Source organism: Vanessa tameamea, chromosome 6 (genome assembly GCF_037043105.1).
Source record: "Vanessa tameamea isolate UH-Manoa-2023 chromosome 6, ilVanTame1 primary haplotype, whole genome shotgun sequence".
In the NCBI taxonomy this organism is placed as follows: domain Eukaryota; kingdom Metazoa; phylum Arthropoda; class Insecta; order Lepidoptera; family Nymphalidae; genus Vanessa; species Vanessa tameamea.
Window position 1 is genome coordinate 1 of NC_087314.1, and position 115,212 is coordinate 115,212.

The following is a 115,212-nucleotide window of genomic DNA, read 5'->3' on the forward strand; positions in this document are numbered from 1 at the left end:
AACCTAACCTAACCTAACCTAACCTAACCTAACCTAACCTAACCTAACCTAACCTAACCTAACCTAACCTAACCTAACCTAACCTAACCTAACCTAACCTAACCTAACCTAACCTAACCTAACCTAACCTAACCTAACCTAACCTAACCTAACCTAACCTAACCTAACCTAACCTAACCTAACCTAACCTAACCTAACCTAACCTAACCTAACCTAACCTAACCTAACCTAACCTAACCTAACCTAACCTAACCTAACCTAACCTAACCTAACCTAACCTAACCTAACCTAACCTAACCTAACCTAACCTAACCTAACCTAACCTAACCTAACCTAACCTAACCTAACCTAACCTAACCTAACCTAACCTAACCTAACCTAACCTAACCTAACCTAACCTAACCTAACCTAACCTAACCTAACCTAACCTAACCTAACCTAACCTAACCTAACCTAACCTAACCTAACCTAACCTAACCTAACCTAACCTAACCTAACCTAACCTAACCTAACCTAACCTAACCTAACCTAACCTAACCTAACCTAACCTAACCTAACCTAACCTAACCTAACCTAACCTAACCTAACCTAACCTAACCTAACCTAACCTAACCTAACCTAACCTAACCTAACCTAACCTAACCTAACCTAACCTAACCTAACCTAACCTAACCTAACCTAACCTAACCTAACCTAACCTAACCTAACCTAACCTAACCTAACCTAACCTAACCTAACCTAACCTAACCTAACCTAACCTAACCTAACCTAACCTAACCTAACCTAACCTAACCTAACCTAACCTAACCTAACCTAACCTAACCTAACCTAACCTAACCTAACCTAACCTAACCTAACCTAACCTAACCTAACCTAACCTAACCTAACCTAACCTAACCTAACCTAACCTAACCTAACCTAACCTAACCTAACCTAACCTAACCTAACCTAACCTAACCTAACCTAACCTAACCTAACCTAACCTAACCTAACCTAACCTAACCTAACCTAACCTAACCTAACCTAACCTAACCTAACCTAACCTAACCTAACCTAACCTAACCTAACCTAACCTAACCTAACCTAACCTAACCTAACCTAACCTAACCTAACCTAACCTAACCTAACCTAACCTAACCTAACCTAACCTAACCTAACCTAACCTAACCTAACCTAACCTAACCTAACCTAACCTAACCTAACCTAACCTAACCTAACCTAACCTAACCTAACCTAACCTAACCTAACCTAACCTAACCTAACCTAACCTAACCTAACCTAACCTAACCTAACCTAACCTAACCTAACCTAACCTAACCTAACCTAACCTAACCTAACCTAACCTAACCTAACCTAACCTAACCTAACCTAACCTAACCTAACCTAACCTAACCTAACCTAACCTAACCTAACCTAACCTAACCTAACCTAACCTAACCTAACCTAACCTAACCTAACCTAACCTAACCTAACCTAACCTAACCTAACCTAACCTAACCTAACCTAACCTAACCTAACCTAACCTAACCTAACCTAACCTAACCTAACCTAACCTAACCTAACCTAACCTAACCTAACCTAACCTAACCTAACCTAACCTAACCTAACCTAACCTAACCTAACCTAACCTAACCTAACCTAACCTAACCTAACCTAACCTAACCTAACCTAACCTAACCTAACCTAACCTAACCTAACCTAACCTAACCTAACCTAACCTAACCTAACCTAACCTAACCTAACCTAACCTAACCTAACCTAACCTAACCTAACCTAACCTAACCTAACCTAACCTAACCTAACCTAACCTAACCTAACCTAACCTAACCTAACCTAACCTAACCTAACCTAACCTAACCTAACCTAACCTAACCTAACCTAACCTAACCTAACCTAACCTAACCTAACCTAACCTAACCTAACCTAACCTAACCTAACCTAACCTAACCTAACCTAACCTAACCTAACCTAACCTAACCTAACCTAACCTAACCTAACCTAACCTAACCTAACCTAACCTAACCTAACCTAACCTAACCTAACCTAACCTAACCTAACCTAACCTAACCTAACCTAACCTAACCTAACCTAACCTAACCTAACCTAACCTAACCTAACCTAACCTAACCTAACCTAACCTAACCTAACCTAACCTAACCTAACCTAACCTAACCTAACCTAACCTAACCTAACCTAACCTAACCTAACCTAACCTAACCTAACCTAACCTAACCTAACCTAACCTAACCTAACCTAACCTAACCTAACCTAACCTAACCTAACCTAACCTAACCTAACCTAACCTAACCTAACCTAACCTAACCTAACCTAACCTAACCTAACCTAACCTAACCTAACCTAACCTAACCTAACCTAACCTAACCTAACCTAACCTAACCTAACCTAACCTAACCTAACCTAACCTAACCTAACCTAACCTAACCTAACCTAACCTAACCTAACCTAACCTAACCTAACCTAACCTAACCTAACCTAACCTAACCTAACCTAACCTAACCTAACCTAACCTAACCTAACCTAACCTAACCTAACCTAACCTAACCTAACCTAACCTAACCTAACCTAACCTAACCTAACCTAACCTAACCTAACCTAACCTAACCTAACCTAACCTAACCTAACCTAACCTAACCTAACCTAACCTAACCTAACCTAACCTAACCTAACCTAACCTAACCTAACCTAACCTAACCTAACCTAACCTAACCTAACCTAACCTAACCTAACCTAACCTAACCTAACCTAACCTAACCTAACCTAACCTAACCTAACCTAACCTAACCTAACCTAACCTAACCTAACCTAACCTAACCTAACCTAACCTAACCTAACCTAACCTAACCTAACCTAACCTAACCTAACCTAACCTAACCTAACCTAACCTAACCTAACCTAACCTAACCTAACCTAACCTAACCTAACCTAACCTAACCTAACCTATACCTAACCTAACCTAACCTAACCTAACCTAACCTAACCTAACCTAACCTAACCTAACCTAACCTAACCTAACCTAACCTAACCTAACCTAACCTAACCTAACCTAACCTAACCTAACCTAACCTAACCTAACCTAACCTAACCTAACCTAACCTAACCTAACCTAACCTAACCTAACCTAACCTAACCTAACCTAACCTAACCTAACCTAACCTAACCTAACCTAACCTAACCTAACCTAACCTAACCTAACCTAACCTAACCTAACCTAACCTAACCTAACCTAACCTAACCTAACCTAACCTAACCTAACCTAACCTAACCTAACCTAACCTAACCTAACCTAACCTAACCTAACCTAACCTAACCTAACCTAACCTAACCTAACCTAACCTAACCTAACCTAACCTAACCTAACCTAACCTAACCTAACCTAACCTAACCTAACCTAACCTAACCTAACCTAACCTAACCTAACCTAACCTAACCTAACCTAACCTAACCTAACCTAACCTAACCTAACCTAACCTAACCTAACCTAACCTAACCTAACCTAACCTAACCTAACCTAACCTAACCTAACCTAACCTAACCTAACCTAACCTAACCTAACCTAACCTAACCTAACCTAACCTAACCTAACCTAACCTAACCTAACCTAACCTAACCTAACCTAACCTAACCTAACCTAACCTAACCTAACCTAACCTAACCTAACCTAACCTAACCTAACCTAACCTAACCTAACCTAACCTAACCTAACCTAACCTAACCTAACCTAACCTAACCTAACCTAACCTAACCTAACCTAACCTAACCTAACCTAACCTAACCTAACCTAACCTAACCTAACCTAACCTAACCTAACCTAACCTAACCTAACCTAACCTAACCTAACCTAACCTAACCTAACCTAACCTAACCTAACCTAACCTAACCTAACCTAACCTAACCTAACCTAACCTAACCTAACCTAACCTAACCTAACCTAACCTAACCTAACCTAACCTAACCTAACCTAACCTAACCTAACCTAACCTAACCTAACCTAACCTAACCTAACCTAACCTAACCTAACCTAACCTAACCTAACCTAACCTAACCTAACCTAACCTAACCTAACCTAACCTAACCTAACCTAACCTAACCTAACCTAACCTAACCTAACCTAACCTAACCTAACCTAACCTAACCTAACCTAACCTAACCTAACCTAACCTAACCTAACCTAACCTAACCTAACCTAACCTAACCTAACCTAACCTAACCTAACCTAACCTAACCTAACCTAACCTAACCTAACCTAACCTAACCTAACCTAACCTAACCTAACCTAACCTAACCTAACCTAACCTAACCTAACCTAACCTAACCTAACCTAACCTAACCTAACCTAACCTAACCTAACCTAACCTAACCTAACCTAACCTAACCTAACCTAACCTAACCTAACCTAACCTAACCTAACCTAACCTAACCTAACCTAACCTAACCTAACCTAACCTAACCTAACCTAACCTAACCTAACCTAACCTAACCTAACCTAACCTAACCTAACCTAACCTAACCTAACCTAACCTAACCTAACCTAACCTAACCTAACCTAACCTAACCTAACCTAACCTAACCTAACCTAACCTAACCTAACCTAACCTAACCTAACCTAACCTAACCTAACCTAACCTAACCTAACCTAACCTAACCTAACCTAACCTAACCTAACCTAACCTAACCTAACCTAACCTAACCTAACCTAACCGAACCTAACCTAACCTAACCTAACCTAACCTAACCTAACCTAACCTAACCTAACCTAACCTAACCTAACCTAACCTAACCTAACCTAACCTAACCTAACCTAACCTAACCTAACCTAACCTAACCTAACCTAACCTAACCTAACCTAACCTAACCTAACCTAACCTAACCTAACCTAACCTAACCTAACCTAACCTAACCTAACCTAACCTAACCTAACCTAACCTAACCTAACCTAACCTAACCTAACCTAACCTAACCTAACCTAACCTAACCTAACCTAACCTAACCTAACCTAACCTAACCTAACCTAACCTAACCTAACCTAACCTAACCTAACCTAACCTAACCTAACCTAACCTAACCTAACCTAACCTAACCTAACCTAACCTAACCTAACCTAACCTAACCTAACCTAACCTAACCTAACCTAACCTAACCTAACCTAACCTAACCTAACCTAACCTAACCTAACCTAACCTAACCTAACCTAACCTAACCTAACCTAACCTAACCTAACCTAACCTAACCTAACCTAACCTAACCTAACCTAACCTAACCTAACCTAACCTAACCTAACCTAACCTAACCTAACCTAACCTAACCTAACCTAACCTAACCTAACCTAACCTAACCTAACCTAACCTAACCTAACCTAACCTAACCTAACCTAACCTAACCTAACCTAACCTAACCTAACCTAACCTAACCTAACCTAACCTAACCTAACCTAACCTAACCTAACCTAACCTAACCTAACCTAACCTAACCTAACCTAACCTAACCTAACCTAACCTAACCTAACCTAACCTAACCTAACCTAACCTAACCTAACCTAACCTAACCTAACCTAACCTAACCTAACCTAACCTAACCTAACCTAACCTAACCTAACCTAACCTAACCTAACCTAACCTAACCTAACCTAACCTAACCTAACCTAACCTAACCTAACCTAACCTAACCTAACCTAACCTAACCTAACCTAACCTAACCTAACCTAACCTAACCTAACCTAACCTAACCTAACCTAACCTAACCTAACCTAACCTAACCTAACCTAACCTAACCTAACCTAACCTAACCTAACCTAACCTAACCTAACCTAACCTAACCTAACCTAACCTAACCTAACCTAACCTAACCTAACCTAACCTAACCTAACCTAACCTAACCTAACCTAACCTAACCTAACCTAACCTAACCTAACCTAACCTAACCTAACCTAACCTAACCTAACCTAACCTAACCTAACCTAACCTAACCTAACCTAACCTAACCTAACCTAACCTAACCTAACCTAACCTAACCTAACCTAACCTAACCTAACCTAACCTAACCTAACCTAACCTAACCTAACCTAACCTAACCTAACCTAACCTAACCTAACCTAACCTAACCTAACCTAACCTAACCTAACCTAACCTAACCTAACCTAACCTAACCTAACCTAACCTAACCTAACCTAACCTAACCTAACCTAACCTAACCTAACCTAACCTAACCTAACCTAACCTAACCTAACCTAACCTAACCTAACCTAACCTAACCTAACCTAACCTAACCTAACCTAACCTAACCTAACCTAACCTAACCTAACCTAACCTAACCTAACCTAACCTAACCTAACCTAACCTAACCTAACCTAACCTAACCTAACCTAACCTAACCTAACCTAACCTAACCTAACCTAACCTAACCTAACCTAACCTAACCTAACCTAACCTAACCTAACCTAACCTAACCTAACCTAACCTAACCTAACCTAACCTAACCTAACCTAACCTAACCTAACCTAACCTAACCTAACCTAACCTAACCTAACCTAACCTAACCTAACCTAACCTAACCTAACCTAACCTAACCTAACCTAACCTAACCTAACCTAACCTAACCTAACCTAACCTAACCTAACCTAACCTAACCTAACCTAACCTAACCTAACCTAACCTAACCTAACCTAACCTAACCTAACCTAACCTAACCTAACCTAACCTAACCTAACCTAACCTAACCTAACCTAACCTAACCTAACCTAACCTAACCTAACCTAACCTAACCTAACCTAACCTAACCTAACCTAACCTAACCTAACCTAACCTAACCTAACCTAACCTAACCTAACCTAACCTAACCTAACCTAACCTAACCTAACCTAACCTAACCTAACCTAACCTAACCTAACCTAACCTAACCTAACCTAACCTAACCTAACCTAACCTAACCTAACCTAACCTAACCTAACCTAACCTAACCTAACCTAACCTAACCTAACCTAACCTAACCTAACCTAACCTAACCTAACCTAACCTAACCTAACCTAACCTAACCTAACCTAACCTAACCTAACCTAACCTAACCTAACCTAACCTAACCTAACCTAACCTAACCTAACCTAACCTAACCTAACCTAACCTAACCTAACCTAACCTAACCTAACCTAACCTAACCTAACCTAACCTAACCTAACCTAACCTAACCTAACCTAACCTAACCTAACCTAACCTAACCTAACCTAACCTAACCTAACCTAACCTAACCTAACCTAACCTAACCTAACCTAACCTAACCTAACCTAACCTAACCTAACCTAACCTAACCTAACCTAACCTAACCTAACCTAACCTAACCTAACCTAACCTAACCTAACCTAACCTAACCTAACCTAACCTAACCTAACCTAACCTAACCTAACCTAACCTAACCTAACCTAACCTAACCTAACCTAACCTAACCTAACCTAACCTAACCTAACCTAACCTAACCTAACCTAACCTAACCTAACCTAACCTAACCTAACCTAACCTAACCTAACCTAACCTAACCTAACCTAACCTAACCTAACCTAACCTAACCTAACCTAACCTAACCTAACCTAACCTAACCTAACCTAACCTAACCTAACCTAACCTAACCTAACCTAACCTAACCTAACCTAACCTAACCTAACCTAACCTAACCTAACCTAACCTAACCTAACCTAACCTAACCTAACCTAACCTAACCTAACCTAACCTAACCTAACCTAACCTAACCTAACCTAACCTAACCTAACCTAACCTAACCTAACCTAACCTAACCTAACCTAACCTAACCTAACCTAACCTAACCTAACCTAACCTAACCTAACCTAACCTAACCTAACCTAACCTAACCTAACCTAACCTAACCTAACCTAACCTAACCTAACCTAACCTAACCTAACCTAACCTAACCTAACCTAACCTAACCTAACCTAACCTAACCTAACCTAACCTAACCTAACCTAACCTAACCTAACCTAACCTAACCTAACCTAACCTAACCTAACCTAACCTAACCTAACCTAACCTAACCTAACCTAACCTAACCTAACCTACCTACCTACCTACCTACCTACCTACCTACCTACCTACCTACCTACCTACCTACCTACCTACCTACCTACCTACCTACCTACCTACCTACCTACCTACCTACCTACCTACCTACCTACCTACCTACCTACCTACCTACCTACCTACCTACCTACCTACCTACCTACCTACCTACCTACCTACCTACCTACCTACCTACCTACCTACCTACCTACCTACCTACCTACCTACCTACCTACCTACCTACCTACCTACCTACCTACCTACCTACCTACCTACCTACCTACCTACCTACCTACCTACCTACCTACCTACCTACCTACCTACCTACCTACCTACCTACCTACCTACCTACCTACCTACCTACCTACCTACCTACCTACCTACCTACCTACCTACCTACCTACCTACCTACCTACCTACCTACCTACCTACCTACCTACCTACCTACCTACCTACCTACCTACCTACCTACCTACCTACCTACCTACCTACCTACCTACCTACCTACCTACCTACCTACCTACCTACCTACCTACCTACCTACCTACCTACCTACCTACCTACCTACCTACCTACCTACCTACCTACCTACCTACCTACCTACCTACCTACCTACCTACCTACCTACCTACCTACCTACCTACCTACCTACCTACCTACCTACCTACCTACCTACCTACCTACCTACCTACCTACCTACCTACCTACCTACCTACCTACCTACCTACCTACCTACCTACCTACCTACCTACCTACCTACCTACCTACCTACCTACCTACCTACCTACCTACCTACCTACCTACCTACCTACCTACCTACCTACCTACCTACCTACCTACCTACCTACCTACCTACCTACCTACCTACCTACCTACCTACCTACCTACCTACCTACCTACCTACCTACCTACCTACCTACCTACCTACCTACCTACCTACCTACCTACCTACCTACCTACCTACCTACCTACCTACCTACCTACCTACCTACCTACCTACCTACCTACCTACCTACCTACCTACCTACCTACCTACCTACCTACCTACCTACCTACCTACCTACCTACCTACCTACCTACCTACCTACCTACCTACCTACCTACCTACCTACCTACCTACCTACCTACCTACCTACCTACCTACCTACCTACCTACCTACCTACCTACCTACCTACCTACCTACCTACCTACCTACCTACCTACCTACCTACCTACCTACCTACCTACCTACCTACCTACCTACCTACCTACCTACCTACCTACCTACCTACCTACCTACCTACCTACCTACCTACCTACCTACCTACCTACCTACCTACCTACCTACCTACCTACCTACCTACCTACCTACCTACCTACCTACCTACCTACCTACCTACCTACCTACCTACCTACCTACCTACCTACCTACCTACCTACCTACCTACCTACCTACCTACCTACCTACCTACCTACCTACCTACCTACCTACCTACCTACCTACCTACCTACCTACCTACCTACCTACCTACCTACCTACCTACCTACCTACCTACCTACCTACCTACCTACCTACCTACCTACCTACCTACCTACCTACCTACCTACCTACCTACCTACCTACCTACCTACCTACCTACCTACCTACCTACCTACCTACCTACCTACCTACCTACCTACCTACCTACCTACCTACCTACCTACCTACCTACCTACCTACCTACCTACCTACCTACCTACCTACCTACCTACCTACCTACCTACCTACCTACCTACCTACCTACCTACCTACCTACCTACCTACCTACCTACCTACCTACCTACCTACCTACCTACCTACCTACCTACCTACCTACCTACCTACCTACCTACCTACCTACCTACCTACCTACCTACCTACCTACCTACCTACCTACCTACCTACCTACCTACCTACCTACCTACCTACCTACCTACCTACCTACCTACCTACCTACCTACCTACCTACCTACCTACCTACCTACCTACCTACCTACCTACCTACCTACCTACCTACCTACCTACCTACCTACCTACCTACCTACCTACCTACCTACCTACCTACCTACCTACCTACCTACCTACCGGCGGCAACTCATAGGCCTAGGTAATGTTTGGCAACATTAATTTGTTTGGAATCCACAATATGATAAATATTTTGGAAAAAATTAGGCCATACAAAAGAAGTTCATTAATAGTAGGAAATAATCTTGACTTGAAATCTTATAGTTATACAAACCACAGGGATGCTTGTCGTATTTATCGCATATCGAGCTCGCAAGATCGACGGGAAACATTACATATGACATTTCGTCAAGACTATCTAACAGACTCGCCTGGGTTGTGCGGGTTCATGTAGCTAACAAGCGAACTCGTATTGCATAGTTGAAGCCGTTAGACGTCTCTTTACCCCATACGCACGTTTTCTCACTGAATATTATAAATATTTCAAAAGACACGGCTCAAAATTCAATTTTTCAAACTCTCACAAAATTTATATACACTTAAACACACAATCACTTATACACGAACATAATAACAGTGTAACTGCACTACTATACTTACCCACAACATAGTCTCTGTCGCCTAATTTGTATTCATTCTTTTTTATTTTTTATTACATAGTTTTATCTGTTTATAATACATTGTTTAAACATGATTTTTATCAAAACTGTGTTTTGCTGCTTCTGTTAACTAATATTAAGTTTGCACAATTCAATGGAAGACAGTTACTGGCTCTATTGTCTGTACCCCTAGTACGAGTTTCAATACTTCATGCGTTAATAATGTATCGACTTCTCGAAAACGTTTACAAAGTATTTGTATTCGGTAGTATGAGTTTGACATTACTCGTTTGCGTTAAAACCATGATAACCGTCGAGCTGCTCGAAATAGACTATACCTCAATTTATATTTCCATCTCACTCACACGCGCTAAAAAAAGATGAGAAAAAAAAAATTCGCCCATTTTTATTATATTTGACATCTGTCGCAAAGTATTGTCTCTAAAATTTTGAAGGTTGTATTATCTTATTTTACAATGTTTATTTTATTAAAAGAAATAAAAACCGTGAATGTATTAATGTGTAAGTGTTTTAGTAGTGGTGAAAAAAGAAGAAATTACATTGAAACATGATTGGCTTAAAGATTAATTTATCGGAGTTTGAAATTATTATAAAATTCATCAAGAAGTAGGTATGTAAACATAAATTTATTATTACGCTTAATATACAATACGATGCGTAATAATTGTAAGGACCGTAAATTTAGTTTAGAAACGTTTTAAAAACTTATAAACAGTGTACCTATATTGTTTTTAATATAGAGGAATTTGAGTTAAACTGTAACTAACCTACAAGTATTGTAAATTTAATTTCTTTACAATTTTACATTGATATACTTATACATATTTAAATTGTTGTTCTAATTTGTTTATAAAGTTTAATTTGAAACTAAGTGGCTTACTACGCCTTTATTTACGATGTGTCTTGTGTGTTAATTTAAACAAACATACATAAATTAATTTTAATTAATATATATATAATATAATATCCTCTTTTTTTGTGTGAAATATTCCATAATAAATCAAACTTAACCAAATCAAACTTATGTTTAAATGATTATGTTATATTGATAATACCCAAATTATGTTTGCTTTTCAGTATATTATAATAATATGCATATCTAATTATCATTAAATATATAGACCTAATATTTCTATTATTAGATTATAATTATTCTATGATCATGATTATTTTATATGTTTGTGAATGTTTTAATAAAAAGTATTGTTTGTGATTACAGTTCCAAAGAAGAAATACAAACCTAGACACTACTACAAATACATCCATGCTGCATTTTCCAGTGTGACGCTACATCTATAACTTCAAGAACCTTTGTAAAAATATAGTTTAATATATTTAAAACAAATAATAATTATTTCATAACTTGTGTTTTATTTTTCCTAAAATATAATTGTATGTACTAAATATGTACATATTTTTTTTATTTCAATTAAACAATGAAGAGTTAATAGTTTTAATTGTCTGTTTTAATATACCCAATTATTGAAAAAGTATAAATAACAACAACATAGTATTTTACTAAGCAATAAGAGTGTTTTTGAAGGTATTCATCATATCATAACAAATCACAATAGTGAAGAGTATTTATATATATGTATAGATGTTTCTTATATAATGATGCAAAAATTTTAAATCATTCTAAATTCAATTACATTTTATAAAATCATAGGAACCATATATTCAATAGAGACAAATCCATTTTTTAGTATATTTATTGTTTGAATTAAATAAATAGGAAATTATGTAGAAATGTAAATTGCAGTTCAATGCATGGTCACTTGTTTTTCGGATGTTGTCTGCACCAAATCATCATTAATAGCGTATCTACTCAAATAAAGGATAGATACACTGATAGCCTGAAAAATATATTTATTTTATTTTAAAATGATTACATTAAAGAATAATAGTTAATTAATAATACTATGCATGATCCCCATCATATCTTCAAAGCATTCTCAACTGCCATAAACCAATGAATATAAAAAAAAGTATTTTTTTTGTTTTTGAAAATACTCATTTAAACAATATACATATCACAATTTTATCTTTTATTTTAATATTTTGTTCTCTTCTTTAAGCAATTTAATGGCATTATGATAGTTAAATTAAATTCTTTTATACAATTATCATTTAGTTTCAAATTAAATATCGTGTTAGGATGCCATTTGAAAATAAATTTTAAATTTAGACTCACCTTGCGTTTGTATCATATTTGTAAATATATTTAAAATAAGTTAATATTTATTATTCATTTCTTCTTCACATGTTAACACAAATACTTATTAACTTTTTTTCTAAGGCAATTCTCAAGAAAATATGTTAGTTTAAAATACGGCTAATTGAAGATAAATTTCACCGCCGAATTCAATTTCGTTGCTTTTTATTGTTATAAAAGGCTACCATAACGGTTGTAGCTAGTCTTCAAGCATAATATTGCCTCACACGCTTAATAGTTAATTTTTAAAATGTATATTACATAAACAATGGAAAATTTACGGTTGCAGTAGCGCTTATGACAAATTTGCGGACCTTCGAACTGACCACAGAACTGAATGAATAGAAGGAGAGTGTTATAATGTCTTTATCGCTAGGGCTGAAGACAATATTCATCACAGTTCGCAGACATTTTGGTCATTTATAAAACCAAAGAAAGGTAGTAACAACATATGTGACACCATGTTTCTTGGTAACACTATTGGTTCAGAAGCCCCTTTATCTCTAATCTATTTGCTTATTAGGTGTTGTGAAAGAAGCCGTGGATGATAGTTTAAACAAGCAGTGGCCCAGGTGGTTCACATCCTAAATTTTTAAAACAATGTAGTAAGCCTTTATCATTTCCTTTATATTTTATATATTTTTATATACATACATTAACACCTGTTTGGAAAAAGTCCCTTATTGTTCCCATTTTTAAAAATGGAGGCATACCTAATGTTGAAAATTACCGTGGAAAATCGATGTTGTCGATCATATCCAACTTATTTGAGAAGATTATTTACGATACTCTGGTTCCTTTGATAGAACCTCTGCTCATTATCCAGCAACATGGGTTTGTGACTAAAAGATCAGTTGAGTCTAAACGTGTCGATGTCGCTCTTTTAGCTATGGAGAGAAAACTCAAGCAGTTGCTGTCAAAGGAGACATCTCTACATATCCTTACAATATCTAAGGCTCCACAAGGCTCTCACCTCTGTCCCCTGTTATTTAACATTTTTATTAATAAATATACTGAAAAATGTTCAAAATCGTAACTTACTTCTATATGCCGATGGTACAAAACTATTTAAGATCGTAAAAATGTGATAACTACTCAAATTTTCAAAATGATTAAGATATTTTAGTGCAATATTGTTCATCTAACTAAATCTATGTCAATTTTGATAAGTGCTATTTAATAACACTGTATATTTGATTTAACAATTTCCAATAATTCAATTAAGAGGGTAACGGAGGTGAGGGACCTACAGTTGCTTCTGCATTCTACTTTACTGTTTGACAGACAGGTGGATAAAATTAGCGCAATAAGCTGCATTTTGATTTTTATATTTGGCCAGGGAAGAGACTTTGGAAATATCAATACATAAAACCTCTTGTATAATGCATATGTAAGATCGAATTTAGATTTCGCTTCAACAGTTGGAATCCACAATACTCCAAGTATATAATGGCCATCAAAAATGTACAGTATAGATTTATTTGAAGATTAACACGTAAATTTTGGGCCTGAGAATGCAAAGTTCAGGTTTGTCTTTATAAAATTATAAATAACGGTGTCGATTCAGTATACTTAGTTAACAAATTTATATCAAGTGTCATACATTTTCCCGTTCAAGGCATACTTTTAAAAACTTTATTTTATATGCTTCTATTATCTGTTGATTAGTTATTCTTATTAGGGTCACTCCATGTTTAATTGTTGACAGTGGAAACTTTGTTGGCTTATGTAAGACTGTAGGCTGTATCCCGAAAAAAAAAACACATATTTTTAAAGTCTTTTCAATATTACTTACTGAGAAAAAAGCTTTTAATTGAAGTCGAATAAGGCCAATTTACTTGTATCCATGTCATAATATAAATAAAACAATCGATAAAGAATCGTAATCCGTTTGCGTTAAAAATATACTTATGTAAAATAATAAAAAAATCGAAATTTAATACTTTATTTATTTGAAAATAAATCTTTTAAACTTATCCAATAATCAGATCATTTAACAATCCAATAGAATTATACATTTTAGAGACTAGAAGATAATATTGAACTGAGATTTGAAATGAAAGAAACCTTATTTCTAGTAACACATGTTTAAAATTTGTTAAATATTTACAGAAACAATAGATAAGAATACAAAAAAACTCTGTCAGCACCATAATTTAATGGGTAAATATATAAAACTATTAATACAGTGAAATTATTATTTACTTCAATAAAAGATAAATCCACTCATACAAATCAACGAAAAACGAAACAATATAAAAATTAATACAGATTAAAAATAAAGAAAATATTGAGTTTATGTAATTCTTTCACACTTTGTGTCTAACAAAGACCAGTAGCTCGTATTATTGTGCTGTATATGATATATTTTACAAGTCTTATTCTACAACGGCATAACTATTATTTACAATATTTATTTTCTACTGTTAGACATCAAAATATTCACTGCAAACGAATACTGCTATATATCAAATTTATTTACAATATCAACACAGATCTAAGTCACAGATCGATTGAAATTAAATCTTAAAGCATAATTTGTCATGTGGTCGCATTGCCGCAATGAAGAAAAGGATTATCTTAAATCCAATCAAAATAAGATAACATTTAAATTATCAAGAGATACTTTTAGGTAGGACTCGTGTAAGGTTTTTATCACTCTACAAATACTAAAAGCCCTTTATGGTGAATTAAATCTGAAACCTTACAACGCAGACAAACGGTTTGGGAACGATGTATACAAAAATCTTATTAGTGTTTGTGACACATTTAAAGGTCAATTTCAGAAACTAGTCACGTAGAATATATTCTATGAAGAATTTATCTACAATTAACTTATACGGCCACCGAATTAAATAAATCCATTCCCGTAACTTCACTAATTAAATATCGCATTCAAATTCTGACACTCGCTTGTTCCGACCTTCTGGCGTCATTTGAAAATGGTTTTCCCTCGTCCCAATTCTCGGAAACCCATTAAAGCTGTTCCTACTGACCAAAGGATTATCTCTCTCCCTTTCTCTGTGGAAACTAGACGTCGATAGTTTGCCATCTTTACGTTCTGTAAAGTTCGTATCGTTAAAGTTTTTATCGGTGAAATTTCGCTCCGGGAAGTTCTTTTCTTGGAAGTTCCGGTCGTTGAACTCTCCGTCAGAGAAGTTCCTCTCATTGAAAGTTATGTCCCGTATTCCAAATCCTCCCATACGCGGTGTCCCGATGCTGAACTTGTTTCGGAGTTCTTCGTCTCGTAAATTAAAGGCTCTATTTTCGAATTTCGGTGGTCCCGCCTGTAATCTGAAATAAAATTAAAATTTTAATTCACACCTCAAATACTGAATCAAAGTATATAAAACGATATGAAAAATATTACGAGTAATCTAAAAAACGTTTTTTCTTCAATAATTTTATAACAGGAATCATATGACAGAGACGACATGCAGCACTTACTCTCTAAAACACCGCCTTTCCCTGTCGTACTCAGCGGACAGCCCATCGTCGTCATGTATGATGGCCGACGGGTCGCTGTAGACTGAGGACTCCTGGTAGAATGAGTCCAGATCGACGTAGTTACCCTCTGCGGGCTCATTATCTAGCAGCTCCGCCAGTTGCGCCTTAAGCGTCGCAAAGCTGGGCCGCTGTGAAGGATCAGCGTGCCAGCACGCGTGCATTGCGTGATAAAGCTGTGGCTTGCAGTGCGGCGGACGCTCCAATCGGTAGCCCTCCGCCACCGCCGCCAGTACTTCACGCCCCGACATAGCCGCGTACGGCGTCGAGCCTGTAAACACATCGGGTCGTCAATATCTTCATATCTATTGCGGCTGCACTTACGTTCTAATCGCGTTACACACCAAGCGTGACGATCTCCCACAACAGAATGCCGAAAGCCCATACGTCGGTGTGGTGGCTGTGCACGTTGTAGAGCAACGCCTCGGGCGCCATCCAGCGCACGGGCAGGGCGCCGCGACCACCGCGTGCGGACGCTCCCGCGCTACGCGACATGCCAAAGTCCGCAATCTTGCATAACTTGTTATGATCCACCAACACGTTTCGAGCTGCCAAGTCACGATGTACAATCTGAAAAAGCAAAATAATAATAAATTTTAATAAGAATTGAATACAACATTTATCATCCTGAAATCCTGAAGGTACAATTATGTTGATGTGGTTTTAAATTTTGATACATTAACAACTAAACCAACCTTGGTGCAAACTTACCCCTTTAGATGCGATATAATCCATGCCTCTCGCGACGCAGTATGCAAAAACGGTGAGGTCTCGCGATGTGAGGGCGCCACTGCCGCTGAAACGATCAGGCCGGGAACGTCGCTCGCGAAGGTATGTCAGCAGCTTACCACACATTACATACTCCATTATAAGTAGATATGGCTCTGCAATTAAAAGAAAGCATAAAAAATGGAAACAGTAACTTAGTATAATTTATAATATGATGACCACTAGCAGAATGAATTAGGTAAAGTTAACATTATTATTTAATTTTGTAGGAGATACTCACCTTGCTCTGTACAACAAGCTAGAAGCGTAACCACATTCGGGTGTGTTCCAATCTTCTGCATGATGTAGATTTCATGTAAAAGTTCCTGCTTCTCTTTTTGAGAAGCCGATTCCTTTATAGTTTTCACTGCAACTAGCCGTGTTAACCCATCGTGACCGTTTAAATCATCTGCTTCAGCTTTCCATACCTATACAAAAATGTTAAACAACCGTAAAAGGAAGTATAAATTTAACTATTACGTAAATTGTTTTTTGTTTCTTAATTTATTTACCTGTCCAAAGTTTCCTTGTCCTAATAAAGTCTGTAATCTTAGTTTGTTTCTTGGGAATTCCCATTTTTGATCGGGTTTAGTTGGAGTAGGTATCGGGGGACGTGCAACAGGAGTTATCGGTGATTCCTTCTTTATATCACCACCGTCGTCAAAATAGCCTTCATATTCGGTGTCGATTTCTTTGGTTTTCTTATTAAGGAGATTTCGTAACACAAATGCTACAACAGCTATGACCGGAAGAAACCCAAGACCAGCTAAAACATATGATGCGGTATAAGTTTTTTCAGCTTCAATAACAACGTCTTCATTCTGTGAATCGTCCCTCTGAACCGTAGAGTTATTAGCTGCCGTTTCATTTGAATAATTAATCGTTTGTTTATTTAATACAGACGGTTTGGAGCTTGATTCTGACGAAGTTCGCGATGTAACTATGAAAGGTTTAATTACATTTTCAGTGGTATCTATGGTTTGGGTTGTGGGTATTGTAGTTGCAAGGAAAACTGCTGGTCTGGTGTTTGCTGCTTCAATAGATGTTGTAGTCAAAGAAGCATAAGTAGAAGAAGCTGTAGCAGTAGTTGTGCTAGTAGTTGTTGTTGGCCTACGTCGTCGCAATTTATTTTTTGGTCGCATTGTTACTCCATTTGTCGTATTATCATTAGTGTTGTTAAGTCCAAATAAAGTCGCTAGTCTGTCGGATATCTTCGAAGTTGTCGTTTCTTGTCCAAAGTCACTTATGTATCGGTCGCTAACGAGAGGAGGTTCTGTTAGTTTTGGAGTGTCAGCCACAGGCGTTGAACTGAGTTTGGAATTCAAAGGACCCTCAGTAGTTGTTGTTCTTATTCTTATTTTATGTCTACTCGGCCTCAGAGTTGAAGATGAAAAAACAGTTGTTTCTGTTTCATTTAATAAAATTGTATTTGGAATTGTACCATTTTTTATTTCTTCGATACTTTCAGTTACAGTATTATTATCTGAGTCTTTAGCTAAATAATCCGTTTTATTATGACCTTTTATAGAAGAAGTTATTGATACAGATGTGACAACAGCAGTGTAAACGGATGTTGAAACTTTTTCGGTCGTTGTCGTATTTGTCGTTTCAGGTAAGACATTTTCAGTACTAGATAAAGTAGTTAATCTAGACGGCCGCCTACGTAAATTAAAATATGTTCGTGTGAAATTCCTTGGAGCCGATGATGTGAGATTTGTTTTGTTTGTAGAAATGTCTTTTGTGACACTTCCATTAAGAATGGGATCTTTTAGAAGTATAGTGCTATTCAAGCGTGAGATTTCTTTACTTATGTCTAAATTTTCTGGCGTAACATTTTGTACAATCGGCTCGGTTACATTCACTAGAGCAATCGACTGTGGCTTTGGAGTTGACTGTGTTGTACTTGAATATTTTCTATATGCATTAACTAATCCTACGTGACGCGCTGGTGCAGGTCCTTTTACCGTGTTTCTTATTTTATTTTTTTCTATTATATTTTTTACAACGGATACATCCATATCCTCATTAATTTCTTCTTCGCCAGCGCTATTGTTTTTATATTTTTCGGTAGCAGAATACCTTGAATTAAATTTTCGCTTTTCTGTTGGTGCTGCTATAAAATTCACTGACTTTGTTGATGCTGAGAGAAAAGGAGAATTAGTTAAATTATCATTGAAACCCGGACCTCCTAACTTCTGACCAAAATAAATAAATGGGGCCATTTCTTCATCGGGCAATTCTTTTTCAAGAGGTCGAAAATGGTTATAAATTTCTTCTGACATAAATAATGTTTGATTTCCTTTATCTTTGTCATTGTCTACAATATCGACTCTTGTTTTATGGATTTCAGTACTGTTTGCTATTGTATTAACTTTTTCTTCTTTCTCCTGCCTATCTGATAGTGTGGTAATTTTTTCATTCTCTTGAATATACGCAAGTGTAGTCGTATCAAGATTAAATTTAGAATTGTCTTTAATTTCATTAGTAGATGCAATTTTATTTAAATTTGGATGACTTTGCGTGATATTGTCTGTATCTGAATAATTCAGTAAATAAAGCCCATGATTAGACTCGTCAACCTGAAACTCTTCTTCAGGGTCTAATTCAACTTCTTTATCAAGCCCTTCCAATTTTTCTGGAGGGACGTATACAATACTATTCTCTGTAGTGGTATCTACTACAAGGGTTTTATTAATTAATTCCTTTCTTCTATTATTTAAAAACCCTGCTCTGCTCTTATTTTCTTGATACAATACTCGGGGTATAAATAAGTGCCTTATTTCATGCGGTTTTACTTCCTGTCGTATTTCTTTATTGCCTTCACGGGAGACAAGTCTCAATGTCGGTGCTATAGCTTCATTGCTAGAATTGTCGAATATAATCTTCTTTACAATGGAGCTGTTCGAATCTTTGATTTCCAGCTGAGCGAACGTAGTATTACCTCTGAAACACATAAACAGTTTTCAAGCCCTTATCATAAAAATATTATATAATGGTATATCCAACGTTAACATTTATTTAAATAATGCAAACGAATTCATGAATGTATTAGTTGATATAGCTAACAAATATTATAATATACTGTACTATTAGATACAACACAATATTGCGTTGCACGAACCCGTCTAGGAAAAGGTTCTTATTTACAGATAATATGTGTACCATTGTAAATACATTTGTCCGGTTTGTGTTCAGTACAGCGCAAAAATACAAGCATGTATCTCAATCTGCTTAATTTCTTAAAGTTTCTAAATAATTCTATCTCGAAATCAGTCTCATTCCAAAGAAGTTTTATAATATTCCATACAAATTATATGAATGTTGCATTTACTTGTGAGGCTTGTGAGCTAAGGTCGCAATGGTGTTGATGTGACTGGTCAGCCTCCCTGTCAACAACTGTCTCCTCCTTGCTGCGAGAAGAGACAACAGTTGCGAGTCCCGGGTCGTGTTCGCGCTACTTTGTGTCGTAGTTCGCCGTACGCTGCCTGTAAATAAAAAATAGGCATATTTAATTTTTAATATTCTCATTCGTTTTTATAACAATAATTACTATCTTTAACCGATACTAAAAATCTGATATACGGTAAAATCTTAAACGGTTTATTAAATTCTGATCAAATCTTAAAAAACACGCTAGCCGAATTATACACAAAAAATAATAAAGTTATGTTATCGTAATCATTGCCATTCAGATCGTTTTACACACAGAGTCCGATCACTAGAAGAAAAAGCCCAAAATGGTGATTTAAAAACGAGGCAAACTAGGCAAAAGTTAACCAATGATATCTATCCACCCTAATTCACTTGAAATGAAAACAAGGTACAATTTCATCGCCACGAGTGTTTCGGCCTTAAAAGTGTGATTGCATGACACTAATTAGATGTAATCAAGCGAGTTGTTTGCTGCATCCTTCACCTCAAAGCGAGACAATAGACTGAGATGAAATGCAAACGAGCCAGATTGTCGCCATCGCCTTGACACGACACGAATGAGATCCAACACGATGTGCAAGATTAAAATCAAAATTTCTCTGAAATGATTCCGTAAAAATACTCAGCCGTCCGCGTTACGACAGTCCACCCGCCATCGACCTTCCTACCTTAATTTCTAAGCATACTAACCTAAATACTTGTACATAAATACTGGGTAAAGGTTATTTTTCGGTGATCGTTTAGAAGCATCTTCATATATATCTTAATAAGATTGTAAGAAGTTTGAAATACTTGGTTGTTTAAAAGCCTAAATAGTTTTGACAAGTCTAATGTTTGAGGTCTCTAAAGCTCGTTAATGCGTTTCATAGAATTATATTATTATCTTTATATGTGTATAATGTGAGTGATTTATTTTCTTGGTTATCCTAAATAATTTCAAGGTAACCAAGTCCTACTATATGTTCTTATACTAAGCCTAATAAATTGTAAACTCACTTAGAGCTGTCAACATATAAATAAAGGTTCGACTCGATAATCGAAAACGTGCAAATCGAACGAAGACGATTTGTGGTTTTCTTAAAACACTCGCATCATGACATTTTTGTTAAAGGTATTTTTTTTTAAATAGGTACGGACACGTTGTGACAAAACTTGTGTCGTGGTTTTTATGATATTCAAAAACTATTGTGCTAGCGAAACAAAGCCACGACATATTAATTTTTTAACCTGACACTTGTATGTTACGACGCGCAAAGAACGAACCACTATATTATTTGTTTTTTCTAACCTTATTTAAAAAAGTTTATATTCATAGCACATTTAAAGTATGGGTTGACTAACTTACACCCGATATATTTTATATAAAAAGTAATATTCACGTCAGAATCGCTGCCTATTGTTATACTGAGAGCTCCGAACCCAAGCAGCACACAGTACGAGGATACTAACATGAGCAGTGATTAATTGGCTACACCTAAACATATGTAGGTACTTGGGAAAAGTTGGCAAGAATGGCACATGCGCAGTGAAATTCGTGCACGACACGCGAGGTTTCTAATAAGCAAAAACACTATGAAGTGTAATTACAGTAAACTATTAAACTATCTGCACACAGCAGTTGTTGCAAAGAATAGTCGTTTTAGTGGAGGAAACATAATATTGTTGTAATGATAAACATACCTCACAGTTCTATCAGGGGGTCTATTTGTCGTTGTCTGGTTTTCGTCACACTAATGACTGAATTTTAGAAGACTTTCATAGATTATTAAAATATATACATAGTTTTTTAAAATTTATTAAAGTAATTATAATTAATTTATGAATTTCAATTTATTTTTATTTGTTGGATAAAACGACTTCAAAGAGGAAAAGAGATGGAAGTAGAAAAAGAAACAGAGATAATACCTACAGAGCATTCAAACAAACGATAAACAATGAAGAGCGTCAACAAAAATATATAATTTCAGACTCGCGTCTAACTTAACTGTATTTGATTTTAATTCATGTTAACTTTTACGATAAAAGTACTTTATGAATATCAGTTAATCGAGGAATTTGTTGCATTCGTAAATAGTTCTCTGAGCAATCGCCTCTCACATTCTTAGGTCTTAGCTTGAAATGGCCTAATTGTACAACTGGAATGTTTCACAATTCTGTACATCGGCAGGCTCAGGCCTTAAAACCGTTTAGTGCTATAGCTCTATAAGTCACTTGAGGTTTTAAATGCCTTGAAAACAGATTTTTTTTTTATAAATCAGTTTGCGAGCAAACCTGAGATGAAAAATCCATTTACTAATTGTAAGTCAACGAGTCTCAAAGGGGCTACTTATGTCATTAGTGCGAATATGACATATTCAAAAATATTAGATAAATGTAAAACTATAAGTACACGCTAATATCAGTGGTTGGTTTTGCCCATAATTTACCATCCAGTTATAGTAAACCAACGCCAAGGGGTTTTCATATATATTTCGCAAACAACTTATCGTTTCAACGCTCCGTTCTGACGCTAAAGTTCAGAAATGTCTTGTTCTTTTATAAACAAATCAGGTGTCCGTGATCTTATAGACCGATAAGCCGCCCTGGGAGCGGCGCGTCGGTTCTATCTTACTCATTATAGAGTAACGCAAAGGTACTCGTATAACAGTAGGAGATCACGTTAAATCATTTTATCACTTTGCAGTACTGACTTTGTAAAAATAATAATTAAATTGGTATGTGCGTCACAAAATAAACATTTTTGACAAACGATATGAGGCTGAACCGTTTGGGTGCGAGTTAGTAACGATCAGAGCGTAGACGAGCTCTGGGTCGAACGGCGACGTAAATGGCGCGGAGTCTGCGCTGCGGCGTCCCCTTCGCTCGACCGTCTCTCGTAATGCGACCGCATTCATTTGCCTACTTCGATATCTCGCCTTTCTATCACAAGCGACGCAGGTAAACCTCTGAGCCGCATTAGCAAGCTAGTATCGTGTGTTTAAGGAAAATATTGTTGTTAGTTAATTTTATTTGTTACATTTTCCAGCATTACAAGTTATAAGCATTCAATGATCATACAGCCTTTGTGTGCTTAATTTATAAATTAGTGTTATTATTAATCATTTCATCGTCGTCACATCTATCCCGTCACTGGTGGTCGACGTTAAACTCCGCCACTCGCTCGCCACGAGTGTACGTAACGTAAATAGAGTGAATAGTCTGTATCACAACATTTTCCCACATTACCGTTTCAATAAAAAATATTTGATATACGAGGTTTGTGAGATTGGCAAAAACTTTACTTAACACAGATTACGCAGTTACGCACACCTATGTACCTAGTATATACCTACTCGTAAAATACACACACACATACGGAAACACTAGTTTGTTTCAACAAGCAGCTTTAGTCCGCATTACAAGTATGCTGAAATACCTCGTTACCATTATGCATATAGTATTGTATGCATTGTCTGCGCAGTCAGCTTGGCGTAGGAGAACATATACAGGTATTTATGTCATTTCTTACGTTACGTTCACGTAAATGTCGTTCAACTGTTTGAGTTGAAACGGATGCTGTTGACACTTACGTGACGGTGTCTGGTTTAGACCCATCAACGTGCAATAGGAAGCACGGGAGTCTTAACGAATATTATTTTAAACAAAGATTTAAAGATCGCAAAGAATCGGGAAATAACGGGAATTAGCTAGTATTCAGATTCAATAAAATAATGTTATTCCAAAATGTTTGACCTCGATTACTTAAAAAAACACGTAACTAGTGAACCGCTTTGGTTAATTTCGAGTGTAATCACTCCCATTGCAAACAGACGCACTAGTTGGTTTTTGTCAAGGGCTAAAAGTGTATAATTATACAAGCATACATATCTATTAGATAGTACTTCATGAAGTACTAAGTCACTGTCGTGAAACCACATTCATAATAATATAATCGCTTGGCTCGTCGTGTACCGTTTCTCTAGTCTTTCAAATTGTATTGGTCGATATTAAAAAAACAACCTATTTAAAAAAAAAAACAATTTAAAATTTAAAAATGAAAGTAGGTTAGAGCCCGTAGCCATCCCGCTGCATGGGCATAAGATCCTGTTAAAAAGAAAGTGAAAGGCTGATTTCATCACGGTGCTCCAGCGCAAGTTTATTAAAATCCTTCTGGTGTCTTTAAGAGTTTATTCGAATTATATATAATCCTTGCTACCACTTGTATGTACTTTCTTCAATTTCTACTTTGAATGCGATGTGTGATGATCAGTATTTACACGGCAAAAGAAAATGTCTGGAGCTACCTGGGGACCACCTCTATGGAACAAAGTTTAAACTATGCAAATCATTAGCTATTTCCGAATAATGTATGAAACTTTTAAAAAAAAATACGCATCAAACATAAGCACTCTTCATTTATGAAGTCGGCTAGAAATGCTTAAAACAGTAAAACAAATAATTTATTTTCATACTAAGAAACTTTTTTGTTTGGATAAATTGAAAAGAACGAATAAACCCTACGCCTTATTACTTCTCGCTCAGATTTTAAGGTTGCTATTTATGTAAACTCGTAGGTGTAATAATGAATAAACACTCTTATTTCAGAATTTAACATCGAAGTGCCGTTACAACTTAATTCATAAACAAACGTTAATCTTTCCAGTGACGGTAATCTAAAAAGCTAAATTATTATTATTACAACTTATCAGCCAAACTTTTTGTCTAAAAATAAATGACATATACCGTTGAAATTGTACAAGTTGCGGTGTACACGCCACGAGTACAGTATTACTCGTAAATGCACATTGCACGTGCACATAATAACAGTGAGCAACAGCGTAACTATTACTCACAGCCCCTAACGTCTAAAAAGGCTGCCTGACTCACTTCAACCGTGAAGTAAGCGTATTTGTCGCCTCGGACGCTTCATAAATGTAACTCATTTCTGTCCCCCGCATCTTCGCCTGTGTCCAAGTAATTTTCCGGTAATTTACGTATTAGTAGAAATGCATTATTAAAATCGTCATAATTATTGTTTTTCCTGACAATTTTAAAGGGTAATGATGTATGATCAGCAAACAATACAATATCATAAATACCATTAACATAGAATGGGAGATCATTTACGTATACCAACAATTAGAAAGGACCCCAAATGTATCGAGCCGTGGAACGCCCATTTTTAGACTTTATCCCATTTATAAAATAATACTCACACTCCATTAGACAGACATTAGATTTTATCCAACCGATCCTTTCAAAGTGTCTTTATAACACAACAAATAATATAACACAACAAATAGCTACTTATGGATGTAAGATAGTTATCGGCACAAACATGTGTGGTATTAAGAAATGGGTGATCCCGCGTCGTTTTTTCTTCCTCCTAATAAAATATCAGCCGTTATCGTTACCGAAAGTTTGATCTGGTACAGTCAGGTCTCGAAGTGAGAGTTAACGGTGAGAGCTATGGTCACATATTTGTGAATAAATATTCACATCTTCTCATTTTGTTGAATAGTTTAGACGAGTGTTTACACGAATGAATTGTTTATTTAGGAAAGAATAATTTTATTAACCAATACTTTGATGATTTCTACTGAAACACTTCACGCGATTGGAATTTATTCGATAATCTAATGATTTAAGTCGACAGCTATTCAGCGTAATCATCGCGCGTGCCTTATCAGCACGAGAGCCGTTCGCGCGATCACGAGCCGATCGGCTCGTGGACGTCGCTTAATTGGGTATAGAGAAATCACAAGTGTTTCTCGAGTTCCTACACGATGAGGCAATGCCTGCAGCAGAGGAACAGTTTCGTTGGTTCAGATAACTGAAGAGATTCTACTGAAAAGAAACTCAATAGTTATTATTTATGTCAAACAAAATGAATTCGTCAACTTAATGTAAATTACTTTTATACAATACTCTGTGCAGGAATCAACGAACACCGTTCCATCGAGCACATGTACTTGTGCATGCGCTTGTGCGCTATCATAAATATATTAAATATAATCCTGCGTAGTTGGCTGGCTACTCATTGAGATCAGTTGCTGTAGCCAATAATTTCGTTGCGGCCTTGTGAGTTATAAACATATTCATATCTGTCTAAGTAGTAATAGTTCATATCTTTCTCTCATACAATTGTGGCGAAGGTGACTATCGTAAGAAACACAAAATAATATAAGTAACGCATAGATTTAATGTTATATTATAATTTAAGGTCCGTGGAATATGTATTACGTGAACATACATGAAGAATATAATTATACTTCACTCGAATATTTTGTATCTGTACGTTATTCATTGCCCGTTCGTTAAATTAATCTATTTTCTGTAAATTATTTAAGCGTTATAAGGAGCGTTCGAACAGTTCTCGCCTGACAGCGCCGGCCTACAGGTCCATACGGATACCTAACCTTTGCGACCATACTTCCTAATACATACAATGCAATAAACGACGATCAATTTAATCGAATAAAAGACAATACTTTGAAATAAATAAGACGGCTCCTGTACCGATATTGTTTTTTGTGAACACAATTTAGATCGCATCGGTCCGGCGCAGCGTTGTCCGGACCATAATGACCAAAATTCGAAAAATTAGCTGAATGTAATTATCAAAATAACATGTAATAACTTATTTAATACACAAATCGCGACGTCATGAGCGTTAATAATGTGAAGGCTAAAACATAATTACGGTTACAATACGCACAGGAAACGCCAGTAATTTGACACGCGACCGGCGGACATGTGTTTGTGTGTTCGTATGTTATGACGGGAACTTGATGATATTAGTATGATATTTGTTTTTAATTGCGATGAATTATATAAATAATTACATCGTATTATGCGCAGTGCCCTTTTCCAACCCGAGGGTGTCGTAAGATGCGACTAATTTAATTTTTGTTGAGTTCATCTATCAATACGCCTTGTGGCGGTGGGACGCAAAACCAGCACTTGCAGTCAGCTGGCCGTGTTAAATGTAATACTGCCAAATACATTTAATATGCTAAAATATGTTTTTGTCCCATTTGCTGTTGAAACCTTGAAGTAGTAGTGCAAAAAGCTTCGTTAAAAGTATAACACCTCACCTTATTGTCACCGCTGATGACGGGAGGGCTGGATCGTTTTTTGCCCAGAGGATCGGAGTGGCGATTCAACGCGGAAATGCTGCCAGTATTCTTGCGGACATATCATTCCAGGCGGACATGATTTATACAGTAACAATTTTTAAATTTTATTTGTTTATAGTGGAAGACTTAGTGTTAATAATTCTTATATAAATAAAGTATTCATGTACATGTAATGTTTGCAATAAAGACTATGTTAATACATTATCACTAGGTTTGAAATACACATTTTTGTTCCTCCTTTGAGACTGTTGAAAAGTTTCTAAAAATTAAATTTATCAACTTAGTCGATTGTTATTATTTATAAAAACGTTATATATATATATATAATATATGATTTTAAATGCACTAAATAATTATTCTTGCACCGTTGATTCATCATATAGAATTGTATCAGTTAATGTTAAGTTTGATGAATCAACCGGGAGTAGACGTTGTTGAGGAAATCCCTTTAAATAGGAATGATTATTACCGTTTTTAGCATAACATACGGCCTGAAAGGACTCCGATGAACCAACAATTTCTCTCACAGTTTGTGCAGACTTTGACTGCTATGTATATTTTCGAAACTGCCATGTTTGTAAGAAATATTTCACAGCTTTATCAAATGGCTACTCACAATAGTCGATATTAAAAGTCGAAAGCTACAGGCGTGCTCCTCATTATATAAGTAGATACCATATGGTCATAAGATTATACGATCAATCAGATTCCTAAGAATTTACGAAGCTTACCGCACCGTTTATTTGAAACTAAATTTAATGCTTGGCTAGGCATAAGCAAATTATTTCTACATGTTAGAATTTTTAAAATTAAAAATAAATTGTTTCATTGTTATTTTAATATATATCTAACAAAAGAACCCCAAATTCACGAGTGCCCAAGGGTCCCAGCATAGCTTACGACGGCTCTGAGAATGATAAAGTAGCAGCTTACAATCTCCAGGTAGCATTTAAATAAATCTCTTTATAGGTAATATTTCAATCTGCAGAAGAATTATACTACTTCTTTCTTCTTACACTCCTTGCCGTCTTTCACACTCCTTGAACACATAAAGCCTCCCAATTCGTTTGTCTGTTTGGAAATCATTGATAAGCTCAAGTATTGTTACTTGTAATAACACATCATACTTAATGACACGCCGAACAAAGGAGCGTAACCTTCGCCGCGCTTAAGCGCAAAACCGATTGCGTGAATAAACAAATACAACTGTGCTCAATATTAACGTACAACGCACGCCGAGTGGGACGTTAACGCGACGACGACGGTAATAAGTCAACTTATCGAAACTCTTAATCTGGCGCTTAAGCTGGATTACACGTGTGAGTGACAAGCAGCCGGCGACTTTGTCGGTTCAGTTCGACGAGTCTTTCCTGTATGTCTTGTGGACAATGTCAACCCTAGCAAACAGCCGATATTGGCTTATATTGTATAAGTATATTGTGCTCGGTGGTGAGAGACAACTATCGTGAGGAAACCTACGCGTGTCGGATGAATCTTTGCCAATTTGCAACGGACCAACGAAGTGGAATGCGTTCCAAACTAGAGGAGTGGACGATGGATGATGGCCGATGGTCCAGCGATATAACAGTGGTGGGTGTGAGCGGCTCACTAAATTAAATTTTAGTTGGCATTCTTCGTTACAACATTGTAAATAATTGATACACGCCTTAAGCCGATATTTTCACGGCCGGCATTATAAATTCATAATGCGATGTAACGATAAGCCGCCACAATAGTGGAAAGGCACATTATATATGCAAATACCGATTGACTTTTTATTAATGCTTATATTGATTTTGGCCCGAGGACTGCGCATTCTGTTTCAGAAGCTGTAGTAGGTTTTGTGACTTATCAAATAAGAGTCAATTTAGCTTGCATACATTTGTATAAAACAATTGTTATTATTACACGTTGGTTGTACTTTAAAAACATCTTGATTGAAATCTCGACATATAATGCTCGAATGAGATAAGACTTAGACAGACGTGGTTTTTTAACAGTACAAGGCTGTTGAGGAGTTCGATGAGGAACGTGTAATAGGCTGATTTATTTAGCGAACCGATAGATTCCGAATTCTTTTTTTTGTTCCTATATAAAATTGCTATAATATGTATATTTAAAAATATAACTCGTTGAAACTACAACATAAACAGATAATATTTTGAAACTTTCTGAATTGTAGACGAAGTTGCAACGTCGAAGCAACGGCCGCTAATGTCGCAGCGCATTCACGCAGCAGGTGGCGCTCTAGTCCCTCACTCTCATAACACCATGGAACAATCGCACACAACCGGATGCAGGGCCAACATTTTCATTCTTATCGAGAAGACCTGCAGCTGATCTATACATTAGATACTTAAGGTACCAGATTATTTACAAGTTTAGATGAATATAGCAGGCATTGTTAATAATCGAAACGTCTCATTATACTTGTATACTCGTATTATAGCCACAGCTAGGGCGGCGGGAAGAGGAGGGCGGGATCGACCTCGCTAATCATCTAAAGATACACAAAAGTAAAAAGTGAATCACATCATCATGACAACGTGTGAATACAAAGGTGTTAACACAGCAACCGATAGTATCTCCTTTCGAACTTCTCTAATTAACAATTCTTGCGCGAGACGCGTCCGCGCCGGAGACGTGCTCGATCCGGTCGCTCCGAATGTAGTGGTCGCATCACCTTGAACATACAAACTCACAACGAACCAGATTTGGGAACGAGTTTCAAATCACTCTAATGACCTATTTCATGTGACATTTAATATTCAATTAAAAAACAAAAGTGATTTGGCCGCTGAACGATGAGTAAGAATTCTTTTCAATGTACATAATTATAATTTCAATCTTATACTAATAATGTTCATACATTCCGGACACGTCTCAGTTTTAAACGGTATTTAATCTGTAATATAACTTAATCTTTAAGACACATTACATTCGATTAAATTATCGTAAGAAATGTTACTAATGACCATTCATTATTGATTTATCTAAAATAGGATCATTGAAACCACTACGCGTTTAGAATATGCTTACACTAAATGCGATATATTACTTCATAGGGGTAGTCAGTAGTGAGTATTTGTCACGACGCGATACAAGGACGAGAGGTAACAAATCATGAAGCGGGCTTCTTTCCACAAGTCGAATCTCATTAACTTGATTTATCGAGTCAGTATATATTAATGCAGAACAATAATTTACAATAAACGCTCTGAGAACTAGAACTCTTGAATTATTGAAATATCTGTAATGTTTCGTAACGTCAAATACACTCACTCAAACAAACATAAGCACAAGACCCAAATATTTTTTTAAATAAAAATTATAATCAAACAATGATTTTGTGTCATTATAATTATTATTTATAGAAATTTAATATGAAAGGAAAAATCAAAGAAAAACATATAAAAGCCATCTTAACGAACGCCAATGAAATTTCTATCAGCGTTTAATTAGAAGGTTTATTGTTTTTTAGTTATTTATTAGAATAAATAGGTTAGTGTATTGCCATACTTTGATCTCGAAATAGATTAGTTAAGTCAGTTTTTACATCGTCCACATATCCACGCTGGCAAATATTAGTTCGGACGGAGGCCGCCTGCGGCTGTAAATTTATGCCAACTTCACTACAAATATTAGTGCGTTAATCGTGTGTTTAAAACGTTAATTGTTGAGCTCAAATTTGGAGCAAACGAGTTTTCTTGTCTGAAGTGAAAGATCGATATAAATTAAGCGTGTGTTTGAGGCCGTGAGATTTTTTATAATGATCGTAATATATAACGATTGCTCGCAAGCAGACGAGGATTTATTAACGGCAAGTGATTAAAAAATAGGACCAGTTGAGTGATATTGTGAGGTTCACCGACAAAAATGTTCTGTCTATATATCGAGCCCCGCCGGCGCCGCGGCTTCGCACGGGTGCAATATATAAATACAGAAAACGAGAAGTGTGCGTAGCAAGTACGTATTCAATATGTATTATATTTATTGTATAACGTTAATAATTTTGTTTGTTTGTAAAACTGTTTTGTGAAACATAGATCAATACGTGATAATTTTATTGTTACCGACAGTCACCTGTGAAATACATTCGTTTGGGTTACGGAAAAACTTAAAACATGTATTCGTTAAGCAACATCCTTTAAAGCATTTCCTCTACTATTCCAAAAAATTAAGAACAAATATAAGTAATAAAAATTATAATGAAAAGTACCCTCGAATTTGTTTTTATTAGCTTTTTTACCTAAGCAATCTATCGAAAGTTTTTTTTATTATTTATGATGAATAAGTTACTAAGGAATCCTTCGGCTTATTTTTGCAGAATGTATTATTTATGGATTTTTTTACGTAACATAACGCGCGAATCGCGATGCAACTCCCTAGGAGCCTAGTGAATCAGTATTCAAACTCAAACTCAAACTCAAATTCCTTTATTCAACATAGAAGCATTACACTTTCTTATTGATGGTCAAATTAAACACTACCACCGGTTCGGAAAAAGGAACACCCTGATCTGAGAAGAACCGGCGAAAGAAACTCAGCGGGTCTTTTTTTTTGTCAAATTAATTACATACATAATTGTATATGAATAGAAACAGCCAGGAGGCGATCGTTTCATTCCCAAGGTGTGCTATCAAACATAAACTCACTAATTGTATAGTAACCTTTAGCACACATGCGTTCCTTAACAATTTTTTTAAATTTGGCAACAGAAGCATTTTAAACGCTTTCTGGGAACCTGTTGTAGAAGCGTATACATTGCCCCACAAAATAGTTATTGACTCTATGCAGTCGAGCAACAGGAGTAACAAGATTGTGTTTTTTCCTTGTACCAATGGTATGAGAATCACATTTTCTCATAAAAACATTAATATTTTTCCGTACATACAAAACATTACAGAATATATATTGAGAAGCAACAGTTAATATCTTAATTTCTTTAAATTTATACCTTAATGATTCCTTGGCTCCTAGGTTATAGATTGCGCGAATAGCCCTCTTCTGCAGCACAAATATAGTATGGATAGCGGCTGCATTACCCCAAAGCATAATACCGTAGGACATTATACTGTGAAAGTAACTGAAATAAACTAGGCGAGCCGTATCAACATCGGTAAATAATCTAATTTTTTTGACCGCAAATGCCGCAGAACTCAGTCTACCCGCCAATCCGTTTATATGGGGGAGCCACAGTAACTTGGCATCAAGAGTAAGGTCAAGAAATTCAGTTGTTTCAACTGGATCCATCTATTCCCCATTGATAAGTACATCGGGTTTTACATTTTGCACGTTTGGTGTGCTAAATTTTACAATTTTAGTTTTTTTATTATTCAGCCTAAGATTATTTATGCTAAACCAGTGTACTATATCAGACATAGCATTGTTTACATCGTCATACTGTACCTGTTTCCTATTCATTTTAAAAACCAAAGAGGTATCATCAGCAAACAATACTATATCATGTTTGTTCCCAACAAGAAAGGGCAAGTAATTTATGTATATGAGGAATAGAAAAGGTCCAAGAATTGATCCTTGTGGGACCCCCATACCAACTGAGACCCCAGGAGACCTTGTCCCTTTAACGTCAACCCTTTAAATTCGATTGTTAAGACAAGAAGTCAGAAGGTCGACTGCACATTCTCTAATTCCATAGTGATATAGTTTCCTGACCAGAGTTTCATGTTGAACACAATCAAAGGCTTTGGATAAGTCGCAGAAATTCACTAAGTTAAAGTAAGAAAATCCCTTATTATCGGAAGCACTCAATTATGCAAGGTCGACGACGTATATCCTCCCCATAAAAGAGTGCACTTGTTTAGGGTTGAGTGACAACCTGCCTGTAATTTAAGCTCGTTTCCCACGCGACTCGTCAAAAACGTCGCTACGTATTAAACACGTGCGTCTTCCAAATTTATGAAATGCTTTAATAAAAAGGCCTTTGAATTACGTTTCTTCAATTTAGCAACCGGACACTAGAAAACAGAAATCGCATCGCGTTCATTGCAGAAGTCAACTATAAAGATCGTTTATAGTAAAATACAGCGCCTCCTTCATTATTTGTTAACGCGATATTGTACTAATTATCGCGCCATTGTGATTAAACATATTGAATCGTTGTATATTCCAGGCTACACGATTCAATAAGACTTACGCAAAAAATAACTTTGAACACATCACCTTAAAATGTATTATTGCTTGAACATATTTCCAATCGGACTCCTATTAGTCCGGCAATCGATTCGGATCGTGATCATAGTAACAGTGTAATAGCTATAGCCTTGAACTATGCATTGGAATAACTTAAGACATATTTGCTATTCAAAACGGTTTCGTGTTTATTTATCCGTCAGTCAACGTTCCAAAGATCCCTTCGCATTCATTTCCATAGTTAGTTAATTTAAAAAAATATTTAATACATTTTAGACCAATAATTATCTTGTTAAGTTGTAGCAATCACGTCAATTCGAATTTATATAATATATAAAATTTTAACTATATCCGTGAAGTATATAGTTAAATTTACTGAAAACAAATTCGGTTTATTCAATGATTCACAAGCCCTTTTGAATCGTCATTTTAAAAGATCTAAAAATATTACTATTTCTAAATGACGAATCCTATCGAATCCTTCGAATTATATCCTGCTTAAAAATCAATAAACACTAGCCCCACGCTCCTTCATTAGGTAAATAAACGCAACCGACTGTTACCGAACTACGAAAAGCCACGTCGAACCAAAACATCAAGGCACACGCGGAAACGTCAGCCAGAGTCTGCTAGCGATATCGTAGTCAGATCGTAGAGGTCTAACAATGGTCGTGGGAAAATGTCCGCTAATATAATTGTCACCCTGTTTGATTGAATGCTCAGATCGCGCTGCAGGTGGACGAAAACACGAGTTAATAAATATTTATTTTATTTATACATTTAAATAAAAACAAGGCCACACACATTACTTTGTAAATATTGTTGAGCTCTGGGAAAGGAATACATGAGGCGACTACGAAGTGCGCAGAAAAATACGTTTGATTCCGTACAAAGCTTAAGGATACGGTAGTCAGAGGCTTTCGATCGGAACAATATAATGTAATTGACATTCTTAAATTTGTATGACATCGGTTATTCAGCTTGTTTATGCGTGCCGATATGAATACGCGTACTACTGAAAGAAGCACAAAATTATAAATGCATAATAGCAAACGAACTTCATGCTTAAAGGGATTAAATTAGTTTTGTAGGTACATGTATGTTTTATATGAATACCAAAGATTAAAGTTAACAAGTGACTTAGCTTGAAGGATAACTCGAGTTCAGTAACAGTGATTTACAAGCAATAGTAATTTTAAGAAAAAATATATCTTTGCCGGTGGAAGAACATTCAACACTCGCGTAAGTTCTCGACGCTCACCAGTCACCACACAGCAACATTGCTGAGGTCCAATCAGAATGGTGGGGCGACAAATATGATTACAGGCACGAGGGACTTAGATAGGGGCGGAGCAATGGTTTTATATTTCTAACAATGCCAGTGACTATGGGTGAAGGTACCACTTATCAGGTCACACATTTGTCCATCTGCAAGCTGCCTGTAAATATCCCACAGCTGGGCAAAGTTGTCTTCTCTCGAGTGAAAATTTTTGTAGTAGTATTTAAGTACAGAAACGAATGTGCAGTGCCCGTAATATGGAAAAGAGTTGAATGGTACGAATAGGCCGTACATATAATCTAGATAGATTTACGGCGAGTGCGGGGCGACGCGTGCGGGTGCGCGGCAGCTGGCCAGCGGTTCGCGGAATCTAGAACGACCACTTTATGAGGAAAAACACTTTTGCATGGGACTTTTTGTGCAAAGGACATTAAACTATTATCAAATAGGCTACTCATGGTTTTACTCATGGTTTACCCGCTAATTTATTTAAATAATGAGTGCTGGCAGAAATGAAAAGCGTGAGTGCACGTTATAAAAAATTAATGAGATCGTTAGGTTAAGCACACTTTCGTCTTTAAAGGAGAGTATATGAGGAAATCTGGAGATACTGGAAAACTTTAACATTTGATATATTAGAAAAATATATAAGAACAGTCTGTTGATTTATCTACGTAACATACACATAAACATTTCACGGTCCAAAAAGTTTTACATAACAAACCGGATGCTACGGACATTCGCACAGATTAAATACAATTGTCCCAGTGTATAGAATATTAGTACCGACATACATAAGTACTTCATACACATTGTGTGTATTGTGCAGAAAGCATATCCATGACGAACGTTCCTCCTCGGGGCGGCGAGCTGGTGTACTTGACACTACATACAGATCACCACAATACATAGGTATAAACTTTAGGCTTTAGAGTATAAATATCGAAGGAAGGCAAATAATTCGAAGTAATCAACGTAATGCTTATATTCATTTTATAATCAAGTACAGACTAAAGAAGTGCGGACTTGGCAACACTTATTCGCGTCCATGCAGGATATATACAAGTAATTGTATACAATTAATGAATACGAGTAACTACTGAGTCTCTTGTTGGTTTTTGTAGATAGAGAATCTACAATTTGAACTCAAGATTTAGACTCACAAGATGCCGTACTTTTGTGAGCCTTTAATAAAGAATATATGAATATGTGTTTTAGTTTAGGAATCACGACATTACATTCAAGTGTTTGTACAATTGACTTAAAGTTGTAAAATAAATACGAGGCAAATGAAATACGAGGAAATCGCAACAGGCCACTCGGCTCGGAAGGGTCGTCGGATCACATCAAGTCATATGATTGAATATTATTTAATCAAAAACGTGATGTGGTGCATCTGCTCTTAGAACATGACCTCTAATTACCGGAATATTGAACGCAGGGATCGCAAATTGAAATTTCTTGAACTAAACAAAGGTTACAATTGTGAGATGTCGGCACACACGCACGGTTACTCACGCGTGTAAAGGTAATTAAACACAATCTGCTCGTCGTTTCGAGTGTCATTCAACAGGGACTGTCTCTACATGAAGCTGTACGCGGCAATGTTGCAATCAAAATTGTCAAATTGAAGCTATTAACGTTTAGAGAACGCTGGGAAAATATTCCGAGTGAGGTTTTGATAACCGCGAAAGACAGCTTTCGCTAACCCTTACGTCATCTTCAATTTAACGGTTCAACTTCCGCTACTCTTATGTAAATATACTGACAAAGTCTTCGGGCTTTAGATCAAAGTATCGGATAAGGTTACAGAATAACAATTACTCACTTTCATATTCATTTAAAATGAAAATAAAACGAAAATTAAAATAATTATATTATATAAATATATAACAGTAACCATGTGCGCACAGTACCCGCTGCGCCGCCACACTAACAGAGTTCTGTTATTCTCGTTGATTCCGTAACTTAAGTATATGCCAAATTCCATTATGAGCGATGTAGTAGTTTAGTAGCGAGGCAACAAACAGACGAACAGATTTACTTTCACGTTTATTATATTAGTGATTCATTCCAATACTTTGTTAGTTTATTTCTATTAAGAGTCTCTGTTTCGTGGTCATTGAGATCAGTAAAGTGACGCAACCTTAGCGTTTTTTTACTAACTATAATATGATGACAAGACAAATAATAAATAATTTCATATACCTATTGACGACATCCAGTGCTAGAGCGAGTCAACGATGCGTCACACTCGGACCCGATACCGACGACGATACCGATTCATAAAGGACGGGAACAAAAGCATCCGACACATTGAACACTTGAGCACGTTACGTCGCGTGGATCATCTATACATAAAGATATTCTTCGGGCATGCAAATCTTATGTCTATTGAGAGGAAACAATGACTGAGGCCGTGACGACACACATTGACGCAAGTCAGCACGCATGCGAAATTGATACATCAAACGTATTGCGCCCACGCAGCACACTACAATAACTGAGAGCTATTATGACCCTTCAACGTTAACGTACAGAGCGTAGAATACATTGCAGCATTCGGTGCATTTGTTGTATGAAACGATATTATGTTTTGATAGTACGTACCCCCACATACTACTCAGTTAATATATTTGAGTGTTTCATTGTGTTGTGAGTTTGTAATCATGAGGACAGATGCGGAGTAGTCAGCCGCAATGCAATATCTGATTACCAGTTGTGATTAGGTCATTGCGTACCAAAATATACTATTCAAGGTGACTCTTATAAACAAGCTTTTGAATCGTCAGGTTACAGGGCTCGCTTCACTGTAAAGCTACCACCGATTCAAAAGCGCAAAACTTAATTTGAGTAAAATGTTACAATATGTGTACCTACGGCACCACCTCTCCCTCTCCAGTCGCGATCGTCAATATTAGCATTTTGAACTTCTCTATTATTCACGTTGCATGAGGAACGTTAATGTTATAAATATTATGCCATATTTACGTAATTATTATGTATTATTGTACAAATGTATTAAACCCAACACAAACCAATAACAGCGTTCATTTAAAATCCGCTCGTTGACCCATATTCAGTCCGCAGCGATTATGAGTTGCCTCACAATGCCTCTATTATAATACAAACGGCATCGAATTAGCACCTAACCATACAATGAGACGTGAGTGTTACTTCAGTTTGTTTGCATCGCATGCTAAGTACTCCGGCGTCTATGTTAAGTTCGCGTTACGCAATGGACTATTTTCTATAATTGTAATCGTTGCAAAATTGTTTTGCATATTTTATTACACATGCTTCAAATATTTTTAATCAGAAGTATGTATGTCACGGTAAGTAAGTGATCGTCAGAGTCCGAGTAGTTCCCGATCAGTGCGGATCGAAATGATATCTTTGCAAGACTGTGCCCGAGTCTACGAGAGGTCTCGATACAATTACGACCCAACCCATTGTGTTACCATTACACTAATGTAGCTTATCCACAATCACAGTCACACTTGCGGCATCCCGAAGGGTTCAATTCTGACACTGGCAGCCGCCCGAGCCGCGCCGGCGCCGCGCCGCTGGGCTGTTGCATAACTTATGCAACAATTTGATAACTACTGTGCCGTCACCCGTTATGTCTACTTCGTGGTGCGATTTAGTGGAAATACACGCCGTCGTTTATACTTGTATTTTATAAGAATTGAGTTACTATTGCTTATTATATTTATAAAATTACACAAACGAAAAATATTGTAACTAACGAGCGCTAAAAAAATTGTGTCTGAAAACGAAATCTCCTGGAAAGGGTTTATTATTAGAGAAAACGAATTTCTGACTTAAGTCCTTCGAAATCGCACTAAAAGATTTTTAGTGTCAAATTGATGTGCGTTGCCTTTAGTACAAAAGGCCTTTAGAAGTCAGTACAAAACCCTTGAGGTTGTTATACATATGTAACGAGTTGATCATTCGCAGAACATAGCTATTCACTATAAAAAATCCTCCTCCTCCCCAAAAAGATCCGATAACAGAAAAACAAACAACTAAGTACTAACGTTAATTTTAAAATGAAGTTGAGTAATTAATCTCGTACATCAGAATAATAATATTTTATGATAGATTTGGAGGAGAATTTAACTTTCATTTTTCAAATGTAGACCACGGCCATTACAATATTCACAAGACGACTTAAATTGGATGTAACGAGTTTCCCCACAAATTAGTAAGTTGACAAACTAAACTAGTTCCTCGATAAGTCTTTGTTGTGATTTAGAAAGTGTAGTCTTAGCTTAACGACTAACTGTTTACGAAGCTGAAACGGGGCTTCGTTGTGTCACAGATATAATGTTCCAGATTCATTTAGTAATTAAAGATTTTAGTTATACCTGTATCGTTATAAATGATGAGACAAGAAAATAATAAGGTATGTATAAGCGAAGTTAATACATTTTAGTAATTAATAACATCAGTGAATGAATTCTAATAATTGAACTTGAAACAGTCGATTACGGCATCATCGACGAAAGGCGAGATTTAAAATAAATAGGTGTTCTCAACACCAAAAATACCAATAGTTTTCCTCAACAATAATCGACAGGGTCGCGACCTCAGCATTGTTGTGACAAGTACATCGTTTATTGTGTTACATCAATTGTACAATATCAATTGTCGTGTGCTGTATAATTGACCCCGCGGGCCAGACCAGAGGCCAGGGGTCAAGTGGGTCCCGTTCAAAGACATTGATTGCCTCGCGATTATCTTTACTGATCGATAACGATTGCGAAGTTGCTCTACATAAATTCAACGTGTATGTCGTTTGTCACAAATTAAAGACGTGAATTTAAAACAATCATCAACAAACATCTTTCTAGTCTAAGTTTTTGTTAATGTCAATTCAAGTTCATTATAATGAAGCCGCAGGTATCCTGACGCTGACCAACTTCCACATTTCGGGCTGCTTCTGAGAATTTCGACCAGGCAAAGAAAATCCCGGACATTGAAAACAGTCCTTCAGAATCTGCATTATCAGCAGATCGACGGTATTATAGGCTAGATCGACGACGCAATAAAAAGTGTTCAAGTAACAAAAGTACAAATGATTCCGCAATAGCGTTACTGCCCTCGCCCAACTAGAAATAAGCGGTGTCGAACCCGCTACATATCGTGTAGAGCTGGAGGTGCTCAGTAAGGATTGGCGCGCTGCGTTAGTGCAATTGTTTTTAAATACATTTGATTTCTAGTTCTAATGAAAAGGAACGGCGTAACAGGTTAATAACAAGGTGCCGGTAAACAGAACCGGTTTCAAGGGACACGGTTCTATCGAGGTCACATATGGTTAACGAGTTGCAACCTTGTTATATTTAACATCGCAAGCATAAGTCATAATGCTAGATCTGGTCGACTGCCATGTTCGGACTTATGTCTATTGAAATATTTATTCAATAATATTGTTTGTGGCCAACCATTGCGGCACGTGTCATTATCCAGATAATTTTATGTAACAGAAAGGCGGCCGAGCAAGTGGACCTGCTGACGATAGGTTTACCTTCGACCGTAGACTCACGCTCGAAGGAATTAGTATGAATTATTCCTGACAATAAATTCCGTCAGCGCACGCCTGCCTTGGTATCTATATCTCTTGTGCTGTCTATCGTTCTAACGGCTCACCCGAGGTGTATAGATAGGTAGGTTGTACTGCTTTCCGAACGACGAACGTATTATTACAGCTTATACAACAAAGAATATTTGCCGGATTATCGTCGACAAATTATTACACAAATATACAAACAGACAGCCCCGCCTATTTACTGCTAACGGAAAACGACGTCGGTAAGTAATTGCCTAAGAAAGGTCGTCGCCTTTCGACTGCAATCTGTTGGGGCTGGCGATCGCAGCTCACAACGCACGCAGACCGTAATGCCGTATAGCGCTACCGAGCGCTACCGAGCGCTACCGAGCGCTACCGAGCGCTACCGAGCACGACATTGCGCCGGCGCGGGCGAGCTGTTCTATGAACGAACTTTGGATGCGAATTCATATGATCTATTACATATTAATAATAATTTGCAAATCAGCAAAGTTCATTCAATCAGCAATTTAATGAACCCACACTAATACTGCAGCTAATAGTGTAGACATATTTAAAATGTGATTCAACAACACATATATTTTTTTATCAAAATAATATATTTTATAACAGATTTCGAGCGTAGTTCAGTGGATACTGAACGATCAATTTGCAAATTATTCCATAAGAAAATGCTCGATTAAGGAATCACACGTCTCCGTTTCTTGTGCCGACGTCAGAAGAACCTTACGTCTGAGGAAATAAGGTTTATATTGCAGTGAGGTTAACATAGTATTAATATGTAATAATTGCATTCAATAGAATTACAATGAGATGCGTGTATTTAGGAGATGCAGGAACATTATTTGTTGTTTAATAAGGAAAATATCTGAATCAATTTAATAAGGAAATCCCTTGTATTAAACATTTTTAAAGTTAAATATTCCGGCACTTATTATATGTTAAATGAACAGAAAAATATGAATGTTTACAACAAAGTATATGTACATACACATATACTATATAATAATATAAAGTTCTCAAATTCGAGCAATAGTCGACGGACAAATATTAATGTACACACTCGTATACTACATGCGAACCACAAACTAATATGTTTTAAATAACGGCAATTTTATTGCATTAATAATTGGTAGTATTACATCATTATTACAAGCGTATAATGTGCTTCAAGTTATAGGTGTGAATATAAAACTAACTGAACGCAAAAAAATTAATCGTTTTATTGAGCGCAAAGAACCGAGGCGACGGCGACGGCCGCAGGGTGAGCGCGGCGTGCGAGCTTGTAACGACCTAAATATTGAATTCCTTAAGTCTAAGCTATTATTTAAAACGACACTAGTTTGAAATTTGTAACACTTCCGCGATCTCATATTTTAAAATCAATATTTTAAATAAATATATACATTCAAAAAAAACAAAACAAGAACCGCGATATATGAATACAATCAAAATAGTTAATTTATTCTAATATGTCAAATAATTCACTTAAAGTGAAACAATAGAATTCCGAAAATATTTAATCTTTGTCATTGTCTACCGTGCGCCTGTAATTACAGCACAAATGTTTGTTGTACAGAGTATTCGTCTAGTTCACGTTATACATTACAACAGAAACTCAAATAATACTTCTTCAGGGTGTATCGGTTTCAAGTTGTTCAAAAATTGAAGCATACATAATAATGACCGAGTACATTAGTGGTCATTATAATATGAAATAAAATAAAAAACGTTAATAATGAAATAGCGTCATAGTCTTGTTATTCTCGCCGGTAACGCGTAGGCGAAGTCGTTATACTTTATTGTGATATTAAAATATAATTGAAATTCCACATTCATAAAGAAGGGTGTGGCCTCTGCGGTTACTCCAGATGCGATTTAAGCCTTTTATGGTAACACTGCCATTATACAGACATTAGTATCACTTTTCTAACTTGAGCTGAATATAATGTTTATAAAAAAAAAACTATAGATACAGACTTGACCTGCCTTGAAACCGATCATCGGTTAAGATTGACCTTTTCACAATACAGGTAACTCTCCTCAAAATTCTTTAGGGAAACTGAATAGCAAATTATTGGTATTGATACAATATATTCAGGACAATTGAAATATCAAAATCTAAATATTCTTTATCAAGTAGGCTCAAAAAACACTTCTGAATCGTCATCTCTATACCTTTCTTATTTAACTTTCGCGTGTTTAAATGCCGTTTTTAGCGTCACCGCCATATAACAATAGATTCGTTTAAAGCATATTTATTTTATTAAGTAATATTGATTACAAGTGGGAATAGTGGCAACACTAATTCGCTTTATTCGATAATTAGTCATATGAGAATTACACATCAGTACTGTTCAAATAAAGCTAAATAGTGGAGTCAGCTCCACTATCCTGTAAGACAACTGGAATCGTAACGGAAGCAGTCGGAAGCAACGAAACCGCCGCGAGTCGTGATAAGCCTTCTCATTCTCGTGACAATTCGAGCAGAAACGACCGCGAACTCCTTTCGCATTGGTTTTGCGTACTTACCATCTAAATGAAAGTTAAGAATAGATATTTTACATAATTCAATAATATTAAATCTGCTAAACTTCACATGGGAATTTTGTGCGGTTTTCACCAGCAACGTGTTTATGGGGTCTTTGTGATAATACTACATGTGCATTTTTATTTGATAATAGTTGAGAAGTTTAGTGTTTTGTGATGTCGAAAGTCGTTAAAAGAGTGGTATAAATGCATATTTAATAAATATAACTATGTAAGTTAAAACAATTTAGATATTTTTCGGTCCCCCAACATTTATCCTTATTAAAATAAAAACAAATTAATTTTAGCTAGTTAGTGCCACTTTTTTTTCTTACTTCATAATATCAGTTTATTGATATTTATATCTTATAATTTAAAGGATATCGCATCGAAAACGTATATGTTTCCATCCCAAAGTTCCTTGAACCAGAAAGAGTAGAAAAATAAGCAAAGTCATGTTTGGCGCAGCAGTGCGCAAGCGCCTTCGAGATGTTGAGGTTTAAAAACGATTTTGTAAAAAGGCCGCGACCGATCGATCACAAAACAGACAACAGTTACGGTCTTTGACCTTAAGCTGGTAGAAAATGAAAAAATATACTTAGAACGTTGTAATACGAAAAAGTCAGCATCAACGTCATCTACAGCTGATCGCAGGGTTAGACATTTCAGGCGAATTAGAGAATTGTAGAATGTTCCTCTGAAATCGTGTTTCCTAATCTTACAAAAGTTATATAATTATTCAATTGGTTGAGCTGACTTCTTTTTTCTGATCTGTGGTATTCATTTCCAAACCAGTGCTTTATTAAAAAAGTATTTTGTTAGACTGATGGTAACACTTTGTATGCCGGTCGGGGTAGGTTCCCGCATTATATAGAGCATCAGTTCTAAGTGTTTGTTCGTTTCGTTTGTTTCGTTTCTTTTCAAATAGTCCACGAATTCTCAAGTCACCTTTTGTTTAAAACTTGATCCCAGATTACTATAATGGTATATCGTAGGTCACTGCCATGAGACGAGTCAGTCAGCGGTGACGACGATAACGAGAGAGATAATTTGGGCCACTTTCACGGACTCTTACCCACAAGGACGACCACTTTCTAACTAATGTGTTCGTTCCGAGTGAGCCGACGGCTTGTTACGAGTTTCAATTATTGACTTCTATAAAATCTTTAGTTCATAATAATAATGTACATAAAAACAAGCATTCATCTGTAAGACCGATCCATTAAATTTTTACAAACTAATACAATGTTTTGTCTAAATAAATTCAATTATATCTAATTTAATGTAGTCTCTCAGTATTGTCTAAATAAATTCAATTATATCTAATTTAATGTAGTCTCTCAAATTCAAATCGATTTACAAAGAATAACCTGTTGGTGCTAACGATAATGTTTAATATAAGCACGAGGCGTCCATTGTTCGCGCCGCTGGTCGCTGGTCGCTGGTCGCTGGGGAAGAAGGTTATATACTTGTCTGCGAGTAAACTCAAACAATCGAAAAGTTCCGCCTTTTTTATACGGTTAATTATTTTATTAATGCTATTCAGATCCATTTGATAAGGCCCTTTGTTTATTATTTCTATCCACATTAATTTTAGACTTTTTATGGAGGAAATAATGGAAGATGTGTCTGTTACACGGTACGATTGTACGCATAACTATATATAAACAATGTAACATGAGGATTTCAGGCGCGAAGCTTGCAGTGGGCACTCGGATATATTTTATTGAAACAACAGATTGAATAATACATATCAAGCATAAGATCGATAAAAATTACAATTTTTTTAATTATTAAACTTTGATATAGAGAATTGAGATACACGTTCTATAACAAATAAAATGTTATCTTTCAGACTCCATCTGAAAATATGTGAAAAAGTGATTCGGTTGGATCAATTTTGAATTCAGTTGCAAGATTTAACCTCACACACTAACGGGTGTGATGATTGATAACGAAAGCTTCACGTCGGGCGGATCGCTAGACAACGTATTTCATATTAGGTATTCATATGAAATCACTAATTGGTGTCGCTGATTTGTGTAATTGACGTGTGATTTTATAAAAACATAATTTCCATTTGCCTTGTAAGGTTAGAAGAGAAGTTTTTGAATAACGTCATTCAATAGAATTATTCGCGTAAATAAATAGGATAACTATTTGTATATTTGAAATGTGTTTTTGTATGGACTAACTAATTAAAATCTTAAATATATCTGGACAAAGTGTTTAAGGGGGAACCTGTTCGAGAAATTTCAATACAAATATTCCTACCCAATAATTTACCTCTTTAAGGTGACGAATATCATATCAAACCTAACATCGGATCACTGTGGCCAAATGGTGTCAAAGGGTATAAAAGAAAAACAAAAGAAACGGAAAATCACTTGTAGGCCAATTACTTTCAAAGGCTTAATTACCTTCAATAACACTATACAATGTAACCTTCGAAATTTGAATTTTAACTCAAACGATCCCAACTTTTTATATAATTCACTTTTAACATTAATTGAAAACAAATTTAATAAAATATTTCAGTTTAAATCTTTTTATCTAAACGATCGAATACAGTTCTCAGACTGGGCCACTACCGGTATCTATATAAGTCGAAATAGATTATATGAACTTAAGAAATATAATCGTAATTATAAATTTCTCAATTTTGTTAAAAAATATTCCAAGTTATATAAACAAGTTTGTCAAACAGCTCGTTCGTTGCATATTAAAAGTAGAATCCTAAAATCTAAAAATAAAATTAAAATTACTTGGGATATTATAAGTTCAGGGACAGGCAGAATGAAGTTTGATGCAGGGATATTAACCCTTAATATAAAAGCGAATATTGTAAGTGAAGATGTGACCTACCAATTCGAAGAATATTTCTCTAATATTCCTTTGAATACTACTAAAGGACTTAATGCACCCATCCATGTCACCCAATGACGCCTTAGACTTACTTAAATGTTACGTTCCCCAAAATGAGTTAGAATTTTCTTTTGAGAGTATAACTCCGTACGATGTATTAAAAAATTTAACACATTAAATCTTTAAAAAACAAGCGATCTATGGGATCTATCAGTTACAATTATTAACAACGTAATTATCGACTTGGCTCCTTGTTTAGCTATCATCTTTAATAAATGTATACAATCTGGTATTTTTCCAGATCTATTAAAATTAAGTAAAGTAATCCCATTATTTAAGTCCGGTGATAAAAATGACCCAAACAATTATAGACCGATCTCTATTTTGCCAGTATTAAGTAAAATTTTTGAAAAAATCATGTTTTATCAATTGTTGTTATACTTTAATTCGAATAAGCTATTGCATTCTCAACAGTTCGGTTTTACTAAAGGTCGCTCGACTACTGATGCGGGTATAGCATTTGTTGAGCACATTTATGATGCGTGGGAGAAGTCACAAAATGCTATTGGAGTTTTTTGTGACTTATCAAAAGCTTTCGATTGCGTTAGGCATGATATTCTTCTAGAAAAACTTAAATATTATGGAATCAAGGGCCCTGCATTGAAATTAATTTCCTCCTACCTTAATGAAAGAGTTTTAAAGGTTGTTGTTAACGGTGCAAAATCAAATGGCGCTCTAGCGCAAATGGGTCTACCACAGGGTTCAATTTTAGGACCTCTCCCGTTCTTAATATATGTAAATGATTTACCTTATTTTGTAAATAAGACTTGCGACATTGTACTGTCTGCAGATAATACATCCCTTATTTTTAAACTCGACAGAAAAACAAACAACTATGACGTTGTAAGCAGTGCTCTGTCGCGGGTTCTTGGTTGGTTTGACATAAATAATTTGGTACTAAATGCCAAAAAGACTAAATGTATTTTGTTTTTTCTGCCATATGTCAAATCAAATTCTTCTGCCGTCATTTTGAATAATGAAAGGCTTGAGTTTGTTGAGTCGACGGCCTTTCTAGGGATAACCCTTGTCTCCAAACTTCAGTGGGGCACCCATTTGTATGCCCTAGCTGGGAAACTAAGTAGTGGCATTTGTGCAATAAAAACAATAAGAAAACTCACGGACATAAGTACTGCTAGACTATTTTGTTTTAGTAATTTTCACAGTCTTATGTCAAATGGAATGTTGTTATGGGGTAATGCAGCAGATATTAAAAAAGTATTTATTCTGCAGAAAAGGGCTATCCGAACTATTTACAATATTAGCTCTAGGACATCATTATGCGAAAAATTTAAAGAAATAGGTGTATTAACGGCTGCTTCACAATATATTTATGATAATATAATGTTTATACAGAATAATATACAAAAGTATTTCATAAAAGCTGATATACATACTATTAATACAAGAAATAAGAATAAACTTGTAACCCCTATTTTCCATTTACATACGGTAAAGAGAAATTTTTTGGGCAATGGTATACGCAAATATAATAAGATACCGGGAAATGTAACCAATTTACCATTTACGAAATTTAAAAGTTTATTAAGGCTAAATTAATAAATAAGTCTTATTATTTATTAAATGAGTACTTTTTAGAAAAAAACGCCTGGATTTAGGCTCAGGTTCCATCACAGGACACTATTTTTTGTAAAAAAAACAGCATTGTAAATCTGTTTATTTGAAAAGAGCAACTATGCGAGTTTCTTGGCGTTTCTTCTCGCTGGAGGCTGCTTTCCGAAACGGTGGTAGTTTTTTAATATCGACGATTCAAAAACGCTTCGTTGTGAAGTTTACTTGAATAAAATTGATTTGATTTGATTTGATTTTGAATCAGTCAGACGACCCGCCCTTTCCTTTATATTCTTTTTCACTCGAGTTGCACAACAGATAACAATAAATACACGAGATTTATTGTAAAGCACCGAAGCAAAGTCCGCCAAATTATTTTTGTTGCGTTTGTAAAGGCTATGCATCGACATTCAAATATATAGGGAAAGAACAAGCGGTAATATAAGCTACTTGCAATTCTGTTGTAAATACCGACTAGGTACTATCGATTTCTTTAGCTGCAAGATATCAGAGGATTTCCTGCAAGCGTCCGTCGCTAATGTGTTGCTTACGTGAGTCACCTTTCGTGTATTCAGACTGAATCGCACACGATACACGTGCTAAGATAGATAGAATACACTAATGTTAAAATATTTAAAGAAAAGTTAAAAAAATATGCGATGCTGGCAACACCTTTGATATAATACATAATATTACGTAATTTAACATTAAGAGAACACACGAATCGCTAAATCAATGTTAGAACCACCGACTTACCACAACATTAAGTTCGAACTGAACAAGAAATACCCGTGTCTCTTTTCTTTTCACACTCCTGCCAACTTCCAGCGCGTCTTTGCGTTCACTTCCTTCCTACTGCTCCGCCCCACCACGCAGGAAATTTATCAATTGTGTGCAAGTAACAACTGAAGATAAGGATGTTCCTAATAAGTTCCTAGTTTTGTAAAATGACGAAAACAAAGGGCTTGTAGGAACTTACTAGAATAATAAAGTATAAGGTCACTTCATCACTTTAATTTTGAATTATTAGACTATACGTGGTGTCTGTACCGTCGATAGGCAGATGTTTGTCGGGTTAAGGTGAGCCCGACAAACATTACGATTCTCGGGTCTGCGGCAAAGGTCAATGAATTATCGAGTCGAAACATGTTATTGAAATTTACTTATAGTTATGTGAAGTTAATTGTCTTTTGGAATATAACTTGAATGGCATAGTAAGTCAACATTCAGTTCTGTTGATAAAATATTGTGGTAGACATAGCCTGTTATCAATTGTCGTTCCTTAAATAAATAAATAAATAAATATATTATAATTTTATTTGCGTTAAACATGACATAAATAAGTATACATGCTTAGTAAATAATATGACCTTGTCTTTAGCCAGAGATTAGTGTGCTGTAGACATGAAGCAGTCAGCAGTACTCTTTCGTATAAGTATACACACAACAACAAGTACACAAAGCTTGTACAAATGGCGAACTTTAGGTGAACACCTCTCTCAGCTGCTTCATTGCGGCTTATTATATCAAGGACATGGGGGGGGGGGGTCGTTACACTACTCTTATTGGCGACTATCAATATCAAAATCAAAATATACTTTAGGCTTTTACAAGCGCTTTTGAATCGTCATTTAAAAACTATATTAAGTGAAGCTACCAAATACTAATACTGATTATGTAACACAATACTTAGCTGTATAAGTATGGAAAAGATTATATTATTTAAACTAAAGGGAAATGTCAACAGTACGGATATATAACAACCGATACGATTTGCACGATATGAATTGCACTGAACTAGAAACCTGAAGGGAATGGAATGGAAAGGGAATCAATGAAGTACCTAATAGTTTATTTTGGTTGTGGTGCCTACAAAGTAATTTTTTAAATAATAATTACCGTCGTTATTTATTATGGTCCAGGCTGGACTTATTATGAATGGGTCAGAACAACAAAAGGTTCATCCTAATAGGATATTAATTTTAGATAAAATCTAACAACTGAGTTTTTTTGCTAGTTTTCCTCCATAGAATATACGTTCCCAATCGGTGTTAGCTTTACATTTAACTCATCTCGTAGCAGAACCATTACAGAGCGCCTTTAAGAGCCAACACGAGTAGTAATGCTTCCCCTGCCGTATTGCCTGATGGTTTTTCGTCTTTGTCTCCAACTAAAACAACATAATCGTTCTTAGCGGTCTTGTTCGATTAAACTAAAAACCGATTCATCGAGTTATGAGATCTTTATAATTTGTTTTGCAATAGAATGTTTAAATAAACGAGTTCCTTATCAAACGTATTCACTCCAACGGTATCGCGGTTACTGCCTTGTTGAATGGACAGTCATGTCCAAAGTATAGTTTATGTCCAATTATTTCTAGTCGGCACCATTGTCCGTGGTGCTAGTTTGTACTTTACGGACATCCAACATAAAGTAGACACATTTGTTTACATAATATTTACCCTCTAAGTTTCGCTTCCTGGATGAAATTTGTCTTATTGCTTATAAGAGGAAGATTTCAGACGCATGGAATTCACTAGATCGTATCGTTTCGATCAGTAGTTTGGGCGCGATTAATTTTTGACTCCTGTCTTTCCTTCACCGCCCGTTATGCTATAAATATTTATAATCACAAGTTAAGTACATAAAAAATATCGCCAGCTCAAATTCGAACGCGACGCGAACGCTTTCTGTTAAGATACGTATTCTGTTTACTTAGCCATCTCTGCTCTTAATATAGGATATTTAAGAGGAACAAAAACAAAATGTACTATACCTAAAAGTCCTCTTTTCAAAGAATTATTCAACTGTAAGTATTTATTTAAAACAATGTATGAAGCTCAAGCCTATTTAGAAAAGAAAGTCATATTATCAAAACAAAATTCAGTCGACGGCATCTGCGTCATCTCCCAACCGGCCGCGGCCGGCGCCGCAAGCCGCGAGCCGCTTTAATTAAACTGGATTTGTCAGAAAATGAACATAAACATAAATGTTATTACGTAATTAACTTTCCCTGTTCAGTTTTATGATTCGAGCAGATAAAGCGGACTCGCCGAGTGTAATTACCCGCTAAATTTAATATTCAATTGAATTCTTTAATCTAACGTTATGCTCGATCGAAAATCAATTACTGTGATTAGATTATCTGTGTTTTTATTTTTTAAACCTTAAACATGATTGTGTGGCTTGCTAAATATATTAAAAAGCGTTTACAAGTGCATACAGTTTATTTATAATATTGATTACGAGCGACTTATTGCTTCACTATTATGTTATTGTAGTTCGTAAATAGATCGAAGTGTATCGTTATTGCAAATTGTATAACAGCGTGGCATGTGGAGAGTTAGGTAACAGTAACGCAAACGCTGGCTGAGGTCAAAACGCGGAGAAAATTGGATCCGTAATAAATATAGCGCCTGAGACTTTCTTACGTAATAATCTAAAGGTTATCGGAGAATACGCCTACCTCGCTCTGTTCTACAACACGGACGTGCAAATGTTACATAATAAACGCATTATCGTTCAATTTAAGATAAGATTCATAAATTATAGTAAGTTAAATAATTCTATGAGTGTTTCTACGGCTTTGAGCCATCAAAAGAAATCATTGCACTAACCAGCGCCTGGAATCTCATATTATAATAAAATTCCGCAACAATTTATATTGCCACCTTAAACAATTAAACGTTGAATTAAAATGATCGATTCGATTAGAAATTATGAAGACTATAAAGACTCGTGGAATTAGACCTCTTTACAAATTATAAAAAGTTAATTAATGTACAAGCCGTATAACTCATGTTATGTTTCATGTCCTTTCTTCTCGATATAATTGTTGACCTGGTTGAACATTCAAATTTAATTTATTACCTTGTATAAAAAGATGCTTCCAATTATAGCAATTGTCTTTGCAGAGTCCGAATCTTGGTGTTATACGTTTTAATGTTGCCGTTGAGGTGTCGATGGCGCTGCAGTCACGAAACAGAAGGAAATTTAACTTGTGTGTTGTATATAAAATATTCATCAGATTTGATGTAGTATTATTATTATTTAATGAAATTAGATAAGTGGACTGGTAATGGGCCATCAGATAGCAAGTGGTCACCACCGCCCATAGACAATGGCACTGCACGAAATATTAAACGTCCCTTATAAACTACCAACCTTGGAAACTAAGAGGCTATGTCCTCATTTAACATTGTACTCATTCATTCGATAATTGATTCATTCATTCGGTCATTCTTTACCTCTATTATCGTGTACGTTTGTTATTTAATAATCAGCTAAATCAGATACAAATAAATAATTAAAATGAAATAAGGTTTTTTTGAGACATATTTAAATGAACATAATTTCTAGATTAAATGATATTAAAACGACAATTGCTTTTACTGTAGAGTAGATGTTCGGTGAAGATATATTATTATTTACGATGAAGATAAAGGCGAATCTCTTTCAAAAGTAATCAATTGCAATATCGCCGACACAGATAATATGACTCAATATAACGCGTTAAACATAACTTTTAAATTTAATTAAATTTTGAAACTATTCTTCTAAGATTTGATTTTTTTAAATTCATCAACTAAAATGGTGTAACTTAGGCTGAAAGGATGTATGGAAGTTCGTTATTTTTTAAATTTAGAAATATAGGTATTATGGCTTGCGGCGAAACTGTTTGGAAATTGAAATCAAATTTTATTCAAGTAAACTTCACAACGGAGCGTTTTTGAATCGTCAATATTAAAATACTACCACCGTTTCGGAAAGTAGCCCCCAGCGAGAAGAAACGGCAAGAAACTACTATTTCAATATCTGCTGCATTACCCCATAACAACATTCCATATGACATAAGACTGAAAATTAGTAAAATAAACTAGTCTAGCAGTACTTATGTCCGTGAGTTTTCTTATTGTTTTTATTGCATAAATGCCACTACTTAGTTTCCCAGCTAGGGCATACAAATGGGTGCCCCACTGAAGTTTGGAGACAAGGGTTATCCCTAGAAAGGCCGTCGATTCAACAAACTCAAGCATTTCATTATTCAAAATGACGGCAGAAGAATTTGATTTGACATATGGCAGAAAAAACAAAATACATTTAGTCTTTTTGGCATTTAGTACCAAATTATTTATGTCAAACCAACCAAGAACCCGCGACAGAGCACTGCTTACAACGTCATAGTTGTTTGTTTTTCTGTCGAGTTTAAAAATAAGGGATGTATTATCTGCAGACAGTACAATGTCGCAAGTCTTATATACAAAATAAGGTAAATCATTTACATATATTAAGAACAGGAGAGGTCCTAAAATTGAACCCTGTGGTACACCCATTTGCGCTAGAGCGCCATTTGATTTTGCACCGTTAACAACAATCTTTAAAACTCTTTCATTAAGGTAGGAGGAAATGAATTTCAATGCAGGGCCCTTGATTCCATAATATTTAAGTTTTTCTAGGAGAATATCATGCCTAACGCAATCGAAAGCTTTTGATAAGTCACAAAAAACTCCAATAGCATTTTGTGACTTCTCCCACGCATCATAAATGTGCTCAACAAATGCTATACCCGTATCAGTAGTCGAGCGACCATTAGTAAAACCGAACTGTCGAGAATGCAATAGCTTATTCGAGTTAAAGTATAACAACAATTGATTAAACATGATTTTTTCAAAAATTTTACTTAATACTGGCAAAATAGAGATCGGTCTATAATTGTTTGGGTCATTTTTATCACCGCACTTAAATAATGGGATTACTTTACTTAATTTTAATAGATCTGGAAAAATACCAGATTGTATACATTTATTAAAGATGATAGCTAAACAAGGAGCCAAGTCGACAATTACGTAGTTAATAATTGTAACTGATAGATCCCATAGATCGCTTGTTTTTTAAAGATTTAATGTGTTAAATTTTTTTTAATACATCGTACGGAGTTATACTCTCAAAAGAAAATTCTAACTCATTTTGGGGAACGTAACATTTAAGTAAGTCTAAGGCGTCATTGGGTGACATGGATGGGTGCATTAAGTCCTTTAGTAGTATTCAAAGGAATATTAGAGAAATATTCTTCGAATTGGTTGGCCACATCTAAATCTTCACTTACAATATTCCCTTTTATATTAAGGGTTAATTGCCCTGCATCAAACTTCATTCTGCCTGTCTCTGAACTTATAATATCCCAAGCAGTTTTCATTCTATTTTTAGATTTTAGGATTCTACTTTTAATATGTAACGTACGAGCTGTTTGACAAACTTGTTTAAATAACTTGGAATATTTTTTAACAAAATTGAGAAATTTATAATTACGATTATATTTCTTAAGTTCATATAATATAATCATATAATATAATATAATCTATTTCGACTTATATAGATACCGGTAGTGGTCCAGTCTGAGAACTGTATTTTATCGTTTAGATAAAAAGATTTAAACTGAATTATTTTATTAAATTCGTTTTCAATTAATGTTAAAAGTGAATTATATAAAAAGTTGGGATCGTTTGAGTTAAAATTCAAATTTCAAAGGTTACATTGTATAGTGTTATTGAAGGTAATTAAGCCTTTGAAAGTAATTGGCCTACAAGTGATTTTCCGTTTCTTTTGTTTTTCTCGGCAAAGCGAATCGCTCCGTCGCGGCCGATACATCGGCGCACCACTCCCATAACTCTACATTGTTGCTAATATTTCTAAAGATTATTTTCGAATGATTAAAGCACCATTTATTTGACTATTGGGCAGATCTGCCAGCTCGTAGTATACGTCACAAGTGTCTGCATTATAAAAACGGTATCCATCGCTTCGCTTCGCATCGCATCGCATCGCAAGTAGCGTGTGTCTTATATCCTTTATAGATGTGACAGCGACCACGTATGTGTATTAGACGCTACCGCGAACTTCTAGCTCAATTTATCTTTCCAAAGCATTTATTTAGCACTATATAATAAATGTAATTCTATACGTTTGTAAACAAACAGTGGCACTCCTCGTGATTTTCAATTTTCGAGGCATATACAGATCGAATTCCATATTCGATACAGATTGTTTCGTTTGATTCGAGTTTTATTGATTAGTTTCATAAATACTATGAAGTATGTCTTTCAATCAATGCATATACTTTGAAGTCTCAATAATATATTGTCTTCACTTTTATAATATCCTAATATCCATGCACACGTTTAATTCCACGACGCACGAACACGTAGTATACACTAACTGGCGAGTTAGGCACAGCTCAAACAAGTTCCAGCGGATGTGCGTTTTTCCGGCCCTACCCGCGGAGAAACTACGCGCTATTACGTAAGAGAGAGATTAGATTGTCAATTTACCACATCTTAATTTTCTTCGTAATTACAAACGACTATAATTACACGCAAACGGCTGTAACTAATATCATATCTTGAAACTCGGACCATCACCTTGGTTAATTGCCCTCTGTCAGATGGATCATGAAAGTGCGTTGCGTAAAGTGTCGTTTAGTTTTAATTCTATTTAAACATAAAACCGTAAGCAACATTTTATGTAAAACTTTAACGGTAAATTGTAGTAAGTTTTTGTTCAATTTCAAGGAAAGCACATTTAATGTATATTCTAAATATCTTCAAACATTCTGATACAACATGCCAGTGATTGAAATGACGATCTGAATCAAAACCTTTTTCTGACGGTATCATTCGATCGATCGCCATATTTCGACATTACACGCCATGATGAGACGGACATACAGTCACGTATAGTTGCGAACGCTGCAGCGATGGGCGCAGGCTTACGAAATAAATAGGCAGTTAGAGCGTTGCAACTCACTACTTTACCCTTATAAGCATTCGTTGGCCATTAGCCCGACATCAAAGGGACTAGAGTAAACAACAGCAGTAAATCACTCAAAATTATTTCCGAACAAAACTGAAGGTCATGTGAAAACAAATTGATTCACTAAATTCCGATTTTTAACAAGACAAGAAAAATGTAATTCGAAAGGTATTTATGACTTGCTAGTAACTGACCGGAGTGCGTTTATTTAACAATTTATTGGTCGTGAATTTAAAAAATCCGACACGACTCGCTTTTCACCTATTGTACGTTGAAGGTACTAAGCTAGTAACCGGAACATCCCGGAAGTCCCGTCAACGATTGCGTAAAGTCACAATTCAATCGGATGAACGACGCATGAACACGTAAAATACGAACAAAACCATTCGTTTAAATACGAGTTCGTAATACGAAATATAGTATAATATACGTTATATTAAGCAGAAACATAAATTATATTAATAGAACAACATATATGTATATAATATAATTTTAATACTTTGATAAAACGTGCCTGTGGTGTATATTTAGTAAGATTAGTATGATAATTTTGATTACATTATATATTTATATGATTGCATATGTTTCAAGTAAAGGCAAACTCAACTTATGTAATCCTTGCCTTCTTCCGTTTATTTAATTTTCTATACATATAAACTGTTTTACGCGTGCCGCGTGCCGCGCGCCGTGCTCCGCGCTGTGCGCAGTGACTAGTGCGTGAATTGTGCGTTATACAATAGTAATGCGAGTTTCAGATTAAATTTCCACTTCCTGCATGAATTTAGTTTCCAATTTCATTTCCGCGGTAGAAGGAATAATTACAACCATGAAGTAAATAGTAACCTGAAAACGTTAATATAATAATTACTAGTAATCATTCATATTCATTCTTATTCTGAATACCTTTACAAACTGTTTGTTTTCACATCTGAATTTATTAACTTCCCACTTGTCTTTTATTTTATTTTATTTGGTTCGGTATCGACGCAGAAGATATCATAATGCATCGATGCGTGCTCGATTGCGTTCTGTGTTTCCACTCTCTCACAGTCCGACGAGACGGCAATCCCACACAAACGAAGAGAGGTCAGGCGCAAAACAGAGCTCGAAAGCGTGCCTATGTGAATAATATTCCAAGTCCGAAATGCTCCTGAGAATGTGTTTACAAAAACTTCACTGCCCCAGTGCGAGGTTTAACTTCGGCCGTTCGATAAAATATTGTCACTTCATGAATGTCTGCCACTTGTGACTTTGTCTTTGAGAAAACATAATTACCTATTTTATTTACAATATAAGTTTTTTCTTAACTTCCTCTAGCATTACAACACTTATAAATACCAGTGCACAGATACGATTAGTGGAGCAGGATATTTAGTTTCCGGTTTTCAAACGATCTCTGATTATTTTTCAAATATGAACTATAATGTCAATATTTATAGCAGCGATTTATTATTCTCCAGAAGTATTGCGCTCCAGATACACGCGTTGCAAAACACAGGACACCGTGCAACCAAATGACTTCCAAAGTGAACGAACGCACGTGACGCAGGTCGAACACTGCATATTCAATTAAAAAAATATATATTAACTTATTGCCAAATCCTAAAATCTCTAATCTCTTTTGGTTTTTTTTTTTTTTGTTATTAATTATTTAAATAATCTGTTTAAAAATACAAGCATAACTTAGGAAATAATCATTAACTTCAACTTCCACTTTATAGAGGACTGTCATTTTGTGTTCAAAAGAATAAACGTTTGAAGGAGCACAGTAATTTAACAACGGCCAACACAATTGAGGGATCACTGTTACCTGTTGAGTTGTGTTGAGACTTTTAAATATTCCTTTCGAAACATAGAGTCGCGTAGGCGTCCAATGTTAGCTTTAATTAATGATTATTATGTATTTTATCGCATCGAGTCCTAATGTCGCACGGGTAGTTCTTAAATGACTAATCGGTGTTAATCTGTTATCAGCGACATCTATAAATAGATACTTTACAAAGATTATTGTTTAAGATAAAGCAATAAATATCAAGTCGGACGGATTGGTCACCGAAACGAAGTAATTACGATGACTCCGCAATTCTTTAATGCGCTCGCGCACGTGGTCTCGATGAATACTTAACACTTTACACATTCAGTATTTACATAATAGTAAACTTATACAGATAGCCGTACAAAGTACTCATTTTTATACTCTCATTATAGTGTAAAATTTAATATAGCAGTGGATCAATGGTCAACCTGATTGAGGACAGTCACCGTTGCTCATAGTCATTGGCTCGGAGAGAAATAATGACATTCCTAATACCGTCTAAATGCCGCCAAGCGTGGGGACCAAGCCCACTTGTATAATAATGTGATGGACGCTATTGCGTGAAGTTCCTTTCCTCAGCCGCGACATATGTTATCTCGAGTAAAAAAAATAGTTGTTCTTAACTGTAGCATTTATTGTTTTAGCTGTTTTAGTATAACAACTTTCGAAAGCAAGGCATCGTTTATGGCGCTCGGGACTCGCCAGTCGCCGCAGCTATTGAGACGCACTTATTATGTTCAATGCATTAATGATCCGTCAACAAACATCCGCATGACTGTCCTTATCTCTCATAAACTTCATTACGCGAGATTCTTTAAAAGGTGAAAACGGTAACGAATACGGCTTCAATTGTGTAATTACCTTATACACGCAATCGGGAGGCGACGGGCGTCTGTCGCAATACTTATAAATAAGTCGTAGAATGTTTAAGAATAGTATCAAACAGCAGGGCTGTCCTAATGCTGTGCTAAACCCTACCGATTTAAGACGAATGTTTTCAATTTGTATGAAAAGCAAAAAATAAACTAGACGATATTAAACGAGTCGCCGCGCGGGTTCAGTAATTTGTAATAAAAGTAGCCCAGTTGTAAGCATGCTTCATACGTTACCGGTTATTATTTGATATCTTATAATTATCTGTCATTATTTTATGTAAATAGTGTTCGAACAAGACCGGCACCTAAACAACGATTTATGAAGGAAATGATCACTCAACGACAACAAGTATACTGAAAGGGAAAGAGGTCGAGTAGTTCTCGTCCTGATCACAACTCGAACTAAAACACTAATGACGCGGCAAAGTGGAAAATCAGATAATATGTTGCGTTTTTACGATGTTACACTAAATCAGATATACGCGTTACTTTGTTTAAATAGTGATTGTATTTACTAAAAAATAATAAAATTTTAATACGCGCATATAACATAAACATACATAACATAAACAGTCTGTAAATTTCCCACTGCTGGGCTAAGGCCTCCTCTCCCTTTGAGGAGAAGGTATGGAGCATATTCCACCACGCTGCACCAATGCGGGTTGGTGGAATACACATGTGGCAGAATTTCGTTGAAATTAGACACATGCAGGTTTCCTCACGATGTTTTCCTTCACCGCCGAGCACGAGATGAATTATAAACACAAATTAAGCACATGAAAATTCAGTGGTGCCTGCCTGGGTTTGAACCCGAAATCATCGGTTAAGATGCACGCGCTCTAACCACTGGGTAATCTCGTATCTCAATACGCGCATAAGCCGAATATAAAATCAAAATATACTTTATTAGGCGAGGCTTTCACAAAGGCTGAATCGTCATTTTACAAGATTATTATATTCACTGTCAAGCTTTCGCTCCACCCGAGCCAGTGACCTCTGCGGCTTTGACATTAGCTGCTGATTAGTTTTATATATAATAAAGCAAAATAAAATGCATTATATTCAATGAATTAATTATTCCTACCAGGAATCGGCTACCGTTAACTGGTCGACGCTAGCTGCCGTTTTAATTTGAATGCGCAGTTATTAAGTATAGTCTAGTATTATTATGCGCAGCGCCTAAACAGTCTCTCGATTTAAATGTAACATTTTACAATGATCGCAAGAAGCACGTTTGATCCAACGTGGAGTTTAATCTGCAGCAACTCTGGCAATCCTATCTGTTGGCGTAAGTACGTCTGTACGTCGCAGTGCGTCAGCAAGAACGGTAAGCGAGTGGCGACAGGCGAGTAAATGCCAACATCGTGCGCCGAGACCGACACACCGACACACCGACACACCGACACACCGACACACCGCCTCTATATCACAGTCGTCATGTTATTGATCGCTCATAAATTACCTCAGAAATAGTCGAAGATAAAACATTTTAGTGTTTTCATAAGTTTTATATAAAAATAACATCTATAATAAACGCTGGCGCCATAGTTTATACCTAAATCAGTTCCCGTGTGAGTTATTGTATAAAGATTAATATAACAAGAACCTCAAAGGCCCGCCTACCTGCGACATATGTCGGCAAAGTTTTAAAAAACATCGATGACACATTTGTCAAAACTGACGTTCGCGTCCAACGGTGAAGATAATGAGACGGTCATTTCAAAGTCTACTTGTCTAATTAATAGTAATATTTGAAAGCGCTCCCGTGTGAAGTGAAGAATTGTTTCGTTAGTACAAAGCAATTACACAGATTAAGAGAACATGTACACCAATATCTTCAAACGCCGCACATGCGGGAGATTCTTGGAGAAATCGTTTTGCTATTTACTCATTTTTGTGATAAATCCTTCTTTCTTTATATTTGAAATATTAGTCGTCCGACCGATCGTCGTCAAAACATACAATTTGAGTCAATATAAACACGTATTTCATATAATGTGCTCGACATTTTGCTTCATAAACATCATCGGGAACATGATGTTGTGTATTCTCACCGGGACGAGTTTGAAAGGAACCGTCTGCTCCGACAGCTACTGCGCTCAGTGCGAGACCAATCGGCCCGCGGCGGCGTGGCACTGCGCGACGTGCAACACTTGCGTGCTGCGGAGGGACCACCACTGCTTCTTCCTATCCCGCTGCATTGGATTGCAAAACCAGCGATATTACATTCTCTACGTCGGATACTTATTCATAGCGCTGGGTTATTCTACTTACTACAATTACTATTATATTTTGACAAAATTCGAAGACGATGACTTATACTTGTCAGTGTTCAGAGTCCTTAATCCGTTACTCCGTTATGTGACACCAGAGCCGCTGGCTATGAAAGAGCTGTATGTGTTGTTTTTGTTCTTAAACTCGGGTCTCGTCATTTGGTCGGGGGTGTTATTCTGGTTTCACATGAGAAACGTTTTTAGAGGAGTGACGGCTCGTGAATATAAGCACAGCCGTGGAGTAGCTTGGGTTGAAATGAAGAAAAATTTCGTCAGTGTTTTTGGCACGAGATGGTACTGGGCGATATTGTGGCCGCTCGCAGACAGTCCCCTGCCGACCGGTGGAATAAAGTACGATTGATATTCTTAAGATTAAAAGTTTCCTGAAAGTGTCTGTTTTATTTCATTAACATTCATAATAATTAGTCCAGTAGACACTCTTACTGTGTTACTGTGCACACTCTATACACTAACCGGTTCTATCGAAGCAACCACATGTTTCTAAGAACTACACACACTTTTTAATTTGTAAAAAGGATAATTACTACAATTATTTCAAAATAAATAACAGTTTACAAGAATTAGTTTAACCCCGAAATCTCACTATAAAAATAGTGGATTTGGTACCGAATCAGAGAGTTCAATTAAACAAATAATAAATCTATATCTTAATATATTTCTATAAATCAGTAAATATTTATGATCACTGTAATTATAAACTCATTAATTTCATTCATTTGTTACGACATAACAATACTTGAATATTTAATTTAATAGTTTGCTCATGTAAACTTTGTAAATTTAAGTATTGTCAGTTCTAGACACAGAAAACTCGCCGGCACGTAAAGCACATTACTGTTTAAATATTAATACACTTTCTCATAAATATCAAGGCTCACTTAATGCCTTAATGGCACTTGGACCACGTAACGGTTACATAAGACGCTATGGACAGCCGCTTGACGGGCACACAGGCACACAACCGCACCGCCATCGCCAGTAGGAACATTACAGTTACGGGCACTCGCCGCACGCGATCGAGGGTCTGCTAGGAGCGACTCGCACGAATAATAAGAGTGCGACTTTGTAATAAATATAAGAAGTAACATGATGTGAAGCTTGAGTGCTGCTGTTAAATAAATAATAATTAAAAGTTCTTTATTCAAGCAATTTGTAGTTGTTGTTGCTGTTTACTAACGATTCAAGACGATTATAACAACTCCCGCCCGGTTCAGAACGTTGTCCTCCAACACAGGTGTTACCTCTTCGGTTCATCTCGGTGCATCTCTAGGCATCAAGAGTACACAAAGATTGTTTTTCTTTGATTCGTACATATTTTCTAGCTTCAATGTTGCATCAATAAAATTGTATTTTATGTATAAATTTATAGATCCTTGCAACATGTAGCATTGAACAGGCAATAAGCGGTTGTGTGCGCCCGCGCAGGCGACGGTCTAAGCGGCCCCGTTACGTGCCCGTTACTAGTTTGTTGTGTACCTTTATCGCCATATTAATATTGCAGAACATTATTAAAATGGTATAATATTACGCAAGACTAAATATGTAAAAATAAAAATCTTACACATCATTGTACCGTATTGAAGCTATTACCGGTTCCAAATGTAGATTTCACGGACAAGAACCAGTAATAAAATCACTAAAATGTAACTTTTGTTCAATCAACTTTCGAATGAACGTCCTCAGAGACACATTATACCTTGTGTTTACTTGGCGGCGGGCGGCGTGCGAGCCCGTCCGTGGAGGTACCGCTCACTCCTCATAGGTATATTCTGCCGCCAAGCAGCGATACTTAGAATGTTTGTGTTTCAACCTCACCCTTCTAGGGTGAGCCAGTGTATCTACTAGATATATACACAGACATTATTATTTTATATTTTATTCATTGATTTTTTAATTTAATCATTGATTTAATATACATAAATTCAATGATTAAATTAGTTTAAAAAATGCCAACTTCTTAAATTATTGAAATTAAAATAATAAGATAGCTCGACAAGAATTCGGAAAGCTCTGCTTAACTGTGGGTAGTTTCGGCCCAGAGTCCACACCGCCACGTACCGCAGCCCCAGCTCACGGCGCGGCGGGAGTGTTTATAAAAAGACACGGAACATTTCCGAGAGAGACAGAGAAATCGTATGAAAATATCGAATCATTTAATGATAGTCACCATCATAACTTACATACATTACGTAAGACTTTGATAAGCCGGTGCTGGTCGTCATATCGCGGGTACCGTAAATATTTATTCCTCCGTCATCCGAGTCACGTTCCCTCGCTCCTTAAGCCTTAAAGAGACTTATTCGTGATTGACGAAATGTCGATGTGTCGTGACGCGTGAGAGACGGCCGACTCAATATCGCATTTACAATAATTAATAATAACTTAATATGACATTCGTTACAGGCTAAAAGTACATCTAAGAAATACATAACGAATTCTTACCTTTTACTTCACTCCATATTAAATAAGTACTTAAAAATACGCATATACTATCCGGTTATATAATAGATCTATTTTATAGCAAAGTATTTTGAACCGTATTTTAATGTCCTTAGGACGAAATTCCCATGTAATACAATAATAATCGCGGACACTCCATATCCACAATCGATGGCTGCTCATGAAGCGAAAGCCGTGTTTTATAGAACAGAACGACGCCATGACGTTGTTACGGAATGTTCGCTTCTCTACATTATCTTTATAAATACGGAAAATTGCAAACTTTGCTATTATTCCATCTGCTGCACACGCCGCACGTGGGTGTAAATCTTCCTTTAGGCTCATATACTCATCGACTGGTAGGTTGTCGACACACGCTGTCGTTCGAGTTTGGAGAAAATTAGGAGAAAAGATATTTGTAAGTCATGAAGCAGGCAAGTCGTCTTACTCGAGCACCTTATTCATTATTGTAACCTGTTCCCGTTTTCGTCAAAACTTTAAGAAATGTGGCAAAGTATAATTAATTATTTTCGTACTAAATGAATAAAAATGGAATTCAATATGCTTACCGCCGCTTGTACGGGTAGGCATAGTAAGGTGTAGCTATACCTTTCCTACAAACACCTTGTATTTGTTCATCTTAACTGATTTTGAAAGCGTCCTAAGTCAAATGTTATCAGACTCAACCTCAAACAATGGTTTCATGTATTTGCCAACTATGTTAAGACACGCCTAGAGTTGACGGAATCTTATTAAACAATACAGAGTTAAGTTGAAACATAAAAACTATTGAATACCGCGACAACAAGTGCAAGCAGACGCTAATTCGAGAAATCACACGAAATGAAACGAAACTAGGTGATGATACATTTCAAAACGTCTGTCACAGTCGGTAACGAAACAACGTTGAAAAAAATTAAATAATGTATATTATTGCAAAATAAATTAATGTTAAGCGATGTACATTTCACTTCCTATTTGTTCTATATATTCACTTACAGGTCTCGTACTAATTGTGGAAACAGACCATTGTCAACCGTGACTCGTTCATCATCAGCCAAAGCATCGTCATCAAACCATTAAATTGCAAGATGTTGAAAACTTAAATCAAAATACAACTCGAAGGTTAAAATAGTAAGACGACGAATTTGTATTCATTGTTCGAAATTGATTTGATGATATTTCAAGATTTTTTAAATGAGTTAAATTTTTTTTGCAATTAACATTCAACTAAATGCTGTAAAAAATATTGCAAGATTAATCTGTATCCGCCGCGCGTCGCTGAATCAAATGTCAAACGTCAAGACGGCGTAACTTACTGGATTCCTTGAAAAAAGCCGTGACGGTTAATCGATCGTCAAACTGTTTTGCAAATAACTCGGTTACAAAACTGTGCCCGCTGTTGCAGATGACGTTGATGAAACTCAATTACCTGCGGAGACAAAAAGAATAATTAAACACAGCCTATAAAATTAAACTCTTTATGAATCAATATTTTTTAGGGTTCTTTAAATACGACGAAACAACCGAAGTTGTATAACCAGGTCGGAGAGGTTCTGCAGAACTTAATTTAGGAAGCTCTGTCTCCGTCACGGTCACGTAAAATACTTTAACAACATTCATATAATTCATTCCATATGTACATATTCTAATAATTTTAATATTTACACGTTGAAATACATTTAAAATAAACATTTAAATGACAAAAGAGCATTATTCTCGCCATTCTTAACTCTGAAGCTGAACAGAGACTAACATATTGGAAAAAAAACCAAACATGTCCTTTAATCATCCATTCCTCTTATTTTTCACGAAAACTGAAATTGAATCCTACGTCATATTCCTACGGCAACTGAAACAATACGGACCGTTCTCCGCGCGAGTCCGACTCGATTGCTATCAGTTACTTAACTATTAATTAACTATTTTAATATAATAATCTGAGAGACTGTGAATGTTTAGTTTAAGAAATACCAGTACGGGATCCGGGCACTAGAAACGTTGTGGTAGCGGAGCGCGTAAGATCGGAGCTCCTAATAACGAGCCACTTGAACGCGAACCAGTGAATGATAAGTTAATATTGTATATTGTTATTGTATTCGTTTGGATGAGGGCTTTAATATTGTTTAATAATCATCCGCCTGAGTGGTTCCGATTGGTGTCGCTGTCGTAGATAACAAATTTTGTGTCATTCACTGAATAACGAAATGCGTGCTGCCAAATCAAATCAAATCAAAATATACTTTATTCAATTAGGCTTTTACAAGCACTTTTGAATCGTCATTTAACAAACTATTTAAAGTAAAGCTATCACCGGTTCGGAATGTAGATTGTACCGAGAAGAACCGGCAAGAAACTCAGTAGTTACTCTTTTTCAACATCTAAAAATACAGTCATGTTAGTTAAATACAATTATATATGTATGTTATGTCTCCTGACTGGAAGTCAACAAGCATTAACTCCACGCTTTTTTATCATCTGTATAATCTTGTATCGAATAATATGCATATATGAAGTAAAGTATTCTTTATTTCGATATTATATAACACACCGAAGTGACGAGTCGGCTTCAAACACGATAGTGAAGTTTTCGTTGTCACTTACTCATTGCAAAATACATTTAATAATTTTATTTCAAACCTAAAATTACTTTTAACGGCTTATATAGGTAAGGACGCGGCGAGATCTCCGTACATTGGCATATTTTCTATGAAATATTAAGAAAAGGATTACTAAATATGATCCAATAAAGCGCATCATACACTTAATTTAAAGTATGTGCCGTACACATATATTAATATATATCTAACGTATAAAATCTCTTTTAGACCTCTCACCATTTAAACTAAATAAGTACGGAATCAATAGCTCGTAAGTCGCCGGTACCCACTCGCGGACAACCTACCTCCGTTAGATATATACATAATGCGCGTCGGGATACAATTAGACGACGGCGAAGATTATTAGTATTATTATTTACCAACACGACTTCTAAGAAGGATAATTGTGAATGTTACGTAATATAATAAAACTCAAAAGAGTAATATTATGCAAAAACCGAAATGCATCAAAACAACTGTGTTTAAACAATGACGCTTCGAAAATTATAGTCGGTACGAGGTTTGCCGAATAGAGCGGGTCTTTAGAAGGTCAGTTCCGACGATAGTTTTACGCAAATCACGGTTGGAATGTGATGACAGTAAGTAGGTCTCCGTACACACGCCGCTGGACACGAGCCTCGCCTCGTTCAGCTTCGACAGCCGCTTCACTGTAACGTATCATATTATAGCATACACAGTGATAACAAAGATATTACTACTGACGCTGATCATTTTCTAGAATTTTCGGTGATTAACGTACTGAGGAGACAGATGCGCATTGTATTCTTGTTTACAAAGATCGGCAATAACAATTCTAAAACAACAAAACATCATTTAATTAACAACTCATAAAATTTGATTTAAAATCGTGAAATATTTTGTTTGAATGTATCCTTAATAAATCATTTTAATGTTCACGTGTGATTAACATGTCCAGCGACGAGCAGATAGTTGTCGCCAGCGGCTCCGGCCATACGGAATAAACCCATCGGCTTGTTAGTATTGTATCAAAAAATTTACAATCGAGAAGTATCAAAATTTATTTTATTTTTAACATTATTGACAAATTGGCTTAGTATACAAAGTTAAAATACCCTTTGCATATTATTTAGAGGAGTGGTTTGCGTGTCTACGCAGATTAACGTTAAATAATTTGTTACATTGAAGCCGAGTCACCGCCTGGTTTACTGCGAGAGTGTGTAAAAAAAGGATATCCAAATTACGCCATGCACTCGCCGGCCACGAGCATCATATTCAAACACAAATGCCAAATAAAGTCAATGTAATGGAGATTCTATAAATTCTGCTGTGTTTTATTTCAATTTAAATCTTTCCGCCTCTAAAGAATAACTCTACATTCTACACTCTCCAGGGATTGGTGCCCGGCTGGGCTCTAGCTCGCACTGGAATATATCAGTTACTTATAGCAAATCGTTTGTTTTGCAAAAAGTTTATTAAGACTTAATTAATAAATAAATCTTATTATTCTGGATTTATTATTGTGAAAAACAGCATTGTAAATGTATTTATTTGAAAACGGTAAGAAAAAGCCGAAACGGTGGTAGTGTTTAATATTGATGGTTCAACAACGTTTCCTTGTGAAGTTACTTGATGACGGTGAACTTGAGTGAGGTCAATGAAAAGACGAAAATATATTAAAAAGCAAAAAAAGAAATACATTTTTAATTTTGACATGTCTTTATAAAGTATTATTTGATCTAAATATAAAAATCCAAATTTTGATATATCTCGTAATTCCTATGGAAGGTGATCTCTCAGGTCTCGCAGTGATGGAAAAAAATAGTTAAAGTACCTTTTAAGGAAATACATAGATGTGCTAATTTTCAACATTTATAGATATAACATTAAGTTTACTAAGATTTATGGATAGTACAAGTTGAGGTAATAAAAGCAGCAACTAACAGCCACGCCACCTTGACATTCTATGACAATTGTTTGAGATACATTCTGATATTCATTTAGAATTTATGTAAATTCAATAAATATTATCTATTAACATACCCGTTTTATGTATATTTTTGTAAGTATATAATCTAATTTAAATGGATGTATATAAAAAAAAATACATTTTTGATGCATTTAATTTTTCATATCTCAATAAACTTCGTTTAATTTACAATGAAATTTACTTAAATTGTTGTTAATGACGTCAACATTTTGACATAAATCATTATTACCTGCCGTTCTCGTCAAAACGAGAACAGTCAGTGCCTTAGGTACGTCTTACCATAATTATATTACGGTTCGTGTAAAAACAATCAGAAACCAATTGCCAATATCGATTTAATTGTAGTCTCGTACATCCATCAAACAGAGGATGAGACTTTTTTCTAATTTCGTGATATTCGCCTTAAGGTTCCTCTATACGCTTTGCGCTTCGTATCTGGTATTACGACGAATGCGGAAGGAACGTGACTCGCACTCGTGACCGGCAACTTAAATCACATCTCCGATCGAGAGGGCGCCCGTCGAGTTATCTCTGTGTTCAGTTAGCGATTATAATAACAGAGCTGACGTGCAACTGCTATGAAAGCGGTGAAATTACAATCTTTCATATTAAATTAAAAAACTTACCTAGTTTTCAATGGAATTAATTCTGCACGCTGACCGTCAATTTCCACAAATGAAATTTTGAAACGCAAACTACGTTATAAGTACCTTCTTTGACGGCTCGTTAACTGTGATTTACGGCGGCCAACAGATGTTGTACAAAACAGCACATAAATTAATTAATCATGGAAAGAAGTTTTTTGTATCTTTACGCTTAGCTCTGATTATAAATCGCTAATTTCCTAATTACCTTTTTTTTATTAATACATTAATATAAACAAATTATAATCTTAATATTAGTAACAACTACGAAAACTAAAATATTATGTAAATATATAAAGATGAGTATATGTTATATATATATAAATGTCTGTCAGATTATTGCTACCTAATAGAGCATTATCGGCCCCGCTAACGTCGCTCATGAAGAGGATACATAACCTTCCAACACAATTCTCAATTCTTGTTTACGAAATGTCCGCAGCACAGAAATAAATAAATATAAAACGTTGATCAAAACGACTGTCATTACTATTGTCGATATTAATAAAATTGTGATTGCCTTTTGATTATTCAAAACGCGGTGATCTTGCGAAATACCGAGATGAAGACACCAGAGAATAATTGCGCGGTCGTAGCGGTCTCGATTTATATACCGACCTATATATAAATATATTTCAATATTTGTTTAAATGTACTTTTTTACACACACTCACCAACTAAAATAAGTGAATAAGTCGGTGGTACCAATCCAGATTGGCTTGCGCAAAGCCTCTGCCACCGAGGTAATCTATTTTAGTTAAATAAATATAAATTATAAAGGCAGACAGGTAAGTACTTAAAACGTAAATTCGATGGCACCCGTAATTTGTCGCCGGCTCTGTCCGTTATATTGTTTGCCATTGTAAGAAATCTAGGCATTATCTAGATTGTTATATTTTAAAATCAGTCGTAGTCTCACTGCAAATCATTGAATGAACTTAAGTGAAACTGCAAACTGGCAGAACGACGATAACAACAAACGCGCACCACTGATAACGATATTTAAAATTTGTTTTAGTCGGTAGCTCTGAGCGTTTTGTTGAATATTTTCATGAAACCAGTCGAAAATTATATTATCATTGTGAAAAACCTTTATCGGCCTTCAAATTAAATTAAAATGTATTTATATGTAGACAATAAATACAATTCCGTTATACATATAACGATATTGCAAAAAACATCTAATGGTATCCGTGCATAAAATTACTAATAAAATAAACCTGAGCGATTCGTCAGAGAACATTCGAGATGAATGATTATTATTTGTGTAATTTTAGAGGTTTTGTATTTTTTATATAAATATTTACTCTTTATAATTCTTTTGCCACCGTTCATTATTGCGCATGACTAAAGACTAAGCCACACGTTATATCTGAATGTACGTTTTAGATGTGATAAAAATAAACATTACAACATCTATTAAATAACATGAAAATTGCGCAACTATCGACTAATAAACAGTTTAGAAACGCAAACAAACAGTAGGATGGACTTGAAATGTTTGGTTTATACTGTATGGCTACCTGTGTTGTGCAAACCATACTATAGACACTTTTCACGATAAATAAGCAGATAGATATCAAAACACAATAAAGGATATCTTTACCTGCAGAGAAGCACGTAGATATAGTGTGCAAAGCAAGAGTCCTAAAAATATTAAAATATGTTTACGATGACGTCGAAAAGCGAAAGTTTATAACACGTTTTGGTTTTGATATGAATATTAAGTTTGGAAGTAGGTTAGCTTTGCGTTCGGCACATCCGACACACTAATTAAAAAATATAAAGAAACACATCACAGGAGACTTCATAGCATGAGGGAGTGTAGTGGATGCAGCAAACAGACAGTCACTGCCTACACCTACTTGTATTTGGCATACACACAGTCACCCAGCGTGTTCGATACAAGAAAGAAATAAAACTCAAATTGCAAATGTATACCTTTTAACAAATCACTAAATTATATAACACAGAATAACTCGTTTTAAATAATTAATAAAAAAAACGTGATACACGATTCGAATTAACGAATCAACTTGGTTGATAATATTTTTACACTTACAGCAAATACGATATGACTACCGTGTCTGTGTCGTGATAATTTTACAGTTGTAATTAAAGACGACTAATTTATTTTCCTGCAGTCTACTCGTTCCATGGTCACCCTGTCCCACACGCGGTCGAAGGGACGGCCGGCCGAAGACCTCCACCTCACTTTGCCAAAACCAAAACGAATACCTAAATCGGATACGATTATTTTGATAAACAATTTATTATTCCACCCATTAATTTATATTTTTTATTATAAGTATATTTTTTATAACATGTAATTGAAACATCCTCAAAGCTGTCCGTCACTTTGAAGAATCGTGGTATTTGTGAGCAACATTACTTCTTAGAAGTTATGACGTTACCGAGTTGGGTCCGAGGCACGTTTATTCCATGTTTGATTGCGAATACGAACATACAAAGCGGTCATATAATAAAATATTGCCAATAATTGACGTGATATGCCTTATTTGCGGGTTCGGACAACATGTGAATTACGTGTTTTTAAGTTTTGCGATACGTGAACACGCTTATGGCGTGACACCATAAGAGTCAACAATACGATGACCCGTGAAGATTCTCAATTCCTAATTTAGTGATTAAAACATGTTAAGAATGATTTTATTCCGGAACATAAGAGCAATACGAAACATGTTTATGTATGAAACGTATATGTAAACATAGTTATGTTTCAAGCAACATCCGCATAGAGAACATCTGTTGACTATGTCTAATCCTCGCTCGATGCTGACTGACGTTTTATACACGTACAAAGAGTCTGTACAATAACATGATGTTGTGACGAGATTAATGCCGCGGTTGATATTTAGCTGTTATACCTTTGTTTAAAACATTATCCATATGACACTGTACATATTTGAAGCGTGTCTGTAGATACATGCACGCGGTCTATTCAATATAGACGTAAGAGGGATCAGGCGCGTGATCACAAGCTTCTCGAAGCGGTTCCAGTGTCTCTGCCGACTTCGTCAACAAACATAACGTATCTATAGTATACAGTTTTCCATTTAAGTTTATCAATTTAATTATTCGTCAAAACTGATCAAATTGAAATATGTTTTAAATGTAATAAAATTTTAGAGGAAAAATCTTCTTCTAAATGTGTCGATGTCGACGTGTGTTCGTAAAATCGATTATGTGTGCGGCGATAGTTCAGCTGAATGAAGTAGTCTAGTGTCGGCTCGCATTGTTTAAACACAACTACGGGTTCATTGTGCACTGATACAATAACTCAGGGCACGTTTAATTTAACAACAATGTATTGTAATTACAATAATTGTTGTAAATATGAGAAGGAAGCGCACACAATGGGTGGCCGGGCGACACAGCACTTACAGCGGGCGTGCTGAGCGCTCTGCTGTAATAGTATTGCACGGTGGACGGATCGTAATTATTTCCTTTCCTATTCTATAAACGAAGTTACCGCCATGGCGTTGGTAATGTCAGCCTGTTCGATAACGTCCGCGTTGATATAACACAAGTTTAAAAATGTCCGAGACTTGCTACGTGATATTCAGACATCGGGTCGTGCATTTGTTTCTAAAACAAATAAATCTCCTTAATTCTACTCGTTTGCTTAAGGTCGAGCTTTAGACAATGATACTCGGAAAAAATTGAGAATACAGTGTGACCAAGTGTTTATCTGTACGGAGATTGAATCAGAGGTCACGTACAAAAAGACTATTGTTGCGGAGATGTTTAATTTAACCGACTTTACGTAAAGGAGGTAACGTTTTGATAACAGAGATAATACAATAACATTTAACGGCCAAACAGGGACACTCAGTATGTACTGAGGTCATAGGATCTTATAATATTCTTTAGATTAAATTAATCTGTACACTAAGCCTTATCTATTAAAAATAACTATTTACACTTATTTTTTAAACTATAACATACAATGTTGGTTTACAATTATTATTTTATCGTTAATAGATAATGAAATCCCCAAAACAATACCGGCAGATCGTAACCGATTCGTGCGATGTATATTCAATTGGAATAATAAAAGTGTTTTAATAACCCGCTCGTAGTGAGTCCGCACGCCGCACCGACGCCGGCCGCGAGTTGCCAAACTGTAACTAACAACAACGCCTCACGAAGACTCCGCTCTATTATGGAATAATGACAGCATCACGCCGCTTGTAATTAACGTCGTAAAAACTGATTTTAAATGAAATAAAAGCAAAAAACATGCGCAGGCCTTGCCCTTGGGCAGCGGCATCCGTAATCCTCATCTGATGTGCGACGTATTTGTTTACAAACAACACACATGATTACGAAATTGCACCTTCTATTTCAGTAAACAAATATATTATTATAAAAAAGCCATTCAATAATAATTAAATTCACCGCCAAACTCAAAGACGGTGAAAGATTTCAGCTCAATGGGTCCAGCTGGGCCGAATCGTTTGGGCCGAACTCGGAGTTTTGAAACAATACTACCTTTTGCCATCTGTCAAATGGTGATTGTTAGGAAACAATGGGTGTGTCGAGCGGGAAATAGTACATGTACCACCACTCACCACGTACAATGTAGTAAAGAATCGAAACTGTCTCCTAGTGCCCCATTACCCCCAGCCACCTCCAAATATATTAATTGTTGATGGATATGCTCGCTATAACACAAATCAAAATTCAAATTTGAAAGAAACGGTGACAATCATTGTATAGACACGAGAAGGAAAGATAAAGTGATAACGCCTCGTTTCCGACTTCGCAAATTAATACTTTTTGGGGCAACGATTCATTTCTTTTATAAGATTCCACAGTATTTTTAACTTAGCCTATTAAAAATTTAAAGCTCCTGTGATAAAAAACATTGATAAATAAGGCATATTACTCATTAAAAGATATATTGATTATAAAAAATCGTGGATCGTGTATTTGTTGATTTTTAGGCAGGATATATATAAATTTAATTATACCTTATTGACTTGCTCTGTAATTGGAATGATGAGAGATGTCAACTTATGAGTTTCTTGCCGGTTCTTCTCGGTAGAAACTGCTTTCCGAATCGGTTGTAGATTTACATTTAATTCAACGCTGTAACGTGACAGTTCTAAAGCGATTTTATGAGCATACTTGAATAAAGAATATTTTGATTTAACTCTTCGCATTGATGTGGAACTACTCGAACCTTCATTCAAGATGCATTCAGGCGAGTTTTTCTGTTACACAATATAAATTTTACGCCATCCGACGAGTAAGAGCGTAAAATTGAAACGTAATTACAGCTACAGATTTAGACATCTCATTATACTCGCCACGGATAGATCGCACTCTATAGGTCATTCGTCGGACTTCGAAATGCTACGGGATAATATTTTGTTTTTGTTAAATCGATTCACGGTTTAATATTTCAGCTCCATTGATTATTCTGTTGATACTTTACGACACTCGGCAGATACTTTTCATCACCGTAGTTAAATTACAAGTCACATTAAAGATGAAATTCTTTATCATAAGAATAAGTAAAATTTAGTATACATTTGATACTAATTAAAGTAATTATATATATTTCGTTACTTTGGCTCCAAGCTATGATTACATAAATAGTATATATGTATGTTCAAATACATAACAACATCACCGAACATGGAATGTCTCTGCACGTAACCAGAGATGCCACAAGATCTCCGTGCATCTCCCGTAGCAGGATCACGTTCAAGGCTCGGTCACTGCGCGCAATTCTTTCCTCTTCCTAGTGCGTTGGCCGTGACTACTCATCACTTGATATTATTTTAATAAATCGGGCATTGCGGGCTAATCATATCATTTTGATGATTGTGATTCATAATTGACAATACACGTGTATCTACGAGACCAGCCCGCACAGAAACGTCGCCGTAAGAGGAGATAATCTTTGCTTAGCGGTGTGACATTCACGAGCTGTTACTATCTAGATCTGAACCAAAAAAACAAACGAGAGTACGACACGCGCTTAGAGTCACTGACCTAATCTAATACACAAAAAACGTGAACAAACATTATAAGGGTGTTACGTGTGCTGTGTGTTGACTTCGGCTATCCCCATTGCGTAACTAGTATTAAATAATGCTAAGTAAACAGTTAATTCAATGATATATTTTCACTTAAGCACTGAAGCGCGTCGTTTGGCGTGAAATACCTACTTACCTAACAGAATGTAACAAGATAACGTAGACCGCGCTGCTCATACGACTTTCTAATTTCTTTAAATGCTGCTGGTTGTCGTTGCTTAGCAGGTTCGAATATAACATTTTATTAATTATTAGTTCAATCGCCGCTAAAATTGATTTTAGTTGTTCGACTTGTGTGTAGGAAATCTATAATATAAAATACTTTGGTTGAAATAAGTGCTATATTGCTTTTTTTGTGAAAATATTGTCTTTGTGTAAACCTACCGGGCTAGTTATTGGTTCCGAATATTAATTTGTTATTTTAACTTTATTTGATGAGCGTGTGAGCCAGAATAACTACGGGCACTACACTACAGGTGTGTTATATAACACGTCGGTCGCTGTGTCGGCGGCGCATCGACGGCGTAATGTTCCCATTTCTTACACTCTCAGTTTCAACGGGTCCCGGTGAACTGACCGACGGATAGCATATTTGCTCCAACTTCGTAATATAAAAAAAATACCAAATCTAAACATATATCTAAAATAAAAATTATTATTATTATATCCCGAGTAGAAGAAAAAAGCGTTTTATTTAAAATACCCATTTCACAATTTTGTAACACAGAGTTCTTCGTAAAAGGTTTTAGTAGCACAAAAACTTCTAAAAATCATTGTGGCTAATGTCTGCGAACTGTGCGACCATCCTTGCGTGTATTGAGATACAGAGAAATATCTACCTTATGAGTAAGTTCTAAATGTGAATCTGATTACCTAATTGTCTTGTAAATGCAAGAGGAAGTGTAAACAATTAGAGCATGTTCGAAACCTTCGAGGGATTCGTGCAACTCGACTTGTTGTGGCATCAGAGATTCGTTCACGACTCCTCGAACGTCTCACTCCTGCCGACCCGCACCCTGCATGTGAGTGCATGCCTCCATGTGGCACAATTTGTAATCAAAAAGCGATATTTTAATAAACATAAAGGCATTACAGACATTACATATAGTCGTTTAGAGAGCTGCAAGCACCTTGGATGGGGTCGGTAAGAATTTACCAGAAGTTAGAAAATTGTTAATATTAAAATCCCAGGTGTAGGAAAGAACGAAAACCCGACAAGCAATGAAGAGTAAGGGATGGATTTAAGCTCGAACTATCGGAGTTACAATTTGTATGTACATATTATGTACACCAAGAAAATAAATGAGAAATGTAGAAAATACAAAGTATTTTGCTTATCTGTTTATAATTTAAACAGAAACCTTGATAAGTGCTTTGTACGTATAAACGTTTCAAACAGTCTCCGCTACTTGTGGCACACACCACTCACTCGTGCAACATACTGGTACTTGTGTGGGTTAATATGTTCGAGATTAGAGGACAAACCGTGTCGTTGGGAGCACGAGAATTCATATCGTCTTGACACGAATTACACAATTCTTAATAAATTCGAATTACGAACACTTGTGCCAGACACTTTATAACAAACGCTACGAGGAATACAATCATAAAAACAATAAATGATGTCGTGCTGCGGAGCATAAACAGCGATCACTGATTTGATGGCAACTCATTTTATAACTGAAGATCCGATCCGATGCGGCGCACGTGGGTACATCGTACCTACGTACGTCTTCAAATTTTCTAAATACATAAGTTGAAAAATACAAACGAACACGCAGAAATGAGTTTTCTGTACACGATTGCAACGATTAAAGTAGAGTTTAAGTAATCTATAAATATATCTGTTATATTATGGTTTTCGTAACTTATAAAGATAGACAGACGGAGAGATTCGGTGTTTACTACACATATTTAGTTTAGTTAATTTAATAACTAAATTATTATTTAATATTATTTTTACTTGATAATAAGCTCTTAATAGCTTCTCAAAGCGTATCTATAATTTTCAGACGAGTATTGGCTTATGGTTTTACTTAAGTGCAAAATACACATTGAATCATCAAAGTAGATACTTCCCGGGGCTAATAGCAGCTCGACCATAAGTTACACCCATGAGTGACAGGCCCGCTCACTACGTGTCATAAAACATAACCAGAGATTTTCGCCATCTTATAATATAACCAATTAGCATCCTCAACAATTAATTTAAACAAAAACTAAATATTTGAATTTTTAATTTAATATTTTTACCCAATATAGAAAGCCAAAACAACAGTAGTACCGGTGCCATTAATTGTAAAAAAATACACTAATAATACAATCGTACAAAAGCATTTAGACGCGCTCTAATGAAAATATCCATTTGTCAGATACAGTAATCACCGCCACGTCAGAACTATTATTGTTATAGGCCGTTACATCAATTAATTAATTAGGAATTGAGTTAATTATAGCGAAGTTCGTGATAGACCTCTACACGGTGATGAATGGTTCAAGGTTCGATTACCGGACGAGTAATTACGCTCAAATAAACCTTTAAGCTGATGCTTTTTATCAGTCTGTTTTGTTCATAGAACTTCCTGCTAGATAATTGAATATATTAATTATAACTAACCCTCAAGTAATTACAGTCTTCATTTTTTATAATATGAATCATTTTTATATTAATTGTTAACATTTAAAAACATTTTGTGTCTTTTTTGCTTGCTGTTATACACTTATAGTCTTTGTTAAATATTTGAATACACTACTTAATTAGAGATAATTAAAACTGAGGTCAGAAGAATATTAACTAAACTCTATCCGAGTTCAACATATTATGTGATTTGCCGCCTTATTGAATTATGCGTATCGAGTGAACCTGTTAACCTGCATACCCGCCCGTCGCGTCGTGGCCGGAAACCGTTGTCATATTACGTTATACGTATTGTAGCGGCCCTACGTACTGAGTTACATTTCGCAGACAGTTTGACAATCGATGGTATATTTCTGCTCTCGTATAATTTTATTTAGATATACCTAGATAAAGCTTCAAAGGTATTTTTTAAATTTCGAGTCATTCACTCAAACATTTTATAAATTTCCGAGAACCGGCCAATGACGTGCAAACAAACATACAATAATACACGAATACTGCGAACTGTTTGTCCGTCCCTGTTGCAATGAGGACGTCTCTTGTCAATAACATTATTTCAATATATTTACTGTCGAAGGCGACACTTCTTTATTATATTGAAGATGTGCTCGACGTGAGTTTCCTTATAGCGACTGACATTTAAGAATTATGTGCTAAGCAGCGCGGCGAGGGATTATAATCATATTAACACGATGACAAATGTTCCATTACATATGTATTAACTCAACACGTCTAGACACGCGGTAGCGTGTCAGCCAAGTTCAGGTAACAGAACTGGCGAGTAGCACCGTGTGTAATATTACACGAACCATTTGGAGCCACTTTTGACCTCCTCATAACTCAAAAACTATTTTATATAAACGTGTCAAAATTAGCTCATATATTGAGACTCGCGAGATACATAGGTTATTTAGATATTAACGTCTACAAATCGTCATTTTTATCACTGACTGACCTATAGATCAAAACTATAACCTACTATACATACTATACAGGTGACCGAGAAAGTTGAAATTTGGCATGCAGGTAGGTAATTAAGCCAATACAAAGGAAAAAATCTGAAACTGGAAATTATTTATCATTTTATTATAATTTTTCATTTTATTGGGTCTATTAAGAACACTTATATACTTAGTTCTTGTAATAACTATAAAAAAATGATGTAAAAACCAGCAATCAAAACTTATGAAAGCCGGTCTTAATGTGGGTTTTAAGGTCTTCATGTGAATATATAACGAATTGAATTGAACCACCCTTAATTTTTTTAAAATCTAAATATTTCCGTTTTAGTACTTATGAGTATAGTCGACTTTCGTATTTATTACGTTATTAACTGGCATTTAGCGCACATCAATGATGCAAAATCATTATACTTTAAAAAATAATAATAATAGGCATTTCGGTACACGGCGCGCGAGGCGACGCCGGAGCAGCGGGTTAGGAGCGTTGCGATAAAACCTTGACGCAGACGTGTCCGAGCGAGTGGCAACCGCGCTTATAAGAATTATTCCAATGCCTTCCTACGGAAGCTGCCTAGTCTATTTGTAACGTATGATTTAAATGGGATGATTTAAGTATGTACTCTAGCGCTACAAACGGGGATCCTTATTGCTTGGAAGAATAGTATCGAGCAAGCATGCTGATGTCAGCTAAGGACTGGTGAATGGGTCCAATGGAAAAATTGAGAAGGTACATTGGGATGTCGACAACAGCAATAGCGCACGTAAAATAACAATTCAATTTAAACATAATTTAATTTGCGAACTTTGCGAAATTTGCGAACGACAAAAGAATTCTGAATCTGAAAAAAGAAGTCTGTCTAAGTCAGACCTTAGGCAACAATACATTATCCTAAGTTATAAGAAGAAATGATATTTTATGTAGTTATAAATAAATTTCAGGAAGGACCATTGAACTTGGCACCCCTTTAGATCTCACTTCTTTTGTCGTTTAAGTCAACAACCAAGGTGTATATGATAATATTGGACTTGGCTCTCATTTTTACATTTATGTTTTAGACGGTATTTTGTTATAAGAAAATGTCCGCAGTCTTTGTAGCGGAGATGTTACGCGCGTCATGTGTCTCTAGATCACGAATTAATTTATAAATTAAATAAAATTAAGTTACAAGTAGGAAAAATAAACATTACTGATCACTGAACAACATTATATATACTCCACGCAGGGGACCGACGAAGTCCTCGCCGCCGTGACACTATTATTGAAAAGAAATAATAGAACTTAATGTTTGTGTGTGTGTAATCAAATAAAATAAAATTCAAGATCTAAGCACAATTTTCAATAAATTGACTGAACCTACGTAGGAATATAAAGATACTAATAAGCTTCAACAAATCTGAAGAATATTCTAAGGCAGCTAACGACGACGCTCTACGTGTAACCAAAAATAAAAATCATGACACTGACCGCAAGATAAATTATATGTTAAGATTTGTTTAACTTTCTATCTCATATAAATGTGACATTATAATACCGTGGAATAATGCATCTCGTAAGGATACGGCGACCGAGCTAACAAAAGAACGGCAGCACCTTTTAACCCGGACTCACTTTCTCTCGCGAAAGTAAAAGCGGTCGACGCGCCTTTCATTGCATTACGACGATTACGCTACGAGAGCACCGTACGGGCGCCGTGCGGCACTGTGTGTGTTTGCCTGCATGTGTGTGTTGGCGCAGTAGTAGTACACAATCGTAGGCAATTTAATTCTCTTCGACGGAATTATTTGCCTTTATATAGTTATCTACACTATTGATACGCGAGTAACACTAATTTGTCACATGGTGGTAGATGATTCAGTGCAATTTAGTCATCATCTATTCCACCGCCAAACCGCAATGCTACATACAGTTACCTACAGTTTAAAGGGGGAGTGACCCAAGGGGCCAGTGTTTCAAGTAATGCCAAAAGATATATACCATCTAGGTCTTCAAACCAAATACTAGATATTTGGTTTGAAAGAATTGATTATTTTATATAATAAGAATATAAAATTTATTTCAAGTACCACTTATTAATATTTCAATATTCTTCAAAAATTAATTATTCAAAATCAATAGCTTGTTGTCTAAATTACTGCCATTGATGATGGTCGACTATAAAACGATACCTCGGTTACTTTGATATTATATGATGGCGCCCACTACGTAATGTGATATTGGTAATAAAAACATATAAATTATAATTACCATTATATATTGCTATATGTTACCTATTTCCTCCTACCTAAAAAAAATAACCAAATGGCTGTGACGTCTTAAATGTTCAATGTTCACGAATAAGGTTAATTAATGATTATACTAACAATAGCACTCATAATAAATCAATAATTATTTTAATCAGAAAATTTGCCATTAAACCAAACCTGCGACAGGACTTTAATTTCGCACCGGTGACAGCAGAGACGTATTATCTTTATATACATTTGTAGAGCATTTTAAAGCGTATCCGACCGCTAGTAGACGTGTTTGTAATCACTGTAAAGTCACTTTTTAAATGCCACATTCGCTACAAAAACAGCAACAAACTTTATTTAAGCAGTTTCATTCATCATAACCTTTTTCTCGTTGATTTTTTTATCGGAGTCGATGTCGGAACGAAGGTTTATTGAGGAACTGATAATAAATCTGTCAGGTTCGCGTGGTCGGGAGAGCGCGGGGGAGCGCGGGGGGGCGCGGGGGAGCGGGGCTGCAATAAATATACTTTCGTGGTGTCGGTGCTTGATTTACTCTTATCGTTGCGCCTCGGATAAGTTATCGTCCTCTTGCCTGCAGGTACATGTCAGCGACTACATTTTCCGCGTTTACCGATTTAATTATATTACTTTCTACGTGTTTGATGATGCAAATAACCAGGCATCATCTACTTGTTAGAGAAGCAATAGAGCACCTAATTAATGAAACCAGATGCTGGCAACGGAGAACAACGTAGAAAATGTAATTATATTCGTCGATACATTACAGCTGCGCATTGAACCCTATCCATAGCGCAATCATACTTTTTATTCTGTCAGCCGGCTCGTGGCCACGTGGTTAGTCTCGAAACGTCGAAGCGAACGAAGGTATGACCCACATTGAGATTAAAGAACAAGAAAGTGATAAATGAAAACAAAAACATGACACCGGCACATATCTGCGGAAGAGTTTAAGGCGACGCCGCCTCTAAGGACAACCTCGGAATGCCGTCAATGCGAACCGGTGCGAAGCCGCCCGTTTTGATGGAAATCATACATATTGTACGCGGAAGTTTGTGCACCGCGTCCACGTACTTGTAAACTATGAGTTTCGTTATAAACGCGCCCACAGCGTGACACGTTGAAAAAGTACAATTGGAATGAATCTTATTGTCTTTCGTTTTCCGTTCGTTTCGTTTTGCATTCATAACTTACTCCAGCTGGTTAACATATAGATATAGATTTTTTGTACACACAAGAAATCGTAAAATACATTATTTATTAAAATCTTACCTCTCAATAGGGCAGTTCAGACTTTTAAGTCACGTTCCTTGAATTAAATGATCGGTATGTTCTAGAACGCCTTAGAGCCTTACATAAAAGTATTATCTATCTTTGGTAAGATCGAGTGGTTTTGTAAGGAATTAATCGAAATAAAAAAATATGCAAACTGTATCTTAATATAGACTGACAGACCAAACGTAATTTATAAAGAAATCCCCTTTAAAAATTCTTTAGCGCAAACTCGAGATGGCCCAGTTCGAGATGGCCCAGTGGTTAAAACGCGTACATCTTAACCGATGATTTCGGGTTCAAACCCAGATAAGCACTACTGAATTTTCATGTGCTTAATTTGTGTTTATAATTCATTTCATGCACGGTGGTGAAGGAAAACTTCGTGAGGAAACCTGCATGTGTCTAATTTCAAAGAAATTCTGCCACATGTGTATTCCACCAACCCGTATTGGAGCAGCGTGGTGAAATATGCTCCAAACCTTCTCCCCAAAGGGAGAGGAGGCCCAGCAGTGGGAAAGTTACAAGCTGTTAATGTAAAAAACAATTTAGAGCAAATAGCGCGTAATATTGACAATAATAACAATTTCACTATGAACTATATTAAAGTTAGTCAAGTCAAACGTTGCAGTTGTTACTTACAATTACGTTTATTTTTATATCATTACTCTTTAAAAAAAACACAGGCTCGTATCCCGGAACTGAATAATTTAGATTTCATGAAATAACTAATGAGGTAATGTTTAACCGTACTGATTCAATTCGAAGGAAATAAACATTGAATATATTATTTCTATTTCATAAAGATTGCATGATCGACTTAAATGGATTCGGGAAATCAATGCAATACAAATATTTATTAAAGCTATTTTGACACTAGAAGTGACCGCATACGTTAACACAGTTTTACATAACGCCGAGTATATATAGAGAGATATATTGCCGAAAATTCTAACAAACCGTCGAGTTTCGACAGATTAATCAATATTCAAAACCGAAGCGCGTTCAAGGTTTTTGACATAACTCTACTACGACACTAGTGAGACAAATATATCGTTAAAATATTTATTTTATATACAGAATAGCTGTACGATGTTCATACAACCAGTAATAAAAAACATGGAATACAATTTCAATGAACATTTGAGCAAATGTTCATTGAAATTGTATTATTTGATACGGAAATGTGATAAAGACTGCTATGTCCGGAATATTATTTTACGTACTTATGTTAATCACCAGATATTAGCTAAATTAAATTAAAATTCTTAAATATTTAAGTGAGTGCAAAAACATCGTCGATGAACTTAAAATATTTTTTCTGCGTTTTTATTTTTCAGTTTTTGCAAGTTATTTTAAACATTGCTATATATAGCTATATAGTTTGAAGGTGAGTGAACCTGAGTAACTAAAGACACAAGGGGCGCCTCGTCGTACAGCCTGCACTGACGTAAAAAGTGCTTAATTTTTTACAATACTTGTGGCAATGCGCAAAAGTGACTAGATATTATTTATTTGCTCGTCTGATTCCTAATATAGATTAAACATAAAGCGGAATACGAATATTTGGACCCAATGTAGTCGTTATACAATTTTACTTATTAGATAAAATTTATTAATAACATTAGCGACGACTAAAGTAACAAATGTATTGTCCCCGTTTCGAACAGCCGTGAAGCGTCTGAGATTTAGCCAAGTAGGTATCGGATCCAGATAAGGAGGTCACTACAATTGCATTTGTTTTGATGGCAGGTCAACGACGAGAAGAGAAATTGAGGGTAATAGGACTTCGATCCTCCGGTTCGCATGTTAACTAGACGTGCCCCGTAGATCTCGATGACAACCGCGTCTTCTAGTTCGGATTCAAAATGTACTTTAAGAACTGTTATTAATAGTAAGAATTATATTACAACTAGCCATATACCCGAGCTTTGGTAGTTTCTGAACTTGCGTTGCCTAAACACGAAATCCCATTTTTGGAACTTAAAATGACGCACTTCTCTACATAATTTAAACTCCAATCCTCTTAGGAGATGATTTTTAAACAAAAATACTTACAATTTTTTTAGATCGTTTTCCATATTTCAAGACAAAGACCATTAAGTCGGAACCAATATAAACTTTTTCCCCAATTTCACCCTCTTAGATGATACAAATATTTTAAAAACGAAATAATCAACTGAGGATACCCTCAGAATTAGAAGCTTCTATGTAAATGATAGCCGCTTTTCATATTTCTAACATCGGAAATGACGAATACCCATTCAAACTTCCATCCCCAATTTTATCTCCTTAGGAGATGAATTTTGAATAAACTTCTCTCAAAGCCACCAATCAGGTTAGACTATGCATTTTAAAAGTGTATTAAACACATAAATACATATGTGTAAACATCAATGCTCACCATTGGAAAAGGTTATTCCGTAATTATCTCTTGGAAGTCATCGAAATCCCTACCAGGTCAACGGACGCTATTAAATTGTTATTCGGACGACGACATTTTTGACTTTGGAGTTGAGCTGCGCACAACAGCTTTATGTAAAGATAGTTAAAATAAACAAAATATTCCGATAAGAAAACAACATGATTTTAGAAACCCGGCCGGAGTCCCTACGACCGGTCACGATCACGATTCACTAAGCAGCAAATAATAAAATTATGCTAATAATATAATTCAAACGATTTCCTCTCTTCCTAAAATTACGCCGTCGTGTTTAATTAAGATAATAACAACTGAGGTAACTTCGACTTGAATTAATTCAGCCACGACGACCAGAGTATATTTGTCCGACAATCGTGACGGCGAATGAATGTTTCGGGAAGAAAATATGTCACCGATGTCCTGTACCATGTGAGAAGTATTTATTCACTGTTCAGTGGTGACATGTTTTCTTCCTTATTACTTCAAATTTGTTATTAGTTTATATGGTCATGTTGCTGATCGTGCACACTACTTATCGAATAATATTGGTTAAGTTAGCTGGATTTTGATCTCGAAATCTCTCAAACTATCGATATTATGTATGTACAAAGTGACACATCTCACCAATATTCTATACGCATAAGGAAATCATAATACGAAATATTTAAACGAACGAGACAGTGCTATGTGACAAAATGAGATAGCTATATTTCTCACACTTCCCAACGCCGCGCCGTCACGCACGGATCGCTCGAGAAAGCCGTGGGGAAAAGCGCTTGCGCGCGTTTAATTCATGCGCACATCAACCGACACGCTCTATACTTGGTATATCAACTAAAACTAAACTCTAACTTGTGTGTAATAAAACCTAGACTCGTGTGACAGATTTAAAACAATTTAATGGATCATATACCACAATAATGAAAATCTTGTTTGAGAAAATAGCTACAATGTTGTGTTTATTGAATGTTATATTTAAAGAATTATGAAACACAAAATGGTTATCGTATTGTCTGAAAAAAGTATTTTTTGATATACATATGTAGTTTACTTTTGTACGTAATTGCGATTCACTAGTTTTCATGTTGAATTATTTAGTTAAATATTATACTTACAATATAAATATTTGTCTTGGAGGTATTAGTCAACCCTTTAACGCTTTTCGCCCGTCGGCACAAAATACTTTAAAATAGAGCCTCATTAAATGTATAGGATTTTATAGTCGCAGCCAAAGCAGTTCAATGTTCTCTATATTTGGTGCCAATTAAAACTTAAACTTAGGTACAGTTTCAGAAAATCATAGGTCAAGGAATCTCTGAAGTTCTATTGTGTGTTGCTTTGTACGGACAACTTTAATTGTGTGTATTAACAATACAGCTATCCATCACAATAGCGATTTACGCCGTAGCCACGCTCAGTTAGATAAAATAGCTTCGAATTATGTAATTAGCATAATTCTTTTCATTCAGACGCGACTCGTCTTTTTAACAGAAATATAAAGTATACAAAAGATGCGCAGAACTCCGAAATAAAACGAAAAAAGGCTTCCAAATCTGTAAGATAAATTCGGAGATAATAAACATAAAAAATACTACCGGATTGATAACCTCCTTTTTCTTGAATTCAGTTAAAAAAGGACACACCCTTACCCTCACCCGTTGCATGATTACTGTCATGAATGGATGGCGACAGGTACGACGAGACTTGCTTTCAATAAAAATGCGGATTCTACAATAAGTAGGTACCGCGTGTGCAGTGTGCCGGTGTGCCGGTGTGCCGGTGTGCCGGTGTGCCGGTGTGTACCAAATTGTAATAATTGTTATCGAAGCATTCGTAATATAATCTCGCCGGTATTTCAACGCGCTCGAAGCTCCTCTTGCTACTGAATAATAGGTATGTGATAACTTCAAAAATAAACCAAATCCGTATTTGTAAATGTCAACGATGTATATATCTCAATAAAACGTTTAGAAGTGAGCCTACTAAAGGTAATCACGGACATAGCGAACGCCTAACCTTTCACAACTGATGATGTCCATGCGAAAATAAACCTTATTGCGACGAGGGTAAGGGCGATTCTGACGGCAAATAATGTTGGTTTCATTAGATTTTATCATCGAGGTTATTCGAAGGAAGACGTAAACAGCCGACCGAGAACATAACAAGACTGCAGTGAAACCGTTATATAATCGCTTAACAAATATTTATTTATTCGACTAATTGTATTTAACAATAACATTAAATATATTTCAATTCGAAAAGCGTTTGCAGAACCTATCGCGTACCATTCATGCTTACTACGTTTCTTATAACGGGGCATTCTATTTAAACCGTAGTCAACTCTATGGTTCTTAATATAATATGCTTTGAAATAAACCAAAATCACTAGTTACTTTAAAATATAATTTTATTTATTGTATGACAATTGTTTGAAACGTTTGTAATAAGTCGTGATGGTGATAAGCCTAATAATATATATAAGGGCGGGAGTTGCAGCAGAAAATACAGCAGCAACAGGCTAGGCGCTGCAAATATTCACCTCTGATTCCAAATAATATATTTTGTTGTTTCTAGTTAAAATACTTGAACCCTGGACATCATTAATTGTGAAAAGACTTCTGCTACTTCATTTTTCATTTACAGATTTGGATTGACAATTCAGCGAGAAAACGCTTTCAGCCTTCATGCGGCGTTCTAAGCAGACGTGATTTTTACAACACCTATTTTTATAAATAATTCTTACAAAAATTAATATCAATTGGTAAAAATATTCGTCTTGATTTAATTAAATTAAGGTAAGTTTCTATATCTTCCTCGTGACTTCTGTCCTCAGACGATGGTTCGACCGACGGCTTTTCCGTTGACCTTTACGAATTGAAATGAAACGCGCATAGATTATACAGCCGCGACTTTTATTACCGTAAAATAGTTTTATTATTGACCTTGGAATTAATAAGAAAACGATAAATTACAATTTATTCCTAATTAGTCGCATTATATAGTCTTTTTTATAAAAGTTTTATAAGAAATACTTTTCAAAGTACGAATTAATTGTTGATTTTATATTTTTAAAATAGGGTCGTTTATTGTTCAGGGTCTTCTGAGCCTAACGCGCCCGCTGCTCAACTCTGCTACTGTAAAGAATGCAAAACAAAAAAAGTCATGGAGTGCTATATCTACGCTTTATTATTTGATCCGGACTGCCATTTCTTGACACAACAGCCTCGTGAGTTTTATTTCCCCAACATAAGGTTCGGACCTGGGACCTGGGACCTGGGAGTTTCAGCTCGACGCTAGACTAATGGGACACTCGTTTATTATTATTAAATAAACGAATATGTATAAAAGTGTCCGGTACTTACACTCAACCATTTTACAACAAATAAACTGATGTGTCGACAAAAATAAAAAAGAAAGTATATTAAGTATAGTAGTAAATATTATTTGATATTATGACACGAGGAGATCACCTTCGTCGAACACGTTTTACGATGTTTTCATTCATATTCACCAGATACCAATACTCAAGGTTGAAAAACAATAAAGTTTTTATCGTTTTGTTTTCGATATTTTAACTACTTGATGCGTCTTTGTTTTGAGCATTTAATAGTATTTGTTTTAGTGCTAACAGCTACACGAACCCTGCTTCTTGAAAGACGTAAACACGTAATGGCGGAGTCGTGGGAGCGTCACAGTACGACCTGCAGAGGATTTAAAAGAAACAAAGCAAGTCCTGAAGACCAAAAGCAAAACAACACTGTCAAAATAATCTTATCAAAACATTTTAAGTAAAATATAGTTCTGGGGATATGATGCTGAGAAAAATACGGAAGTCATTGTGACATTCAAAACATTGTATTTCATTTACTTTGATTGTAAGGGCAAATCGTCGGGGTCGTGGCATCTCTTGGCATCTCGTGCCGTCGCCAAGTCTTTCTGCTCCAGGTGGCCATAATTGTGACAATGGAAGCTCCACTACTATACGATACTCAATTTCTCATTTACTAATTATTTAGTTCAGATTGCTCCTAATAGTATCATATGCATATAATGCACGGCATACATTAAAAACTAGTTTAGTTTTGAAATAGTAATATGTGTCGTTGCCAATGACATGTTGAAGATTGTAATTGTCAAGCGTTGTATTTAAACTTCTCACAGTGAATTGTAATACGAGGCCTTAATGTACGGTGTGCGATGTACGAGCATGTTGTGCTGGCACTTGATGTTCAAGTTCATCGCCCACATTTTGAAGACAATAAGTCCAAGGCAAGGTGCGGTGGGGGCGGACAATGCTGAAAACTATTTATACAATAAAATCGCATACAGAGGCATGTGGAGTGTATGGACGTCTAAAATAATAATTATTCAGTTCATACTTCTTCACAAACAAGTTGCTCTAGCTTCAAATCAAATTTAGTTTTAATTTAGGAATAATACTAATAAAACGACAATATTTAAAAGACTGCTCGGCCTAACCTGCTTCGGTAATATTTCATAATAACGCTGAATTATAATTTCTCGTTAGCGGTAAACGATGTAGATCGCGTCGAGGGTCGATCTAACCGCTCTCTTTACTCAGGGACTTATTAAGAGGATATTACCAAATAACTATACGCGGATCGTAATCGAAACCTCACTAATTGCAAAAGCGTATGTTCATAATATAACCGCTGCTCGTAATACGAGACAAACTCCAATTTAGATAGTCCATATTCCGTTGCAGTAAGATTTCATTTGGCCTGTCGTTGTCTTTACGCAACGCAAGCGCGGGCGCCGGAGCGCGCCCAACGGAACGTTACTTGTATCTCTTCATACATAAATCATCTGTTTATCGTTATACATAAGGTTATAAACATATTATAGGTAATATTTATAAAACTAGATTAAATGTTCATGCGGAAGTGATTACGATCAAATGAAAAGTCGATACAAACAGATTGAAACAAACGTTTACATTTTCAGAGTATTAGGTATTGAAGGTAACGTAAGCAACCTTCGGAGAAAGTTGAAATCAGATGTTAGTGTTACATAACAATGCTTCGATTTGAGATGAAAGGGGAAAATTATATTGAGAAATCTGAAAGTAGTAAGTTCCTTTATGCTGCGAGATATTATTTGAAGCATAAGATATTATCTTGACGTGCAATATACGAAATACGCTTGCTGTGTTCCTTATTTATTCGTTCCCCAAGATAAGAGTATATACGCATTGAGTCCGGATATAAGTTACACTGTGTGACGTTGTGGTCACGGAAACGAGTGACAAGAACAGAACTACCAAAATTAATAAAACGGTTAGATCATATTACGGTATTTATATGATAAATATTATGAAGATTTGTATTAAGAATCTCGGAATCTTATTTCACCGAAACACGACGCTTTCACAGAATTTGACAGAGATTTATATAAACTATAACCCTTATTTACACGTATATTTTTCTAAAATATAATTAATATCTACAAAAGAATGCGCACTGTACGTGGACATTGTACATGATTTGAGTGCAACGAATGACTTTAATTACCAACAGTAGCTTATTAACAGAAAACATTTACCTGCAATCTCAGCAATCGCAGAAAACAATGGAAACGGCATTTCCTCTGCGAAACAATAAGGACCGGTGCGGCGCGGGCGCACGCTCATGTGAACGTTTTCACTGGCCTTTGAATTTTTAGGGCGAATTCACAGGTTCAGTCACGGTCGACACACAATCGACCATTACTATTATTGATAAGACAATTGTTATCTATTACGAAATTACGTCGCACTAGTTCAAAGGCAAAAATACTATACGAAACAAACTATATAAGCAGTTACTAGTTTTTATATTATATTTACTATTTGCAGCTGAAATGTAAACTACGACGCAACATCACTTCGGATTATTCAATAAAAAATTATCGGAATGTCTCGCAACAGATGCATCTTGCAAATCAATTTATCGCGTATAGACTATAAAATGTATTGCGCATTAGAATAAAAAACACCTATTTGGAATACATCATATAAAACGGTATCTCTTTAGCCACGAGTAAGTATATATCTATTGAACTGCTCGATGCGTCTCAGCCCTAAATACGAGACAACAGTCATTGTTACTAACAATCCATTGGACTCCGTCCAAATCAAGATTTCTTACTTTAATTTGTTGATATCCTTTTCTATTATGCTAAGTTATTTTAAAATATTGCACAGTTTGAAACAAATGACGTTTACAGTGTAATTTTGTCCTGCATAAATTAATAATATTTTCAGATACAATATTAGCGAGGCTAAAAGCACACCTGAGTTATCATGTGCTTTTGTTGTTTCTCTTGCTTAGTAGTAAAAGCAGACACCGCGAGGGACCTACGTATGTTAGGTAGCATTGTAGCCCATTTATCTTACCATTAATCTTCATTGAAGCAGCTTGGTTGTAAAAGTTGCAAATCTTCTCCTAATGAAGAAAAAAGTCCTTTGGCCAGAGATAAGACAATCACGGGTACTTTAGTTTGCAAGCAGATTTTACCATTATTTTAAGATTTAGTTTGTAATTATATTATATTTATGATAAAATTTGCGAGCACTTATGTTCAATAAAAGTGCTATATTATCAAAATTGTCGGCACGTTCGCGGCACGACGGGACATGATAATATTTTCATTGTCTGTTTGTTACGGGGAATGTTACAAAAACTTGATTATGATTCTTCATGAATCACGGAGCCCGGCCGACAGATGATGCTCATGTAGATGTCGGACGGTTATTTTTTCGGTTTTTGCCTGCTTTATTTCCCCTTCAAACTGTTTAAGTGTAAAATGACCTTTCAAATCTAAAGATTCGTTTTTAATTATTTATCTTTTTTAAATAGGAATACCGAGAACTTGTTCTGTGCTTCAGTTCAATGTTTTTTAAATATTATATACTTATTGGGAAAAAGCATATTAATATACCTACAACGCGACTTTAATTAATTAACTTAAGACAAGATGGATGTGTCTGTATCGTAGATCCCAAACGGATGAACTGATTTTGATTGTTTTTTTTTCGTTTGAAAGCTGACTTGTTCGTGAGTGTTTTACTGAGCTACGAATAAAAAATCTGTTTAGCGGTTTTAAGATCAATATTGTTACATTTGTTCGTAGTGCTATAAATAAATAAAAAACGTTAAGCTCATTTTCTTTAACAAAACATGTCTCCTGATGCTGTATCATCATCTACAATCAGCAGGAAACGCAGCTCTTCATCGGATCTCAGCAAAGATACCGCGTTTGAGCGGATTGAAATGGATTCAATGGATCTGCTATAGTCGTATACATACATACATTTAAAAATGTTACTTGAGTATTATATTATTACAAAAACATCTTTTGAGAACAATATAATGTAGACAATATAAAGGTAGACGTTCAAGTGATACTTTTTGTATATTATGGTACTAATATCTATATTTTAATGTCTGTGTTTTTCTAGTTGAGGATATTTAGGAATATATAATATTTTTTATTCATTTCACATACAGTTATTTTATCATCAAAATAAGTTTCTATTCTCGACAACATGATATTTCCCCTTTAATTCAATCATTTACGACACAAAATTATTAAGCGAAGAATTTAATTTTCTTAAATGAAAATTTACACTTTTTCAAAATATATATGCAATATAATGACAAAAACACAATGTTTTTAATTTGCCATCTACAGTAGACACTGAATATCCCTGAAGTCAGTCACAAAATAAATATACTAGTTTCCTATCCCAAAGCCACAATATAATATGTTTAATGTATTTTGGTGTAGTCAGTGACAACAAAAGACATTAAAAATCAATATATATATATATATGCCATTGTGTTAAATGACAATTTAATATCTGAACGTTTAACAATTATTGCTGTGAATTTAAATAATTGCTTTATTAATTACATACGTTTAACATTTAGTGATGCAATTAATTAATCTCATTAATTAAACAATACCGTTAATTGTAAGCTATACTTTCTTCGGTCTATGGAACGAATGTTCAAAGTTGACGTTCCAAGGTTAGTCCCTTTTCATGAAACATCACACAACAATGGCTGACTGATGAACGCTTACGAAACTCCCAAAGTAAATAATACAATGGCTCAGGTGACCAAGGTTTCCATTGATGACAACGTTTTAACTTTTTCTGTAGTTTAAAAAAAATGCGCAGTTAATATCGATAATCAGAAATGTTAGATAAACGAATACAACTTGAATAAATTATACGTTTTAAAAAGGAAAACACGCGTGTCACTGTAACGTATGGGCCTCATCAGTGCGAAGTTAATGAGCTTAAACTCGAGAGTTTTACTTCTATGAATAGCTCAGTAACACTTCTTAGTTTAGCAGCCTCAAATGTATTTATTAAATATTTATGTATTATGGATTATTGAGGTATTTTAAGCGAAGGTTTTTTTTGATAAATCTACATTTCTGATAGATTTATATACAATTGAATCCTGTGGTAGTCGATCTTACGCGCTTTTATCTACGTGAAAAGAGAGTAAATGATAAACTACCAAAGGCGGGTCAGTGCAATACACAATATAGTATCATCACACGAATTCTAAATTTCTAATTGCTTTACTTCGTGGTTGGGCTAAGCGCACGCCTATCTGAGGTTGACGGTGAGTGAGTTTTCTAACGCTAACCTATGAGCGGTGGTAACCACTTACCCTCAGGTGGCCTATTTACACGTCAGCCTGACTACTGTATAAAAAATACTTGCATAGATTTACATCGATAATTATAAATAGGTTTAACTCTACTTCCTGGACTAGTTAACATACTGGCTTTGATAGTTACAAGTGAAGCTAATAATAATTATACAGCTATAGAAAAAACGAACGTGTTGCAATAAGAGTATTTATTAAAAACGACATTGTTAGCTTTGACGAGAATTCCACGACGATGGCGGTGAAACATAATAATTATTTGCCTAAAATATAATTTTAAATACTGAAAACATGTGTGGCCAAAACGCATTACAATTGCATTGATCTTGAACATACACACACAACAATAACGCGAAACGCCTCTCATACCGCAAACCGCAGAACATAATAAATGAGGGTAGTTACGACATGCAGGCAAAATGATGTAAATGAATTCCACATAACAATGGAATATGAAAGGTATCCGCGGAAAAACTACGATACTGCAATATAAGTCAAATGGTCTTTTTATAAAGAGCGCTACTTGCGATAAAAATAGGAAAACTTTGATCGTTGTAGATTGCAACTTAAGAACTAATTCAATCGTACAATGTACGTCAGATATGAATGTACGCCAGATATGAATGTACGCACAACGTACGCTGCGCCATAATTACACTGGTTTACAATACTTCAATTTTACACGACCGACAACTGCAGAAGGGCTTCTTCCTAGTAAGCTTACCTAACGATTCTAGTTACTGTAGAATCTGGCTCGCCTAGTTCATGCACCAGAAAGTTGACAACATTCCTATTCCATATTTTACACGCTCGACTACGCATGCATTTTAGTCAACTAATATTCCATTACATTTTAAATATAAAAATAGGCTTTGTTTCAATTAGCCTAAGGTTCATGTTTAATGGCGTCGTAAAATAGGCGTGCATTGTTCGTGGTGGCACGCAAGTGCGTTACCGGCTTTGTAATGCTAATGTTCCCACACACACGGCTACCAGTGGTTACGCAAGCAACGCGTAACTCAACTAAGGTCGGTGCTCGGAGTTTCACAGTTGAAAAACATATATTTCCACTTCCAGCTACTAATACCTGTTTTAATTATCGCACATGCCCACTTCGCTTTATTTCTTTAGCAAATAATGTACGATTAGTGAAAGTCGATGTCAGATTACTTGAAATAACGAAAGTTGCGAATCATTCCGCTTAATTTATCTTCATTTCAAATTAAAAACGTTTATATTGAAACTTGTCGACTGCACAATGCCATTGATGATTGTATTATCTAAATTATCTTCATCTGAATTATAATTTATCTTTAATTTTATGTTATTAAAATATATTTTGTCATTTATAAATCTCCTTCATGCTCTCACTAAAACTCATCGCTACGACAACTTCAACACAGTACTACACAGTACATACACAAAGTACGCAAATAATCACCTCTAGGAATGAAAAACAAAGTCGCCATGTGGCAGGCGTGGGTGTATGTTTTTTCGACAGACTAATATTTTATAGTTTTGTGAAGATTCATTGAAACAGGTGAATAACACGCACAGTTTGACGATTTCGGAGGACTTTAAACTGCGTAAAATAACTTTGTTGTTTTTCTCGGTGAATCGATGTTAACAAATTATTCAAATTATTTTTTTTTTTTATTTTTCTAAAACGTAGTTGAATTTTACATAACTATAAGAAATAAACTACGAACACGATTTGAATATTTTAATAAAGTTAGGAAAAGTAAGGAATACGTAGTAATATTGAAAATACCTAAAAACTAAATTAATAGCAACTAAGTATTCGATAATATTCGACTGTTGTTTTAATTTTATAACAAAATCGCTATTATTAAGTAATGGCCGCACATTCGAATGCAATCACGAATAACTTAATGTACCGATACGTTCGTAACATCGCAAGAAAATATGTTTTGGGACTTATTTGCACGTAACAGAACATGGAATCGAAATTGTTATTTAAGCTGCCAATTATTAACAGGTAATGGACAAAAATAGAACATCTTAAGTTTTACTGAAGCAAATTCATTAATGAAGAATATATTATATTGCAGAAAAATGTGACGTATGTGATGAGTTGAAACAACAATAATTACTTGTCAATCAAGTGCAACTAAGTTCATTAATATTGCATATCGGAGCAGTGCGCGGTATAAGCTGGATTCAGCTGGATCCAGAAACGTATCATGACATCAGTAAAATATAATTACCTTGAAATCGCTCTTCGAATTGTCAACCTACTCGTATAAAATCATCACTTGACACCTCATTAAAAGAACTCACGCAATTAAATCATCAGTGTACATATTTGGCGCTCGATAGCTATAAGTTATTATTGAATAGATTGCGCAGTGGATAGATCATCGCACGTCTTTACCGACGACCGCGGGTTCAAGACGAGGAAGTGTGTTTCATGTTTTGTGTAAATAATACATGTTGAAATCGGCGATGATAAAAAACCGTGAAGAACCTTACAAGCCGAATGATATTCTGTGACATGCTTATTCAACAACCTGCATTGTGCGGCACCACACAGTGTGGCAGAATAAACCCCATCCAATCCCTCTTGGATTTGTATTCATAGAACTCACCTGGTATAAAACTTTTGCCTTCCTTCCTCTCGCTCTGGTCCTCGGTCTTAGCTCCCGCTGCTTCTGACTCCACCGTCACCTCAGATGATCCACTGTCATCCTCACATCTCCCATCATGCACGGCCAAAAGAAAAGCGCACACACACACCAAGGTGATCCTTATAAACTCCCGCATTGTGCTAAGCATCGGTAACTAGTATGCTGACGTCTGTAAGGGCCATTTTTCAATCACTAGTCGATAACACGTATGATCCGACCTAACAGTCACATTTTCGCCGATTGCAACTTGCTACGCGTTTCCTTCAATGACATACGTGGTAGACATCAACATTGTTTAGAAAACACTCACTCGCGTATATCTATACTATCACATGCTTCGACAGACACATGCACAAATATTTCGCGACAGTATATCGATTAAAAATATTGCGAGCACGAGTTTAGAACGGAATGTTTTTCGATCGATTTTAAATTCAAATTCGGAACGCGCGACACGACAGCGTTTCGCCGCACTAGCGAAGGTACTAGCGCATTCATTGGTGGGAGTCATCCCCCACTAATGCGCGGGCGCAAGCCTTCAATGGACGCTGCAGCGCCAGCCTGCACCGCTATGAGTATATTATGATCATACGTTTCTAATGCATAATTATTGAATGACTTTGATGTTCATTTTTCATTTCGATACAACAACCAAAATGAAAGTTTTAAAATATTTAAGCAAATTTATTTTAAATTATTTATTGATATTTTAACAATATTTACATTTGAATTATAAAAGTGTAGGAACTTATAATACACATTGTAATATGATACAATAAAGTCAGTCTTCGTTGGATTGTTGGGGAATTGTTAGCATTGTAGAAAATTGAAAATTTTATGTGAACTATGAAACTATTTCATTATAAAAGGAAGGTGACAAGTACCAAAGTTTATGAACAATATTATAATGATGAATAGCCATTGTCAACTGACATCTTCACTCGAAACAGATCTTGGACATTAAGAAATGGTCCTCAATTAATCTGCCCATTTATCTGCATCAAATTAGTATTTCAGCACTTCAAGAATATACATTATTGATATTAACCAGATATATAAAAGAGCTCTTTTATACATTGTTACTTGAGACTATGGAATCACTAATAGATTTTGTGGAAAATAAAGTTTTCTTAACAACTGCAGTTCATTGTTAAGTCCTTTATATTGTAAAATAACTATTGATACAATTATGTACAAAATAAAACCTTTAAGTATATTTATTCAATGAAGACTAAAGGACTTAATATTTTAAGAAGGATTTTTTTATAATAAATTAATATTTATTTACATTACACACATTTATACAGTTAATATAAATATAAATAATAAACATTCCAGACTCCTTTAAGAGACAAAGTAAAACATAAACTTGTGTCCATATATAGTACATCCCGTGTCATGTGTAAAAGGAATAATCAGAAAGAGAGATAAGGCTCATCCATATACTTGATATTTACTTGTTTTCTGAGAGCTTGTCTTCCTTATATCTGATAAGATGCTTAATTATACACTTCATTCTTTCAAGTTTTTTCCTGAGTCTCCTTCGGCCTTGCCACATCATATGTAATCTACGTTTTCTGTTCTCAGCTATAATCTCAAGTCTGTTTACTTTAAATTTTAATTTCATGACTTCATCTGAGTCCGAAGGCTTCACATCAATTGGAAGATTTGAAAAAGTTGGCTTGGGTATTTGACAAGCCTGTAAGCAATATTGCAGTTGCGGTGTAATTCAGAGTAATTAATAACAAAAATATATATTTAAGATTCAGAAGACAGTTTCAAAGAGACATTGACACCCACACTCACTTTCCTGACTTACAATAATAATAATAATAATTTAATTCAATTTGTAACTTAAGCTTATTGTCAGAGATAAAAAATAGTTAAGTTTCTTGGAGGTCATTTTTGGTATCATCTACATTCTATACCAGTGACAGCTTTACATTTCATTCATCTTATCATTAACGATTTTAAAACATTTCCAAGTGCTTGATGTCAATTGAATTCAAAGATTGCTATTTTTTATTAACTTTGTACTTTAGACAGTTAAAAATGAAAACTTCACTTACAGAAATATTTACGCACGGGACAGCATCTACAGACAGGCGGCGCAACCCACCCTCTGTTATGTAGAAATCCTTTATATCGAAATGTTCAGAACACACTGCACTAAAGGCTGAAGCTGACCATTCATCCTCACGGTTCACAGCTATCTCCCACAGGCATCGTCGATCAGGATCACGAGGAAATCTATTAGAGAGGTTTTATATTATTAACTATAGCTGATTACTATTATGTTGAATATCCTCAAGAAAATTAGTCCAAAATGAAAAGTTGTAAAGTTACAATTGTTACAAATATAAAAATATATACAAGGTATATTATCAGAAACCTGTGAAATGTAATCCCATCTTTATTCTTAGATATTTTTGTAGATGTGTTTTTGCACATAGTGACAGCGCAGCACACCATGATATAATGTTGTTGTAACTCGTTAAGCTTAAGAAGCCTTTTAAATTAAAACAATTTTTCTATGAAATTTTATAAATTCGGTACATTTTTGTGCTTAAACACTCTTATCCAGCCACTAAAACACAATCAGTCACCAAGAAGGTGCACACCAAATAAAGAAATAATAATATCGGTGTGGTCGAGAAAACTAGTAATTGTATATTCTTCGGAAAATACAAACTATTTTTTATTTTGAATTACAACATAGAAGCAAACATGATTTGACATTGATGTTTAACTTCCTTTTTTAGGTTGACAATAACGGCACCAATTACAGTGTTTTGAGTCTATTCTAAAGCTAATTTACGGCTTCGTCAGTTATTTTTTTGTAGATAAGACATAATAATAAATAACCAGTAGGCAAGGTAGATCGTCCAAAACAGGGAATATAAGCCAGGATTCAGTAGAATCCCGTCGCGGTTTTACGCGCTTTGTAATACCACTGTCTTCATAAATATTCCCCAGTAACTGGTGCTGTTAATAAATAATAACAGTCAAAAGTCTGGCTCATGTCAACTGGAGACAGAATGATTCAGTTGTCATGAAATCCTGTTAATTAGTCAGTATCAGTAGTCCCAAAGCCGGGAACAAGTGTTTTTTTAAGTCACGATAAAACTCACTAATAATTTAAAATCTCTTGAAATTAGTACACTATAAAGTGGAATAATTTAAAGAAATCTAATATGTATTTTATATGAAGGGTATTAGTACCAAAAACAAGCATAAGTTAATTAAGATATTTTTATTGTTAGACAATAATTAATAACTTTTAATTATAGAATCCCAGAAAACGTTTTAAAATGTTTAATTACAAATTTCAAAATGGCGTGGTTCGTTTGTATGCTAAAGGATATTATAAAATTATTTTTTATGATAGGTTGTTTTAAATAGAAATATGATTAATTACTCTGTAAATAACAATTATTGAAAATAAAAAGTAACGCTGTGTTTCTTTCGCTGTTTCTTTCCAGGTCTCTTTTTGAACCGATGTATTTTTTAAGATCGGTAATTAATCAATAAGTATGTGTAATGCTTCCATATTGAAATAAAGTTTTTGACTTTGAGTTATGTAATTTAATTCCACTATAATAAATATTGTTAAAATTATATTGAGCCTGTAATCTCAACCGTACGATCAACCTCCATCTTGTCTTCTCCGCCGCACGTGACTTTCGCGAAATAGTCTGTGCTCTCTCGGCACAAATAAAAGCCACAAAAAAAAAAACATAAGAATAAATATTGGTGCCTTATTTTGTTTTATTATTGTGCCTTGTAAAAACAGTGGAAATTACATTACCTATATAATATATAATATTTTATACTAAGTGCTATTTGTTAACAGAAAAAATTAAAACTTAATTCTTTAAAAAAGTAGGTAGGATGCCACCTACTACACTATACTATCGAAAAAAATCCTTCTTATGCAAAGTACTCGTTTTTATACTAAAATTACGCAAATATTTTTAACATTGCCGATTTCTAAATTCAAATCATTAGTTAAAAAAAACCTAGCAAAAAATTTACATTCCGAAATGGTGCTTTACTTAATAATATACTTCTGTAAAATAACAATTCAAAAGTCCTTGTAAAAGCCTACTCTGGAATGAAGTATATTTTGATTTTTAGATTTCGTCTTGACGCATATTTGATCATAGGTTTAACTGCGTGAGGTGCGATAATATGTACCTATGTAATCTACCAAACTTTATATGTGGCTGATCTGCAACTTCTAAACAAAATATTTAATAATTATTCGAAAAATTTTTTTTTTCACTTGCACCCCGTCACAATCGTTTAGTTATGAATTAAATACGAAGTCTCTGCGAGAAGATATTAATTTCGAACAATGTCTACTAATTTCAAGTAATCAAAGATATTAATCTATTGGCAATTGACTACTTTTTAACTAATTTGGCAGATTTGTCCTTAATTTAAGCCTTTATCTTTACCTTCCTTGATACCTCTGTACTGCGCCGTGTTTTTTTTTACACACATGTATGTAAAAAATACATTATCAAAACCGTATAGCAATAATCCCGTTCAACAAAATGTACTTCTATATTATTAACCTGTGGATTATTCTGTACTGTTACCGTGACGATTACTCTGTGTCAGCTCAGTGGTAACTGAAGTGTGTTAATAACATGAGAGAATTTTACAAATAAATACATAATAATTAATAATTTGATAGTAAAATCTCCTTTTTTCGCTGTAACTTTGGGCGCTAAAATTATCTTTGACTGTAAAGTTCTCAATCATCAGGATGCATCATCAATTACAACCTATTAATAAAATGGCTAAAGTAAGTGTACTCTTTTAAATAATATTTCTCAAATGACCTGACAGTGGTAGGAAGAGCATACATATCAGATTGGCCTCGTAATGCTATACTATTATAATGGCAACCGATGAAGCAGACTCTCTATTCCGAAAGCAGCGTCATCGTTGAGAGTGCATTATCAAACATCGCCAAAGTTTTCACTGTACAAATCGTTTACTAATAATTAATAGCAAAGTCCACAAAAGCTATTGCAACAGCGTTCGAATATATTTTTATCAGCACTAATTAAATAATCACCCTTATTTTAGCAGCATTTATGTAATTATAGTTTTTTGAAGTGAAATAGTGTAATTTAATCAAAAAATAATTTAATTATGAAATTAATTATGGTTGGACTCATTGCAAAAGAGGAAATCTGTTGAAATGTTTATATTCAATGTAGTTATTTATTCATATATGTATGTATATACTAGACTGGGTTGTCCCCTCGTTAAAATATTATTCAGAAACTCAATACAAACTTTCATCTCCCGTGTAATTATCTTAGAAGATGCATGTTAAAAAATATTTCTTAGTATTACCAGAAATTCCCGTCAAAAATAACACCCTGTTTTTACCCTCCGGTTTAGGTTCAGTTTAGTTGTATGTCAGTCACTCATTAAAAAATGTACGAAAACGATTTATTTTATGGTTTAGTATCGTCAAAGTATTGTTAGTAAATATTTTATTAGGTTTATATTGTGTATCTATTGTGAGTCTTATTTGTACACTAGCTGTGCCCGCGACTTCGTGCGCGATGAATTGAACATAAAAGTTATTAGTCTAGCCTAAGTCACCCCTTATTACATCAGCTATCTGCCAGTGAAAGTCAAGTCAAAATCGGTCCAGCCATTGCAGAGATTAGCCGCTGTTATTTTAATATCACAAACGACACTCCAATTTTATTAAATGTATTATAGATAAGATTGTCGAGCTATAACGTATATTATTTGAATTGAAAAATGTAAGATCCCATTAAATTTTAATTCGTTTATTTTCAGTTAATTTTAATATTTTTTTTATTCCAATAAATAGAAAACTCAACAGTATTTTAATTATAATTCCATATCATACATTTTTGAATTGCAACAACAGACACCGCGTGTCAAATATTGTAAGGATATAATTCTGTCTCGTCCGTTATTTAATAGATAATTATTGCACGTCGTATATTCTACTATTACCGAGTGATGGCTTCATTATTTTTTTATTCCGTCGAAGCCGCATGGTGTGACCGAACCGCCCACATTTAGCGGCCATAATAGAGACATAAATTAAGGGGTTACGGTAAATATCATTTTATCGGCCGCTTCAAATCGTTTTAGTGATGTCGACTGCCTGGTAGTAAAATTATCGACAATTTACTTTAGACCTATTATTTTACTTGTTATGTTGTAATGTTTATGTTTAAACCAAGATCTTTTAATGTTTCGAGCAATTATTATAAAGATAATATCTTACTCAATTGTTCAGTGTGTTGATGGTTAAAAAAAAAAAAAATCCCGCTGAGTTTCTTTCGCCGGTTCTTCTCAGGTCCGAGGTGCTAAATTCCGAACCGGTGGTAGATTTTTGACATTCAATAAGCAAGTGTAAACACTTCTATATTGAATAAAGATTTTTGACTTTGACTTTGACTTTGAAGTGTTCATCGCACACATTAAGGAATATAATAAGTAGATAGGTTGGAAATTTGATAAATTAAATTAAAGCGATGGACGCAATCTCCTTATATCATGTATAAATAAATCTATACAAATATAAATCGGTTTCCATAATTACATTTATTAAGTTTAATTTCAAGCGAATTAAAAAAAGCGCAGAATATTTATCTCAAATACGATTTTTTTTATCGCTGTATATTTAAACGGAGTTGAAGTATACTTTGAATCATTTTCCTATCAAAAATGTATAATAACGACAGCACCAATCAAAAAAAATTGTCAACGTTTCATAGAAAATAATATTCCTTCGCAAGTAAGGGCTACACGTGACCATGGGGAGGCTATATATATGAAGTGTAGCTTCTTTACCGAGATTACTTGTACTTTGCGCTACAAAGAATACACATTAAAATGATTCGATCATTTTTGGATAGCTTTAAAGATCCACAGCGACCACTTCTTGCTCCAAGTTATTGGTATCTTAAAAAAATTGGTCTAATTTTACCGGAAAACAAAATAAATAAAGTAATTTTCGTGATAATTCATGAATTAGTAACCGTTTTTGTTATTACACAATACACAGAGCTGTATATGATAAGATCAGATTTGGATCTCGTAATCACAAACCTGAAGGTATCAATAGTTAGTGTTATATGTATCGTAAAAACAAATACATTTATCTTTTGGCAGTCAAGTTGGAAAGAAGTTATTGATTACGTAACTGAAGCTGATAATGATGAACGTCAAGATTCCGACACGGCTATGGGCCACATTTTAAGCTCATATACAAAATACTGTCATCGCTTGGTAAAATGTTACTGGATCCTTTTATTAAGCACCTTCTTCTGTGTAACGGGAACTCCTCTCATAAGGTATCTCTCGTCGTCAAATTATCGCAATGCCATTAGTAACGGGACCGAGCCTTTTCCGCACATATTCAGCTCTTGGGTACCTTTTGACAAATACAGTTTCCCTGGCTGTTGGGTAACAGTATGTCTTCATATTTTCATATGTGCATATGGCGCTATGATTATGACAGCGTACGATACGATAGCACTGGTGACCATGGTATTTTTTGGAGGCAAGCTGGAACTGTTGCGTGAAAGGTGCAAGAAAATGTTTGGCTGCGATGGCTTGGGTGTTACTGACGAACAAGCCAGAACAGCGCTTCGTGACGTGCATATCGTGCATGTACATTTAATAAAGTAAGTGAAACGTAGAAAGTTATTATTATTAGTTAACCTTAGTGTCTTCATTAGACGAAACAGTCAAAGCTATTGTTTATTTTTACAAGCTAAATGTATTTTAGTCAAATATTAATTTATAATATTTAGTTTCTAAGATTAACGAAATGGCATAAAAATAACAAATCATCGGTCTCATATAGATTCTATTTACTTTTAATGTTTCATTAACTCGTTTTTCGGGACTAAATATTTCAAAAGGTTTTAATTTTGTTTTAACGTTACCATTATATAAAAAATGTCCTTTTAATAGAAACATAATATTAATCTGTGTAGATAGTTGTACATGCAGATCAATCAGAATGACTTTGTAGACGCAAAAGCGCATCATAGAAGCAAATGCTTGCTCTAACAGTTGCTGCACAATATATGAGATTTCACAAAAGTTACCAACAGCTTTGAGTGTATATTACAAACTAATTATACACGAAAACTATCTAACGGGTAAATATACTTTAAAATACTAGTGTATTTATAATAAAATAAATCTGTTACAACAATTTCTATAACTGTAAAAGCAAAACCTATTTCGAACGCTTGGGTATTTATATACTTGGGATGTAAATACTGTGACAATCAAATTAAGATAAGTAACGGTTATAAAGAATATTTTGATGCAATGAGCGAATTTAATATTACTTCATAAATGATAACTACCTCACTGACATCTGACCTCCCAAGACCAAGAGTAGCTCCTCTAAACGGCAAAGGAATGAACTCTCAGTAATGTCATACTAACGTCGTTTAAAATATGATGCGATAGAGAACACAGTTTACAAAATATATGGCTTGGGTAATGTCATTAAACACACGAGTTGTGTCCCACAAACTGTATCATCATGTCATCAGAGACGTTCCATTCGGGAAAAGCAATGACTGGAAATTTCATGTAAGGATGTACTCGTATATATAAATTATAACAAGGGGACGAGATAATATTAAAACGACTAACAGGATTAAGCTGTATTTCTCGACTCTATAATACGTACAGATTTCGATGAGCGTTATTGATTTTGGTACGAAGCTAAACATCTCATTAACATCACCGTACAGCGTTTCCATCAAGAGAGGAATATAGGCGAATAAGAAACTTCGACATTGGATTGACATGATCTAGAGATTCATAAAAAAATGTAATTTTTAATGTTAATTTAGTCAAAGTTGCTATCGCAACTTTTGGAAGTAAGATTGAAGTGGATATAAGTAGTAGAGTGGAATAGAGTTATATTTTATTGAATGATATATATTAATCACGAACTATTTTTGTTTTATGAAATAGCTAGGTGAACGGACAAATGTGTCACCTGATCGTAATTGTTCACCACCGCCCATAGACATTGACTCTGCAAGAAATATTCACCATTCCTTACGTCACCAATACACCACAAACCTTTAAACCCTTGTTGTTAGTACACTGGCTAACTCGCTCTTCAAACTGGAACAAAAATATCAAGTATAACTTTAATATATGATGAGTGAATAATACCTACCCAGAAGGGCTGGCACCAGCTCCTGCCACCAAGTAAAACGTAATACATAATATAGTAGACCAAAACACATGGAATTTGTAAATCCGAGGTTAGTTTGTCTCTATAACTGGTGTCATCGGCATAGGCCAGAGTGCAATCCAGTAGTTACTCAGAAAAGTAGTTGGAGAAGATGAAAACAAATTGTATCTCAATTAAAACCTTGTTCGTAAACTTCATAGTAAGTAGTTTCGTTATACTAAGAGTCGTAACGAATGTTGTTATATCTTAATATAAGATACAAGATCGATCAAAGCAAGCGCCACAATCAATGTCCTATTCGAAGCCTATTTATATATCATTTCTTCCATATAAAACGTGCAAAATGAAATTTTAAGAAAAAAAATCATCAGTACTTATAATGTTATTAAGCGACGGATGAAAATCATCTAACAGAGGAGATATGTACCTATATCCAGCAAAAGACACACAAACACAAACTGTACACACAGAGAACATCAGACAATATTCAGGACAACAATGTTAAAATTATTGTTTAAAAATTGTATCTATCTAATATATTCCGATTGGCAAAGTTATTTAACATAAATTTAGTCTTGATAGATTATTAATGTAAATGTATTGCATTATTATTCGTATCACATAAAACATTTTATTAAATTTAAAACAATTACGTACAAGTATAGAACTGTAACGTAACTTTAGTTCAGTTAAGTTTACACGCTATAAGTAAACAGTTAATGTAAGCTTATATATATTAATGCTATCACTATTCAGGAAGCTTTATAGAAATATTCAATAACTTTTTTACCTTAAGATCTTATCGATACTTTTCCCGAACTATCCCGAGACCGTTGATCGGCAGAAGGCGCCTAATTTATTACGCTTTCCTGAACGAAACAAAAACTATATTTAAATGATTTTAACTTTTTATTGTTTCAGGTATTCGAGATTATTTGACTCTTTATTGTCACCGGTAATGTTTTTATACGTAGTAATGTGCTCGTTTATGCTTTGTGCGAGTGCGTTTCAGCTCACCGTTAGTAACAAATATTCTTAAAATTATTGCCATATTTTAAATTAATAACTTTCTATTCAAAGCCTTTCATGTATTTACTACTGTGCTACAAATAAAACACTACCCATAAACAAATTTTAGGATTATATTCTGTATGAACTTCAATTCAATTCTTAATAAGTTTCTTTCTCAACAGTTAGCGACCAACACAACGCAGAAACTGTTGATGGCACAATACTTGATTTTCGGAATAGTTGTGCCATTTATGTTTTGTTGGCATAGTAACAATGTTCTTGAACAAGTAAGTAAATTACTGATAATAGCATATACACATAACAGAAATTCAGATAAAAAAAATATTGAATTCATCCATCATTATGTACCCTACTTGCCGCAGCAAACGTCCAACGAGGAAGACTTCCAAAGTTAATTGAGAGCAGTCAATTGTAAAAAAATATTCTTAAAATTTAAATTGTAGACGTAACTATAGGAAGACGTATATCCTACTTATCATACATTTAGCGCAGGCACTTAGTAAGATTACTACTAATAGAAGTAGTCATCGTAAGCGATGATTAAATATTGTATATATAATGAGATCACCAAAAATGGGGTCCCCATTTTTGGTCATCCCAAAATATCCATTACAATCGTTTCACAAATAGGAAAAACCTCGATTTACCCGTAAAAAAATCGAATGGGTGCTTCTTTTCTTATGTCGACAAAAAAGCAAAGGGAAAATCGTCGTCCCGCCCGTTTCTACGGCGAGCGCCGGCAAAACTGTCTTTATGCCACTATTGTAAGATTTTATACGATTACATTAATAAGTGTTCCTATCAAAAATAATTATTTAATCCTTTACAAATAAATCACGTCATAACCATAAGTATAAAGAATAGGAAGTTATTTTTGTAATTTCCGAACCGGTGGTAGATTTTGACTATCAATAAGCAAGTGTAATCACTTCTACATTTAATAAAGATTTTTGACTTTGACTTTAACATATTAATCAGTCATTTAGTATTTTAGTGATAATTGTGTTAGTTTTTCTTATTAGCATAATTTTTATAACAATCTCTAAATAATAATCTTATAAATAACTCATAATATTTTAGAGCAACCAAGCGATAATGGGACCCTACGAAAGCGAGTGGTGGGTAATAGGGTCAAAACAAAGAAAGGATGTTCTCATTCTAACTGAGCAGCTAAAAATATTCCAGGCGTACAGCGCGGGACCATTCAATAAACTGACCCTTTCGACATTTGTATCAGTAAGTACCTATAATAAAACTACGAAATGGACACCCTGCTAGTGTGTCACTGCAGTGTCATCTATTTCCCTGGTCAGATGTCATACTTGAGGTCCTATGTATGTTTAGCCTAGAATTTGATATATATTTGCCATATATATCAGGTTTTAGATTAGAACGCTTTCTATTATCAAAATTAACAGTTTTTATTCCTCGCAGTAAAATATTCAGAATGGTTTAATTTGTTTCTTCGTTTATTCGCTTTATAAGATTTTTTTTTATTTCTAAAGTTTTATTCTTTACAGATCTTAAAAGGTGCCTACAGCTACTACGCACTCTTGAGGAATTAGATTCGGTTACTACAATCAATCTCAAAATAATCAATTTAGTATTTTTTTGTTATTGTATTAGACGCTCAGGTAATGCTGTAGTCCTCGGTAATACAATTAATACTCCAGTAGACACTAGGCACTCTCTATATACTTAGTAAATACTTTGTAGTTGTTCGCACCCAAGGCATTTGTTTTGATACTTACAATATATGCCATTAAAACAAGCTTCCTCGTTTTATTTCCTTAAAGACAAGTCGATGATTGGAATACGGATTATTCAGAACCGTCCTGTCCGTGACGATAGACCGGTCGCAATAAGGGAGGAACTCCGTCACGTGTAATTAAAGGTAGCGGTAACTAACAGGCACAAGGGACATCTTAGTTCCCAATACCGAGGCTGGTGGCTCATTGGCGATGTAAGGAATGGTTAAAATATCTAGCGGTGACAATGTCTATAGGCTGTGGTGACCACTCAGCACCAGATGGCCAATTTGTCAAGCCGTCCAAAATCCCTTCGTTTTTCCGAAGAGACTAGTTCCTTTTATTCCCATGTGGTATCCCGGTGAGAGGCGCTAATTGCCACCAACTGCTGCAACTCCATTGACCATCGATTGCTTCCAGGCTTCTCTAATGATTTACCGCTAAACGGCAATACTTCGTATCTTTGTGCTTTTATTTGAAGAATGAGCGTAATACATCCTAAACTGGCTTAGCTTCTTATTTGATAGGACATTGGCGATGGAATGATTATTATTATAAAGATATTTTTTACAGCGCCAATGTCTATGGGCGGTTATGACCATTTATCTTCTGGTGGCTCGTCTTCTCGCCATTTTTCAATGTTATAAATAATATCGGTTATCGGATATTAAGCATCTGTTGTATTAGATGTGATTAGGTAATTACAACGTTTTAAAAATAACAACCCTTATGGGTGGCTCCTTAAAGACAGCAATCCCCTGCGATGTACCAATCTAAGATTAAATTGGAAGCATTATATTACGGAGCTACTTCAATGACTGCCGAGCATTCGCCTATAATCAAGTCCGTTGTTTTTGACCTGTTATTCTCGGTTCTTTTCCCGTACAAGTATTGCTATTTGGCCGAAACACTGGATAACTTTTTTATAACTTTGAATAAATATTCATTTTCATACAAACTTGCATCCCCTATTTAACCTCTTTAGAAAATTAATTTAGAAATATCCTTCAAATTTGAATTCTGTTAAAGAAAAAGGGTTTACCGTATCATATATATAGATATATATAGACCAATCAAGTTTAACCAATTGAGTAAATAATGCTAGCGAAAGATGTAATTAAAAAAGAAATAGATGATAATATACAATGTATTAAAAACGAATAAATTATAATAATGATTACGGAAAAATACAACATTTATGACACCAAACATTAAGATGAATATTATGAAGAATAATAATAATTATCAATATGGACGAACAAAATCTAAAAAATAAATAAATATAAACATTAATACATTTACAATCGGTAAATAAGACAATCCAATTATATATTTTTAATAACATTATCTACACTACAGAGGACTGCATTTTTAAAATTTTGGGATTGTAAATAAAATATTATTAGTCAAACGTTCAAATCGTTTTAAAAGTACAAATAAACGAAATGCTCTCGGTGCCGTCGCTGACGAACAACGCCGTACACGACACACGTCATAGACCCTTGCTGACACTGAATGGTAATGGGGTGGGTTAGTGTTAATATTTTCTCGGTTTGTAAACATCACGGATCTACGAGGAATAAAGTTATATTATTATTAGAATTTCAAATATCACAATTTCCTTCGTGTAGTACATATTATTTTGTGTACAAAGTAAAAGTTTATATTACATATTTCTTGGTGGTAGGTATTGTGCTAACCCGTCTGGGTAAGTACCACCCACTCATCAGATATTCTGCCAAACAGCAGTACCCAAACAGCAGCAGTAGTTGTGTTCCAGTTTGAAGGGCGAGTGAGCCAGTGTAACCATAGGCACAAGGGACATAACATCTTGGCTCTCAAAGTTGGTGGTACATGGGCGATGTAAGAAATGGTAAGGTCACTACTTACATCAAGTGGCCCATTTATTGTAGTCGGCCTACCCCTACCTTATTTCCAAGGCGACAATTCATAAAAGCTAGACAACAACACGGGATGTACTACGGCGCGCAGGAGTGCGCGATGCGCATTAGTATATCGGCATTAAAATCACACCGCGGGTGTCGGATTGTTTACTGTGTTGTACTTGAAGGTATGGACGTGGTCCCTCCCCTATACCTTCTAGTAGGCGGCTGCTATGTTTTTATTATACATTTCATAGGCTGAACATGAATTACATATTTCAGTAGGCAAGATACTTGAAAAAAAAATACAATAAAACAACAGAACCAGTCTTGTAAATGACATGTAATTTTAAATACTGTAGGTAAACAAGAGATCCGATAGTAATTCCTTTATAACCATAAGGTACAATGTACACATATTACTGACACGTTTTAGAAGTACAGCTAAACAACTTAATTTCGGTACATGTATAATTATTGCATTCAAATTATTTATGAGTCTTGACAGATGAAGGTTCGACGTTACGACACTTCAAACGAATAAATGCTATTGCTGTATTATAATATTGCAAATATAAGACTAGCTACAAAGTTACATCAGCTAAAACCAACCATAATAATCTATATATTTAAAAAGCTTTTAATAGCAAAGGAACATAATCATTTGACACTGCATTATATGGCTACACTGATAAACATCTAAAACTAATCATAAATCAGAAATACTTCAGTACAATTACAAAACTAAGTCTAAACGATAAAGAACCATGTCAAAAAATATACAAAAAATATTTTCTGTGAAAAATAAATGCAATCAACGCGAATTAAACTTGTAAATAACGCAAATATAATACAAAATATTATTTATTTCTCTAATTTTGTAAAAACAACATGGATTACGACTTTATATCAGTACTAAAGGAATGATTCAATCAGGCCGCCTTTATTGTACAAATGAATCGCAATAACTTCCGAACGACAACAGGACGATGTAACGAGGCGCTGCAAGGTGAGGTCGTTGAGAATGCATTAACTGTTTCATATAAATATTAATGTAAAGCTTGGTTAGGACTTTTTAATGACTTTCAAATTACTTTATTTTGCCAAAAGCTCGATTGTTAGCTACAGAAGTCGCCAGTGCTTCTAATGTTTGTGAGCACTGTCCATAAACTAAATTTATAAATATTAAATTTTTTTGGGCTTTCGTTTCGATATATTACATTTAATAATAATTCGTTGATAGTCTTTTGGGTAATGAGACATCATTAGTACACTATTTTAATTGAATATTTATCACTCGAAATATTATGTGATAACAGCCATTTACCATTCATTAAATATATTTGAATTAATTACAAAACGTTAAGAAAATGCAATAATAAAATGATTATAGAAAATCTGAACGACAGACACATTTCTGTTTCAAATATTTTAAAATGATAAACATGTCCACGTCTCGTCGTGTCCGATGGAGTGTGTCGGACACTCACGCAATTGATTAAAAATAAAAAGATGAGTTATAAAATTGCACATAATATAAAAACTTAGTACATATTATATCTGTGTAAACTATCTCTATAATCTATATAACAAACATGTAATAATACTATTTATAAAGTTCAAAGAGTGGAGACAAAGTAATGTATCTGGATACAAGTGGAAAGGGGAGAATGAAGCGTCACATGGCAGTGTTGGATACTCGTGGGCAACATTCACATAGAATGACTAACTTTATAACAATTTCTTATAATTATTAAGAGATCATATTTAGTAATAAGCGAAAACTCTTAAATGCAAATAATTACATTGATTGTCAGTTTCGATAATTTTAAATAATTCTTTCTCGAAGTTTAATTTAATGAGCAATAAATTTAATATTCGAATTTTGATATTTCATTATAAAATTGGCAACAATGAAAAATATACAGCAATATACAAAATCACTCGGTTACTATATAAAAAGGAGTGCTTAGAAATCGTGGATTTGGCCACCATTTTATAAAACACTAAGAAAAATACACAACCATTGTCTTTAGCAATCACACTGCATGCAAAAAATATCCTTAACCTTACAATATCCTCATCTCAGTGCCTATAACCAGAAAAAACGGCCAACAGAGATGCAGATATTGCAATATATGTCGCACTTCGGTTCCTACTCCACACAACAATACACTCATCATCACGAGACATCAGGATCAGAATGAGATTGAAAAATTAATTTAAATTGGTCGATTTTATGATTAAAAGTATCCATCCTAACACATGCAAACTATTGATACATTCCACATAATAAAATAATAAATCTGAATCACTATTTTGTTCTATCCGTGTACTGACTAGCCACCTTGTTCATCCTATTTTTAAATACATGTCTCGTAAACAACATTTAAGCCAATACATATCGCCATACAAAAGTTTTCTGTAAAAGCTATGAAATTATGAGCTAAATGAGCTGAGAGCACTTGTCTTATTATCACATAATTTGTTATCAGTCGAATGCAGAACTAGCTTCTGCATTGGGTCTATAATTATTTTAGAATTGTCTTCATTTTCTATTGCTTGTTCCTTTACTAAACTTTTACCTGTAGCATCTGTCGGCGTCTGGGGCTCATCGCTTACAGTAGTTTTATTGTCAAACACTGGGAAAAAATCTAAATGGGACTTGCCATTGCTCACTGGTCTGTTTATCTTTTCTGTCTTAGATTTTTGCTTTTTAATTTCACCGTCATTTGGTTTTATTGATAGAATGCGTTTTGAAAATTCATCCCAACCTTGTGAAGGTTTTCCTGGTGGAGATTGCCAATCTTTTTTAAATGAACTAGATGGTTTTGTCATTTCATTCGTTGAGAACTTCTGTTGTATGTCATTGATTTGGTTGTGATTTTCTCTACTCGACACTATCTGTCCATACACAGGTGTACAGTAAGTTGTGTCCGCATCTGTGTTCCCACTTCTATTGTCTCTGTTCAAATGATTTTGATTCAATTGACAGTTGTTCATTCCTGAATCAAATTCAGACTTCTGACCGGCATTTTTGAGTATCTGCTTAGATGATTTCACTGTGTTCTTCTTCTCACAGTTCTGTGTTCGGTTCATAGTTCCATTGTCGTATGGTTTACAGTTTCTGCCATTCGTTTGATCGTCTTCATTGACATCCTCATTTCCAATACCATCAATATCATAAACCTGTAATAACACAAAAGTTAAATGAAATATGAAGAAGTAAAATACATGTAATTGTATTGTATGTACATGTACTCTACCTTATACATAACATCTTGATTTAAGCCTTTTTCTCTTTCCCTTTTGTTTTGTACAGCCAGCCACACATCTTTCAGCTCCCCAGCCAAATCTCTATCTTTTAATATAACAGGATTCCTCATTAGCACCAGCCCAGGGTTCATAGCCTCCACAAAGTCACATAACAGACTGACCAAAGCTTCCCTATCCTGTAATATAGTGATTGAATTAGAAGTATATATTCTTTTTATTAAATTATCCTACTTAGGCATTTTATTTTTATTACAAATATAGTTTTATTAAAATTATAGTTGAATGAGTTTTGTAATAAATATTTCCTATAGTTTCCTTTTAAAACATCTATATTTTTTAATACTTGCAAATACTTTATTAGCTTATTGCTTATGTGGCAAGAGTAGAAAAATTATGAAAAACGTATATTATTTGCATAAAAATTTAGAAATATAATCATATATTATACCTCATACTTAAAACACAATTTTAAAATTACCGTTGGGTTGGAAGCATTTTTGCCATTAGCTTTCAATATATCAGGGTTAACCATTACTGCAAATACTAGCAATGGAGGTCGATTACTGTTAGGCCCGCAGCCTTGATGTACCTAGGACATACATTTAAGTCAGATAAAATAACTTGTACTTAACTTCAATTAGTTATTAGCATAACATATATGAGCTTATACTTAATATTATATAAAGGACTTACAATATTGGATTTGTTTTAATTCTTTAATTCAATTTTCGGCACTAATCGGTCAGCATATAATTATTAAATTTACCTGCATCCCACCATATAAGGGTATTGGATCCGAATATTGTTTGGGGTTAGCGATTTTCTGCCATCCCAGTACGTTTATGTAAAGTTTCTCTGTTGTATCCTTTATTGTGTCTTGAATGCACATATGAGGCTGGGGCGGATTCTTAAACTGACGAAAAGCTCTTGATCCACGAACGTATTGTATTGGAACAGTCCTCTCTTGGGGGTTTTGGTTATCCATATCAGTATATTTAAACACTAATAACAACTGAGAAACTTAGCTAAAATACACTAAACATTCGCTATAAATATCAATAACCAATAATGACATTTCTAAAAGGCCTCACTACCGATCTGACTTACAAGTTTATTGAACCCTTGCACGATGAATTGAAACACGATTTAGTTTTTAAAACAATCGTTTATCTCTCAATGCGTTTATTTATTTTTCGTTTCTTCATAAATATTTTTATTAAAACCATAAATCTGTAAATAGAAATGAAAATAAAACTTCCTTACAAGAGAAAAATGTCAAAAGGCGGATAACTATTTCTTTTTTTAATCTACTCGTGCTGTGGAAGTCAGTTTTTATTGTAAAAAATATATTTATTTAGATATATGGTATGAATAATAATCATAAAATGATTTCCTAATTCCTAATGAATTTTGTATAAGGAATAGTTTGTGTATAATATGGAAAATATTACGGATAATATTTATGATTGAGCTACCAAAGAAGACGCCAGTTCAGTGATGTTCTTAATGTTACCCATTTCTACATTTTTATTATTATTATATAGGTTTTAGATATTACTGAATATCTCTCAATTGGTTTATCACACACATTTTGTTTTGGATATGTAAAGTAAGTGTCACTAGTAGTAAATAAATGTACGTGTTTTTTTTGGAGACCACTAGTCCATTACTCATCTATTGCTGACTATATTTTTACTATTGACATAATTGTGATAATTACCGTACTTGTCTTTAATTATTAGTAAATAATAAAAACATGTTACTGATTTAAAAAATATATATATATTGTAGCATTATACTAGCGTATGTGATCTTATTATGTAGATACTACATCTGTGTCGTACAGCGTACTCATTATGAGATGTTTTATGCATGTCCAATGAAGAGATAAAAATCTTATATAAATCATATTACTTTTTCACAAATGTTAATAACTGATAATTCATTAAAGAATCCAAGGAAGTAATTAAGCTACACTTTATTAGGTCCACCACCAACAATCACGTAACTAGGCAGCATATATAATGAAATATAATTGGATACATCAAGTAACGTCACTATAACCCGATTTAAAGTGGCACAAATATTTTAGACAAGTCTGAAAAAAACTCGTTTGTATTGTGCTGCCAACTGACTTTACATTGTATGCAAGGATATAAAAAGAGTTTAAGAGTAGGATCAACTGCTTTACATGCTTTCTTTTGTATAGGAATGTCCACATATTCAATTGACTTCCAGACTCTCGTTTTTATCCGCTCGATTTGGGGTTTGGACCTAGGAACTTGGTATGTGCAGCTTTATATCGAGCCACTAGTCCAACTAGGCAGTTTCAAATTAAACATTCCGTTTAAGCATGTACATTTTATTGTAAACAGGCTTCTCAACTAATACACCTATTTATATACTCTTCGGACAACCGCCTATTCAAAATGTCTGGCAACCCTTCTGCTGTGGCTGGTCAATAAGCGATTTACGCGCGCTTTTATCTGTCAGAGCAACACGTAATTCATAAATTGTGTCATATGTCAAAATTCAAACGACAAACCGAAAGTGTAAATATTTGCAATTTGTATGAACATAAAAATAATTGTTCATAAAACTAACTATACTTAAAAAACAGTATTTTATATACTAGTATAACAAAAAATATGTCTGGAAGAGAAGCTACTGGTGAGTTTGGTTTAAAGCATTAAGTATTTGTATTTATTTTATTGTTTAAAACTTATTATAATCTGTCTTTTATAGTTAAAAGTAAAAATAAAACACGCAGTAGTCGGTCGGGTCTCACGTTTCCTGTCGGGAGAATACATAGGATTCTCCGCAAAGGAAATTATGCGCCTCGAATCGGTTGTGGAGCAGCCGTTTATATCTCAGCAGTGCTTGAATACCTATCCGCTGAAATATTAG

The 115,212-nt window shown here is 35.2% G+C and overlaps 5 protein-coding genes across 6 annotated transcripts; 2 read left to right on the forward strand and 3 right to left on the reverse strand.

The window, feature by feature from the left end:
* Positions 1–14,809: 14,809 nt before the first annotated feature.
* LOC113393390 (uncharacterized) lies at positions 14,810–95,614 on the reverse strand. Its single transcript, XM_026630244.2, has 8 exons — positions 95,084–95,614; positions 20,481–20,634; positions 17,662–20,092; positions 17,391–17,577; positions 17,093–17,265; positions 16,726–16,951; positions 16,325–16,652; positions 14,810–16,171 (listed from the first exon to the last, which is right to left on the reverse strand). The coding sequence occupies exons 1-8, from the start codon at positions 95,268–95,270 to the stop codon at positions 15,760–15,762; spliced, it is 4,098 nt and encodes a 1,365-aa protein (XP_026486029.2). The 5' UTR covers positions 95,271–95,614; the 3' UTR covers positions 14,810–15,759.
* LOC135193306 (probable palmitoyltransferase ZDHHC24) lies at positions 59,990–60,860 on the forward strand. The gene has a single exon (XM_064215041.1). It carries the CDS (start codon positions 60,048–60,050, stop codon positions 60,858–60,860), a length of 813 nt encoding a protein of 270 aa, XP_064071111.1. The 5' UTR covers positions 59,990–60,047.
* An 847-nt stretch (positions 95,615–96,461) lies between the features above and the next one.
* Positions 96,462–97,839, reverse strand: LOC113393402 (THAP domain-containing protein 2-like). The gene is made up of 3 exons (XM_026630276.2): positions 97,515–97,839; positions 97,192–97,372; positions 96,462–96,821 (listed from the first exon to the last, which is right to left on the reverse strand). The coding sequence occupies exons 1-3, from the start codon at positions 97,592–97,594 to the stop codon at positions 96,576–96,578; spliced, it is 507 nt and encodes a 168-aa protein (XP_026486061.2). The 5' UTR covers positions 97,595–97,839; the 3' UTR covers positions 96,462–96,575.
* Positions 97,840–101,817: 3,978 nt separating this feature from the next.
* LOC113393399 (odorant receptor 49b-like) lies at positions 101,818–107,122 on the forward strand. Its single transcript, XM_026630272.2, has 5 exons — positions 101,818–102,819; positions 105,288–105,384; positions 105,560–105,664; positions 106,479–106,634; positions 106,919–107,122. The coding sequence occupies exons 1-5, from the start codon at positions 102,026–102,028 to the stop codon at positions 106,961–106,963; spliced, it is 1,197 nt and encodes a 398-aa protein (XP_026486057.2). The 5' UTR covers positions 101,818–102,025; the 3' UTR covers positions 106,964–107,122.
* A 3,385-nt stretch (positions 107,123–110,507) lies between these two features.
* Positions 110,508–113,617, reverse strand: LOC113393398 (uncharacterized). Of its 2 annotated transcripts, XM_026630271.2 has the most exons (5): positions 113,413–113,617; positions 113,072–113,340; positions 112,784–112,894; positions 112,296–112,481; positions 110,508–112,218 (listed from the first exon to the last, which is right to left on the reverse strand). In XM_026630271.2, the coding sequence occupies exons 2-5, from the start codon at positions 113,288–113,290 to the stop codon at positions 111,469–111,471; spliced, it is 1,266 nt and encodes a 421-aa protein (XP_026486056.1). In that variant the 5' UTR covers positions 113,291–113,340; positions 113,413–113,617; the 3' UTR covers positions 110,508–111,468. The 2 variants fall into 2 exon arrangements, with proteins under 2 accessions (XP_026486056.1, XP_026486055.1); XM_026630270.2 differs by having other exon boundaries at positions 113,072–113,617.
* Positions 113,618–115,212: the final 1,595 nt, after the last annotated feature.

What these genes read in the sequence shown, in the direction of transcription:
- LOC135193306 (XM_064215041.1), top strand. Translation starts at nt 60,048, where the DNA reads ATGTACACCAATATCTTCAAACGCCGCACATGCGGGAGATTCTTGGAG.
- LOC113393390 (XM_026630244.2), bottom strand. Translation starts at nt 95,270, where the DNA reads ATGCTTAGCACAATGCGGGAGTTTATAAGGATCACCTTGGTGTGTGTG. An exon ending in AGCTTGTTGTACAGAGCAAG is followed by an intron (nt 17,266 to 17,390) that starts GTGAGTATCTCC and finishes TTTTAATTGCAG; the next exon opens with AGCCATATCTACTTATAATG. An exon ending in GAAAGGCGGTGTTTTAGAGA is followed by an intron (nt 16,172 to 16,324) that starts GTAAGTGCTGCA and finishes ATTTTATTTCAG; the next exon opens with ATTACAGGCGGGACCACCGA.
- LOC113393402 (XM_026630276.2), bottom strand. Translation starts at nt 97,594, where the DNA reads ATGGTGTGCTGCGCTGTCACTATGTGCAAAAACACATCTACAAAAATA. An exon ending in GATGGGATTACATTTCACAG is followed by an intron (nt 97,373 to 97,514) that starts GTTTCTGATAAT and finishes CCTCTCTAATAG; the next exon opens with ATTTCCTCGTGATCCTGATC. An exon ending in TCCCGTGCGTAAATATTTCT is followed by an intron (nt 96,822 to 97,191) that starts GTAAGTGAAGTT and finishes TATTGCTTACAG; the next exon opens with GCTTGTCAAATACCCAAGCC.
- LOC113393399 (XM_026630272.2), top strand. Translation starts at nt 102,026, where the DNA reads ATGATTCGATCATTTTTGGATAGCTTTAAAGATCCACAGCGACCACTT. An exon ending in CGAGTGCGTTTCAGCTCACC is followed by an intron (nt 105,385 to 105,559) that starts GTTAGTAACAAA and finishes CTTTCTCAACAG; the next exon opens with TTAGCGACCAACACAACGCA. An exon ending in CCCTTTCGACATTTGTATCA is followed by an intron (nt 106,635 to 106,918) that starts GTAAGTACCTAT and finishes TATTCTTTACAG; the next exon opens with ATCTTAAAAGGTGCCTACAG.
- LOC113393398 (XM_026630271.2), bottom strand. Translation starts at nt 113,290, where the DNA reads ATGGATAACCAAAACCCCCAAGAGAGGACTGTTCCAATACAATACGTT. An exon ending in AAAATGCTTCCAACCCAACG is followed by an intron (nt 112,482 to 112,783) that starts GTAATTTTAAAA and finishes ACTATATTACAG; the next exon opens with GATAGGGAAGCTTTGGTCAG. An exon ending in ATCAAGATGTTATGTATAAG is followed by an intron (nt 112,219 to 112,295) that starts GTAGAGTACATG and finishes GTGTTATTACAG; the next exon opens with GTTTATGATATTGATGGTAT.